We start from the raw sequence: 122,326 nt of genomic DNA, 5'->3' as shown, positions 1-122,326 counted from the left end.
TGTTTTGTGGGGGCAGGGTAAGGAGGTTAAGAAAGCAAGCCAAGAAGAAACCCCAGGGACATTTTGCAAGTTAAAATCATCCCACTGGAATAGTTTCTTACCCTCTTTTTAATTTTTTCCTGTTAGATGTAAAAATAACGAAAAAAATTCTTTCGAGAAACAGAACCACAATATATATAATACATCAATTTGGCAGCTGCCCCTGTATATTTTGAAAAAGTCATTTTTCTTTCTACATGTACAAATTATTTTAATACTTGAAGTTTTTACGCTCAGACTTACGGAATAGAAAATTTTCTGGAGCACAAAAGTTGACTTGAGGGGAGGAGAGGAAATTTTTTTTTTTTTTTTTTACATTTTTAAAAGAATGAACATCTTTGCACCCAGAGAAAAAAAATTGGTATTTTAATATATATTTATATATATTTATATATATAGAATGTAATTTTAAAGTAACATTAACCCCTTTAGTCCTCTGGTTTTAGAAATGTTCTTTTTTTTAACTCTTCCATAAAGTGAGGAAAATAGGGAAAAATGTCAACCATCTGCACCAGTAAATAATAACTATTAATATTACATATTTTCATTAATTTAAAAAAAATAATAAAACCTATTGGAGGTGCAAGGCAGGAGCATGTGGGTGGCTTCACAGACCTCAGCCCCCTCCCAGTGCACACTTGAACCACACACACAAGGGGAAAAACGGCTGGTGGTAACCAGCCATAACAAAAATATATTCTTTGTATTCTATCATCCCTCAGGTTCGCCTTGCATGTTTGCTTTAACCACAAACAGCTACTGCACAGTTCTTATGTCTTCCAAGGAAAATTGTCTTTTATGCTAAGAAAGATTCAAAAAAATTGTTTTCAGTACAAAACAGTCTTGTTAAGAGAAAATAATTTTTTTGCTCCCAAAATACTACAAGGTGTCTCTAGTGTATGTCTAGTGTACTCTGTGAGAGGTTTGAATTCAAGTCTGAGTTATCGGTGCTGAGTCCCAGGTCCGTGGCGCTTGCACCATGGAGGTTTGCCATGCCTGGATTGCTAGTGAGCTGAGAAAGCATCGAATTCTGGTCCGGGCTGGCAAAGTGCCCTTGTTCCATGGGGTTGGCCTGGGCAGCTACCAGTCCCGGATGTGGAGAACTGGTCTGTGGGGAGACGTGGTGTGGAGAAGGCTGAGGTTGCATCCTTGGGGAAGGGCTGGAGTGGGGGGGCTGAGACTGCGGCCGTGGAGAAGGGACAGGTTGGGGAGAACGCACTTGATTGGAGAGAGAAGAAGGAATCTGCTGGCCTTGTAGGTGTGGGGACTGAGCCTGATTTGGGAGCATATGCTGCTGGGGGCTCATGGGGTTGGGCTGAGCAGGGGACCCCATTTGTTGCTGAAGGAGTCGCTGCTGATAGGCCTGAAGACTAGCTCCTGCCTCTGCTCCCAGGGCCTGGGGGAGCTGGCCCATCTGTCCCATGTTCCCTTGTTGCATCTGCTGCATGTGGTGCTGCATCCGCTGCTGCTGCGGCTGTGGCGGCGGGTAGCCAACTCCCTGGGGCTGCTGGAACTGGCTGTGGTTGGCCAGCCCGGGGCCAATCCCTGCTCCCTGCTGCTGCTGCTGCTGCTGCTGCTGCTGCATCATCTGCTGGCGCCTCAAGATGTCTCGGAACTGTGAAGGCATGGTGCTGTGGTTCATGTTCATCTGCTGGGCCTGCGGGCTCATGCCGCCCATGGCCGGCTGCAGCTGCTGCTGCGCTTGCTGCTGGGGCAGGCCGGCCCTCTGCACGCCCGGCTGCAGGGCACTCATGTTTTGCATGGCCTGACCGGAGTGGACCCCCTGCTGGCCCGGCATGGCAGGGGGCTGCAGCCCTGGCTGGCCCTGGGGCATGCCTGGCTGCCCGGGGAGGGGCTGCGGATTCGAGTTGGCGTACTTGGCAGCTCGCTGCTTGATGAATGCAGCCAACAGCTGGGGGTTGGCATGAAGGATACTAAGCACCTGTTGCTGCTGCAGGGGCGAGCTGGGAGACCTGAGAGTCCGCAAAAGATTCTGTAAGGCTTGTTGAGACACAGTGCCTGGTTTCAGAGGGCTCACACCTACCTGGCCCAATCCTGGCTGGGGAGCCATGTTCAAGGGCTGACCATGCTGGGCCACTGACATCATGGCTGGCCTCGGCATCCCGGACTGCAGTTGCTGGGGCTGAGGCAATCCCCCTTGGGCCCATGGTGGCTGCTGCTGCATCCCGGTGGGCCCCATCCCTGGCTCCAAGTGCCCACTGGGACCTCTGGCCATGGGAGGTGGGTTCATACCCATGGGGGCCATTGGAGCCATCTGGGGCATCTGGTGCTGGATTGGCCTTTGAAAGATTTGCACATGGGCCATCTGGCGCTGCGTTTCCGCTGCCCTCTGAATCTGCATTGCCATTTCCACTGCTGCAGGTGGGGGCCCCGGAAGGGGTGGCTGAGCAGTCTGAGGGGGGGTTGGAGGGGTCACCTGGCCTGCTGCCTTACCCTGGGACACAGGGCCAGCAGCTTGAGTCCTGGACAAGTAGGGCGGCATGCTGTTGGGAGGGGTGGGCTGGGGCTGGGAGGGGGGCTGGGGCTGGGGCGTCTGCGGGGTGCTGGGCTGCTGGCTGGTCGGTGTGGTTGGAGTGGCAGGGGTCGGGGAGGGCAGGCCCTGCTGCTGGCCCACCACACCGGCCCGCTGCATGCTGGCCATCCGTCTGCGGAGCATCTGGGCCTGCTGGAGCCGGTGCTGCAGTTGCTGCTGCCGGAGCTTTTGCTTGATGTTCAGGCAGAAGGGCACAGGGCACTTGTTCTCCTGGCAGTGCTTGGCGTGGTAGCAGCACAGGGCAATGAGCTGCTTGCAGATGGGGCAGCCGCCATTGGTTTTCCGCTTGCAGCCCTTGGTGTGCTGCACGACGCGCTTCATCTTCTGGCAGGACGGCAGCGAGCAGTTGGCGTTGCGGCACTGGCAGGCGTGCACCAGGGACTGGATGCAGCGCTGGATGCTCAGGCGGCGGGAGTCTCCCGGGCTCTGGGTGGCTGCGGCCTGCTGGTTGTTGCTCTCATCATCTAAACCAAGACCCAGCTTCTCCATTTTGTGGTCATGGGTTTTAGTGTTATAGCAGGTGATACACAAATCATAATCCTGGGGGAGGAGAACACAGGTGCAGGTCAACTCTCCAAGACTCAAGGCATTCAAAAGCACTTCACATGCTCTGCTGGGCTCCAACGCCGTTTAAGAGAAGCCCCTACAGCGCTACCGCTCACATACTGGGCCAGGCCCCACCCACCTCCGTCCCTCACTCGCCACGGGCCCACCCTGTGCCTACCTCACACACAGTGCAGTGCCAGCGCGTCTCCACGTGGTGCTTGCACTCGTTGCAGGTGTAGACAAAGCGGTCCTGGCTCTGGGTGTGCAGCTCCACCAGCATGCACATGGTGGACCACTGGGCTCTTCGGAGGGACGAGAACTCCAGGTGCTTGTCCCTTGCGAGGGTGAGAAAGGCATCCCGCCCATCCATCAGATCACAGGGGATGAGGGGGTCAGGGTCAACGATGGGAGGCAGGGAGTTGGCAGCAGGGCCAGCGATGAGGCGGATCACAAAGAAAACCTGCAAAAAACACACGCTCATCCGGGCTCTGGGACTAGGGCACTGCTAGGTGCAGGACCAACCACAGCGGACAGGTGAGCTGGACTGGACGGACGCCCGTGAGGCTGATGAAGCCTGAGTTAGTTTTACAACTGCAAGGTTAAGTGATACAGCCCTTCTTCCTGCTTCACACATCTCTGGTCTCCTCTCTGAGACTATCTACAACAGGCTAAAATCCACAGCTTAGCTTTTCTACTTCATTCAATAAGCCCTTCAAAATAAGAAGGGTCTAGGTCAGGTACAGCTCCGGTACAGGACATTTTGCCTCAGAGGTGTGCTATAAGATGCAATCCATGGTTTAATCTGAATCTAATTAAAGGAAACAAGTCAGACAAATCCAAATTGAGGAACATCCTACAAAACAATTGGCCTATACTATTTATGAAAAATGTCCATGTCATGAAAGAAAATAAGGCCAGGAACTGAGACATTGCAGCTCAACACATAATCCTTAACTGGAACATATATAAGGACCAGACATTAGATGATGACTCTGGGCTAAGTCCCTGAGTAAGAAAACAGTTTGACCGTACAAAGAATGTCTTCTTTATTTCTTAGAAGACATACTTCTAAGCATGTCTTTTTAATCCATGCTTTGGATAAAAAAAAAAAAAAGCAAAATGTTAACAATTGCTGATTAAGTGAAGGGGGCGGAAGGCGGGCTCTCTATGCAACTTTCCCGTAAGTTTGAAAAACAAGAACAAAAAACACACAAATGTTGGTGGAGGTGCGAAAGATAAAAATCCCAAAACCACCTTATTCCTTGCTGTAGAAGCAGGTATTTTGCTCATTGATCTTTGAAAACACACAACCATCAGTTCCCATAACCATTAGTGTAAAGGCTGCAATAGGAAGCTGGTATATATATATTTGAAATTAGTATACAAATATAAACTCTTATTAACCTAATAAAATATAAAATGGTACCTTTAAAAGATCAGGACACTGTAACTGCTGTGTTGCCCACTATATTCTACCAGTTTTTCAGAAGACTGAAAACCTGTGCAAACTGGCAATAATACTTGTAATAATATACTTGGGAAGCAATGTTTGCATAAAACAAGAGTCTTTTAAGATAAGATACATTCTAGAAAAAACACAGGACAAGAGAGCACAGACACACCTACATAGCAGATGCCAGAAGTTAAAGCATCAAGGGAGGATTGTGGTGTGTGTGACCTTGTGATACTGGGTTTAACATTGTAGCTCAAAAAAAGCACTCCTAACAAATGGGGAATGCCAGTAACAACCCATTCAAAACAGAGGCTAACAAAAACCATCCGGTGATTCTCCAGGAAATGTCCATTATGGCCAACCCTCCAATCACAGCCATCATGACTGATTCCGCTGTATGTCACTGTATAGCTAAGACAATACTTGAATTTAACCTGAAATGACAACCTTAGATTCTAAGTTCTAACAAGTGACTACTACCTATATTCAGATTAAACAGTCATAGAATGTATCCACTATTTAATTCAAACCTATTACAATATACTCTGAGGGCCTTTCCCAATTGCTGTCACGTTAGAATTTTGTGATACGAAATATTGATTGAAATAACTAATAATTATTATCTAAGTGAGGCACCCGTTGGAACTCAGGAATCCTTCCATTTCACTAGCACGGCTGAGATAATGGTAGTAGGCCTCCATCACCTTAATTTATCCTGTTGACCTTAGTTCTTCAGGCTTCAACAAAAAAGGCATGGGAGTAGAGTGGTGGTATATGGGAAAAGATGCTTTGAACAGCTTTACTGGTCAAGTACCATTTTAACAAATACCTCTCTAAAGAAGGGTTCTGCCATAACTATTTCTCTCCCAAAGAGACTGCTTAATCAATTTGGTTGTAATTCCATACTTGAAATCAAGCTTTCAGTTCCCTCTCCACATAATAGCCACTTCCTATAAGAATTTGATGGTAATATCTGAACAAAGTGGAACCATGATTACAAAACAAACAAACCCTACACCTAACATGAATTTCCCTCAAAGAACCATTGATAATGCTGATGGGAAAAAGAACCCCCAATACACCCAGTTACGTTCCCAGACTATCTACAACAACAAATAAGCAATTTAAATAATGAAATAATTCAAAGTTTTTAACTTCTCTGAGAAAAGGTTAGAAGTGCGTATATGAAAGTTTAACTTCTCTCCACTTCCCAATGCACTTTCAGGTAGGCCAATAGTCAATATTTTTATTCATTTGTTTTGCCAAAGTCCCATTATAGATAAACTGGAATGGCCAATGGAGTTCTAAAGGAGCTTGGTTTAAACAAAACAACAGGGGCGGCTGAATGGCTCAGTTGGTGAGAGCGAGAGCTCTGAACAACAGGCTTGCTGGTTTGATTCCCACATGGGCCAGTGAGCTGCACCCTCCACAACTAGACTGAAGACAATGAGCTGCCGCTAAGCTTCCGGAGGGGCGGCCAGATGGCTCAGTTGTTTAGAGCGCAAGCTCTCAACAAGGTTGAAGGTTCAATTCCCACATGAGACTCCCCCTGCAACTAAGACTGAAAACGGTGACTGGATTTGGAGCTGTGCTGCACCCTCCACTAGATTGAAGGACAACGACTTGGAGGTGATGGCCCCTGGAGAAACACACTTCCCCAATATTCCCCAATAAAAAATAAAATAAAAAAACAACAACAAAATATCCAACAAGCCAATATCCTGAACGATGGATGGAGGTACAAAAATATACAAGGATCACAAACGACAGGGTTAGACAGACTACGCTTATAAATTACAGTCATGCGCCACTTCACGAGCAGGATATATATTCTCAGAAATGTGTCATTAGGTGATTTTTGTCATGGTATACTTACACAAACCTAGATGGCACACAGTGGGCTATTTAACTGTAGTGCTAGCTGTACTTTCATACGACGGGCAGCACTACAGGTCTGTTTACACCAGCGCCACCACAAACATGTGCACAATGCGTTGCGCTATGACGTTATGACAACTATGACGTTGCTAGGTGATGGGAATTTTTCAGTTCCATTAAAATCTTATGGGACCACCACTGCATATGCAGTTCATCATTGACCAAAACGTCACTATGCAGCACACAACTATGTAAGACTGTACTATATGTAGATTCATAACAGCTGCGAATCAAAGAAACCTTATCATTTCCTCTTCTTACCACCCACTCTAGCCATCCTATTTTCTTCTTACTCAAGTGATTTCTTCCTTCTGAATTTACAATGGTCCAGTGCCCAACCATGAGGGCAGTTTTTTAAGAAATCCCGCGGGTTCTCTCCTGCCCTCGGAGGCTGCATCTTACCTCTTTATGTTTCTCCATGGTGGCGTACAGTTTCTGCGAGAGGTCGTTGGATACATTGGGCATGCCTGGCTTCTTCTTATTGCCCCTACTCAGGCTGCTCTTGTTTTTGCTGGTTTTCTTATTATTCTTCTTTTTAGCATTTTTGCTGTCTCCCTTTGTTACCTGCAGGACAGCACAAGGGAGAGAAGACAACTTGAACGTTCTGTTAGGAAGTGATCTGCACAATACTAATGGTAAACAGACTCTCCTCTCTTTGAAACTAGAGATCAGAATGTTATGCCTTCTGACGACTGCTCTTTACTCCCTCTTTTTTAAGCTGTTATTTATAGTAAACTGTTTACTAACGTACTGATTTTCTCCTGGTGAAGAACCTCTGCACTAAGACCCTTCATTAAGACAATGGCAGGCTGTAGCTTTTTGACCAGAATAGCCCACAGTTTGGAGACCCCTCAGATGGAGCCATCCTACCCCCGAGCTGAGGATGGGGGAACAAGGAGTGAGTGGCAGTGTGGGATAGTGAAGGGTGTACGAAGCGGTCAGCCAAGGACTTGGACTCATTTCCTTCCACTCACATTGTACAGTTTTATGAGTCTGCTCTAAAAACAAACAAATAAAAACCTTGAAAAACATTCAGTCAATGAATTTAAACAAGGCTGTAAAGTATTCTTTAGCAGACTATTTCAGCATGACTTTAGTGGGTCAGACTCTATGAGGGCAATTCTAGATGTGCTATGGGGAAATAACGGACCCAGAAAAGCTCCTCAGAGGATCGTCTTACAATGCAGGCTGTGTATGGGGGACTGGCAAACTGTGGTCCAGGCCTGTTTTTGGTTTGTATTACAGGCTTAAGACTATTTTTCACATTTATAAAGTGCTAAATAAAACAAAACAGAATGTGCTGGAGACAATACATGGCCTGCAGGGCCCAAAATATTCATAATCTGGACCTTTACAGGTCAAGTTTGCCAACCCCTTGCTCTAGACCGGTCATTTTCTATCAGTTTTCCAGGGTTCCCCCTTCAGTTTCCATACTGGAAATCCAAGGTTCCATTTAAAAGGAAGTCTGAGACTCAAAAGTTTTAAAACCACAGAAATAGAACCTCAGTAACTTAGCGAATATTTCTTGCCCAATTTAAAGGTGTCTTTCACACCTGCGAACTTTAAGACCAAGTTGAAAGTTTAAGTCAATTCTGGATTATACATGAGAATCAAGGTAGGAGGTGGAAAGGAAAATGCAGAGCCCTTACATCCGTGCTTTCATTGCTGGTATTTTCCTCTCGCTTTCTCTCTTCCTCCTCCTGTTCCAGTTCCTTAATGCTCTCTTCCAGAACATTGGGCCAGAAATCACCCTCAAAGTAAGGCAATTCCTTCGCACTAGTTAATCGATCTTCAGTAGCTTGTTTAAAAATATCCTGTGAAAATACCCATGTACAAACTGAAATTTTTTTCTTTTTTTTCCCCCCAAGAAAATGTATTTATTATACAGAAGCAGTCACAGCTAATGGACATAAGAAACACCAAGGATTAAAATGTCTTCCGAAATGGTGGCAGAGATTTTATATGTAAGCTCCATGCCGGGGAAGACACTGAGTGTCATACACACAGTGAGAAGGCCCAGTCTTCAGACAGCGTTTCTGTTTTTCTCTTTCCTCTACCCATGAGGACAAGGCGATTACCTGCCTTTATATAGCCAAGCGGTGGATTACACTGCTAGGATTCAGGGCAGCAGCAAAGGCAGGCACACCGAGGCCTTTACCACACCTGACGGCAAAAGGCAGTGCGACGTAAGGCACGCCTGCCTTGTACCCATCCTTGGAATTTCAGCAGCTTTCACTGACAAATACAACTCAAATCAACACAACTCAAACTATAAATGCTGGAAACTGCATGGCTACAGAATGATTTACAGTGCTGCTTGGGAAAACATCCAGTTGATGATTTCCTGCCCTTGACTAAAAATCTTTGAGAAATTTAGTAGTTCAAGTTCTTATCATGAGATACCCTATAATCAATCAGAAATGGCTACTAAGAATACATTTTTAATTAGTCACATCTTTAAAACTCTTTGCAAGCCTCGCTTTTCTTTGAAAAAATATGATTATACAGAAAAGTAAAGAGAATACTAAATACCGATATACTCAACTGATTAGATTTAGCAATTTTTAAACATTTTGCCAGATACACTTCATCTTACTAATAATTCAGGCAAAATAAAAACACTACCAAATTAGTAACTTTATAAATTACACGGAAGAGGGGGAACAGAAGTTTTTTGTTAAGATAGTGAAGAGGCAGAATGCAGAGCAGCAGCAGGATTTCAGCTTCTATTACTCCCCCCATTCCTCCTGACCTTGTAGTCATGGACGATTCGCTCAGAAACAGCCTTGTCAAGCATCTTTTTGTACCACTCCTGCAGTCGCTTGGGCTTGGGTATCTTCTGGTCAGGGGGGTGGCAATGGAAGATATAGTCGTCTCCCTCACTTGGGGGACATGCCCAAATATGCCCTGTTGTATAACTAATACCACAAAGAGAAGGAACATTCAAAAGAAAAGATTATCCATTCTGGGAAGAATGCCACATTTTAAACTACAAGGTGGAGTCAGTACAGAAAGCAATGATTTCCCCCAAGATAACACAAAAGTATGCAATCCAGCATCAGATCAAAATTCTTAGGCCGTAACTACACGCAAGCCACAGCCCTAACAATGGACCTCACGTGGCCTAGTTCTGGGAAGATCCCCAAATCCCACACTTGCATTTAAAGACCAAATGAAAGCTACAATGTAAAGGAAAATGGATCCATTGTAACAAGAAAGCTAAAAGAAATGCAAACTGTTAAGAACAACCTGCAAGGTGAGGGGGTGAATATTCTCAAGCACATACAGACTGTGAAGGTAAGGAACAAGTCTAATGACTTTTTATTATCTGCAGACGTTTGGTTTTGGTTTTGATACCCAGGTGTAAAAGGATCAAAAGCAAATGTTTAAGGTTCTAGTCCAAAATGAGTAACAATCAACCTTCAAATCAAACTGTAACTGTTTAACTGAACAAAATAAAACTATTTGGGATGCATGCAACTAGGGTCAAAATATCCATTTTTTTCCTATTGGTAACATTAACATCAAAGGATCGCCAACAATGTTCAGGTTATGGTTCTAGATGAAAACCAAAGTTGAGAAAAAGGCAAAAGTCACATATTTGCATATTTTAACCTATGTCTCACCACAATAACCTAGTGGTAATTGGTTTAAAACTAGTTTAAAGCAATTGTTTTTTAAAATGGCATTCATTACAATATGCTTACCCTAATTTCTTGACGTATTCTAAATATCCAATTAGAATTTCATGATACACGGCAGTCCTCAAGCATTTAGGGCGGAAGAAATGAACACTATCGAGGTATGATATGTATACTCTCCTATACCAAACGGGGAGAAAGAGACCAAGGCAAGTCAGGTAATGAATTCTTATCAATGTGGCTAAAAACACATTCTTCTGTGCTTTTTGCTCACCTTGTCATCTGTAATGCTATGACACAGTATTAAAAGGTAAATGACTAGACTGTGAACCCTATGGCTCTATTAGCCTCAGTGCCTAACAGTGCCTAAAACATAGTGTATTAGTCAGTACCAGTGGATCTTAATGTATTCTGGCAGCATTCCTATTCTGGCCTTCATACTACTTTGGAAGCAAGAAATCTAAACCATATTCTACCTCATTTGTATGACATTCTTTCATGTACCTCAAAGCAAAGTACTTAATTCAATCTAGATTTAAACCCATTTTCTGAACAGTAGTGTTTGTTTCCCATTCCAGGCTGCTATTCCTAACCCTTTCCTTATTACTATGACCACAGAAGAGCAATATTGAGCAGTATTTTGTTTTTGGTCTTCTTTTTTGGTTTCACGTTAATACTATACTTGAGATTCTGTGTTTCCACACCAAGCATATCAACCATTTTTTGTCTATTATGCTTTTCTACCTAACTTCAAACTCCAACACACATTAGAGAGCAGCTGCAGTAAATCCTACCTCTGGTTGGGTGGAGGGCAGTCAGAGCCATACTCTTGAACGTGCATGCCAAAGAAGCATAAGTCAACGCCATCGATCTCTTCAAAGGCAAAGAGGGCTTTGGTTCGATATGGAAAGGATTCTGCCATCTCTCCACTATCTACAAACCTACACAATTCAGATGGGAGGGAAAACCCACAACATGTCATTCAGATTAGAATCAACAACAGTCACCATGTATGAGCAATGGTGGACCTACAAGAGAAAAAAAAGGGAAAATTACTAGGTACCTTGCTTTCATGCCTGGTTTGACTTCCACAGTTTTGTCAGAAGCATGAACTACCCGAACAGTGACCTCTCCTGACTCAGGGTGATTTTGTCGCCTCAAAAAGTCATTCACCCGATTCTCCAGAAAGGTGCCAAGCCTGGTAGATGGCAACCCTAGGAATGTAGAAGTTAAAAGTTCAGTAGTAACCAAGGTGCAAATTTATTATTATCAGTTTTAAGGTTCAATATCAAATCTCATTTTTGTTTTCAATACAAGTAGGATAACTTGCTGGATTTTGTTAAAAGTCAGCAATGCAGTTAATACTTAAAAAGAAATTTTTTTTTTGTCATCGAAGACTTCATGAATTTGTGTAACATCCTTGCACACTGGAGGGGCCAGACTGACCTTTGTATCATTCCAATTTTAGTATATGTGCAGTTAAAGCAAGCATGCTAGTCAATACTTTTTAAATGGTATTTTCTCTAACTTTTTATTTTCAAAACTTTCCATTGTCAGAAGAGTTTAAAAATAGAACAAACATCAATATGCACTTTTCCTTGATTGCAAAAATAATTAAAATAAAAAAGGCTGGGTATTATGAGAAACTTTGCAGGAATAAAAGCAACCTGTAGGTCAGAAAAAAATTGCAAAACCACCTACAAAAACTAAACCAGATACTACCATAAGATAAATTAGTATCAATTAATTAATGATAAAATTTTTGACTACCTTCCTGCCCCACACTCGACTGAAAAGATCACATAGGTGTAAAAGTAGCCCCCATAATGATATGGACAAAACCGAGGGACTCACTCATGGGATGGCAATATTGGACAAATACCTCACACCTGGTCCCCATTAGAAAATGCCTCAAATATGGAGAAATGTAAGAACAAGAAAAAAACAGATTCTGTATTTTATAAATCCTGATCCTTGAAAATTTTTTTTCTTGGGTCTAACGAATTTCACACCAAAAAGTACTTTCTAGTTCAACTCTAAGTACATTTTAGAAAAATTATTTATTTTTAGTTTGGTTAAATATTTTAAGTAAGGTTGAAACAAATTAATTTATTTTGGATGGTTCATTCTTAACTCTGATTCAGTGAAGTTTGCCAAGGTGTTACCTTTAAGAATGAAACTTACTTTTAGCAGAAAACTTATTTTCTTTCCTAGTTCGTGCAGTTTTCTTTAAACAGCCATCACAGACAAACCTGAAATGTAAATCAAGACTTTGCTTACAAAACTTACAGAAACAGTTAAAATAATAGTACACACACTACAAAAATCTATCTTAAGTAGGTATAAAGTTAAAATCCAAAAGATGACCTGGGAGAAATATTTCTAAATATGTAACAGAGTTAACACAATCAAAATACAAAGAGCTTGTAGGTAATCATTAACAAAAAAAGGGAAAAATACCTAAGTGAAAACAGGCAAAAGACATGAGAAATGTGAAAGGCACATAAATTGGCTTACATGTGAAAAGAGGAAGGATTATAGATTAAAATAGGAATTTTGTTGTTTGGCCAATCATACTGGCAAAAGTCTATGTGCTACTGGTGGGAATGTAAATAAGTACAGTGCTATAGCAGTACCAATAGGTTTAAAATGTACATTCTCTTTGTTCTGCAATTACATAAGGATGTATCTCCATAAGTAGAACTTTTTACAAAAATGTGAACTCATGAACTGGCTGACAGATCTGAAGTTACAAGAATCACTGCAAGTCTCTTAGTTACTCTCACCCATTCTGTAATTAAGAAGAGCACTCAAAATGCATCTCTAAAGTCAAGCCATATGAACATCGATTACTACAATTTTCCTGTGTTATTTTCTGGAAATTTGTTAATTAGCCTCCCCTTTCCTGTGACCTCCAAACCAGCATCAACAACCAGTCTAAGAAAAGCAGAGGACACTGTAGAGATTCCATGCTAACGAGAGTTAAGACTTGATGCACAGACACTCTCCTCCCTTCCCACGGAACAGCAGGCATCAGCCCCATTCTTGGAGGGTAAGCCGTGGCCCATAACAGTAGCAGATAAGTGTCACAATGGACAAAAATCCACTTATTGCTGTCAAAGTCCCTATGATGTGCTGCTAAAACTCTTGATAAAACAAAATGTCTAGAGCAAATACTGATGGTCTCACCCAGATGGCCAGATGACCTCATGATGAAGCACACAGATCTGATGCATCTTTCTTCCACACTCTGTACATTCAACAAATCTGGAAATAAAAAGCCAAAAATCAATACTTCCAATATTCCTAGATTTCTGAAAATAAAAGGAAGAAGGAAAATCAGTAAGTATACTGAGAATTCAGGAACTACTTACAGTTCGGGATCCAGTGTATCATTTTTTCTCTTGGAAAACTGTTCTTTATTTATTGTACTAAGGAGAGAAGAGGGACGCAATGAGAAAAAGCGATACAGAAAGACGAGCACTGTGACCACAGGTCTAAGCCAAGGGACGAATCCCATACTGTAAGTGGATTCTTTCCATCTCCTAAGAATATACTGAAGGGCATTTAACAGGTATATTCTTGGCTCCCACAAAGTGCATGTTTACATAAAGGAATGCCTGTGTTTTTGGAAAGGACTTCATAGTAAATCTACTTCTCCTTGTAGGAAATGGAGAACCCAGAACTAGAAACATGAGTTCGTTCTTTTCCTTTTAAAATCCTACCTGCTACTCTAATGTTAGCTATTTATGCCTTTTATAGTTTAATGTTCCTAGACTGAACTATGAAAGATGGCGTGTATAGAGGGAGCTAAACCACTATTTAAAAATAACACTAATTTTTTAGCAAAGTCTAGTCAACTTTTTGTTAACAGAAAATTTCAATATTAAGCATACTTTAGACTACTTAAAAAGGGTAAATATTGTTTATTTTATAGTATTCATTTGAAAATTTTCACATGGCCTCCCATCCTGAAATCTAGCATTCCACAATATTCAGAGTCTCACAAATACAGAAGTTAACAGTCTTATAATTCTCTACCTAGAATAAACTTCAGGGGGCCCCGACTCTGACTACTGTAATTCTTCTTGAAATGAGGACACCTCGGGGTGGCTGGATGGCTCAGCTGGTTGGAGCATGAGCTCTCAACAAGGTTGCCGGTTTGATTCCCGCATGTGATGGTGGGCTGGAACTAAGACTGAAAACGGCGACTGGACTTGGAACTGAGGGGCCCTGGAGAAACACACTGTTGCCCAATATTCTCCAATTAAAAAAAAAAGAAAAAAGAGGACACTTCCATGTTTAAACTGTCTCCCACTAGTTACAGCCTCGAGCTACCCCTCTACTAAGGCCTTGCTATTCAAAGTGTGCGCTAAAGAGCAGCAGCAGAGGGCCTGGGAGTTTGCTGGTGATGCAGAGAGGCTCACTAAAGAACTGCAGAATTGGAAGGGCGTTCTGCAGTGTTCAAAGTCCGAGGTTTAAAACATGTTTAAGACACTCAACAGTACCAAGAGTAAGGCTGCCTTCCTTGCCCACATCAGGGAAACCTAGCCAGAGCCGACTTTCCGTTTTAGCCAAGGGTAAGAAAGTCTCCTTACGGCTCAAGGGGACCTAGGACCTATTTTCCAGAACAGCACCTGACCCCACCACACTGTACTGCACTGGTGATTGAGGAAGAGTGCAACTTCAAAACCCAATCTGGAAAAATATACCAGTTTTTCTCAGAAGCCCTGTTTTAACCTAACAATTCCATACTTTTTGGAATGTTCTCAGCTGCTTCTGTCTATTATAGGTTAGACCAGAAAAGAAGCTGAAGAATACTGAAAGTACACCAAATAGTTCTTCCTAAAACAGTCCAAATTTGAAATACAGTGTCTAAATCTTAGAGATTAGAAGTACAATGAGGCAGTTGATGATATGTTTGGAATTTTTTCTTGGCATTTACCAAATAGCTTGTAAGATTACAAAAGCCCAATGAAGTCTCTTTTTAAGTAAGTCACTCTAACAAACTCCTAAACCACTAATGTTCAATGAGAGTCACAATAATAGTGATTAATACCCTATATGAGAAAGCTATTTGTTCAATTCCCTCAAACTCAAAACAGTTAATAATAAAGTTCCTTTGCACTGCACTTCAATACTTAGGAGAGAAGCTGACTGTGTACTTACAGAAGAAATGTATCTAAAATGGCCACCCAGTGCTGATGCATTTGCTAACAGAACTCTCCGTGAGGAAATATTCTCTATCGGTCTTGACCAACATGGCAGCCACTAGCCACAGGTGTCTATGGAGAACTTGGAATGTGGCTAATGTAAGTGAGAAACAATGTACAATTTTATTTACTCTTAATTAATTTGTATTTAAGTAGCCATCTGTCACTAATGCCTCCCATATTGAATAGCATAACCCAAGAGCACTTAGAAGCCAGAATATGATCACCTGACAACAAACAGAAAAAGACAGCAGTTTCCAAAAGAATGCCATTACTTACGTTTGAGGCTGGGAAGGGTCATCCCCCAAAGAAACGCTCTCCCCTTGGATTTCATTGAAACACTTCTCACAGAAATGATACCTGTCGGCAAGAAGGCCATACTGGGGTGAACTGTTCCGTTCACACAACACAGCCCAAGCCAAGCAACGAAGCCACCAATCACAGCAGGCCAAGGAGGGGGACGGGAGCAGAGAGCAGGTCATCAACGGCGACAAGGACATTCAATGATGCAGATTTATGGGCCCCACAGTATGGGTTTTGTTTTGTTTTTGTTTTGTTTTTGTTTTTTTTTTTTGGTTTTTTGTTTTGTTTTGCAATCAAAGCCAAGTGCGGACAACGACAAGCATGAGGGAGAAAAAAAAACACAAAACAAACGAAGAAATGAGGGATTGCAGGACAAAAAAACATAAAAGCAAGACAAGACAACACAAAGCAGAAAGCCAAGGCAAAGCACAGATTAGCATTAAATATCTCAAATGGGATCACAAGTAGCAAATGATTACAGCAAATAAAAAGTTTCACTTACACAGACCTACACCCTTTCAGTATAGTAACTACTGCTAACTGAAGCAAATAATCAAAAGGAGGAAGGAGGGTAAATACACTGGGGAGAGAACTGCTACTCTATTACCTAAACATAGCCATTACACACTACTCCCCACTTCCCCCAGAAAAATCCACTAAGGATATAGTACAAGGAAATAATCACCTAAAAACAACTGTGGGTTGAAAAAAACCAAAATTTCTTTTTGATCTCACAAAGCCACATAAGAAAAAAAAATTTCAATGAAAAGTCTGCACAAGCAGTTAAATACCGATTGTAACCATTGACTGACATAGTTGAAAGGCAAAGAAAGGCAGTGGTGTACACAGGCACATGATTACACGTTCCTTGGTATGATTATAAAACTGTAGATTGATGTTAAAGATCCAAAAACGGTATGTCAAGATTGTAGCATGAGGAAACTTTCATGCTGGTTCTTACTTGCTTTTTTTGAACATAAGGTGCTTAAAACAACTTGAGACCCCCTTTTCCTAGGTTTTAATGAGTAAAAAACTGGATTCTGATGCCTACAAAACACTAGGAGAATGCACTAACTTTTTGTAAATACAACAAAAAGTTTACGTGACTTTTTCAAAGCTAGAAATGCATCTGTAGCACACAAGTTCAGCAAAAACCACCTCCATGGGCTTGGTTTTATTAAAGAGTATTAACTGCCCAACCTTGCTATTATACTGTCTCAGAGCCCCAAGAAAACACCCTATGCAAGCTACCGTGTTTCCCTGAAAATAAGACCTAACCGGAAACTAAGCCCTAGCATGACTTTTCAGGATGACATCCCCTGAACATAAGCCCTAATGCGTCTTTTGGAGCAAAAAATAATATAAGACCCGGTCTTATTTTCAGGAAAACACAGGATATTGTAGGCTGATTACTGAACATAGGAGACAATCATGGTTAAGATAGATTAGTGACTGCAATTTTTGTAATTACAGCCATTATTTGGGCAGAAGAAAAGGCAGAAGTGCCTAATTTAATAGAACCCTACCATTGACTGTCATATGCATGTTTGTGTCAGTAATGGTCTGATACACCGCTATTTTTGGAGGTGTTCCTTTTTATTTGCTTAATAGGAGCAAAGAAAATACTCTGGAATCCTTTTTTCAAATACTTAGGAATAGGCCACACACAAAAAGGGAACATTTCCAAAAGGATAGAGCTGGCTGACAAACTTCTGGTTAAGTTTTCTGGGTGGGTAGTTTTTGGGAAATGAGATAGCCAGCAGCAATTTCAGGGAAAGACTAATTAGTTTGAAAATCTCAGGTTTGCATGAGGCTGTGGTGAGCTATGAAAGGACAGTTGAAAAAGAAGTGGGACCTGGGGTGTAATCCTATCTATGCCATCAATTCACAAAGTTGCTTAACTTCCCAAGGCCTTTGGTTCCTGTGTTTTACATTTTTATAAATAAGGACCCAGACATCTGATGCAAGGCTACTATCTGCTAGAAAACTGTCTAATTCTACAAAGGCAGAATGCAAAGACTGAAACTTGTACTGTACAGTTGTTTTCAAGCGAGTTATACGTGAACTGTGACTGTACATGTGTTGGTCCGTCTGCTTGCACTCCCTAGCCACGTGAACACGTGGACCACAGGTCACACATGGTCCAGCTTACCTGTTCTGGTAACTGTAGTAAGTGGCATCTCGAGGGATTGTGCATAACTGTTTGCCATAACAACAGAGTGTCTGTGGAGAAAACTCCAACTGCAAAAGAAACCATTCATTACATAGTAGACAGGCCTGAAGGAAAAGGTAGGATATTTACATTGGCAAATCACAACAAGCCAGTGAAGACTTAGTTCTCATTTGTATTAACCATAATGGGCTATTTCAGTTTTCCAGGCAGTTCACAGAACTAAAACCATTCTAGCTCATGACTCAGTAGGCTTAGCAGTCATGTCCTTCCACCACTTACCAAAGAACTCAACAGGACAAGTGGGGCTCAATATGAATTGGTATGCACATAATACCAGCATATGCCAGGTACTGTGTATGAACCCACAGGTGATTATCAAGTCCCTACTCCAGAGAAGTTTATAAACTGATGCTTCAGGATTCTAATTAGTCAAGTTTTCAACACAATTTTTATCTGTCCAGAAATTTCTTACCTTTCTGCCACAACAATATCCAAGGCTTTGCATGACTGGGTCAATTTCTTGTTCAAAGACCTCAGATAGCTTGGAGCAATATTTGTACACCCGCGATGTTTTCCGATTATATAACCAAGCATTGTTAAACATCAGCCAAATGTCATCCACATACTGCCAGGGTTCCTGATACTGTCCAGTGTCTAACTTCCTCTTGATGGTAGAAAGATCCATGGGGCTCTTTACAATATCAAAGTAATCCTAGAAGGACAAGCGACACCAAACAGTATTACCCCAAAGTGTGAGTACACTGAAGGTAGATGGTGCATTTTCATTGTTTATCATTATTAATATTCCAGATAATGTTGCGTCTTTGACCTGTGTATATTAACCAAGAGTCGACTGATATACAACACTTCTTTAAATCATTAGTCTATAGAGATGTGAAGCCGCTCAGAGGGCAGAGAGTAACAGGGCTCCCAGCCTTCCCAGGCTGCAGGCTGATGGTCTACTGCAGCGACTCTAGACACTGTACCATATAGTGTATGTGCGATCACTTAAAAACCCCGTAACCTTTTAGTACTAGAAGGGACCTACAGGTGAGGAAACTAGTCCAGAGAACATCAGTGATCTATCTAAAGTCAAAGAAAATTATAGGAAAAAGAAGTTCCTAATGGATTTTTGCCTCTTAAAGTACTCCATTGCTTTATCTAACACAACTTAAATCCCTCAAATGAAAGCTGCTAGCAGCATGGTGTATAAAGGCAACTTTTAAAGCATATGAAGCTAATCTAGGTCCATTTTTTCTATCATGAACTACTGCTACTCAAGTGATAAAAATAAACTGTATGAACCAATAATCCCACTTCTAGGTATATTCCCACTCCAACATACCCAAGAGAAATAAAAACATACACTCACACAAAAATTTGTTTGTGAATATTCATAGCAATGCTAGTGTCAAAAGCCAAAAAAGTGTGAACAACCCAAATGTCTATCAACAAATGAATAAAGAAAATGTGGTATAGTCATACAAAGGAACATTGCTGGGTCATAAAAAGGAATGAAATATGACTCATGTACAACGTGGATAAACCTTGAAAATATGCTAAGTGAAAGAAGCCAGTCACAAAGAATCCCATACTATATGGTATGATTCCATTTAATGAAATGCCCAGAATAGACAAATCCAGAGACAGAAAGCAGACTAATGGTTGGTTGGGGTTGATGGTAGAGGAGGTTGAGGGAAATGGGGAGTGACTGATTGTGAATTCAGTTTCTTTTGTGGGCTGATAAAAATGACCCAAAACTGATTGTGGCAATGGTTGCACAATTCTGCGCATACACAAAAACTACTGAATTGTATAGTTTAAAGGGGCGACTTGTGTAATATGTGAACCGTATCTGAATAAAGCTGTTAAACAACTTAAAAACCAAAATCAGAAGTACCACCACATACTTACAGGGATTCCTAGAAGCTGAGGGTCCACAGGTTGACGAAAGGGAAGGGATTCTGGATCCTGTCGATAAAGTGCCTCCAACGTTGGCATCAGTGCCTGACGTAACTCTTCTGGTTTGAAAACTTAAGAGTACATTTGAAAGTAGTTATAAATTAAGCAAAAGAAGAAAAAACAAGCTCAAGTCAAAGCTATCAAAATATCTAGAGAAACACAAAACACAGAACTGCCTACACTGCCCTATGGAAATACCCCTAAGGGCGCATTTTCTTATCTGCCTCAGGTAACACCTTCCAAACACCATTCATGACTCGGCTAATTTTTCAGTCTGAAATTTAGTTAAGATGTCTTGATCAAGTAGAAAAAGAATCCTAATCCTTCCAAAACTGATGAAGAGACTTATCAAAATAACATTCCAGAAAGATACTGGCGATGGGACGGGGACGCTGTCAAGAATAGTAAGGAGTCCTCAATCCTGATACCACTATTTAACAGGTCGGAAATTGGACCTGGCACTGTCTTATCACTGAAGGTACCAGAACCATGGAAGGGAAGAGCCCCTCGTTATGTTTTAGAGTTTAGGAAGAAGACAGTTACAATTTCAATGGCAAACGTTAGGTTTTGATGAAAGCGAACTGGCACTTTAAGAAAACTGAGCTGGGAGGACTATGGATGGAGCTGGGCTTCTTGTTACTCTCTAGTCCTAACTTCCTGTTAAACTTTATGGTTCTAACTTCCTGCAGTGGGGTGGGGTGGGGGACATACAAGGGCCATCTTGGGAGAGGTCTCTCTCTTGCATGTGGATGGCTGGTGGAAGGTATATGTACCCACATTGCTGTGGTGGCTTTTTCTTTTCAAGAATAAACCCTCCTTTTGGTGGACTATCTAAAAGGTTATTTTATTCAATCAACAGTTTAAGGAAAGAGAGAACTAAACTGTTATGTCAGAGCCATGGACTCAGTTGATCAAATTATATTCAAATGTGTTATCACTACGATTCCCAAAGATTAGGAAAGATTTGCTGGCATACCCCAAGTGGAATTAATTTAAGCCATCATTCAAGAAGCTAGTCATTAAGGGACCAGTTTTGAGCTTTAAAAACACACTCTGGGGGCCGGCCCAGTGGCTCAGGTGGTTGGAGCGCTGTGCTCCTAACTCCGAGAACGCCGGTTTGATTCCCACATGGGCCAGTGGGCTGCGCCCTCTACAGCTAAGATTGTGAACAACGGCTCTCCCTGGAGCCGGGCTGCTGGGAGCAGCCGGAGGTTGGCATGAGCTGCCAGGGGCTGCTGTGTGCTGCCATGAGAGGCTGGTGGCCAACGTGAGTGGTCGGCAGCCAGCGTGAGCTGCTGACCAACTGCCTCACCTGGGGGGAGCGAAGACTCATAACACCAGCATGGGCCAGGGAGCTGTACCCTACACAACTACACTGAGAAACGGCTTGAACTGGAGTGGAGGGCAGGCGGAAGAAGGGGGGAACAAAACCCCACTCTGGGCAGGGGCCTTGTTGTTTCTACTAGTTAGAAATTAGTTTTATCTTCAGAAAGGTATACTTGTTAGTACTTTAGATATTTTTCACCTTGTGGTGGGGGTTGCCGTGGGGAAAAAAAAAAAATCAGACAGAGGGGAGAGGTTTCTTTCTCTCTCACACTTGGTTGTACTCAAGATAGAATTTGAGCAAACTTGTGAAATTAGGTGTTTTAAAGAGAGATTGCTAATAGTAAGATTGGGTTTCTTGCTGTCTACATTAAAGAAAACACCTCAATATACACAAACCTTATTTTTAAAAGAAAATAATTTTAACACCAACTTTTTTTTCCCCCCAAAGGAGGGTACAGCTCACAGTGGCCCGTGCGGGGTTCAAATTGTCAACCTTGGTGTTATCAGCACCACGCTCTAACCAACTGAGCTAACCGGCCACCCATTAACCCCAACATTTTAAAGTACATGTACTAATGGAACACTGATATATATATCATCTCCGGGAGCAAAGAGATGCCCCCTGGAGCTAGTCCCACCTGGGCCACAGAAAGGTCTTTGGAGCCACAGAAATTCTAGTCCTAAACGAGTTAACTTCTGTGGGAATTGTCTGAGTTTCTCACGGTGCTAAGCAGAGCTGCTTGCCCGGCTTGACTCATCCATGCTCAGAATGGTTCAGAGCAAAGACTACGTCTCAGCTGGCCTGGTTCGCTTACTAGCTGAGCGAGCTGGGGCCAGTTACTCAACCTTGTTGAGCCTCAGTTTTCCCACCTGTAAAATGGGATCAATAGCCTCACAGAGTTGTGAAGCTATCAGATGAGACAATACAAGTGTGTGTCATAGTACCTGGTGCACAGTAGGTTAACAATAAATGTGATGATTATTGCTATTATTTCCTGCATTTCAGTCAATGTTACTTGACAATTTCACTCCTCTGAAAAAAGGACAATTGTGACAGCTGTGAACCACCCAACCCTGAAGAAATGATGGGTACGATTGACCCAGTGATTCCAGGAAGCAAATACACCTTATAAAAATAGATAAAATCTTTTCCAACGTTAGTAATAATGAAGAGACCAGGCCAAGGGTTCCAAGCTTAATGAAGTCACTTTAAAGTCAATTTCCGAGGCCCATGGAACCAGATGCCTTATCCCATTCTTCTCAAGCTCTTAGGGTTTCTCCCCATCTCCAGGAACACAAAGCCTAAGACACTTACTTTTTTTCTTTGACTGTCCTGAGGCTGGAGACGACTGGGTAACTGAAGTACTTGGCTGGTCTTCCTCCTCTTTTGTTTCAGTTTTTAATTCAGTGCCTCTCTCTTCTGTTTCTGTAGGTTCCACTTTACAGTCCTCTGCTTTAGTCTAAAAAGGTAGGTAGTTATTTTTAGTATTTCAAAGACATGCAACTGGATGCAATAAGACCAGTCTTATTTACTCTCCCCTGTGTCTGAGTAAATAAAGTCCCTTCAGATGAATCTGAAGACCCTTTCTCACACGGAAATCAATGAAATGAGACCTAATTATCAGAATACTTTCCTGTTTAATTGGGTTCCTAGATTGTAGTGCTAACCAAATAGCAGTGGAAATTGCCCTACTCTCACCTCTGGCATATCCTCTGGCTGAGTATCTGCTGGTTCTGGTTGATCCACTTCCATTTTAACCTCCATTTTCACTTCCTGTGAAGGCTGCTTCTCAGAAATGGTCTGAGAATTCACTTCTGTGCTACTAGTAGATGGAGGGTTTGATACCTGCCCCTCAATGCTTACAGCTGGTTGGGAAAGCTGGGCAGAGATGGGAAAAAAACACAAAAAGTTTGCCAATTAAACCACCAGAATTTAAGCTACACAACAAGAAGGCATGATTAATCACTATTTCTAGGCCAGCATCATTATATCCATTTATGATGCTTTTGCTTACTGCCCATTTTCATCCCGTCATAAACTATGCTTAGGAACAGGAGCCTGAAAACTCACACACACTGGTTGACTGGCTGTGCATAAAAGAGCCAGCAACTGTTTCTTTGGTACTATCCTTCTGTGGCAGTGTGTGAGAGGTGGAGGTTTCAGAGATGACTACCTAGAGGAGCTCATATTTACAGAGAAATGGAAAGAAAATAAGGATGACTGGCCATCTCATTGTGTTTAACTTCTCATTAGGAAAAGTTTCACATGTACAGAACAGTAGAGAGAATATAATGAACCCTCATACTGAGTGGCTGTTTTGAATTATCACATTCTAATGGGTAAATGGCCATCTCTATCTTTTTCCTAAGTCTTCCAATAAGAAACTTCACAATAAGTTTAGTATTTTCTGGACCTACCCTACACATTAGGTTGGCGCAAAAGTAAATGAGGTTTAAAAATTTAAAATAATTGCAAAACCTGCAATTACTTTTGCACCAATCTAAGAGAATAAAATCAAGTTCCTTTCTGTGCTCTGCTCTTCTTGCCTTTCAGAGGACAGGATGAACCAATCACTGATGAACAGTGTTTTATGAAGTAGTTGTGATTCATGGGAATTTAGTGCACCAACATGACAGAATTAATATATTAGTATCAGTAATCACATAGAAAGTTCTAAGCCGTGACACATAGAGTTCTACTATTAAGGATGCAACTTTTAGATGTAGTCCCCATTACATGCCTTAAAATGTCAGAATACAACATGAACATAGCACGGTCAACATCAGACCTAAACCGTATCTTTGAGCTCCTTCTATGCGAGGTACTACAACAGGAGGGAGAAAGGCAGAAAGGAAGGGAAAAGAAAAGGAAAGGAAGAAAGAAAAGAAAGGGAAAGGAAGGCCCTAACTGCAGAGATTCTAGTCTAATTGGGGAGAAAACAACAAGAGATGAAACGAACAGACTAGAAAGAACACAGCACAGACCTAACCAAACATCACAGTACAGTTGAAACAATTCTGCCCAAACCCAAGCCTCTGCTTACTGGAGTCGCAGGCTGCGGAGGCAGCAGTGGCGCCGTTGGGGTGGAAACAGATGCTGCTGTACTCTGCTGTGAGAGAGGCTGCTGCTGGGGCTGGTCGGCGGAAGCAGCAGCAGGAAGTGAAGCCTGCGCTTGTGGAGGAAGTTGCGTTGGTGGTGTCGTAGGGGACTGCCTTGGAGGTGGATGCAGTGCCTGGGTCTGTGGCCCAGGTGGCACGGCTGGAGGTGTAGGGACAGGGGCTGGAATTGCTGTTGCTGGTGGCTGCTGAGCCCCTATGCTCGGGGGAGTGTGGTGGGGGGTGGGGGTACGACTAGGTACAGGAGAGGGCGAATTCTGATGCAGTGCTTGAGGGAGAGGGGGACAGTGAATGTGGCTCCCTTGAGACCCTGGAGGCATTATAGGCGAGTTCACAGGGCAGGAAGAACTGGACATTTGTGCCTGTTAAAATGAAAAACATAACAAGACAGCAATTAAGAGAATTAAAGAAATATTTACATAGGCAGGCTATATGCACTTAAGGACACAAACTGATTAGACAGAAAATGGGAACGAATGTCTCCATTTAAAAATCGGGAAAAAATCTTGTTATGGGGGGCATATCTTTGGATAATCTGATCAATGTATATTGTATTTAATTAAATAGACTTCACAAAACAGCAGGAGGCCTCAGTTACTGCAGAGGCATGGGCCAGGAGAGTATAGTGTCTTATGGCCTTCTTATGCTCTCTTCAGCTAGACTTCTTCCTTCTGCATTGTAGTTGTCACTAAGATTTCATTTTAAAGTGTTTGCTACCAAAACAAATGGTTAAAAGTATCAATTTAACCTAGTTCCGATTTTATAACACCATTGCTATGTCAGAGTAACCTCTTCATTGTTCAGAATACCATATATCCATAACTGTTCTTAATAAAAACTTTAAAAATTGTATTCTTTCACACACTATAGGCTGTAGGCTGTCACCCTTCCCTGTAAAAAACAGATCAGAGTTTAAAGAATCACAAAGATAAGTAAGAAAACCCATTTGCGAGACATACTTGAGACACTGGTGCTTGCCCGCCAGACGGAGCCAAAGGCATATTCGTTACATTCATTCCCGGTGTTGAGAACGGAGTCTGGGGAAGGAACTGGCTCTGGCTGGAAGGCTGCTGCATGCGAGGCCCATAGCCCATAGGCTGCACACACAAAACACAGCAGCAAATTGCTTCATTAGTTATTCTATTAGAGTAGCTGGCATCACTGCTCTGGCCATGCTGTGAGGAGGGGGGGCAGGAAAGGAGGAAAATGGTGCAAAAGCTGACCCTCATGTCAACATAAGAGAACAGCCTCATAGCTTACCTTAGCCTACTCTAAAATTACAAGAGGTTACACACAAACAAATTCTCTGGTAAACAAATGCACCTAGAATTCTGACAAAGTAGATGTAATTGTTTCTTTGCATACTGTTAAGTGACAAGAGTGAATCACAATTTTATGAGATCTTTGCTCATGTCACTGGTAATATAACAGCACAAACACTCCATAATGGGTACAAACAAGTAAAATCTTACAAGTTGTGGCTGAACCTGGTAGCATTCACGGTCCACAAATACTCTAGGATTGTTATACTTCATTTCTAAAATGATCCCAAGCAAATCCACGCCTTCAATAAAGAACTGTGGAGCACCAAAGGCCAAAAACTTTTCATAAGCTACGATGGGTATGTGTATTAGATTAGAATGAAGACTAATAAGACTTCTTATTAAACATGGTGCGCCAAGACGTTATATGCTAGACAACATGAAAAATGCTTAAGAATTGGAGGCACTAGCTAACTCTGAAAGATGGGGTAAGGGCTGGGGCCAACCAAAGGTAACAGGTTTAGCGTTTACATTAGGAGCAGTGAGATGTTGGGTCCTTTTTCTCTAGTCCCTACGACCAAGCAACTGCCCCTCCATCACCCTTGCAAAAGACAAGTTTCCTGCCTGGATAGGTTCTGCATTTGGGGAAGACAGGCATTATAGAAGAGAGGTGATTGTGCTGAAGTGTGCAGGCTACTAAACAGACTCCAGAGAAAGGTGGCTGGCTACCCTTATATGCTTTCCAGTACTACGGTGTTTCCCCGAAAATAAGACCTAGCGGGACAAGCAGCTGTAATGTGCCCTTTGGAGCAAAAATTAATCAGACCCGGTCTTATATGATAGTTAAATAAGACCGGGTCTTATATTAATTTTTGCTCCAAAAGACACATTACAGCTGCTTGTCAGGCTAGGTCTTATTTTCAGGGCAACACGGTATGTTTATGAATGGTACTTGAAAGCAAATCTTTCTTCTATTGTTTATTTTATATAGATTATAATCAAGTGAGTTCTTAACTATACTGGATCCTATAATATATATACTTTAGAAACCTGGTTTTTCCATTTAAAGCTTTCACGCCATACAGGTTCTGAAATAACTGGTTATAAAGTATTCCAATTTACAGATGTACCAAATTTAACTTAACAAATCTCTTAATGTACATTCAGGATATGGCCTTTTTGTCAAAATAGAGTATATAATGCAAAATCGTTCACATAAATTTTCTTCAAACCATATATTTTTAATATCTCAGTGATTATTTCTGTAAGATAAATTTCTAAAAACAAGAGGTGAAAATTAAGGATTTTAGCATTCACCGCCCATTTATTCTCATTTCTGAAACACATATAATCATTTAATCATGTGTGTATTAAGGCCAAATACAACAGAATTACAGAAAGAATCAAAGTTAAGGATTAATCACTTACAGTCAACTGTTGAAGCATGTGTGAGAATTTTTGTTTATGAAGTAGAAACAAAGAAAAAGGATTTTTAAAATGTCAGGGGAAAGCCAAAAAGATTACGCAAAATGGTCAAGTCAAACTTACTGGGTTGAGAGTTCCAGGTTGAGCTAACTGTCCATGGTGCTGAAGAGGAGAGGTTTGCCGGGGTCCGATAGGGGGCTGGGGCATGCTCATCTGGCCAAATTGATTCAAACCTGTGAGTAAGTGTAAAATATTAGGTCTGAACACCTTCATGGAATCAGAGAATAAAAGACAAAGTTCTTATTCCTGGTTCTACATCATTTTATCAGGACAAATACAGGAACCTGCTTTCAACTGTGAATGAATCTGTTTCATAGCCACAAAAGGGGCACTGTTAATTAATATCAAGTCTATCTTGGCCAGTTTTAAATGGATACTCAGTCATTTATTTAATGTCCTTTGACTTTCTGCCCCTCGACCTGCCAGCCAACCTGTTCTTCACCCTTCCTTCCTCCCTGGGCTCCAACTCCGAAAGGTTTTCAAATTTTTCAAGCAGGTAATTATACCTGCTGCTGGCCTGAGGCAAGAATCAAGGTGGCAAGTATAACCCTGTAGTATACCAGGGACTCTGTTAAAAAGGCTGTGGTTACACACGTGGATTTCTCCTGTAACTTACCAGGCTGTGGAGTTATCCGCGGCATCATCTGGTTTGGCACACTGCCACGGATCATAGATGGATCAGGTAGAGGGCCATCTAGAGTGAAAGAGTGAAATGGTTAGAAAAGCATCTTTCAGTCAGCTTCCTTTCCGTTAAAAAAAAAAAAAATCCACAAAATATTTGTAGTAATATCTTGAAGAATTCAGTATGAATTACAAAAGAATAAAACCTATGAACTGGGCAAGAACTTGAAGACAATGTTAGTTCTGGAATATAAGAAAATGCCTCCAAATGGTTTTCATACATTCCTTTATGAACTAGGGCAATAGGAAGAGAAGGTAAAATCTTAAATTAATAAAAGCTACGTTAGCATTAATGCGCTACCATTTGACTAAGTCCGATTCTTTGGTTAGTATGCAGAACACCTCCATAGACAAGAACCACAGATTTTGTCCAATGACAAATTTGACTGTGTACCCAGTAATACATTTTTATGAACACAAGCCTGCTGTGAGCACTGACTTTAATTCACATATTACACTGCACTACATATCATGCACCTCTTAGGTGTAACAGAAATTTTAAAATGAGATTAAAATATGAACATATAATTTCTAATGTTTTTTCGGATTATCTGCACATCCTCTAGTGCAGCACTTCCCAACCTTTTTCCCATCATGGTGCAGATAAAACACTAGGATTTCTATAGCACCCTGGGAAGACAGAATGCTTGTCATGAGTCAGCTCTATCCTGGACACCCCCCCACCCAAAGTGCTGTATACTCAAGCCTGACACTGTGCTCTAAAGAGAGACCCACCAATTCAGACAACTCTCTAATTTTGCTGTCACTTCTGTTCATTTAATAAAAAGTTTGCTACACTAAGTAGCAACAAAAATGACCCCACAACTAAGTGGCTTACTGCAATTCAAGTTACTACTAAGTCCATTAGGACTTATCACTAATATGGTTACTAATAAGGCAATACAAATTGAAAACTGAAGAATGCTGGACATTTACTCATATAATTTTTTATCTGCAACTGTGCAATCTATGTTCAGTACATAAAGATTAGAGAACATAGTAAAAAGAAAGAAACCTCTATTAATAGTTTTAATCCTCCATATATATAGTCAATACACTTTATACAAAACAAGGTTTTGACCTAATATATAAGGAACTTTTTCTCCTGTCAATAATATGGATAGGCATTGCAAGCTAAATGCCAGCAGGGGCCGTGGCAGTTAGTATCAATAAGTAAAAACACTAGGCACCTGAAACAACAGGAAATGGGGAAAACTGGTGAAATAGAGAAAGCACAACCCTGCTAAACAGAAATCCACCACTCTAGTTACAGAATAGATGATGTCCTGTGAAGAGGGCCAAATCTGCTAGATCCTTCCATTTTTTAAAGAAAGTCAGAAACCCACATTTAATGTAAAATCTTCTGATTATTAAACATGTGAGACTAATCAAATGAGAAATAAAAACATAATCCCACTGCCTACATCTTGCCTAAGCACTTTTGCTTACAACTATGATGTGTGTCCATGATGGTTTTGACTGACTGCATGGCATCAACCGTCATAAAATCGACTGCTGGCCTATTCAGCAGCTCTTAATTACTCATTTATTGCAAGGAACATCTGATGAACATCTGAAGGAACGTTCTGATGATTATACGTATAGATCAGACAATCAAAAACCTTGTAACATACAACACTAAGTTATCCAGGAATCCTACCTCCCCCTCAAGAAGCCAATGTTAATAGATTAGTGCTTATTTCTTCCATAACTGCTTTCTGGGAATACGCTACAGTTTAAAAAAATGAGATTATAATACATATAATTATGTCATCAACTTTCTCTTAGTTTTTTTATATTTGCAAAAAAAAAAAAAAAAAAAACTGAGTCAGCTCCTTATCCAACCTAATTAATAATAACTAGGTTTACCTTTTTCAGACTGTACCTACATGTTGCTTATACTCGCTTATTAGTATGAACAACTTTCTGGGCCAACACATACATCTATGACGCAGCCACCCTTTTGATTATATAATAAATGTACTATTATACTTTGCCGAAAAATCAAATTTTGTAGAAATATAAAGATGAGAAAGTTCAAGTCTTCCACAATCCTTCCTCTTACCCATAATCATTTTCTCTTCAAATATAAAAATTAGCAATAAATTTACTCTGAACTTAATATATCACATTAAGTAATTAAGTGTGAAAACTATTGTCTACTTTTCTTAGTTTCAGGTGTATGTCAATGATTTAATGTGAAATGATCACAGTAAGTCTAGTTAACATCTGTCACCATACAGAATTACAATTTTTTTTGTGATGAGAATATTTAAGATCTACTCTTGGCAACTTTGCATTGCAAATGTGCAACACAGTATTATTAACTATGGTCAGTGTGCTGTACATTACATCCTCAGGACTGACTTAGTTTTTAACTAGAAATTTGTACCTTTGTCCTTTCACCCATTTTGCCACCCCCAATCCCCTCTAACACCCACCAATCTTCTCTGTATCTATGAGCTCTTTCTCTTTTTTTTAAAAGATCCCACACTTTTTTTTTTTTTTTTTTTTTTTTTTTTAAAGATTTTGTTGGGGAAGGGAACAGGACTTTATTGGGGAACAGTGTGTACTTCCAGGATGTTTTTCCAAGTCAAGTTGCTGTCCTTTCAATCTTAGTTGTGGAGGGTGCAGCTCAGCTCCAGGTCCAGTTGCCATTGCTAGTTGCAGGGGGCAGAGCCCACCATCCCTTGCAGGACTCGAGGAATTGAACTGGCAACCTTGTGGTTGAGAGCCCACTGGCCCATGTGGGAATCGAACCGGCAGCCTTTGGAGTTAGGAACACGGAGCTCTAACCGCCTGAGCCACCGGGCCGGCCCAGATCCCACACTTTTTAAAGTGAGATCACACGTTGTCATTCTCTGCCTGACTTATTTCACTTAGCATAATGCGTTCTCAAGGTCAATTCATATTGTTGGAAATGGCAAAATATTCCTTTTTATAGCCAAATAATATTTCACTATGTGTATATACACACATCCCATTTTCTTTATCCATTTATCCACCAATGAACATATTCTGGCTATCGTCAATAAAGCTGCAATAAACATGGGGGTGCATATATGTTTGTCTATCTTATTAAACTCATTTCTCCCTTATGACACACTTCAGGCTTTATGCCTAATCAAAGCTATCATTCCTTTCTTTGTGATTTGGTTTGATTTCCTGGATGTTTCCTCATTTATTAATACCTGTATATTAAAGGAGAGTGATGAGCTAGGTTTGGTTAGCTGATTCAGCCTTTACTTTCAAGAAAAAATTTTAAAATTACTTTATAACTTTATTATAATTTTGTTTAGTTAACATACTTAATGGCTTAGAGAAGACTGTGAAGACAGAATGCCTGGGTTTGGTTCTGTCACTCCCTAACCCTGACCATGCAAAGTTAGCTAGCCTCTCTATGCCTCTGTTCCTCATCTATAAAATGGGGATAACAGCATCTACATTAGGATATTGGATCTCTCAAATCTGCCTTCTATAGCTATCATCTCTCTACCAATTTGATTTTTGTTATTTTTCATCTTTTAAAACAAAGTTGTTCTAAATCCTACCTTCTGTTTTGTTATTCATAATGTTTTTTTGTTTTTCCAAAGATTTTATTGGGGAAGGGGAACAGGACTTTATTGGGGAACAGTGTGTACTTCCAGGACTTTTTTTCCAAGTCAAGTTGTTGTCCTTTCAGTCTTAGTTGTGGAGGGCGCAGCTTAGCTCCAGGTGCAGTTGCCGTTTTCTAGTTGCAGGGGGCACAGCCCACCATCCCTTGCGGGAGTCAAGGAATCGAACTGCCAACCTTGTGGTTGAGAGTATGCGCTCCAACCGACTGAGCCATCCGGGAGGCAGCTCAGCTCAAGGTGCCGTGTTCAATCTTAGTTGCAGGGGGCGGAGCCCACCATCCCTTGCGGGAGTCAAGGAATTGAACTGGCAACCTTGGGTTGCGAGCCCACTGGCCCATGTGGGAACTGAACTGGGAACCTTTGGAGTTAGGAGCATGGAGCTCTAACCGCCTGAGCTACCGGGCCGGGCCCCATAAGGTTTCAAACTCAGTTAACCTCCCAGTCCCTTTTCTGTACCCCGCTGTCTTTTTATTTTCATTTCTTCTGTGTAATCTTTTCTTCTGAAAATTTCATTTATTTTCTTTAGTAATTCTTCAAATGTTTTTTCTATTATGCTGATTGTGATTTTCCCTTGCAGTTTTAACTTATCTATTCAAGGATCCCAGGTTGGATCCTTTCTAATTGTTATTTATCTCTATATAGGCAGCAGCCGCTCAGCATATGCAGTTTGCTCAAAAAAAGGGTAGGTGGAATCACTTTAAGCTGTCACTCTCAGCCATATGATGACCTTCACTTTTAAATGTAGATGGCTCCTGATGGTTGGTGAAATCTTGTTCAGTCTTTGTATAGCTATATGGTTACTTTAGCAATGTAAGACTGGAGAACTTCTAGGATGTTTCTGATGTTTCAATAGTATAAATTATGCTACTGTGACAATTTCTGTGCAATTATACCATTATTGCTTGAAATTAAATTTCTAGAAATGGAACAATGGAATTTAAGGGAATGAACAAATACTTAAAATTCTTACCAACAGTGTATTTCAGTCATGTTGTCACTAATGCACATTTTAACCTTTAGAGACTCTAAAAGGTCTGTACCGATTTTATTCTTTCAGTTCCTTTTTCAATTTTTCTTCCCAAATGTTTCACCTTTCTCTCCCCCTCAATTATATATTAAGGAAATTAGTACCATTAATATTCAAAATATTTTCCTTGGTTTGTACATTAATTATGGTTATGGTATCTTCTGTTGTCATTATTTTTCTTTAAAGATTCAAGGTAGTATCTAGTTTAGACACCTTTCTCATTTTATATTTTCTTCAATATTCTATATACTACTTTCAGCTTTATGTTTAAAGTTTAAAACTTTTGATTCTTCTACTATTAATTTCTGTATGGAGTAAAAAATAGGGATTTCATTCTACAAAATGTCAGATTTAGTATAAGCTGAAGACGAACATATACTTATGGCTATACAGTTCTATTAATATTTGTTCCTGTTTACATTGTAACATACTGTTTTTACTCTAACATATGACTACAAAATTTAATATGTGATAGATTTTAAACTTGGCTCAAATTTCTAAAGAATTCAAGTAAATGCTACCAAATCCAAGTATCTCACATTTGTCCACTTGTCTCTATACCTTCATTACCGTCCTATTAAAGCATCAGCCCTGAAGCAGTCTCAACTCTAGTCTTGACTTTCTTGTTTCTGAACATTTGTTCTCCGACCTGCTCAAAAAATACCAGCATTTTCCCTTGCCAGTGGGCCTCTATGTACTATTCCCTCTGCCAGAAATGCGGTTGCTGTTCTCAATTCTATTCATATCATGGCCCGGTGAGAAAACACATCTAGCACACAGCAGTTAACAAGTGAGGCTGCTAAGGGCCAGTGACAACCAACAAGTCTCCACTTTATTATATCAAGGCCAAGGGGGATGATTTTCTCAGCCCACCTATAATCCACTAATGGCATAAAAGTTGGTACCTGCTGGCTCAGTTGGCACTACCTATAGGTAGTCAGGTTTCCCTGACTCAAGAAATATAGAAGGGTGGTAGATGAGGGTAAATGGATCCAATATATGGTGATGGAAAGAGAACTGACTCCATGGTGAACATACAATGTGATATATAGATGATGTATTACAGAATTGTACACCTGAAATCTATGTAACTTTACTAACAATTGTCACCCCAATAAACTTAAAAACAAAAAAACAAAAAACTGAAAAGAAATACAGGTTTTTTTTTCTCCCCCCATCATAGCCTCTTCCCACATCATTTAATAGCCTATGTTCTTTGTCACTATTGTGTACCTAACTCCACATTTTACTGCTTGGACCTACTAATGAGTCAATGAATGAATAAGGAAATATATAATCTTGGCTATCTGGTTAATTCATTAGGCCAAGAAGGCTGCTATAACCAGAACACTGAAACTGTCACGATGAATTTTAATTGAGGCTTCTAAAAAATAGTTCTTAGTCTTTGAACATATTGTGTCAAAATTAGTAACACGATATTGTGTGGTTACGATGTATGAAAGCTGGTGGGGTCTTTGAACCTGCTCTGTTGGCTGCCTACCACATGCAAGTCAATGAAAACCTGTGGACTATCATTTTCTAGGTGCCACGATGAGAGATTATCTTGGGCTCTAAAATTAATGGCAGATTATCAAAATATATTAAGTGCCATGCCCAGAAATCTTCAGCTGTTTTTACTAGAGGATGAATTATTTTCTTTGCAAAGGCGAAAAATGCTAATTTGAAAACTCCAGAATAGTTGCAAAAGTTAATGCAAATTAATGGCTTTGGTGCAAAACCATTTTATTACCCATTTCCCTCAAAGTAACTGTAACAAAAAGCACTTACTAGAAGTCATTCCTGGTTGTGGCTGCCCCATGTTAGGCCCTGGATTCATGGAAACTGGCACCATGCCTGCAGCATTTGGTAGCATGTTTTGCTTTTGTAGTCTAGTCCTTCGTTTTTCTTCTAATTCTTTCTGGATTTTATAGATCTTCTCAGCTAGCAGATGGTAGTATTCCGCCTTTTTGAATTTTGGAAACAAAATAAGAGATCAGAAAAAAAGAACTACCATCAGGTAACAGAAAAAATGAACTAAGAACAGATATGAATTTCATTTAAAGAGGTAAGCAGAAATAAAAAAGGGAGAAGAATCTAATCTTCTTTCTTAGATCATTCCAAATATGAGCTCGTTTTGGAATGATCATGTGAAAAGCAGCTTTATTATGAACTTACGTAGTAAAGCATGACCTCTCAAAGTAGGTTTACAAAACATGTGCTGGCAATTTACAGCCCATGGAAAGACTATGCTACATTTGGAAGAAGTGCCAATTTAGAGAAGAAAGTTCAACTAATGTAGAGAAACTGCAATACTACTTGAGATGAAAATACTAAGCAGCTGATTCACCATATTCTAGTGAAAATAGCACAGCACTGGAAACAGCTCAACCACTTTCTCAGATGACAGAAGGACAACCCAGATAAAGTGCCACATGAGTGCACTGTAGCATTAGAGGAAAAATGGAAGATTCTTGATGACATCCACTGGAAGACAATTACTTTGTTATCTTCACTGTGCACAATGAGAATAAGACAGGAGAGCTCAAGGGTATCTTCTGAAATACACGTTGCAAACAAGAATAAACTAAGCAACTAGAATAGGTCCACTCTGGACTTTATATAGAACTTCGTATAGAAAAACAGGTGCTCACTCGATTATTTGCAGATTCATACATGTCCCCTTCCACTTTCCGGGCATATGCAACCAGGTTTTCCATCCGTCGGTCTTTCAAAGCAGCAGGATCCGGAGTAGGAAATATGGCTTGAACTCTGAGAATAGAAAATCCTATCACTGTTATATCACATTAGCTTTTTGGTCTCATCATAGAAATGTACAGTAGTTTAAACTTTTTTCTGATTAGTATTCTCTCATTTTTTTTACAATGTACACATTAAGTAAAATTAAAAAGTGAAGGGTGGGATGTGCTCAAATATAAAATACTGACCAAAATGAAATTGTCTTTTTGTGGCAAACAAAGGGTTTTTCTGATCAGAATATAAAAAATGACTCCATAAATATACTCTTTGGCCCCTGTCACTCTCATGTGGCGCAAAAAAATTATACTGTGCAATTTGCATAACAGAAGTTAGAAAACCTGACCTTTGTTACAGTATCAAGTAGCAATGGCCTTCAGATCAAAAACTTGAAGTGAAGGGGGCACAATGATTCTGCTAAATTCAGTATCTTTTTCTCTCTAGCCATTCCCAACAAAAGGCTTGGCAGCAGCGTTCCAAAAGATTGACAAATGTGATTTCCAGCCACTAATTTTATCATTTCAACATCTCATGTTCAGTTGTATATAGTACTTGAAGGAACCAGATGGGGAATAAATAAATGGAAGCTTAGAAGAATACTTGTGTTGGTTAAAAAAAAACAACCCACAATCATACAATAAGCTTTTAACATCAAGTTAGATGATCCACCTCAAATAGTTACCTCTGTTCATTAAATATAAGTTCCTAAACAATTTAATTATCACAAAATACATTTGTTTTGGCTATTCCTTATTAATTCATTTTATTAAAATCTCAGAATTTGGGCTGGTCCGGTGGCTCAGGTGGTTGGAGCACCAGGCTCGTAATGCCGAGGTCGCTAGTTTGATTCCCACATGGACCAGTGAGCTGCGCCCTCTACATCTAAGATTGTGAACAATGGCTCTCCTTGGAGCTGGGCTGCCGTGAGCTGCTATATGCTGCTGTGGGCTACCATGTGCTGCCAGGAGTGGCCAGTGGCCAGCATGAGGGGCCGGCAGCCAGCGTGAGCAGCCATGGGCTGCTGTGTGCCGCCATGGGTGGCCAGTGGCCAGAATGAGTGGCCGGCAGCCAGCGAGAGCTGCCATGAGCTGCCGACCAATGACCAGTGACTGACTGCCTTAGCTGGGTGGAGCGCAAGGCTCATAACACCAGCATGGGCCAGGGAGCTGTGTCCTACACAACTAGACTGAGAAACAACTGGCTTGAACTGGAGTTGGGGGCTGGGGTGGGGGTGGGGGGCAAAGGGGAAAACAACAACAAAACAAACCTCAGAATTTCCTCCTTGTTGTCAAGTTCCACTTCTAGTGCTATTGTTTTAGAATTCCTAAATGAAACCCAGGTATAATTGGCTAACGTAACAAAAATAAATTAAGAAGACAAAAGATATACCACATGGTTCTAAACCAATAAAAAATACAGATAGAACAAATGAGACCCCTCTATAAAGTGGAGAAGAAATGAAAAAAGACTGCTTTCTCCAAGAAAAAACGCTACATGTTGTCTCAAGTGTAGCTCTGTAATCAATGGGGTCTGAGCTCTATATGATACCGTGTTTCCCCGAAAATAAGACCTAGACGGACAATCAGCTCTAATGCATCTTTTGGAGCAAAAATTAATATAAGACCCGGTCTTACTTTACTATAAGACCAGGTATTATCTAACATAATATTAAGACCGGGTCTTATATTAATTTTTGCTCCGAAAGACGCATTAGAGCTGATTGTCCGTCTAGGTCTTATTTTCGGGGAAACACTGTATTGGGCGCTCCATTTCCCCACTCTATTTGCCTTTTCCACTCCTTATTCTGACAAGAACTCTTTAAATAACATAGTGTTGGTGAAGCAAAGTGCCTGGGTATATATCAACTTCTCAACAAACAGTGCAAACTATTTCACAAACTATTGATATGTGCACATCGGAGGACCAGAAAATAGGCCCCAAGATTCAACTTGTCAACATAATAAAACAGCACTGACACTGCCATATTGTAATGAGCTGAGATGTAGTTCTTTTTTAAAATATGAGTTTTGTAAAGGCAGTGGTACTAAGATGAATAATTTTTAACTAGTATATTATTACTGTCACTAGGCAGAACAGTTGTCACATACTGTTAAAGTTGAAAGATTCCTAACAAATTATGGTGAAAAAGTTGAGAAGCAGAGAATAGGAAGCAAGAAAGTATCAGGAGCAGAAGCATCATCAGCAACTGCCAAGCTACAGAAACACCAATACAATTCCTCTTGTGGGGAAGTGCCTGGCAGGTTGGAAGTGTGTTGACATGGAAACTCTTTATGAATAAGACATGCCTACAATCTTACAGTTTGTGAACAAGATGATTTCGGAGATCCTGAGTAATGTCTTCATGCCATTGTTTCCGAATTCCAGTGCTGGATGGTTGCGCTGCTGTTGGCATAGGACCCAGGGAGGCCACACTGGCATTTTCACTCATCATTGGGCTTTAAAAAAGGAGTTGTGAAATAGTCTTAGTGAAGAGGGCAGGAGCAAGAAGATCCCATTTAAGTATCATTTAAGGAAGTGATGACTGACAGTGATGACTGCAATGGGTCCAACAAACTATGACAAGTCTATTTCCATAAAAAAGTCTGGGGGGAAATAGTGCATATGTTTGTGCTTGTGAGGAAAAGCGTTACCCCACAACAATTCATTTTGTGGAGGGGAGAATAAAGACTTGGGTTTAGAAGCTAAGTCTTGTGTTATAAGACTATGTTGTCATTTTGACAAAGCTTATCCCAGGGAATCTGTTGGGCAATGAACTAATTTGTAACACTGGGATAGAGCAAACTCATTTTTTAAGTAGCTGCATGCTTGCAACTTCCTACTGTATAAGGGGAAAGTGTAAATTACCCTAGATAATTGATATGATTTCAAATAAGTTATAGAAAGCCTATAGTATGGACTCAAAGATCATATTTGTCTTCATTCAAAGATATCTTCAAATCAAAGAAACTAAAAAACTCTAAGAAAACTTAACAAGTGTTTGAAACACAACATAGGACACAAACCAAGATAAAACTTACTTTTGAGAATTTATGGCTGAATGCAACATCGAGTCAGAAAGAAGATTCGACGTTTGAACCCCTACACCACCATTTACTCCCATAGGACTAGCATCTAGGTCAAAACAAAAAACAAGATAGAATTATTTTAAACAGTAACAAAAAACAAACAAGAAAAGCAAAGAAAGAAAAAGTACTAGAAAATATCAGAGAACTTTTTATCCTTTCAAGACCCAAAACTCAGAAGCCACCATAAGGACAACATTTAGAAATTTGAGAAATAAATAATCAACATAAAAGTAAGTCAAAAGACAAATGACAAATCAGGGGAAAAAAATACTGGCAGCATATATAATAATTATTAGCATTACAACCAGCAACACACATGTAAAGGCTAATCCATGAAGTACCCTTAAAAACCAGGTACTAGAAAAGGATGAACAATCCAATAGAGAAGGAACAGGTAATTTACACAAAAGAGATACAACAGGTTAAAAAAAAAAATGCAAATATGCTCAACTGCACTTCCAGTGATATATTTTTAAAGCGATATGTTTTTCATGTATGAAATTGTGAAAACTTTTAAAAGTTTGAGAATACCAAGTGTTGAGAAGAGTGTAGCGGAAAAAGCATTTTCAATGAAAATTCATAGATGTGTAAATTCACAGGCCCTTGGGAAGGCTATCTGGCAATTGCTAACAAATAAAAAAAAATTCATACACATATTCTTTGACTTAAGAATTCCACTTCTGGTATTTTGTCTTACAGTTAGGCTTATATATGAATGAACAGGTGTTAAGCACAATGATGTTAAAAGGAGCAAAAACTTAGAACCAAAACTGTTTAGAAAACTGAACTATACATGCACATGCTTTTACAAGCACATACAATTTATGTAAGGACATAAGGAGCCTAAGTATGATGAGCCCTAGGGAGGGGAATGAAAGGTAGTGGTTTGAGTTAAAGTTGAACATTTTTAATTGAATACACCTTCGAACTGGTTTGAATAGCTCTCTCTATGTGCACACATTACTTCTTCAATTAGCAATTTTAATGAGTATTGTTTTTAAAATAAAAGGCCAGCAGCAATATTCACACTATACCAGATTCTCATGTGGTTACGCAAAACTTATTTGATATGCAACTCTATTACTGTATCCTTCTATTTTTGTTAAAAACAAGGGAAAAAAAACTTCCCACTAAAGTGCAAATAATTAGCTAGATTTCTAAGTATGTTTAATAAAGAGAACTGCTTTGCCTCCTTTTGTTGTGCTTCCTAAATGCTAAGGCAGAGCTTTGCTTCCGTCAGAGCATTGGGCCAGCTCTGAAATGTAGTTGTTGTAAGTGGTCTTTTTGAACAAAGTTGTGTTTTCTACAATTCTGTATTTGTCACTGAAAATACTCCATGTGTAAATACTCCTTTTTAGAAAAGTTATGCACCTTTAACAGATTTGTTTTATTGGTGGCAACACTGAGGTAAAAGAAAAAGTGATCAAATTATCTATTAATTTGCTTATCTTACTGCCTAATGGCACATGAAAACACAGAAAAAACATTGTCTCCAAAGTCTCCAGGTCCACTTAATTTTCAGCACTCATTTCAAGTAATGGCTAAATCGTAACTTGAGAAGGAATACCCTTACAGAGGCTAGTATTTAAGACTGAAGAGCTGAGTATTCACTTGAGAATATAAAAATATAGGAAGTCAGACATTACTGGTACTGTCAGAGAATAAGTCAGAAGGAAAAAATGAACAAAAAGAGAATTCATGGCACCTAAAAATCAGTGAAAATATATTTTGCTTCCTAAGCCCTAGAAGGAATCTCATAGTAAAAAAAATCTTTATAGAAGAAGTGAATTCAATAGGATCTAGGAGATTAAGAATGTGGTCATGGAGGGCTTCATTACAAGGAAAAAGCTTTAATTCTGGGTTCCAGAGGGATTTCCCTCTTCCCCTCCCTGCTACAGAATCTCGATAACCTAATATGTAATAGAGATTCTATAGTTCTTAATCACTTACCTGCCCATCCAGACTAGAGATGTTTCAAAGTAAAGACCCTGTCCCTTTAGAATGATTTTTTTTTTTTTAGCACAAAGCACATCTGAATGAATGCCGCTTATCAATTAGTCAAATGCCCTTGTCAATCACAGGTACCTAAAATTCGTAACTCTGAGAATGTTCCAGCATCACAGCCAGTTCTGCAACAGTGGGAGATACATTTGTAATGCCAAGTTGTTACTGTGGACATACTTTTCCCATGGAAGCATCGGTATAAATGTTTGCTTAGGTGCTTCATCCTACCCAGTGGTGCATACCTCTGGTAAAAAATGGTTACGACATAAACCCATACACATAAATGCTACTTTTCTAAAAACCCAATAGCCAGGGAGCATAAAATAGAAATCATATTTACCAAGTAAGTTAACCAGAAAACTTTTAGAAGTGTGTACAAAACTCAAGATGCTTTTGCTAGTAATATTTCCAAAATTTACATAAAACAGCTGAAAAGATAGCTAACCAATAATATGAAGGTCAGCAATAAAAGAAGCAAATGAGGATACTATAAAGGCCAGTTAAAGGCAAACAGAGTCCAAAAAAATTTTTATGCTGAAATTATGCCATCACCCATGACATATTCGTCCCCAAAAGATTTAACCTGAATCTAATTACAGTTGACCCTTGAACATGGTGGGGCGATAGGGGTACAGTAAAAAATCTGAATAACTTTTGACTCCCCCAAAACTCAAGTCATTCTCTCAATATCCCTAGGGGATTGGTTCCAGTACCCCGTGCAGACACCAAAATCAGTGGATGCTTGTCATAGAACAACGAAATGCATAGCTGGCTCTCTAAATCCAGAGATTCCCAACTGCAAACCAAAAGTACTATTTTTTTGATCTGCAGCTGGTTGAATCCATGGATGCGAAACTTGGGGATTTGGAGTGCTTATTGGATATTTACCAAAAAATATGTGCGTATCAGGGGACCTGAGCAGTTTAAACCAGTGTTGTTCAAGGTTCAACTGTATAAGGAAACAATCAGAAAAATCCAAATTATAGGACATTCTACAGGGCTCATCAAAAGTCAATATGTGATGAACAAAGAATAGTGAGGTGGCTTCTAGATTAAAAGAGATACAAGACACTTAACAAAATGAATGTAAAAGCCTTGAATGACTTTGGGGGACAACTGGAAAAAATAAAATAGACTGTACATTAGATGAGGTTATTGAACAAATGTTAAATTTTGCAGGTGTGAAAAACATATCTGGTTATGTGGAAGAATGTCACTATTATCAGGAAATTTATGCTGACATAGTTAGCAGTCAAGTCCACACAGAAACAAAGCAAATGTGGCAAAAATGTTGAAAATTAGTAAATCTAGGTAAAGGGAATGTATATGGTTTTTACTAAACTATTACAACTTTTAGGTAGGTATGAAAACTCCAAATTAAAATTCAGGACAGAAAAAAAGTATTCATACAAGGAGAAACGAATCACCAAAATACTACTTTTTACCTAAAACCTGCAATGATTATGAAGGAAGAACCCAGAATGTTTTAAATTGTTCTCCGAGAGGATATACAGATGTTTTTATGGCTCTAATTTCTTGACAAAGTTTCTCCCTAGATTTCTAATTACATATCCAACCTAGGCTCTTGGTAGAGCTCCCAAGAATACTTCAGGTTTTAAAATAATTTTGGTGAGACCTGACAGCACTAACCATTGTAAAAACATAAAAGATAAATATTTTAGGTTACTGAATAAATAGAAATGTATTTAAGTAAACTGCTTTTGTTCACAAATGGTAGAAAAATCTTACACTGTTGGGGACACAACATAATCCTGTTTATGGATTTAGGCTACCAGAATCGGGTCTGAACCTTAAGTATCCTAAAACAGTATCCTAAAACAAAGACCATCGGTAGAAAAAAACAAGCGAAAAGAGCTTGGTTTAGTATTTTAAAATATGAGACATTAAAAGAGTAAGAAAATGTCGTTATCTACACTGGTTTGAGCATATATAATAACTGTGTGTTTCTTTATTCTTTCTGATAATATGGCACTAGAGTAAGGCAAAGTTGCCACGCCAGAGTCACATTTCAGATCATCACCAAAATTATTCCATTCCTAATAATATCAATTACAAGAGTCTAACAATGATGCCGTGTTTCCCCGAAAATAAGACCTAGCCGGACAATTAGCTCTAAAGCATCTTTTGGAGCAAAAATTAATATAAGACCCGGTATTACATTATATTAAATTATATAAGACCCGGTCTTATATTATAGTAAAATAACGCTGGGTCTTATATTAATTTTTGCTCCAAAAGACGCATTACAGCTGATTGTCCGGCTGGGTCTTATTTTCGGGGAAACACAGTAGAAGGATCACTTTACATACGTGAAAAAACCATTTATAGTAAAAAACCCTGGTCCAAACATCACCTAAAAGTATGTTTTGGTTAAAACGGATAAACTTAAGATTTTGGAGTGAAGTGAAAAGGCAGTCAGCTGTTCATAATATGCAATAAATACTTTTTTAAAACCCCCTTAACGACTGTTCAGAAAACATGACCCAGTCATGGTGATTCCATTTTGATATTTTCTTTATTATCTAGGCTTTAGGAAACTCAAAAAAAAAGAAGAAGAAAATACAGAGGACACTCTTCAACATAAACACAAAGGACTAATTATTTTTGAAAGGGCTTTGCTTTAAAAGGAAAAACACTTCCTAAGTTGGCCTTTGCCTATTTGGGTTGTGCCCCTCGAATAGAAACCATGAGGATGTGTAGGCGGAAAAGCAGAGCATGTTTTCATACTAGTTTTCAAGATGGGATCCAAACAACAAAGGAAATAAATGAGGTATTCTAGAAGTGTTGGCTTACAATGATGATTATTACTAAAAATTCACCATTAACTAACTGAATAAGACATAGATGGGAACTTAAATCTAATCCTAAAATAAAGAAAAAGACACTGAGAAAGGGAAAAAAATAAATCCCAAGAAGAAACTTTCAAATAATTTTGTGGGTACATACAAATGTACATACACAGATGATACAAGAGGAGACAAAAAGAGCTAAACTAGGAATTATACAAAGAAATTTGAAAAATTAATGGTAAATAACCAATTACGAAAATGAAAGTCTAGGCTGGGGCAGAGAACTGCACTTGGTCAAAAACCTGAAACTTGAGGAAGATGTACTCTCATAACATGGAGAGGGAGAGGGAAAAGGCCATCTTAAGTTAGAGAGAGAGAGAGAGAGAGAGAGAGAGAGAGAGAGAGACAGAGAGAGAGACAGAGAGAGAGACAGAGAGAGAGAGAGAGAGAGAGAGAGAGAGAGAGAGAGAGGAAATCCTCAGGTCCCTTTCTATTTCTAACCCTTTTAAATATACTTTTAATAATACACAAGAGCTTGAAAAAAAGCCTGAAAAACCAGGACTGCTCTCCATCCCAGTTTCTTAAATTCCTCACACAATAATTATTTAACAAGTGAGCACTGCTTGTCATGAAATAGGGCACACTTCCTTAAGTTAAAAACTACAAAAAACAACAAGATTACATTTTTTGCAAGAGTAGTGTGCCCCATTTTGTTTCCTCATTTAGAATTAAACAATATGGGCAGAAAGTACAGCCTATGGCAAATACTAATAGAAGGATGATGGGATTGCATAGGAAAAAGCATGGTGGATTGTTCAGAATCAGACTGTTTTATAGTTATAGAATAACTTCATAACCAAGAACAATTTTAGAATAAGAGTCAAAGCATTAAAAGTCAAAAAGGAAAAAAAAAAGGTTATTAAAAGTCATGGATTTACCAGTGCTGGATATCTATTTTATACAATGAAGTACTATATAACCATTAAAAAGGATATATTGGGTATGGAAAGTGCAAGAGTCCACATGTGTTAAAGAAATAGTTTGTTACAGAGTAACACATGAGATCCCATTTCTAGAAATATAAACTCACATATACATAAAAGGATTTAGAAGGATATAAACCAGTAGTGGCTGCCTCTGGTATGTGGATTACAAGGGGCCTTTACAGTGCAATCTTTAAAAAATTACTTCAAAAAGTAATCATGTAACAAAAATTGTGTGTGGGGGGGAACAGAGATAGATACACACACAGAAACTAAATCTAAGGAATTAATCCTGCATATTACACAACATTTACATACAACCAACATATCACATCTGTCACTAAGAAGATCCAAACTTACTCATGCTGCCCATGGACCGCATGCCTTGGGGTGACTGCCCAGACTGCTGGTTCTGCTGGCTCTTTGCTTGTACCTGGGGCTGTGTCGGCATCTGATTTACTTGATAGGGTAGTCCAAGAGCTGCATAGGCTCTTTCTATAGAACTGGGATCAATCTGACTGACAGTGCTTAGGCTGGGGGTAGACTGTTGACCCACCCCTAGAGAGCTAGCATTTCCAAGTCCAACTGGTGCTCCAGTCAGAATTGCTAGAGAAGACAAAAGAAATGGGTTACATTACTAAAGGTGGGAAGAAAAGACTAACATGTTTGAATGAATTAAAAAACCCACGAAATTACTGTTTTGTGAAATATCTCAGTTCATCATCTCCCCTCCCCCCCTTATTTCCTTGAAAAAATTTCTACATGCAGAACTGACTGGTCAAAGGGGATCACTGGCATGAAACGGCTTTTGATTCAATACCCAAAAGCCTTCCTGCAGGCTGTGTCAACATTCCCACCAACAGTGTGTGAACGTCTTAGAGCCGTACAAATGCCACACCAGGGAGCATCATTTCTGCCAATGTGACAGCAGAGAAATGGTACCTTACTTCATTTCTTACTTTAATAGTGAACTTTTTGGTACTTCCTCCCTCTAGTGGATTGTCTGTTTCCTAGTCTCAATTTCCTACTGGACTATTTATGATTTCTTCATTAATTTATACAGTTTAACTCCTTTTTCACACGCAACATGTATTTCCAAATTTTGCTCCATCCTAAATGCTCCCAATGTTTTGTTTCTAGAACAGAGGTGTGGTAGCTGCACTTTAATCTTACTACTTTTGACTTGTCTTTTGTCTAACAGAAGCTCCTTATTATTCCAGGCTTCTAAAAGTAATCCCTTTTTTTGTCCTTTAAATAATTTCAAATTATCTCAACATTTAGATCACAGGTATAGAAGAGTATCTTGCCCAATGTCAAAGCAATTATCTTTTAAGTTTTCATGAATTTTAAAATGGTGCATAAATTCACCTATCATTTTTTTAATAAAGAATGACTATTTAAGTTTCTGGATCTTATTTTAGGTAATAAGCAGTTCAGTTCTAAATTCATTAAGATGAAGTTAATGGGGTGTGAAAACAACCTAGTATGACAGGCCTAGGCAGTCACAGGAACTTCACATAATCAAGTACTCTAAACACCCCACCCAACTGCATTGGTGAGTCTAAGAATGCTTCTAGAATAAAAGCTCCACAAGATTTCATCACTTACACTGTTGATTTCTCTTATCCCCAGCATTTTTAAGGGGCAGACACACAGGACAGTCATGCCTTGTACAATTCTTCCAGTGTGAAATGATTTGTCGAGAAGATGCACAGTGTGCCACTAAAACGAAGGAAAAGGATTTTTTTTCAAATGCAGGTTATAGTTTTACATTTGTATCAGCTAACTTATTGATCAGTTAACAAGTCCCACAGATGTTACTAATTCATTTCATCTTTGTAACAGCCCTACTGGTTAGCTATAGTTGAGAAAATGGACAAAAGGCGGGCAATGTGCCCAAAGTCACAGTACCCAAAGTGAGATTCAAATTCAAGCAGTCTGGCTCCAGAGCCCATATTTTCCACCACCCAGATGTGCAATCTACTTTGTTCTATAAAAAAGGATTTCTAATGACTCCATAAATACAGAAATTGTATTAAGTCAGGTAACTGTTTCAGTACCGGCCTACAGAGTTAGCAAACCCTCGATAATTTCCAAAGCATGCGATGATGGGGCAAATCCAAGTCAACAAGGATGACCACAAAAAGTAAGTCCTTCAAAATGTCCTCCTCCTACCACATCCCGAGGTACTCACTCCTAAAACGATACTGGATTTCACCATGTCCTCACATAGAGTAAGACATTCTCAGTAAAGGAGCCTCAAAATAGAGTTGATCACATTTTCTCTCTTCTCTCTGATGTAAATATTAAATGCAGGGCACACGAGCCCTTTGAGTTCACTCACCTTGGCAGGACTTGCCTGACTGGCAGTGTGTCATGTGGTTTAGGACATTCTTCATTGTCCGACAGTGGGGGAGGTTGCACTGCCTCACCTCCCCGTTGGCCTGCTCCCGGCGCTGGCACTTGTGAGCATGCAGAAGGAGAACAAGCTGCTGCTGGATGAGTTTGCGCTTCTCTGGATCAGCTGTGTGCGCTCCAGAACCCATCCCTGGGGCTACAGGCGTCACCAGGCCTTGCTGCTGGACCTGAGGGGCCTGCTGTTGGCCCTACGGTGTCAAACAATAACGAAACGTGTAATGTTAGGTGTCACAGTATGCTGTCTCTTCAAAAAATAAGGACCTGGATATTTTCAATTAAACCCTTTAAGGATAGTCTACTATAAGCCAGACTCCATTTTTTGACACAGGAGAGTCCAAGATAAATAAACGATGGTCCTGTCAAAAAGCTCAATTTAGTAAGAAAACAAATTACTACATTAAAATTCCAGTGGGAGAGGGAAAAACAAGGAATCGGTTGGTAGTGACGAGCACATCCAAGTAAGATTTGGAAGAACAATGAGGAGCTTCTTGGGAAGTAGCGCCTCTTAAAGGTGGGTGAAAAATTAGCTTTTGCAGACTGGAAGAAATTTGGTGTTTCCAATAAAGAAGCAAACATTTCTGGAAACACAGATGCCATTCACTGATATTCATCTTTATATCTGCCGCACTTCCCAAAATATAAAATATAGGTATTCAATGAATATACGACACACAGCAAAAAACTGAAACATCTGAAAAGAGAAATAAAAATTCCTATAGGACAATTTTGTCCAAAGAATACTTGACACATTTATAGCTAGAAAGTGTTACTTTAGAAAAATAGCAATATTAGAGCTTTGGATATTTTTCCCAAAACAAAAATCACCGTGTAAAACAATGTAACTCTGAGAGGGCAGTGCCTTTTGCGTAGTGGTGTCAGATTCCAATCAGCAGACGTGCATTAGGAGTTGGAATCCTTTGCCAGAGTGCTTCCCATTGAGAAAGGGGCTCCTTTACCTGGCTTACACACATGCCCACAAGCAGAAGCTGCATAATATTGTAGACCCCCAAAACTTTCATTGTAGCAGCCCCACTTGCTCCTATTTGTTTTGGATCAATACCACAAGTGACAAAATACCATGTGAAATGTAAGGAGGTACTGAGGCCATCTGTTACCTCCTAGCTGTATAGTAGAAGGCATGAAAGTCTAACATAATTCTTTTGTTAAAATGCCAGTTTGAAGACAAAGTTGTAGATCGGTAACTACCCACCATGTTGGGCATTCCTCCTCCAGGAACTGCCTTTTTGTCCATTGCAAATGGAGATAAACTATTTGGTAGTACAGACTTTGTCGGAATCTGGAGACCAAGGCCACTGGTTCCAATCTGCTGCCCAGAATTCTGAGTGTACGGTGAACCGTAAGGATTAGGGTTGTTCATCATTCCCATCTAAGAATAAGAAACAGAAAAAAAAATTAAATCTTATTCCCCACATTAATAAAACATTACTATTCCCTTTCCTTTTCCACTTCCTAAATTACAAAGAAGTTTTAAAGGAAACCCTCTGCATATATGAATAGACTGTAGAAGTAGGCTCATGAAAAATTTTTTTTAAGATTAAAATTTAGGGGCCTCAGGTACATTAAACTTACAGAGCTATTTTCTATAAGTATTTGAGATAAACGTGTTTTAGAAAAATTTGTAAGCATCTTCATTTAGCTATATCTGCTAAGCAAGGTTTGCCATACATCTCCACTTTTTATGCATTAAATGCACTTTTATTTAATGTACAAACTATGGGGCTTAATAAATTCAGCTCAGTATAATCCCTAAATATATTAGTTTGAAATGTCAAAGCGTTTAAATGCTTATTCCAGGCATTTTGTTTATACAAAAGGTTTTATAAAACTAGTAGTTTACATCATATGTCCTTTTTATTTAGGGACATAGTGATACAGTGGTTTTAAAACCTTCTGAATCTGAACCTTTAGATAGAGCATGCAAACTTCACAGTCCACACCATTCCTAGCTCTCTTAAATCCAGCTGCTTTATTCATTAAATTACCTCCTTGGCTCTTGAAGTAATTTGATTTTCTTTGCAACCCCTAGGTACACTAAAATGTAGTTTTCCCCCGGTGTCTATATAAGTCCATTTGGAGCCATCATACTGTATGATTAATTTAAATACACGATTAATTATTCAAAGCCAAATGTTTTAGTGATAACGGTGATGCAACTTACAATCCTATTGTTCCATATAAGATCCCACCAGTCAATCTTTACCTATAGAAACATACAGCAAGCACTCAATAGAAACTAAGGACACTACAGTTACTCCCCAATTAAAGGGAGTCCTACCAGATTTTTATCCCTTCCCAGCCCAATCCAAATCTACCAAAGGGTCCTTCAAACTCTACCTCTAAGTACCTCTGAATACCCAGTCCTCCCCATGTATCCACGCCCACTGTCACCATCTTAATTCAAGCCCCTCATTGCAGCTTATGTCGACTGTGCCCAACTGAGTTGTCTCGTCTTCTCATTTATTCAGTTTGGTAAAAAAACTATGGGACACCAGAGCCTTCATCGTGTGCAGGAGGCCTGCCTTCCTCTCCAGAGTACCCTACTATCTCCCATACCCATTAACTTGCAAATCCGAGAGCATCATCCTTCTTAAATCTCCAGCATTTGCCTTAAGCTTTTCCTTTTCTCTAAAACTAGCAGACACAGCCTTCTTTCCTATTTGACACCTGAAATGCTAACCTATAAAGGAAACAAAATACTAAGTTCACAAAGAGGCAGTCCCATTTTCATTTTTTTGGTGCTTAGTTGGTACAACTATAACTAAACAGCAGCTGCAGTTTCTACTCATTCTTCTTTTTTTTTTTAAGGAGGGCGCAGCTCACAGTGGCCCATGTGGGGATTGAACTGGCAACATTGGTGCTACCAGCACCACACTCTAACCAACTGAACTAACCGGCCACCCCTCTCATTCTTTAAGACACATTTCAAAAGCTGGCTCCTGTGTGAAGCACCTGTTTATTGTCCTAGACAAATAAAGGGCTCTTTTCTATCCTGACGCAAATGTTTATGCATTTATAATACAACACACGTGATAAAATAATTTGTTAAAATGCACGCCTCTATCCCCAGACCATGCACAAAATGAAAAGAACCTTAATTTATCTTTATAGCCCCATCACCCTAAATCTGATCGAAAAAAGAGCTCATTAACTCAGGAAAACATCAATTATAAAAGTCATAAATTACATGCACCTCTGCAAATAAAATTCAGTTCTTTAAATCACATGCAGTATCAATACTCTGCAAATTTATATGAATATGACGTGTATCAGTTCAAAGGTTTGTCTGTAATGGAAAGGCAAAATAATAAAGAAAAAAAATTTGAAGTACATTCCCATTTCCCAGATGAGAGTAGAGACTAGGAGTTAAGTAACTTGCCCAGTGCCCTCCCTAATGATTACAGGGGAATGAGTCTGAGGGATGGCATGGTTTGGGTGAAGGCAGAGAGTGGGGCAGCTTGAAAAGCATCCAGAGTAAAAAACTTATTGATTCAGTCTTCAATAATTGGAATTTCCTAACTGTCTGGCCATTAAGATTGTAGGGATAATACAGAAATAGGCCTAAATTCAAGTTCAGGTTTCCTTTGGTAGTTTCAAATGTGACTGTTAATTGCTGCTGCTACATATGCTTTTAAAGTACTAATATTTATACTAAAATAGTTCCAATAATATGCACTCTCATACCTGGGAGAGTTGTACTTCACTTAATTGTGTTTCCTATTAGCATGGAAATTCACAGACATAAAATAAGAGCCATTCTATCACAGAACCTACATGACAGACCATAAAAGACCAACAGACAATGAATGGTTCTTTTAAGAGTCCATTATTTACATAACTAAAATGCTAGGATTTGTAAGTTGCCTTAATGTCTCCTGTTAATAAGCATAATGTCTTACAGTAGAATCTGGTCCTTAACATTTGTTCACATAGACACTGCCTTGCCTGCCTATACCGGCTGAGTTTCAACCAATTCCTGACATTGCTTGTTCCCTCAATCACAGCATGTAACCTAGAAATTCTAAGTTCACTGTCTAGCAGACTATGGTCTCAAATACACACACTCCCCCGGCTGCTCATCAGCTGGCAGTATCCAGTTCCGACACTTCTGGTCACTGACCAACCACAGACTTTCGTTTTACCGGGTCCCTCAGAGCTCTGCTGCCACTGGTAGCAAATAAAATACAACCAACCTCCCCATCCCTACCCTTTCTAGCACCCCAACCCCTGCTATTCCCTCACCAAATGTAACTGGAAGGGAATATACTATTTATTTCTGTTACACTGTAGTTATTTATCTTGTCCCCTTCTCTATAGCTAATGTGACCCGGATGTCCAGCAACACACCACTTACCTGGACCACAACAACACAGACAGCCACCTAAACTGAAAAGGCAAAGGCCCACGAAGCCACAAATAGTTCTAAGCAGCTAAAATAAAGAGGACCTGCAGGGGACTATTTCTTCTATTTTTTAAAAAATCTGACTCTACAGGCTGTTTCTAAGTTTTCAATATATTAAAAGCAGAAACTTGGGGGAATACAGGAACACAAAAAAATACACAATGGTGACAATCACTGACAAATAATAAGGGAAAATAAAAGGCAGTGCCCAAATATAAAAAATACAACGGTTTAGGAACATTTAACACAGGGACAACAATCCCTTAGTAAGACTTGTGGGCACCACAGTAACACAAACCAATACGATATTTATGACTCCCAAGATCCACCAAACAATAAAGACAAAATTAAACTATATTCAGACACTTCCTATTACCTACCGGATTTGATAAATGTCCGTGTTATGTATCTATATCCAACTTACATGGCAGGCTCTACATTAAGCACAGGGCACGCTGATAAACAAGGACGACTAGGGATCTTAGAACCGACACTGAATCCTAAGCACTGGTCTTCAGATTCATTCGCGCTGCCTTCGTTTAGGTGGCCTCCTCACCACAAGAGGGACAATTTCTCTTAAACTGATACTGCCCACCTAAAGCCACATCCACCTGGATTGTAAATCTGGGCACCAGACCCTCCTATTTCAAACCCAATGGAACGTGGCACTTAAGACCTGCCTTTCTCTCTCAACATGGGTTCTTCCTCCCTGCCTTACACTTAACACCCCTCTAACTGGTTCTTCCTTCCTGCTTCATTCCTCGACTATCCAAGGACACCTGCTCCTGCTTTAAAACTTTAAAGGTTAAATACTCTTTAACATCACATGCCAAAGACTATCAAAAACTGGTGTTAATTTTAAAAGAAGAGCTCCCAAAAATTTTTAAAAGAAGAGCTCCCAAACTGAAAACATTAGCTCCTATCTCCTCGAAAAATTTTTAAAAAGAGAAAAAGGAAGAAAGGAAAAAGGGAATAATTCCTAAGGCCAATACTCATTTAAACGAAATTCAGTTTTTTGTTTTAACATCAATTTCACCAGCCACAAAGCATATAAAATTTGGATATGAATCTATGAGATGCCAGGTGACACACACCTCTTCACAGCCTGTGAGGTAAGCAGAGACAGGAAAGGGGGCTAGGATTTTTCTTCTTCCCAGATCGAGGACTAGAGTCAATACTGAGAAGTAACACACAAGATGCTCCGAGGTCGTGTCTGTGAGGTCGAGGGAGCACTAAGGCAGGACTGCAGAGAACAGGCCTGGCTCCTGCTCACAGGTCTCAGCAACGAGCATGCATAATCAGGTTACGAGTCAGTCAGGAGATGAATGAATGCTGCTACAGCAAACATAAAAGCCTTGCATTTATTTTCAGCTGTGTAGGTTTTAGCAACATGTGAATCATAATAACAGAATGACATTATACTACAGTGATGAACATGGGCTTTTAATTCAGACAGATAAGAGTTCTCTGTAACACCTCTCTACTGACTGTTTCCTCACCTGTGTAATGGAAATAAAACTTTCAATTCACTGGGTTGATATTAGGATTAATGGCCCTAACATCTATTAAATATCCATTAATATTCAGGAGATCCTTGGCATTTGGAGCGTAACATTAATTTAGGTACAATTATACTGTCTGATATTGTTATTTAATAGTATTTTGGATCTTGTCACCCTAATCATAATAAGCTATTTCACAGAACAGATTTGTTTTACATTTATTTTCTACCAAAAGAAAAAAAAAACACACTAAAAACTCCAGAATATTAATGAACACTTCTTGAATAAAAAGTTCCAAAGACAGCAAACCTTCCTTCAAATTTATACAATATTAACCCGCTAAGTTGCATCCCCATATGCTCCAGGCAACTGCTGTTCGTGGGTTATATTGATTTGATCTCCCTTGTTATAGCTGAGAGCTACGCCTCTAAACACTCTAGAGCTTAACTACATGGTGTGGGTTTGATTTCTCTTTTGCCCAATAAAAATGTTTTAACATCACAAAATGGGAACTACAATAATACTAAGCACTTAAGGCTGCGACTATTATGAGGACGACGACACTAGTAATAAATGCTTACTACATGCCACTCATAAAGAGCCAACTTTTATTAATTCAGTTAGTTCTCCAACAATCCTATGAGGTAGGTTACACCTACTCTTACTATTATGCTACAGATGGGAAAACGGAGGTATCACAAGCAACCTGCCCAATGTAATATAGCTACCGTGTTTTCCCGAAAATAAGACCTAGCTGGACCATCAGCTCTAATGCGTCTTTTGGAGCAAAAATTAATATAAGACCCCATCTTACTTTACTATAAGACCGGGTCTTCTATAATACAATGTAAGACCAAGTCTTATGTTAATTTTTGCTCCAAAAGACACATTAGAGCCGAGTCTAGGTTTTATTAGAGGCTAGGTCTTATTTTCGGGGAAACAGGGTATGTGAGTGGCTAAGTCCATTTTTCAACCTGGGCAGTATAGCTCTATACCACACCATTATCTATGATGCTTCTATTAGTTAACTTCATTTCTTCCTTCAAACACAAAGGACAGCTATTAAAAAAAGAATTTTCAAATTTTCTCATTTCTTTTGTCACCAGCATTTTTCAGGAGGCAACTATATATCTCGTGAAGTAACTGGAGAGTGAAATGATTTAACCAAGAAGCTTTGCAAAAAGCAGCTAAAGAGAAGATTCTAACCCAGGGAGTATATGGTTCAAAATCTGTGCATTATTCTACCTTTCACTGTCCCCTCAACTAATCAGTCAGAAATAACTGTCACAAATCATTTTGTCTTTGGTTATTTTATGCTGACTCTAAAGTTAAAGATTAGTGTAATCTTTAATTTTACACGAAAAGGGGGGTATGATCCACATTTCTTCCCATAAACCACCAGTAGTCAGGTTTCAGGAAGCCTATTACAACCTGCCTACATTTTGAACCCTAGATTTGTCTATAAAAAGAACTGTGTACAAGTCACTGCCATTGGCCAACGGAGTTCAAGTCATCAAGTCTCACTGAAAACTTCTTGTCTTAATTCCTGATTCTTAATTATCACCAAAACTCTTAGGAGTTTTGGAAGAAATGTAATGAATATGATCAACTGTACGAGGTAATTTTTGGACCTGGTATAGTGGCGGAGCAACTGCCAGCCAACAATTTGAACACCTTGAATTCAATGTATTTTAACCTTCCACCGGGAAATACAGAAAAGGTTTTTCTCTTGTCATAAAGAGAAAACTGTTTTAGAAAAGCACTTGTATATTAATTGGGTATCTCATCCTAAACCTCCGTAAATCCAGAAAACTCATTTATTAAACATTTATACCTCTTCTTATGTTATGCACCGCTTTAAGTGCTTTCCAAGCATCGCCTTTCAAAACAAGGAAATATTTTACAATAAAGTTGTTGTATTTGAATTCCCCTTCCATGAAAATAAAACTCCACAAGGACAGGGAATTTTGTCTGCTGTGTTCACTGCTGTACATCCAGTTCCTCAATGGTGGCAGCAAGAAACTGCGATTTAGATTACAACCAGAACCGTGCCCTACTCCCCACCTCGGCATTCTCCCTTACTTTATTTTCTTTCATAGCACTTAACTGGAATACTATAAATTTACATCGTAAGTGCACACTAGAAAGTAAGTTCCATGAAGTAAGTTTATTCACTGCTCTATCTTCAGCACCAAAGCTCAAACTTAATAATAAATACTTGATCGATTAGTACAGATTTACTGTCATCCCTCCTCTCCCCGGACTCTTCATAACTAAGTCCCTAGAACCCAGAAGAGATACGTAATAAATATTTTACCTCGTTTCTGGTTCTCCCTCCAAGTAGTCTAAATAAACCACATCAACACAGCAACATAAAAGTGCCAGAAAGGGAGAATCTACAGAGTAGGTAGGGATGCCAAACAGAATCCTTTCTTAAGTTTCAGTCAATATTCTTTGTGTAATAAAAAAAATATTTGAGGGCTTTCATACATCTACATGTGACCTCAGTCCCTGCACTCCTGATTCATCCCTGTCTTAATTTCATCCTTGAACTCTCACCATCATGATTCTCAGGAACACAGAAGTCTTAATCTGCTCAAGTTATTCCTCTTATAGACAGAGCTGCTCCAACGTCCTTGTGAAAATCTGATCCTTCTCCAATACCTTTCAAGCAAAGCCATCTCTTTCATTCGACAAATATTCACTAACTACATGCTAGTCAGTGGTAACTATAGCGTGATACCATTTTAAGAAAAAGGTATAAAATATATAGGAAAAATATGGCTGAATAAGCATCAAATATGTGCTTATAATATCTTAATTATCTAGAGATTACACATTTTAAAGGTTTTTAAAAACACATTTAGCATTCTCTAATTAATAAAGCTAAGAAAGTCAACCTTTTAAAACAGAAAAGCCTTTTAAACAATGGCCAAAATCAGGTTAACTGAGACACCTGGAATGTTTGTTGAGGTTTCACAATAAACTAAAGGACCTTAACATCCATCAACTAACGGAAAAATAACATTTAACAAACCTTTTAGAATAAACAGATATACCTCTTAAACATCAGGGACATTTCAAGCAGTGGGAACAAATGAAGTCTATCTGAAGACAGTATAATGTCAGCTATCTCAAAACTATTTTTATAAGGAGGCTATGAAGGCTAACGTGGGCTTAGAAATAATATAAAAATATTCTAATATCGTGTTTCCCTGAAAATAAGACCTAACCAGACAATCAGCTCTAATGTGTCTTTTGGAGCAAAAATTAACATACGATTCGGTCTTATTTTACTTTAAGACTGGGTCTTGTATTAATTTTTGCTCCAAAAAGACACATTAGAGCTGATTGTCCAGCTAGGTCTTATTTTCGGGGAAACACGGTACTGGAGCTAGAAAGAACGGGAATTAGCTGGCAATCACTTGGAACAAACTGTGAAGGTATACAATACCAGTCAGTTGTACAATAAATGTTTTACTTAAATACGTGGAAAATGCTACACAATGTAAGATTAAACACGAACAGTAAAGAATATTCCAACATCACAACACTCAAAAACATACTGATGGTGCATCCAAACAAACCCAAACTATGCTTACCTTGAGAGGCTGGGGGCCTCTCAATCCTGTTTGTCCGCCCATCTGGGGAGAGCCCTGCTGCAGCGGCTCTGTCATTAAGTTGCCAGCATTTCCCATGCCTGGGTTTGGGTACTGCATGTTAGGTCGGCCCCGGCCTGCTCCAATTGAACCGTTCATGACTTGATTGGGCATCATCCCCTGTCCATTGCCTGCAGTCAACATTCCAGGATTCATGCCAGCATTCATCCCTGTGTTCATTCCCATGGCAGGTTGATTTACTGGACTGTTCATCATACCTGTAGCAGATGGCGTGGGACCCTGATTTGGTCCACTAGTGCCCATCCCCATGTTGGGGATTGGGCTTTTGACCATGCTATTTATCAAACCTAATCCAGGACTGTTCTGTTGGGCCTGGCTGGCCATGCCTTGGCCTGGGCCACCAACCCCCATATTGAGGTTTGGGGAACTACCAGACCGTAGCAATTCTGACAGTTGTTTATGTTTAGAGGCTGCATCTTGTACTATGCCAAGACTTGTCTGAAGCTGACTAATATCACCACCATTGGTTAGTCCCAATTCTGTAGAGTTGATTAATTCATCTGGTAAATCGTGCTCCAAGTCAAATAGAGAGCCAAAATCTAAAAGCAAAAGGAAAGATTATGGTTAAAGTTTGACAGAATCAAAATACAAATTGCTCTATATTTTGTTCTTGATAAGCATTACATTTCTAAACCTCACTCCATGAAACACTATTTGAAATGCAATTTTTCATGTTATACTAAAAATCTCATATCTCCGTATTTAAAATTGGAGAATGTTTGATTATGTCAGCAAGTTGAAATATTTATGAACTTTACATAAAATAAGACCAAAGAAAAAAGGATTAAGTCTTAGTACAACACCCAACACGAGTTGTCAAAAGTTTGCATTGACAGTCATGAAAACAAGGAATTCCTTAGAAGAGGTTAAAATAATTGATCTACACACAAACTAATTTAGGACAAAAGATGTGAACTATTATAATCATAAAGACAACTGACAAGACAGCGGCCATGTGCAGGACACTCGGTGTGAGCTCCATGAAGCAGGGCTCTCTCTCTCCATCACTCTTTGCCAAATGCCTGCCACCGTGCCTGCCACAAAGTAGGTCCTAGATTTGCTGAGTGAATTTGCTTTCACCTGACCTCAGCCTACAGTTTTCCTTAACCAGAATCTAGCTCAAATAGGACATAAAACCATGCCTCCAGCTTCAACATACAACCCACCCCGCCCTACCTTGCTCCACCCCCACCAAAAAGAGGATGCGAATTATAGATTAACCCAGGGTTTCTCAATCTTGGCACTAGTAAACGTTTTGGGCTGGATAATTCTTTGTTGTGGGGGAAAGGAGGATTATAAATACGTGGCAGATTCCTGGTCTCGCCTCTCAATGCCATGAGGACCCACACCTCATTTGCGACACCCCAAAATGCCTTCAGATATCACTAAATGTCCCCTGAAAGGGCAAAATTGTCCCTGGTAGACCTATTGACAGTACTAACTCACTATATAGATTTAGGTGTTTGAGTTTCCTTCAATTCTCCAAGTAGTTTTTATATTAAAAAGGAATTACTGGGTATTTAATTAAATATACTTGGATTTACAACTGATTATCCTATTAAAAAATAGTTCATCTCCTGAAGACAAGATACCACTTTAAATGATCTATTTGGTCCAATCAATCTTGGTTCTTAAATACAACTCTTCCCCTATGTGCCCCTCCTGTTCTCATAGCATTCTATCATGGCACCAAAATTATTAGTGCCCCTCACCCCACCAGACTGTGTAGCTCTTTGGGAAGGATGTGTCTTATTACTTACATATCAACTCCTTGCCTAATTTCCAACACAATTAAGCATTCTGGTCATACTTTAATTGAACTGAATTTTATCCCAGGACACTGAGACAGGATTTAGAGTCCAGACTTTTACGGAATTTTCTTTCCTTTAGAAAAATCTTATGTGCTCATCCATCATAAAAACAAAATGTGTCTTATGAATAGTTCTGGAATATGTAAGAAAGTGTCAAATAAAATTTACCTGACATCAATACTCAAAGAAAATTGTTTAATATACTGATATATTTCCTTAATCATTTCTATTTATACAACTCACAAAACTGGGATCATACAAACTTTATGAGTGATTTTGCATTCTACTTTTCCCCTGGAGTATACAAGGAAATATTTCATCATCAGCATATTTTTACTACTGAACATTTATGGAAAACTAAAACTCTCTACCCATTAAGACATTTAAAAAGCATACATATACATAAGTGACAAATTAAAGAGGAAATCATAAAAGCAACTGAGTAATAATAAAAATACCACATTTCAAAACTTAAAGGCTTATGTTAGAAAATAAAGCTAAAAATTAATAAGTATCCAAGTTATTATGTTAGAAAAAGAACAGTAAGAATGATCAAAGATAAAAGCAATTATCAAGAAAAGAGAAAAATAGATACAACTGAGAGGGTATCAAGAAACCAGAAGTTGTTTCTTTGAAGAGAGTAATAAAAGAAACTGGGAAAGTTAAGGAAAAAGAAAATAAAAAGAGAAAGCGATACTACTAATCAACTTCAAAAAAACTGCAAGAAGAAAAAAATGGATAAACTCCTTAGAAAATACTCACCAAACCGTAACCAAAAAGAAATTTGGCAGTAAGAAAAGACGAAATAGGACCATTTGTGACAACATGGATGGACCTTGAGATTATAATGCTAAGCGAAATAAGTCAGACAGAAAAAGTAGAGAACCATATGATTTCACTGATACGTGGTGTATAAACCAAAAACAAAAGAACAAGACAAGCAAATGAGAAACAAAAACTCATAGACACAGACAATAGTTTAGTGGTTACCACAGGGTAAGGGGGGAGGGGGCTGGAAGATGAGGGTAAAGGGAATCAAATATATGCTGATGGAAGGAGAACTGACTCTGGGTGGTAAACACACAATGTGGTGTATAGAGGATTTAATACAGAATTGTATACCTGAAATTTATGTAACTTTACTAGCAATTGTCACTCCAATAAACTTTAATTAAAAAAAAAAAAGAAAAAAAGAAATTATATAAGTGTCCCAGTTTCTCCAAATCACAATGGCATATGAGAGATTCAACAACCAGGTATACCTGGCTCTAACCAATTGTAAAAACACATTTTAAGAAGAGAAACAGAAAATATAAACATGGACTGAGTGACTGGCAATATTAAGAAATTATTTTGTTGGGTGTGATACTAGCATAGTCACTATGTTAAAATAAATCATTTAAACTAATAGATACATATTGAAGTATTTCTGATGAAAGAACATATCTGAGATTGGCTTTAAAATACTCCAGCAAAAAAAAGGGGTGGAGTGGAGGCACACAAAAATACAGGCAACCTGAATAACAGGTGCATGGGAGTTCTTTATTCTATTAAATTGAAATTTCCCATTTAAAAAAGTTTAAATGGAGACATAGAAAGCCTGAACAATCCTATTACTATTAAAGACAATAAATCATTGGTTAATCTTTCCATAAAGCAAACGCCAGATCTAAATGATTGTACAGGCATGTCCTACTGTACTCTCAAGGAAAGGACAATTCAACCTTAAGCAAACACTTCTAGGAAATAGAAAGAATACTCTAAAAATCACACATGGCCAATACTAGAAAATCATGAACATAATAGCAATAATCCTTAAAAAAAACAGAGCAAACCAAATTCATTAGTGCCTTAAAAATGTATTATCATGATCAAATGGGGATAATATCAGGAAGGGGGAGGGGGTAGGGTTTGCATTAGAACCTCAGACCATCTATAAATGTCATTTACCATATAACAAAGGGAAAGAAAACCTAAGATTCATTTCAATGACTGTAAGAAAAGCATTGGGGGTGGCCGTTTAGCTCAGTTGGTTAGAGCGCAGTGCTCTTAACGATAAGGTTACTGGTTCCATCCCCATATGGGCCACTGTGAGCTGTGCCCTCCACAACTACATCGAAACAACTACTTGTGGTGGAGTTGATGGGTCCTAGAAAAACACACTTAAATAAAGTTTAAAAAAAGAAAAGAAAAGAAGAAAAGCATTGGATAAAATTCAATACTGAATTACATTAAAAATAAACTATAGCAATCAAGAAACTGATGGCAACTTCTTTAAATTGATAAAAAAAGTTTCTTCCAAAATCTAAACTGACAAAATATGCATAATAGACCAACATTAATAGTCTCTTTAGTATCAGAACAAGACAAAGATACTCATGACAACCACTTCTATTCAACATTGTACTGAAGTACCTAGCCAAAGCAATAATACAAGAAAAATTTTAAGTAAAAAGACTGAAAAGGAAGAAACACAACTTATTGTATGCAGATGATGTAACTCTCAACATAGAAAATCCAAAGCAAAGAACTGGAAATAGTGAGAGAGTTAGCAAGGTGACTGACTATACCACAAATACAAACAAATTAAACTGCATTTCTATACATCAGCAAAAAAATGGTTAGAAATAATTTTTAAAATACAATTTATGATAACATGGGGAACACTTAGAAAAAAATTTGACAATGTTACTATAAAATACATGTAAATTGTGAAAGACTACCCAAATAGATAATACCCCAAACATCTGTGTACAAATCATTGATATATAAAGACATCTATTCTGCCCCAATATCGATCTATAGACTTAATGCAATGCCAACCAAAATCCTAACAAGCTTTTCCAGGACCAGACAAGATGATTCTAAAGTATACACAGAGAACTTGGTTTCCACCTCTGTGTAACAGGAAAGTACCGACTTCATAGGTTATTTGTGAGGATTAACTGAGTTAATACATGTATTTAGATCATTGCCTTGCACATATTGTTCTTTACACCTCAATAATTGTATTATTCTTGTTAATCCTTGCAATATCAGAAACGGGTAATAGCAGAGTGCATTGAGAAATTAACTTCAGTAACACAGAAGTCTTACTGCAGGCCCCAGAATCTTAAGGGTTTTAATTTAACTTATACTACAGCACTTTGCTGCTGTTTCATGTTTATGTAAAACATTTAACATCACATTACAAGTTGGGATCCATTGTGAAGCAGACAGGAGAGTTTACATTGGTAGACCCTAAAAATAAAGGTTATAGGGTTGTTCTTTAAATGGCAATCTTGTACATTCAACAGACCTAACTATAGTTACTACTCAGGCTTTAACTCAGACCGGTCCTAATACTGCTGTTTCCCAAGATGGCTCCCTTTGTTATAGCTATCTCTAACCTATCTCTTGTTATAGCTAAGTATTTATGTGCATCTTACTTCTTTACCAAATAGTATTTGAAAGATAAGGGTTTCATTTAATATTTACATTTCAAACAGCACCTAGCACATGCTCATGGAATGAATTAGATAATGTTTCTAGCAATTCTACAACTGCATACTATAATTATTGATATCTGATTGAGTATCATAGCAACTTTATAAAAGTTCTCTTACCTCCACTTTAAACCTTTTAAACTATGTTGATTAAATCTGGAAGACTATGAAAAAAAATCATATATACTTTGACCCCTGATCAAACAGACCCTATTATTTCATCTGATATCAATGGCTGCGATTATTATTCCTACTTTGACTATGCCTGAAAGTTCTGGACATTTTATGGTTCCTAAATGGCACCAGCCATCACTGGTATCTAACTTGGCACTGCTCAAGGAGTCCAAATATCTGGATTTAAACTGAATTTTATAAGCAGATCTCATTTAGCTGTCACTTCCCAACTGTGAGCTCGTTACCTTTTCTATCAAAAGGTAGTAAAACTTATTCTACCTTCCTCCCTCATGGAATTGTTTTAAGAACCAATGAGATGGATCTTAAAGATTCTAAAGGACAGATTCTAAAGCATATAAATGTGTAATATAAATGTGCAAAAATTTATTAACCCTATTTTAAAAAGTTATAGACCTGGTGGTGCAAAGGATCCTTTGGGATGGTCTTAGTACAGTGTTTACTTGGAAACAAAAACATAAAAAATAAAAAGCAGAACAGTGCTGACCGACGAGGAATTGGAAGAATGAAGGTCCATCTTTCTCAGTTCTCTTAGAACACTGCCCCTCCCAGGGAGGACCTAGTGTGAAAATCATGGATTCTCTCATTTTGGAGACGCAGTAACTGAGGCTGACAGTGGCTTCCCTAAGATCACACTGTTCTGCTACTGAACGTGGACCCTATCGAAGCCCCTGGGTCCCACTAAGATGCTCTATGTAAGTAACAGACTTAATTTTTAGCAGTTGTATTAGATTCCTGAACATTAAATTATGGCATTTAAAATTTAAATAATATTTCCAGACTAAGAAAAATTACTCAAATTGTAAATAATCAATTCTATACTGGTAGGGTTAAGAGTACTAACGCTCAAAAACCTAGTATGTATGTGGATGTCATTTTAGCCATCAAATTTCAAATCTTTCCCCATTAGCTGTTTCTAAAAAGGCTTCCCAGAAAAAAAAATCTGGTAGCAAATTCATGAGCAGCATACTGTAAAAAGGCTACTAAAATAAGAGATTATTATCTTTAGCCAGTTTGTCATAAATAGCAAATGAAACCCAGTAGTCTAAAAGCAAGTCCCAAACTAAAAGCAGTATGTATGAAGATGCAAGGGAAAATAATTACAATTTTAAATGCCATAATTTAAATAAATCCTATTAAACAGTGGGTTTTAGTACTGACCAGCCTCAATTTCATGTAAACTCCTCAGGTTCTTCCTTTTCCATCAAGGAAAGGGAAAAAAATAAAGGTTCAAATAAATCATCTTCTTAGGCCCCCATCTCAACGTGCCCTTCACAAGGATTAGTTCAGATCAGCTGAATATAATTTAATGTTCAATAAATATAAGAAGCAACCTACAGGGTCCTGTAACACAATAGTTTGGGGTTTTTATTCTAGACAGAAAATTGATCTACTGAAGAATTTTAAGCAGAAATATAAGAACAAACTTGGGTTCATTAGAGGCCAGTCAGGCAAACAGGATGAAGAATGAATCTGACAGACAAGTCTAGAGTCAGAGAGACTGGTCAGGAGTCTGCTGCTGCAGAAATAAGGAAAGCTAGGACTTAACCCTGGAGCAGAGTACTAAGGTAACAGAGGCATCACAGAGGCCAATTAAAAGAACTTTTTCTGACTATAGGTAGGGGGTTAAGAGAAAAGAAAGAAACAAGGATGACTTGTTTCTGGCTCGGACAACCTAAGAGTACAGGGATACTGTCATCACGATGGGCAATCAGAGCACTACATGGCCACGTGACAGAACTGTGTAGCTTAAGTCAGCATCAGGCAGTAACAGGACCACCGGAAAGGCCAGTATTTAAGGGACAATGAGCTTAACCAGCAAAAGATGCTAGAACCCAACATTTCCCAGCCCATCCACCAGGAATACTGTCCTGGAAACCAGGTTCCAAGAAGGAAATGTTAGTGGTGTCCCATGCTCCAGAGAGAATTCACTGAATGTAGATAATAGGATATATTTAGTAATTTAGGTAAGAGCAGTTCAGTGGAGTTGTAAAGAGCAAACATAAAGAGCAATGGATTGAGAAGTAGGAGGTAAAGTAAAAGACATCAAGTGTTTTTCTAGATATTAAGGTGAGCTTAGACGTGTGACTTGCTTACTCCCATGTCTTTCTCTTTGATAAGAATTTATAAATCTAATTTTATTCCATTACCTTTAAACTATCCTGTGGCAAATATTGCAAAAGAGTATCACATACAACTGACGAAATGAATGAATTTACACTATCTCCAGGAAGACATTTCCTGCTTACTTTCTAAAATATCAATCAACATCATCAGCAGACTACTTCTACCAAATAGTTTGTTGTTAAATTCCCAAACACATTTAATGATGCTCAAATACAAAATGGCCTTGAATAAAATGTTTGTTCATCTGAGTGTACATTCAGTCCAAACTTAGTCATGCAAACAAAATGTGAATGACAGGGAAGACTTAAATCTTATTTGAAAAGTTCAGCAGAATACATGAGATTTATTCAATGGACTGTGTATCAGAAATGTGACAATTTAAACAAAAATAAACTTGGATTGAGCACGTGGGAAAGTAGTGTTGAGTCAAAACATCCTTTCATTATTACATACTGATTCTGTAGGTCACCCTTGGTGGCTCCTACATTGCTGTGGTCCTCACAGCATATTTAGTCATATAATCTCCTGTAAAATAAATAGCTCACTTAGCCTTTTCATAAACCAAAAGATCAAGACAATTTCATGAAACGAAAAACCAGACAATTATTGCCCACCATGAAATATATAAATGAAGTATAACCTTCAAAATTAGGATTAACAATATAATCTCAAACACTGCATTGTCTGAGCATAAATAAAAATTTTTTAATTACTAACTAGAACGCAAAACAACTTAAAATTGAGATCATTTTGGCTCACAATCTAATTCTACTACACAATAGTATCTCTTCCAGTTACATATTATTTGTTCAACAATGAGGATTATTTTTAAATTTCAGGCAAATTGAAGTCAAATAACTCAGTTCTGCTCTTAAACTGTGCACATTAAGCAAAATACCCACACGAAGTACTCTAAAGTCAGTCACTTCTCAAGTATCCACTTAGAAAACAGAATCCATCCACTGATTCTCCTCCTTCCACTGGTATTGAAATGCTCCTACTTTTCAATGGCATTAAAATGCTTTTTAAAAAATAAACATTCCAGCTCTTGAAACCTTTCTTTCATCTCCCCCAGTGGTGAGTCCAGGGGATGAGTACAAGGTGGACGGGTGAAGAGTGCGGAGAAAGAGAACAGGATGTGAACAACCTGAAGCTCAGCCAGTCCAGCAACTGAAAAAATTCAAAGGAGGGGGAGCAAAGAGACTGATGAGGCTGGTAGAGTTCAGACCACACAGATCCCAAACCCCTCACCTGGAACTAACTACTCCCCTACTAGTTAGTTCCAAGTGAGCGGTTTGGGATTTTTAAAAAATAGGGAGAGGAAAAGTCAAATCTACGTAACGTTTAAAAACTCCAGCAACAGCTTGGCTAGACACTGAAACTATCAATCTCACAAAGATCTCTTTCTTATTGGTTTGGGGCACTCTTACATTAACTCAGCTGTTTTGGGAGCTTAGCATGACATTTTAAAACACCTCTGCCTTTAAAATGAGGCAGTTTTGCAAACTTCATCAATTTAGCAGGTAAAACAACTTTCCTAACCTTCATTCAGTACTTTATTTAAAAATAGTATTTTAATACTCTGTAGATGGAGCAGAATTAGCCTAATCGTAAACAACCCACCTGAGAAAAAAGATGCACACTTAAAACTATGCAATTTAACAGAACACAGAATTAAATGAAACAGCCATGCTGGAAAGACAAGAAAGATGTAGTAATTTCCCAAATAGCTAGAAACAACCCGTGAGTTATATATAAATTTGAATCAGATGATAATCGATATTAAGTTTACAGGATCACATAGCTATGCATGTTGACAGCTGTTGAATTTTGAAATCCAACAGTCAAAGAGCAAATGTGCAGCAAATTTCAAAATATGCACTTCTAACACTGTCCTCAAATCGTGACATCGAAAGGTATACCTATACTTTGGGATTGACTTGAGGTTGATTTTTAACCTCAATACATTTAAGATAGGTCTCAAAATTTAAACAGAGATGTAGAGCTATAACTGACTGAGAATGTGACCAGGGGCCACTTTTTCAAATTTTACATCAACAATTTGCCTTACTTTTATCGATTTATTAATATATTGGCACTTTTTGGCGTGAAATTAACTAAAATATGAGGACACTATTATTTATTAAAATCCCATCTTAAGAATCAACTCAGCTGAAGCTGAACAATAAGGAATGTCAACTACAAGTTTATATATACATGTACATATATATATTAAGTACACAGTTACAAGAAGCAGAGTACAACATTAGGAATAGAGACTGGAAAATGTAATGACTGTGTGATGTCAGAGGGGTAGTAGATGGGGGGGAGGGGGGCTGTCACAGTGTGAGGGATATAAATGATAAATGTCTATTACATTGTTTTGTGCACCTGAAAGTAATACAAAAAATAAATAAATTGCTAGCAACAGATACTTAATACATGTACATATTTATACATGTATATGTCAATATTGATTGATTAGATCATGCATTTACCGTCTATATATAAAATAACTTTAGTTCTTTAATGAAAAAAAAAATCAACTCAATGACATGTTTATAATTAAACCTAAACTGCACATTAACTACCACTGATCATTTCTTGATTTTTGTAGTAACATTGAGAAGCTTTATGGTTAAGACTAGGATTTGTTTGCTTGACAGGAGTTTATTTGCTCTAAGGGAATACCTACCTATAGTGGATTCTAGATAATGAAACTATCATACTATCTCCTAAAAAGAAAAAAAAAGCCTCCTGAAAATTATGTATCTGTAAAGAAAAAGGGGAGAGTGAATGGTTTTTGAGTTATCTGCTGTTTTTCTACATTTATGACAACTGGTAAACAAAACCTGGATGTTGAAAAAAAGGAAACACTAAACAATTCTGTGTGGTAATTACAATACCAAAAACTTTGAAGGAAAATAAATAAGTGCATTTCAAGAGATAAATGACATACCCTCAGTCTTCCTGCTATTAGGTCCTCTCCCTGCTGCTGATCCTGTAGTGTCGCCAGAATTAGGCTTTCCCCTTTTCCTGACCATGTCACTCTCCTGCTCATACAGTTTTATCCTGATGGTAAATGTCAAAATCCTTAGCATATCTGACATCCTTGGCTTTCCATAACAGGACCCCAACATCCTTCTTCATCTGTCTCCCATGAAAACACTCCACCATATGGACTGTGTTGCAGTCACACGAGAACCACTTGTATTTGTTTCACCTGAAATACCCAACTTTCCCCACTTCTGTTAAAAGATAAGATATGTTTAACTTCTCCGGCTCCCATTCAAATACACATTTTATTTATGAAGTTTCCCCCTCAATACTCCAAACCCACGCTGTCACATATAACTCCTATTCTCTGCCTTTATCCAGAACATTTAAAAAAAAGTTAAGAGTATAACTGATGGGAAAACTGTGTGTACAAGTATACCAACCCCACCAGACCCTAAAGTCTTTGAGAGCAGAACTCGCACCTTAGTTCATCTTTATATTTCAAGTGCCTAAAACTTGGTGGGTAGTCAGTGTTTGTTGGCTGAAATGAGAGATACACCAAGTGAAAACACTCAATTCAGGAGAATCATGTAACTTCAAAATGTCCACACACCTCTTCCCACATCTATACAGAAATACGTTTTTTCCTGATTGCTCTTACTGAATGGCATCCTCACCAATTCAGCTGCCCTAACTTGAAACTTGGGAATTATCCTTGACTCCTCCATCACAACGTCCTACCTTAACATCTAATTAACCACCAAGTTCTTTAGACTACCACCTTCTCTCAAATCTTTTCACTTCTTTCCATCTACTAATCCAGGCCACCCTCACCACAGCTAGAATCCTAATAACAGCCCTCTCACTGGTCTCCCAGCTTTATATTTTTCTCTGTTCCTTTCAAAGTAATTCCTCACTTTAGTAAATCATCTAAGGTACAGTTCTGTCTCATCCATTTGAAAGAGCTAAAATGGAAAGCCTAAACTCCAATAAGCATTATAAACCCTGCATGACTAGCCCCTTGCTCACCTCTAAGCTCATGTATCTTGCTATACCCCCAGCCAGATGGAACTTAGAGGTTTCCTGAACAGGCCGTATTCTCGTTCCCAGCCTGGGCTCACTCTTACTAACCCTGGATCTATCCTTCAGATCCAAAGACAGACAATAATTCCTCAAAGACGGCCGGCCACCAGAGTGACAGTAATTACAGGTTTAGTCCCGTTTCTCCCAATATACACTGCACTTCCCACATGCAATGCCGGTCACATCAGACTTGGATGCAGCTCTCCTCCCCTTATCTGTAAGCTCCAGGAAGGAAGGGTCTATGTCTGTCTGGATTCCCAGAGTATTCCCTGTACTAAAGAATAAAAACTAGTATACAGAAAATGTTAGTCCAATACAATTGCCACCTTGTCAACTCATCTAAGCCAGTCTTTTCCGAAGTGTGGGTCACAACACAATAGTGGGACATGAACAAGCAGTGAGGGTAAGTGTACGTTTGTTCCTCTGCTGAGACAGGGTCTCTGGTTTTCCACGTAAAATGTAGTTACTTGGGTGTGGTCAAAAAAAATGTGAAAAGCGCCACACTGTTCCTTCTACTTTCCTTCCTCTTCCTTTATGAGTCTTCTTTTAAGACCCAGATAAGCAAATAAAAAGTAGAAAAGTGTTCAACCACACAATTCTTTAGCAAAAAGCCATTAGCTTGAACATCTCCAATAAAAACAATCTTTCTGATTTCTCATTATGCCTTAAAAATGTGTTCCCTTTCATTTCAATTACTTACATATACAAGACATCCTACGTGACAGTATATGTAGTACTTTTATTCTTGTTCTAATCTTTGCTGCCATATTCTTATACTCTCAATAAACGCAATCTCCGAGGAGATGTTGTCTAGGCTAACTCTGCACCATAAGCCTTACTTCTAAGACTACTCTCTGAACTTCACGCACTTGGTCTTCTCTTTTTCCAGTCTCCACATATTCATTAAAAAACCTATCACTGATTTTTTGGGTATATTTAGTAGTAAGGTTAAAAACAGTTAACACTTAATGAGCACATACTACGCTACAGCAAGCACCATCTTAAGCATTTGATAAAGAGAGTTCCCATTGATTCCTCACCACAATCCTATGGGGGAGGGGGGTCCTATAGGTGAGAAAACTGAGAGAGGTTAAGGAATTGGTCCACGGTTCAGTTAATGAAGGCAGGTCTGGGACCCGAACTCTAGTAATCTGACTCCAAAACCCAATCTCCTAACCACGCACTTTTTTTCACTAGTTTTAATTCATTTTCTCTCTCAACTAAATTAATCCTAATTACCTTTTGCGGCATTTATTTAAAAAGATATACATCTAAAAACAAACAATATCCAAACTGTTCAGAAGAGGCTTACCACCTCACTTAATATTTATTCCCTTAAACCTCTTTTGAGAACTGAGCAATAAAAAATCTCCCATTAAAATTTCGGATGAAAACTACCATCCATCACATGAAAAAAATCACCCGCAAAATTCAGTGTTGTAAAATTTTTACACTTGATACAAGTTTTAAACTCACTCATTAATTTCTCTAATGTTTGCCATCCTAAACAAATTCAATTTCAAAAATTCTCAAAGGAGAAAACCCTAAAATCTCAACACAAAAAAAACCCACAAAAGAAACATGTCTTATTTTTCCATTAATTGTTGGGTGTTTCGCAGAATAACTCCTGAATTGTTTTTGTAAATATACCAGGAAGAAGTATTTTACACTCCCACTTGTATCTGCAACATTCTTCCTACTCTATTTTCCCTTTCCTATATACCACTTAATGTCCTGACAAATACCACTCACTACCCATCAATTCTCAATTTACTGTTTTAATGCCCCCGCCCCCCGCCGCTTATATAGAATAGACTAAGGAGGTAGAAAAGCAAAGTAAAACAGAAAATAATGCCAAGAGGCAACCAAGGGCAGAAACCTTTCCTTGGTCCTCACCATCCATTCAATGGACATGCCAATACATTTGTTACCTCTGCAACAGAACATGAACTCCTGCTGGGAAGGGCACCAATACTGTAACACATACAAGATTTACACAACTTAACAAAAGTCATTTTATCTCACTATCAACCACAGATAGCCTTCCTGAAGCCATATAAATGAACTTACAAAGCCTTGAGAATAAGCAATTGCCAGAGTTCAAGGCACTTGGTAAAATGTTTTGCACTTTAATTTTAACACTGAGGTCAGCAATATCTCACTGGGTCAAAGAGCCATAAGTGAAACACGCCAGAAGCAGAACTCTAATGTACACACTATGCGTAAAAAATAAAATTAAAACACAGTATCACAGGTTTAAGAGCTGGAAAAAAAAATTCTGGTTATGATGATAAATCACTAATACAAAATATTTTGAGAAAGTAAAATTGACGTTTAAAAAAATCCTCACCACTTCTCTATTGTGCACATTAATTAATCTAGTGGTTAAAATCAGGTATATTTTATACACAAGCTGCCCTGCGCCTTTAAAATGAAAAACAGGCATAAAATCCAAGCCAATTCTGACACATGACTACAAAGCTGTACCAAGACCAGAGGGTCTTTACCTACTTAATATACCATATCCTAGCGCTGTTTCTGTCACCCCTTTCCAGAATCTGTCCTTTCAGTACATATAGCACTAAGTGTTTACTAGACAGTGACAGAATATGTCCAGTGTACAATGAAGGCAACATATCATCCACATCGCTCAGGTTATTATTAGAAATAGGTTCAAGAAATATTTCCAGGACTTACCTGTTCAGCTTTTCTGGTCAATAATTTCACCAAAAATTTTTTACAAATGGCTTTTATGATCTTTTTGGGGTGGGGGGAATACATAATTTATCAAACAGTTTTGAGCTAACCATACTAAGTTAAAACTTTCAATGAATCAAGTGAAATGATTGAAACAGGAATATAAAGATACAAAAGCTAAAAAATAAGTGTCTTCCTCTCCATTCCAACATGTGAAAGTTGAATTCAAGTTACTTGAATCAACCTGGAAAGTTTTTAGAACAATCTTTAAGTCATTTTTATTCTGCATCCATAGCCAACCTTAGAAATTCAGAAGTTGAGATTTAAACGTTAATTTGTTTTGTAATGCTTTAGCATGACAACTCAATTGGATTCTAGTTTTCTTTCCTATGAAACTGGTACACGCAAACACTCTTGGTAGGTACACATACACTAAAAATTGCAAGCCTCAATCATTAAAAAAGTTTCTGGTAGCTAGAATTTCGGTATCATTTTCAAGTTTTCAGATAAAATTCATAATCAAGTATCAAAGACCAACTTACTTTCACATTTATAAAATATTGGTAACAACTCAAATGTCAAAATGTAGAATTTACAAGTCTGAAATTTAAAGTTTTAAAGTGATGTGTCTCTGTTAAAAGTTGCCTGCGAACTTATACTACACACTACTGGATGTTAAAAAAAAATAAAAATCGAAATGTAATGGTGCCCAACTTGAAGTTCACAGGGGGACAGTATTTCTTTATATCTACCCTAACCAAGCCCCCTCCCCCAAAAAAAGAAAAAACAAAACAAAAACAACTTAGACCCATTAGAATTAAAATTTGGACAGCAAAGAATTCCTGGATTAGAATCTTAATGAGAAGGCAGGGGAAGTCAAACCTCACTACAAAACTTAGAGAAAGGTAACTAAGATAAACTCTTAGTACTAAGACTTGAGTCAATCTCAACGTTGAAGGTTTGTTTATTATATAAACCCACTTGATATATTTAGGACTCTCATAATTATTTAAAGATATTTCAAGAAGCAAAACAGTTTTTGTGTTAGAGAGGTGAGACCCTACCAAATGAGTTAGCTGAAGTTACCAAGTACACAGATCAAGCCTGGAGAATGTAGTAGTGCCACCTGAACAGAGATGTCTGAACAAGAAAGAGAGAACAGCCTTCCCTTCAAGACTTGCATTATTACTCCAAGGCTAAGCTGCTCAAAAAAGGAGTAATAAAAATAATGCATACAAAAGAAGTTTTCTCTAAAATATCCCAAGCCACTGGCAAACTCAACTGTAAAATCCATTACCATTTTACACAAAAACTAAGAAACAACCCAAAAATCTACAGGTGAAAACATGCCTAATAGTGATCTATAAGAATTTCTGAACGACACTATAATAAATGCAAAGGAATAGGTTACCCTTTATTTGCATGAATCCTGAGAAAAAAAGGTTAGGTTAAAAAAAAAAAAAAATCTCTGAACACGACAGAAACTTCAAGGCATAAATAAGGACAGATCAAAGTTCACGCATTGCCAATGTTACAAGCCTGAAGTAGAGGAACTCTGCAAAAATCCTTAGTTTTTGCTGATTATCTTAAACTCATAACACATTTTATAAAAGCAAAGAAACGAAAGTATTTGCCATACCCTTACATTTTCACCCTTTAAGATGAAACCTACTTAGAAATGTGCTTAGAAGTTCTATAGAAACTCAAAGGGTACATTTAACTCCATTAAGTACTCTCACTGGCAGATGGACGGATGACGTTGAGCTTGTTCTTGGGGAGTTCAAGAGATGCTCCGTAGTAAGGGGGGGGGGAATCTTGTGGACAGTCAAATGGCCAACCATTCTTCCTCTTCATTATCCTGGCACCCCAAACAACTATGACAGCAAACGAGAAGGCCGGTGGTCATCAGGACAGCACCAAACTAACTGTAAGAAAGGGATGATGGAAGGAAGTCTCCTGCACTATCTCTTGTGAGAGGGCTAGTCCACAAAGAATTCGTAGAGATTTTTTAAACTGAAATCAAATATGTTTAAAGTATAAAAAGGCAAAAACACACAAACACAAAGCACATTTTAAAGTTGTGTACGATCAGTTCATGGTTGGGACTCTGAATTTCTATCTTGATTTCCAAGCACTTAACTCCACAAAATCAGTATCTCCCCCCTACTCCCCCCCAAAAAAAACAAAGTGACTACAAACTGCAAAGAAAATGTCCCTGCTCTCTCCCACCTGAAAACCTCGAGTTTCAGACATTTTGGTCTCACATCAAAGAAATAGAAGATGTAAAATGAACTGCGCTCCATGTTGATTCTTAAAGCAAAGGAAAAAAAAAAAGCTAGGAATTGTAGGTAAAATCATTCAAACCATATTTCAGGTTTGACGTTAAACCTCACGTCAAACACGAAATCCTGGAATCACACCCACTAACAAATAAAACCAAGATTTTTTTACACCTTCATCCTCAACAGAAAATCTTGTGCAAAAAAGAGAAAATCTTGAAAAGGAAGAGTAGAAAGTAGAGGAAACAGAGTAAGTGCAACCAAGGCGAAAGGATTCGCAATTCCTCATCTATCAACAACAAAAAAATAAAAGTAAAATTGCATAAAAAGCCCTTTCCCACAAATGCATTGGCGTATCCAAAATTAAACTGCATGGAAACAATAAATGCCATTTCTATATCACCACTCAAGAGCTCTAATTCCAGAACACACATCGATATGACATAATGTTGCAACGAATGTATTAGGAAGCAAAGAAAATGGTTGGGCTACTACTGATCGTCTTCGAGCAGCTCATTCAAACACCTTTAAAATTAATGGAGAGAACTAGGAAGAGAGAAAAACGAAGAAAATATGGAAGAATAAAGGTCCACCGAGCAGAAAAGATGAAAGGGGATGTGGGAGGAGAGGACTCCGGAGACTAACCTGTGCCATCGCTGGCCGACGCCGAGAGGGCCGGAGATGAGAGTTTAGGCCGCTTGGCTGAAGGCGGCCCCGGTTCCACCACATTCTCGGCCATTTTTAATTCTTTCGGAGATACAGGCGAGGAAAACGAGAATTCTCGGGAAATCTCTTCTTCAGCCCGGGATCCCCGCCCCGCTCCCTGGGGTGGGCCTGGGGGGCTCCGCCAGCCCCCGAGGGGGGTGGGGGAAGTTCCTTTTTCTCTTCGCCGGGTCGCGGTGGCTGTGGAGGGATGCGGACTCGATAGAAAGGTAGGGGCAAGTGCGAGGGGCCGGGCCTGAGCCCAGGCCGGGAGGAGGGCACAGGAACACAAATCCGCCGAGCGCGTCCGCTGCGGCGAATTCCCGAGAACTCGCGGCTCTAGAGGCGCAGTCCCCAGTCCGCCACGGCCGGCCCCTGCCCAGCCGAGGTCTCTCGGAGCTCCGCCGCCGCCATCAGACTCTTCCTCCTCGGCGCTGTCCTCCTCCTTCTCATCGCCACAAGGAGGCGGGGGCGAAAAGGGGGGAGAGGAGGAGGCGACAAGACACACTCACCTCCTCCCGGTGCCCCCTCCCGGACCTGCGCCCCCACCCTCCGAACCCTCCTCCTGCTGCCGGGCTCCGCGCCGCCGCCGCACCGGCCTCTAATGGCCGTAGAGAGCTCGCCGGAGCCGAGAGCCAGGCTGGCGCCGCCACCTCACATCGCGCGGCGGGCGGCGGAGGAGCGGCGAGGACGCCGGGCGCGGAGCTCGCCGGCCCAGAGGGCCGAGGGGGCCGGGCCGAACAGTGCCGCCCGCCCGCGCCGACGCCGAGTCCACCGACGAGGCCCCGCTCCGGAGGGTGGTGCAGGCGGCCTCCCCTCGCGCCGCGCTCTCTTTCGCCCTCCTCTCCCGCGGAAAATAAATAAATACGGCCGCCTCTCCGGCCCCCACCCCCGGCGGCCAGGTGCCGGGAGCGCCCGCCCCCCCGGGGCTCCGCTCTGGGCCGCCCTCGGCGGCGGGCGAAGGCGCCGCGGGGCGCGGGGTTATGTAATGGTCCCCCCTAGGCGTCGACGCCGTCCCGGCTCCGGGGCCGCGGTGGGGGTGTGTGCGGGCGGGAGGGGGCTGGGGGTCGCTTCAGCCCTTGCGCCCCGGGCCCCCTGCCACTGTCTCGTCCCTTGCCGCCTCTCTCCGGCCCGGCTCCCCTCCGCACTCTCGCTCCCGCAGTTCGCACTCAGTCCGACGTCCCGCTTGCCCACTCTCGCCCGCTCCCTCTCGCCCTCTCTCCCCCCCAGCCTAGCACACAAACAAGATGGCGGCTGTTGTTTCTTCCCTCTGTCGAATCCTCCTTACGGGCTAGCGGTAGCAGCGGCCGCCGGAAATGAGCCAAGGGGGGGTGAAAAAAAGGGGAGGGGTTGGGCCGCGGGAGAGAGGCGGTGAGGGGGCGGGGCCTGGGCCTGAGTCGCTCACACAATGGGGGAAGAGGACCCAGGGGCGTGGCCAGTTGCAATCACGGGATCCGCCCAAGGCCCAACGCGGTTGGCGCTTCCGCAAACTCCCCCGGCGTCACCCGGTGGCTCCGTTTAAAGGGGAGGATTTGAAGGGGGGTCGGGGGCGGACTCGGGACCTATTTTCAGTCGGTGGACACTTACGGGGGAAGGTGCCGGGGTTGGGTATCTGCGTAGGGGACCGATGCGGAGCGGGGGCGACGGAGGCCGGGACCTACGCCAGGGAAGGCGCCAAGTCACCGCGCAGGTGGCCGAAAAGGAGCGCAGTGGGAATGGTCCTGCGCCCCAGGCCCTTGGGCGGTGGGTTTTTCGAACCCGGTTGAACCCACAAGTCCCGAGTACCCCGCCGCCCGGTGTTCCTGGCCAAAGACCTAATGCGTCCTCTCTCCCCTCCATCGCTTCCCCAAAGGGAACGGGTTACATCCCAAAACCACACTGATTACGAGTTGTTTCCTTTTTCTCTTGAGTTTTACAATTTTTTGACAACGAGTGTGTGTGTTGATAATTAGAAAACAAAAATCACAGCAGTTGGAAGACGTCTTAGGACCTAAATTTGTTTCTTGCCCAGCACGTGTCCACACGCCCCTACCAGGTATCACTGTCACCAAAGGGGCCTTCAATTATTTTTCTTAACTCACCTGGGACCTGAGAACATTTTAGGGCGTTTTTATTCGCCCACCCCCAATAAACCAGCTTAATAAAAGACGAAGTTTAGGCAGTGCCTTAAAGATAATGTAATTATGGAAAAAGCAAAAACATAATGTGCTAAAGGTAATGTAAGGATGGAAAGAAGCAAAAATAAAGTGCGCTGTGTGAGACAGTTTTGCAGAGGAGGGCCTCGCCAGCGCCAGCATGCTTTCACATTCCTACACATTAGGGAAGGGATTCCGCTGTGTTTGGCCTTGGGTAAATGGTACTTGAGGAGGTGGAAAAGTTGTTAGTGCTCCCCAAGGAAACCCCCAAACTAGCACCTATGGAGAGAGTTAAAAGCATTTTAGCATATTTCAAATCTCATGCTCCCTAACTGCTTATTGTTGAGTTTACTTTGGTTTTTGTTTGCATTTTCAATGAATGGTGGGAAGAAATAAGAACCTAGGTGTGAAAATCTTTTTATAAAAAAATATTTGGTTTCTCTCTTTTTTTTTTTTTAAAGATTTTTATTAAAATATAGGTACTATATATTATATTAGTTTCAGGTGTATACCATGGTTATTCAACATTTGTGTACCTAAAGAATTGATCACTATGAGAAGTCCAGCAACCATCTCACACAGTACCATCCTATCACTATATTATTGGCTATATTCCTTATGCTGTACATTACATCCCCGTGACTTACTTGTTTTATACCTGAAATTTTGAACCTCTTATTCCCTTCACCTTTCCCCCCCTTAGCTAATTTTTTAAATTACAGTCGATAGTCACATTCTTATATATTAATTTCAGGTGTATAACATAATGGTTAATCATTTCTATATTTTAAGAAGTGATCCCCCTGACTAATCTAGTACCCACCTGGAACTATGCATAGTTATTACCATATTATTTACCATATTCCCCATGCTTTATTTATATCCCCATGACTATTTTATAATTACCCATTTGTACTTCTAATTCCCTTTTTCACCCTGCCCCCAACCTCTTCCCATGTAGAACCCTGATATATCTAGTATCCATCTGGCACTACACATAGTTATTACAATGTTATTGACTATATTCCTTATACTATACTTTATATCCCGATGACTATTTTGTAACTACCAATTTGTAGTTCTTTTTCACTCACTCGCCCAACTCCACTTCCAGCTGGCAACTGTTCTCTGTATCTATGAGTTTGTTTCTGTTTCATTTGTTTGTTTATTTTGTTCTTTAGATTCCACACATAAGTGAAATCATATGCCATTTATTTGTCTTTCCCTGTCTGATTTACTTCACACAGCATAATACCCTCTAGGTCGAACTATGTTGTTGCAGATGGCAAGATTTCATTCTTTCTTATAGCTGAGTAATATTCCATTATACCACCTCTTCTTAATCTATTCATCCATTGATGGACACCCAGGTTGCCTCCATGTCTTGGCTATTGCAAATAATGGAGCAATGAACATATGGACACACATGTCCCCTTGAAGTAGGGTTTCTTCAGATAAATATCCAGAAGTTGGATTACTGAGTCCTTTGTCTCTTGTTATAGCCTTTGTTTTAAAGTCTATTTTGTCTGGCATAAGTATTGTTACCCCAGCTTGTTTGTTTGTTTCCATTTTCGTGAAATATGTTTTCCATTCTTTTATTGTTAGTCTGCGTGTGTCTTTCGATGTGAGTCTCTTGTAGGCAACATATATAAAAGTCTTATTTTCTTACCCATTTAGGCACCCGATCTTTTAATTGGGTGAGGCGAATATTGGTATGCTTGATGTCCTAGAGGCCCCTAAAACTATTCTCATGTTTTGGATTATTTTTCTCTTTTTGCTGTTTTTTTTTCTTTTTTCTTTAGTTATCATTTATATCCCTCACACTATTTTTGCTGTTCTGATTGGGTGTTTTCTGCTACCTTATCTTTTAAATTGCTGATTCAATCCTCTGCTTCATCTAATCTACTATTGATTCCCTGTAATGTAGTTCCCCTTCATTTCAGTTATTGTATTCTTTATTTCTAACTGGTTCTTTTTTTTTTTTTTTTTTTTTTTAAAGATTTTATTGGGGAAGGGGAACAGGACTTTATTGGGGAACAATGGTCAAATTGTTGTCCTTTCAATCTTAGTTGTGGAGGGTTCTGTTCAGCTTCAAGTTGTTGTTCTTTCAGTCTTAGTTGTGGAGGGCGCAGCTCAGCTCCAGGTCCAGTTGCCGTTGCTAGTTGCAGGGGGTGCAGCCCACCATCCCTTGCGGGAGTCGAACTGGCAACCTTGTGGTTGAGAGCCCACGCTCCAACCAACAACTGAGCCATCCGGGAGGCAGCTCAGCTCAAGGTGTCGTGTTCAATCTTAGTTGCAGGGGGCAGAGCCCACCATCCCTTGCGGGACTCGAGGAATTGAACTGGCAACCTTGTGGTTGAGAGCCCACTGGCCCATGTGGGAATCGAACCGGCAGCCTTTGGAGTTAGGAGCACGGAGCTCTAACCGCCTGAGCCACCGGGCCGGCCCCTAACTGGTTCTTTTTTATAATTTCTATCTCCATTTTTATGTTTCCGATCTCTTTGTTGAAGTTCTCCCTGAGATATTGAACATCCTTATAACCAGTGTTTTGAACTCTGCATCTGGTAGATTGCTTGTCTTAATTTTGTTTAATTCTCTTTCTGGGGCTTGTTTTGTCCTTTTGTTTGGGACACATTTCTTTGTCTCTCCATTTTGGCTGCCTCCCTGTGTGTGTTTCTATGTATTAGGTAGGGCTGCTATGTCTCCTGGTCTCAGTAGAGTGGCCTTATGATCAGTGGAACAGTCTCCCTCATCACCCGGGCTGGGTGCTCCAGGTGTGTCCCCTGTGTGGGTTCTGTGTGCCCTCCTGTTGTAGTTGAGCCTTGGTAGCTGTTTGTATGTCAATGGGAGGGATTCATTCTCAGGCTGATTGGTTGTGAGGACTGGCCGTGACTACAGTAGAGGAGCTGTGGTGCAGGGTCTGACCCTATGGAGCAAGACTCACTTTAGCAGGGCTCTGGTGCCTGCCCTTTGGGTGTGTCATTCTTGGAGGTGGCTGGGTGGTGCTCCTGCTTTGTCCGAGGCTGGCCACGATGTGTCCCAGCCCCTGGGAGAGGCTCCACCATAAGCCAAGTTCAGCTGCAACCTGTTCCCTGCCCAGGGCTACCTGGCATGAGCCACAAAGCAATCTACAGGTGGCCACCACCGTGCTGGTCTTGGAGGTGCCTTGAGAGGCTAAGCCCAGAACTGAGGCCTTCTGTCACTAGTGCCAGACTCAGAGCTGCTCGGCAAGAGGTACAGGACACACTGAAGCCAGATGCTGCTTGTTTGGGGGTTGTGAACCTTTGAGTGGTTTTAGGAAAGTCTACAGCATGAGCCAAGACAGGCTGTTTGTATGGAAAAGCCACTGGAAGTGGCTTGGGTGGGCCGGAAAGTTGGGTGGGGTGGGGTCTCAGGGTGGAGTGGACCAATAGTATTAACCAGGTTGATGTAGCCTCAGATATGGTGGCCAGTAGGAGTGAAAATCTTAGTGAAACAACTTAGGTTGCCAACAAAGATTTATTCTACTGTGTGATGTTCAGGCCTAATTCACCCAAACAACAGTAGAAAAGCATGCAAATTGAAAAGGACAGTACTCCTTTATCTTAAAGTTGTTATAGGATGGATTCAGCATGTAGAGCTAAAGTCAAAATTGGTCTTCAGGAATGATTCATTTATTTTTAATAGTTTATACTCATTTTCACAATAATAGAGGACAGAGGGAAAAAATGAGGACAATACCTGGAAACTTGGCTGGTAATTTCCTTGTGGAAGGTTGCTCACAAAATTTTTTGAAGAGTTTCTGACTTTTGGAAAAAGATTTGCCTAGTTTTACAGAGGATCCCGCTTGAGTCTAAGCAGCATTGGGACATACCTGGCCTACCTAGCCAAAAATACTATGGGACTAGGTACAGGAAGTCTATGGAAGAAGATCAGAGGAAGGTCTCATGAGAAAATTCTGCAAAGAGGAGTCAGGAGCCATAGACCTGCCCAGAAGGGAAAGCTCTGCTGTAAACAGAAAATTTTGATGCATGGTGCTCCTTCCTGGGATGCACTTTTCTGGGTATTTATGAGGGACCCTGAGATCAGCCATGTTGGAAGTGGCTGGAGAAAAAAGGATGACATTAATGTAATCAAGATGAGACCAGATCATTTTAAGAAAGCAGAATTGAATCATCAGTCTGGATTACATATAACCTAATCAAATGAAAATGTAATCAGTTGTGGAGTGCTATGTGTAGATTAAAAGTGCATTCATGAAGAAGGAATTGTCTGCCAGTAGCTGGGGGGTGGAGGAGGATGGGAGAGGGACACACACACAAGACAGCAGAGGCACTGAAGTCAGCCAGGACTGGGTTTAAATTCTCATTCTGTCACTTAACAGCTGTGTAACTTGGGCAGACTCCTCATCTGTAAAAGGGATTTCTTGAATAGACCTACTTAATTGTTGTGAATTAAACACGATAGTTTATGATTAATGAATATCACAGTGCCTGGCACATAGTAAGCACTCAATACACCTTAGCTGTTTCTCGTCATTTGTTCTGAAAGGGAAAGGATCTTACCTAACTCTAAGAGTTGCTAGGAGAATGAAAATGAGATTACTGCATATAAAGTGTTTAGTGCCCAGCGCCTGGCAAATGCTCCCAAGCTACTACACTGGCTTCTCCACATTCAGAAGGAAGTGTCTCACAGGACTTCCTTTAAGACATTCCCAACTTCCTTTAAGACATTCTCTGTTCACCTTGAAACCTTCTAATGACTAATCCAGCTGCTCAGGTGCCCTGGTTGCCAAAAAGGAGACGACCCCCCCCCCCCCCGATAGTGGGCATAAGAATAGGAAGAGAAAGGTATTAATTATCTCAGGATGAATCCATCAGTTGCTTCTGGTCAAGATGCTACCCATATGATCCACAGGCATTGTAGCCTTAGTTCATCCATACCCTTGCCCCCTGGATCTATGCCTTTTTGTGTGTGTTCCTTATTCCTATGCATAACCCTACTCTCCCCCTACCTGTCCAGCTGGAAACCTGGGCACAATCCATGAATCCTGGGCACCATCCATGAATCCATATGGTTTTTCTTATTCCTTCTTCTTCACACCCAAACATCAAATCCTATGAATCCCACTTCCTGAGTTACCTTCCAAATCAAATGGATGTTGAACCATGTACAAGTATTACATATTAAGACAAATTAAATTACAAAGTGCTCTCATAGCTGTGGCCTCAACAAAGTATTTTCAGGAACTTGGGTTGCTGTTGCAAATGTGAACATGGGCAGGGTTGTAAAAGAGGCTTCACATCCATTATAAGGAATTATTATTGACTTATACATTCTTCTAAAATGTTGCTAGCATTTGCAAGAACATATTTTTATGTATGTCACACATTTAACAAAATCTGTTCTTGAAAAAAAATTGAATAGCCAATATTGGTAAGGCCATAGAGAGTTGGTGCTTCCATATACTTCAGTAGTAATAAGGTATGGTACAAACCTTTAGGTTTATACCAAATGTTTATAGATTTTGAAAATCCCAGTATGTCTAGAATGTATTTCACAAGTACACAGAGATGTACAGTAGTCTCCCCCTTATCTGCAGTTTCACTTTCCATGGTTTCAGTTATCCATGGTCAACTGCAGTTGAAAATATTAAATGGAAAATTCCAGAATAAACAATTCATAAGTTTTAATTTGCACACCGTTCTGAGAAGCATAATGAAATCTCACATTGTCCCACCCAGGATGCGCATGTATCATCCTTTTGTCCAGGGTCTTCACACTGTATATGCATAGCCTTCTCAGTTATCAGATGGGCTGTGGCAGAGTCACAATGCTTGTGTTCAAGTCACCCTTATTTTACTCAATAATGGCTCCAAAGCAAAAGAATAGTGATGCTGGCAATTTGGATATGCCAAAGAGAAGCTGTAACATGTACAATAGTATGTATAGGATTTGGTATTATGTACCATTTCAGGCATCCACTGGGGGTCTTGGAATATGTGCCCCGTGGATAAGGGGGAACTACTGTTGATGAGAATGTTCTCTGCAGCACTGTAATAGTCCTTCCTTATCCCCCCAAAGAAGAAACAAATCAACACCTATCTCTAGGTGAATGGTTAAAAAAATATATGGCTATATGATTCCCCTTATATGAGGTACCTAGAGTAGTCAAATTCATACAGACAGAAAGTAGAATGGTGGTTGCCAGGGGTTGAGAAGAATGGGAAGTTCATGTTTAATGGGTACAGGGTATTGGGTACAGAGTATGTGGTACAATGAAAAACTTCTGGAGATGGCGGTGATGGTTGTACAACAGTGTGAATGTACTTAATGCCACTAAACTATGCACTTAAAAAAGGCTCTGATGGTAAATTTTATGTTATATGTATTTTACCACAATTTATTAAACATTTTTAATGGTAACTTTTATGTTATATATATTTTACCATAATAAAAACAAAATAAACAACGTATTTCCCATACCCTTATGATGATGGGATATTATACAATCATTTAAAAATGAGTAAGTACATATGTACTACCATAGAAAGATATCTATATATTTCTAAGGACAAAGATAAAATTGTAGAACAGCAGGTATAGAATGGCTCCTTTTATAAGTGTCATTAATAATAATAATGGATTAGAAGTTGAGAGAATATGCACCAAACTGTTAACAGTGGTGGCGTAAGAGAAGTGTTATGGAGAGCTTTCGTTCTATATAATAAATTTCTGTGGTGTGTGAAATCAGAACCAAAAAGCATAAAAAACAAAACAAAACAAAACCTTCAATGGTTCCTCTTTGATGTTAGGATAAAATTTCAAGTGCAAGACGTGGCCCTTGCCTACCTGTCTCATTTCTCTCACCTTCCCTCCTTGCAGCCAAGTGGAATTATTTCTATTCTGCTTGTGCCATGCTTTCTCTGTCCTTGGGACATTCACATTTACACTCCTTCTGTCTGAAACACTCAGCACCCTGAGGATTCCTTTGACCCACCTATTTCCCAGTCACCCTTCAGGTCTCAGCTTACACATCCCTTTTTCTGCAAAGCCTCCCTGCACCCTGAGTCCTGGATACAGCCTCCTCTTATGCCCTCCCATGGCAAGCATCCTATACTTCTGCGTTGCCCTGCATTTCACACTGTTCAGTCCTTGTCACCCTTTGCCTGTGACAGCAGGAAGAGTGACCATGTTGTCCATCTCACTCTCTCCAGCTCTTAGCTCAGGACCTGATGCGTTGTAGGAACTCAACTGAAACTTCTTAATCAAATGAATGGATAACACTGATTTGTGAATCTGGTCTGGGTGGGTGGGTCTCCCCACCCATCATCATCTGTTCTACTGCAGCAATAAGGACTTTCTGGACCTGAAAAGTCTATCTTACCTGTCCATCAAGGTGCCAGAAAACCTTCCTCTCTTGACTGTCTTGACCCAGGTTCTTTATAGTACAACAGACATAGAGAGTTTTATTCATTAATGATCTGGGAAACTGGGGCTCTAAAGCAAGTAAAATGACCTTCATGAGACCCTAAACTGAGGCAAAGGGAAGGCTTGAACTCAGGTCTTCCGACACTACATACAGGCCTCTCACCACTGAACTTTAGGGCAGGAAGCAGGTCTGATGCTTCCTTGTGTCTCTGGCTCCTAGTACAGGAACAGCCACAGAATTCATAGCCAATGAGAGTTTATTGAAGGAAGAAAAGGAAAGAAAGAAGGAAGGAAGGAAGGAGTTCTATTCATAAACACATACACACACACTATCTTTTCTATAAAATTAGGACACAAAGTGCCAAAGCCACAAAAGGCAGCGGTGGAATTGGTAACTTTCCATGTCATTAGGCATGTGTACCACCATCAGGACTGAAGTGGGCTAGCAGAGCCTAAGGTAACCAAGGAACTTGCCACTCTATATACCCTGAACCGACCTTTACTGAGTATCTTCTCTGTGCCCAGCACGATGGAGACAACACTATTCCTGTCCCCTGGGCACACCACCTAGTTGGAGAGAAACTCATAGAGATAAATAGTTACTGGAGTGAGTGATGGGGGATCTCTCAAGGCAAACAATGATGGATAATGTATGAGTGACAGCACTTGTCACATTGGCACCTGGATGCTGCTCACCAAGGCTGGAGCACATGCTAATGAGGGTGCACAGGCAGGAGAGGATACTGAAAAAGTGGGCCTGGCCAGACCACAAAAGACTATGTGTGCCATGCTAGGAAGTTTAGGCTGAGACCTGGGTCCCGCTTTTTGTTTGAAATTTGTGGTCATTTGATCTATAAATCTGCACATCTATACAGTAATTCAGTGAAATATTAAAATAGTAGCATTGTAAATAAAAATCTGATTGACTTCAAAATAAGAAAACATGACCTAAAATGTGGTCCTTTGTATTCTCAAAGAGTACTCTAGAGGATGGTGAAAGAGACAGATATGTGAATAAGATGTTTTCAGTGCCTGGTGCCCCTAAGCTGATGGTAACTAGCACCGCAATGTGTGGGCCTATCAGACTGTGACTCTACCTAAACGATCTCAAAATAGCTCTGCTTCGCTCTCTGCAGCAAGCAAGCGTTTGCTCTATTCGGCAGTAGCTCATTCTTTACTATTGTTGCTATGTGACAAACTATTGGCTCTCGGTGTTAATCCAAGCCTGCCAGAGAAGGAGGGCGGGTAGAGAGGGCTTTGGGAGAAGTGTCTTTCTAGAACCTAATGTAAGAAACGTGTCCTGAGCATTTCCTAGGTACCCCCACGATAGCTGGCCCTGAAGATACAGATATCCAATTCAGTTCAATGGACATTTACTGAATAGCGCCTGGGGGGGGGGGGGGGGAGAGCACTATGCTGAGTTCCAGGGATATAAAAAAAAACAAAAACCCACATGCTTTCTTCTCTCAGTTGCTCACTATCTAGTGGGAGACATAGCCTCCTAAACAGGAAACTATAAGACACAAGATGCAATGATAGAGGCTGGGATGCTATATGGACACACAGAGGGGGGACTTCAGATGAGTTCAGCTTTGGACACGGTGATGTGCTTGTGGGACACCCACGTGGAGATCTCCCATGGGCAGCTGGACATACAGGTTTATAGGGAAGTCAGACTCAGTCCTTGGCCTGGTGGTCTCACTATCAAGTGAAAGAGATAGAAATGTAAATACAATAGATCAATTACAGTACTCTAAGGTGGACGCTAACATGGAGGCTCACACACATGTAACGGTACCACTACGTTGGCCTGGAGGTTTTGATGTCCCTCTAGGACACAGCCTAGGAACTGAGTCTTGAGTGATTCAGAGTGGTTATTCTGGTGAAAAATAAAATGAAATAATTTAATAACTCTTTGGCTCTGCAGTGCAGGCACAGGTAAAAAGAGGGTGCCCAAGGCTTGCACAGCAAACACCGTAAAGCCCAGAACCTGGACAATGGGCGCCAGTGATGTGGCTTAATGGGGAGCTGAATGTATGGATCACCCAGTGACATAAGATCTTTTGGGATGTTGATGTCTTTACAAGCATACAAGGAGGCAAACCCACTGCAATAGCTCATTCCCCAGACTTCAGGTGCATCTCCCTGAGAAACAGGTGGAATACCTGCCTTGTTCTCCCACTTGCAGCCTCATTGCAGGTTTACTCTGAGCACTACTTCTTTGACTCATCTTGGCATAAATCAAAGTCAGAGCAATTTCAAGTCAAGTCCAAATCAATATTCTCACCCATCCTTGAATCTCAATTAAATTCTGTCTGTGGTTTGACCCAGCTCAGCTTTCCAGGTAAGGGAAACAGATTCTACAATGGACTGATAAAGTCACTGTTGCTGCAGCTAACAGTGTGTAGAACAAGTGGCAGGACAGTCATGAAGTCTTTATTAATTTATCAAAAATGTATTGAATTGGCTCCTTGTGTGGCAAACAAAGGGTTAATTTATTTAATTCACAGAGCTCTTGCAAATGGACAAGGGGGAAAAAAAGAAGAAGAAAAAAAAAAAACTGGCAAAAAACCTCCCAAAACAATAATCAGTTGTGGCTGATACACCCTCAGGTGACTCCCAATAGTTCCCACCTCTTGGTATCCACTCCTCCGTGTTATCCCCTCCCCTTAAGTATGGGCAGAATCTGTGACTCGCTTCTAACGAATAGAATATGGCAAAGGTGATGGGATGCCATTTCCAGATCATGCTGTGTTATGTAAGACTACATCAAGCCTTAGCAAGTTGCATCAAGAGATTCTCCTTGCTGGCTTGATGAAGTAAGCAGCCCCATTGAGGAAGCCCAGGTGGCAAGGAACTGTGGGTGGTCTCTAGGAACTGCAGGAGGTCAACAGACAACAGCAACAAAAAGCTGGAGCCCTCTGTCCTACAGCTACTAGGAAATGAGTTCTGCCAACCCTCTGAATGAAACTGGAAGCAGATTCTTCCCCATTCAAGCCTCCAGATGAAAATGCAACCCAATCAACACTGTTTGCAGTGCTGGAAGACCCTGAGCTGAGGACCCAGCTAATCTATGCTTGGACTCCTAACCCACTAAACTGAGATAATAAACGTATGGATTGTTTGAAGACGCTAAATTTGTGGTAACTTATTATGTAGCAACAGAAAACTAATACAACAGATCGGAAAGGGAATACAAATGGGACTTCTTTTTAAAATGCATGAATGTATTTTAAGTAGTTAATGCATTAAGTAGGTAAGTATAAAAAGATATACTTTCCTCCACTCTTGTCCCCTAGTCATACAGTGCCCTACCTCTGGGATAATCTTTGTTACCAATTTCTTGCATGTTTCCAGAGCTAATCAGTGCATATATGAGCAAACAAATGTATATTTCTTTATATTTTCTTTAAGTTATAAAAAATTTATAAATTTTAGAATAAATTTTATTAAAAATGTATATATAGTTTATATATATGTTCTTCTGAACCCTTTTCAATGTTTTTTAAAATTATGAAATATGTCATACACACAGAGGAGTGTATGAAACATATATGTACAGTTTAAAAACAAAGCCAACACTCATCCAAGCCATGAAATAAAATATAGGCAGTGTCTTACAGCCCCGCCCCTGGCTGTGTGGTCTCTCCTACCACACTTTCTTCGCTGAAGACTGACCAGTACACTGACTTCAACTATTACTCCCTTGCCTTTTTAATTTAGTTTTTCCTCCTATGTATGCACCCTCAGACACTGTATGGTAGTTTAATTTCACCCATTTTTGACCATAATCTTTTTTTAAATAGGTTTTTTTGTTGTTTGTTTTGTTTTTGTTTTTGTTTTTTTTATTGGGAAAGGGGAATAGGACTTTATTGGGGAACAGTGTGTACTTCCAGGACTTTTTCCAAGTCAAGTTGTTGCCCTTTCAATTTTAGTTGTGGAGGGTGCCGTTCAGCTTCAAGTTGTTGTCCTTTCAGTCTTAGTTGTGGAGGGCGCAGCTCAGCTCCAGGTCCAGTTGCCATTGTTAGTTTCAGGGGGCACAGCCCACCATCCTTTGCGGGAGTTGAGGAATTGAACAGGCAACCTAGTGGTTGAGAGCCCACGCTCCAACCGACTGAGCCATCCGGGAGGCAGCTCAGCTCAAGGTGCTGTGTTCAATCTTACTTGCAGGGGGCTGAGCCCACCATCCCTTGTGGGAGTTGAGGAATCGAACAGGCAACCTTGTGGTTGAGAGTCCACTGACCCATATGGGAATCGAACCGGCAGCCTTCCGTGTTAGAAGTATGGAGCTCCAACCGCCTGAGCCACCAGGCCGGCCCATTGTGACTTACTTATTTAGCTCAACATTTTTATGCAACCCAGCCACGTTGATGCATGGAGTTGTGATTTGCTCATTCTACTGCTGTTTGGTTTTCCACTATATTAATAAACTACAATTTATTTTTCCACTCTACTATGGATGGACATTTAAGGTTTTTCTATTAGGAACAGTTATGCTCTGAACATTCATTTACGTATCTCCTGGTGCACATGTCAAGGTTTTCTCAAGCAGTATAGATACTAAAAGTGGAATTTCTGGGGCATAGGACATTCATAGCTTCAGTTTTTCTGAGCAGTTTACCAATTTACTCCTGCCAGCTGTGTCTGAGCGTTCTTATTTATCTCTCCACTTCGACAACAACATTTGATATTGTCAGACTTCTTAATTGTACTCAGTCTAGTGGGTATGCAGTGCTGTCTCAGTGTGATTTTAGTTTGTATTTCCCTTCATGTTCCTTTGGATTTCTTCTTTTATGAAGTGAAAGTTCAAGTTTTTGTTCAATTTTCCATTGGTTTGTTTGTCTTTAATTGATAGAATTTGTAATTTCCCACTTTGTCATTTGTCCAACTTTGCAAATGGATCTTAAGTATGTGATAAGATGCTTACCCTCAAGTATAAGAAGAGATGAGACAACTACAGTGGTATTCATTTTGTCACTACAGATTGGCCAAAGATCACAGAGTTTGATAATACTGTGTTGGCAAGCATGTGAAGTGTAGAGTAGTACATTACAGATGGGGGCGTAAATTGGTGAACTTCTGTGGAGATAAGTTTGGCATATTTAACACAGTACGAAATGTGTATGGTTTGACTCAGTCATTTCATTTCTGGGAATTTATCCTATGGCTATATCCACTTAGGTGTGAAGTAACATGTTCAGGGATATTCAGGGTAACATTGTTTTATAATAGCAAAATATTGTAAACAAGTTAAATACCCAGTGACTGAGGACTGCTTAAATAATTTATGATACATCTTTACCAAGGAACACTCATGCAGATTAAAAAACAAAACAAAACAAAAACAGTTTATATAGGCTGAAAAGGAACATCTTCCTTTTAAGTGAGAAAATAGCCAAGCGCATAATACTATGTATAAAATGCTACCACATCCACAGTGTATATGCATATAGGCTTGTATTTGCATAGAATATCTTGGAAGGATCCTTGGAAGGTGGTTGGGGAATCATGATAGAGAGAGACTTATTTTTCACTGTAAGTCCCTTTGCACATTTTGGATTTTCTACCAAGTGCATGTATTACCCATTAAAAGTAAATTAAATCATTTAAAAATGTACTGAGCTCCTACTATGCGCCAGGCCTGTGCTAAATCCTAGAGATAGGGTGGTGAACAAATCAGAGACTTTGCCTTATGGAGCTCCCAGTCTCGTGATGGAAGATAGTCACTGGAACCATCATTGTGGTGACATGTGATAAGTGCTATAAGAGGGGTCGTTGAGGCACTTTGGAGGAGAGTGATGCAAAGCAGGGATATCTAACAGTCTTGGAGGTGAGCAGGCAGCCTGATGTTTATGTGGGGAGCAGAAAGAAGAGGGAGCCAGCCTGTGGATGTGGCTTTCAGAGACCAGAGGCCCCAGCAGAGGAAACAGCATGTGTAAGGGAGAGCAGACTTCTGTCCATTTGAGGAACTGAAAGAAGTTCAGCTCAGCCGGAAGCTGACATGAGCTGAGTTGGTTTTCAGAAAAAGGCACTAGAAATACAGAGAAAGGATTGAAAGGGGGCAAGAGTAGAGTCGAGAAGACTGATTAAGAAGCTTCTGCGGTCATTAGACAATAGAGGACAAGAGGCTGGATTAAGAAGGTGGCAATGGGGACAGAAAGGATAGATTTAAGACATGGTGAGAAAGTAGAATCTACAGACTTTCTGATTGGATGACAGGGTGAAGGAGAGAAGAGATCATTAAAATAATGAAGGCTAATAATTGGTAAGGATTTACTAAGTGCTATCACCCTCCTAACACTTGGTTTGATTCTATAATTCAGTCCCCTCAATGACCTGGGGAGGTAGGCACTGCCGTGGTGAGAGTCTACAAATTTAAAGTCTAAGAAGGAACTTGCTTGAGGCCATCTAGGTACTATATGTGGCAGGGCCAGCATTTGAAGCCATTGATCTGGCTTCCAAGTTCATGTTCCTAATCTATCTCTTAAGGGTGACCCCCAGGTGTCAGGTTTGAGTGATTGTGGCTGATAATGCTTTATATTGAAAGAGAACACAAGAGAGAAAGGAGGCTTGAGTAGGAAAATGGGCATCTGCACTTCAAGTTTAAGGTCCCTGCAAGACAGCCAAGTAAGTAAGTCTAACAGGCAGTTTTACATAAAACTAGAGAAAGTTCTGGGCTGGAAATTTGGGCATCGTCAACATACAGTGCCTGTTGTCAAAGGAGAGGATGAAACAAGACAGTGACCAATTAAGAGCGAAGAGGAACCACTACAGTATTTTTTTAAAAGCCAGGAAAGTCACATGATCAGACCTCATTTATGGGAAGATAACTCTGGCAGCAATGTGGGAAATTGGCTGATATGGAGAACAAGATAGAAAAAATCCAACACGTGTGTTCATGCTTTCATTTTGTCATCGTACAAGCATCACCAAACATTTTGTGCCAGGGACCACCAAGCCCAGGGAACACAGACAGAATCCAGAGCCTGTCCTTGACCTCGTGGAAGTTCAGGGCCAAGAAGGAGGGAGATTAGTGAGCCTTGTGCTACCAGAGGAGGAGGTGGGCACAGGGTGCTGTGGCAGCACAGAGGAGGGAGAGGAGATCAAAATCCAACTTGGGCATGGGGTTCCTTAATAGAAGATGTGGCTGGAGGTAAGTCTTAATGCAGTAGGTGGCACCTGGGTGAGAAATGGGCAGAGCATTGCAGACAGAGCCAGCAGTGAGGACGTGGACTTACCTTGCCCTTTACACAAAGCTTGCTGACTCCTGCCCTGGAGGAAGTAGGACGGGGCATGGGGAACATAGAAGTCAAAGGTGCTGGTGAGGCTGGAAAGATAAGTTGTTCAAGAGCGGGACAGTGGGCCTAAGCCCAGTGGGAAAGGCACCTTGATTAAGTGAAAGCCCAGAAAGGAGAAGGATTCAGGGGAAGGAATGGGGAGGCTGAGTACTTCTGAAAGGCAGATGGAGGGGTGGAGGGACAATGCAAGGCGATTTCTGAGGTGCTGAGAGCCTCATGACAGTAGTGAGAGTTTAGACTGGACCCCATGGTCAATCCTGAGCCCCATCATCTCACTGGCCCCTTTGTTTTTCGCTACCTGCCCCTGCCTGGAAGCCAGATGCCGAGCTCTCCATGGGTGTGACAAAGTGACAGAAATGGCATAGGGAGACTGAGGAATGGGGTGAAGAACCAGCAGGGAGAGGAAGTCTGCAGAGTTAGAGCCTGAGGCATAGGAGGTGAAGGAACTAGAAGCCTGCGCCCCTGTGGCTATAGCGACACAGCCAGGTTTCCCCTGGTACCAGTGAAAAGAAGCTGCTGGAGGAAGTGAGCTATGAGTGGAGATGTTGAAGGGCTTTGCTTGCCATGGAAAGGGGAGCAAAAGGCCAAAGAGAACAGGCAAGGAGGAGGTGTGAGGGGTTAGGGAACTCTGAATAGTTAAACGAAGCAAAGAAAGCCAGAGACTGGGTTGGATTTCCACAAACTTACTCCAAGATCCATAACATGCAACTATCCCATTTAGAGCATTAAATACTCAATGACTAGCTCCTAAAATCACCTGTAATAATTAGAAATAGAAAACGTCAAGACAAACAACACAAGAATTTCTTTCTTTCTCCAGTATAAGTCCGGAGGTAGGTGGCCCAGGGTTGGTATTAGGACGTCAGCTGGTACCAGGGGACCCAGTCTCCTTCTACCTCCTTGCTCTGCTTTGTGCATCTTCCTTTCCCAAGTTATCTCTGCTCCAAGATCTATCTAGCAGCCATCACATCACATTTCTATTCCAGCCAGGAGAGGGAGGAAATGGGAGAAGGAGGTCTTTCCCTCCCTGTAAGGACTCCGCAGAAGCTGTACCTGCCATTACATATCCCATTGGTCAGAACTTAGTTACATGGCTACACCTGGCGGCAAGGCATCCTTAGAAATATGGATTTCATTCTGGCCATGCACGAGCACACACGTACATTTTATTAACCAGGTGGAGAACATATATTAGGGAACAAATCATTTTCTCTGCCATGGTCCACCCATATATCTATGCGTATGAAAGGTGACCGTAGATTACAATTTGCATGGGATAATCATGGTTTACACCATTATCTCACATAATTATTAACAGCATTCCTTTTCACTCAAAAGTGAAAAAGAGGAAAAAAGTTTGGTGATTCCTGAAGAAGTTAAACATAGAATTATCATGTGACCCAGCAATTCTACTTCTAGGTACATACCCAAAAGAATTGAAAGCAGGGACTCAGATACATGTACACCCGCATTCATAGCAGCATTATTCATAATAGTCAAAAGGTGGAAACAAACAAGTGTCCATTAACAGATCGATGGATAAACAAAATGTGGACTATACATACAACAAAATATTATGTAGCCATAAAAAGGAATGAAGTTCTGATACGTGCCGCAACATGCATGAACCTTGAAAACATCACGCTAAGTGAAAGAAGCCAGATACAAAAGGACAAATACTATATGACTCCACTTTTATGAGGCATCTAGAATAGACAAAGTCATAGAGACAGGAAGTGGTTCTGAGGGTCTCAGGAGAGGGAAGGAGGAGGAGCTATTGCTTAATAGGTACAGAGTTTCTATTTGGGATGATGCAAAAATTCTGAAAATGGATAGAGCGATGGCAGCACAACAATGTGAATGTACCTAATGCCACTGAATACTTAAATATTGTTAAAATGGTAAAATGTATGTTATGTATATTTTACTACAAAAGAGTGGGAAAAAAAAGTTTGAGGTATTTACCCAAGAGAAAAGAAAGCACTATGTCCATACAAATAGTGACTGTTCAGAGCAGCTTTATTTGTAATAGCCCAAAACTGGAAACAATCCAAATGTACATCTATAGGTGACTGGATAAACAAATAGTGATACAGCTGCAGAATGGAATACTGTTCAGCAATAAAAAGGAATAAACTGCTGATACACACAACATAGATGAATCTGAAAATAATTATGTTTGTGAAAGAAGCCAGACAGAAGACTATATACTGTATATATAAAGTTATGTAGAATTGATATAACATTCTAGAAAACAGAGACTAGTGTCTACTGACAGGTAGATCCAGTGGTTGCCTGGCAAGGGGACTACAGGGACGGGTAGGAGAGAAGGGTTACCAAAGGACACAGGGAAGCTTTGGAAGGGCTGGTGACAGTTTCATGGGTATATACATACGTCAAAACTTTTCAATTTGTACACTTTAAATACATGTAGTTTTTTGTATGTCAATTATACCTAAATAATGTTGTTCAAATAAACATGCATGCATACTTACATTAGCATGTGAATAAATAATAAACATAAAGATTTTTCTAAGTGTCCTAGTTTGGATGATACACAGTCACCCTGTACATATATCTTTCTTCCCACATATAAAACACACCCCCTTCTCCCCAATAGAGAAACCCCCAGCTCCCACTGTGTCCCGCTCAAAGTCTATAACTATTTTTCAAGTCCAGATGTAGGTGCAACCTATAAACCAAAAGGAAAACTAAATGTATACTACGTAGTGGAATAGGAACAAGATGATCAAAATAATAATAAATAAATAAAAACATCCTGAAAATGAGAGGATGTGAAACACACAGCAGAGGCTGGTCCACTGCAATCAGTAACATCCTCTGAGCAGGACCAGGTGGATATGCTTCTGTGGCAGTAGAATCAGTGCACCTGTCTGATAGTCCCTACCTCTGTCCTCTGAGAGGTTCTTTCCCATCATTCCCCATGGACACAGGAGAGGCAGGCAGTGAGGAGACGGCTTATGGGGCTGGAGTTTTCAGAATCTGCCTCCTGCTGGCGCAGGTTTTGAAGCCTGGGAATGGCTTTAGGGGTTGAGTCGTCACAGATTTTTGCAGGCCAAGCCGGTGGTTTCTTTGGTAATATAATGCTTTCAAACACTTAGCAGGCTTCCAGCCTATTTGTTTCATGCACAAATGATCAGAGCTAAAGATCTCACCTAGATAGATCTTTTCAACTTGGACACTTTGGTCATCTACAAATGAGCCTCTGTGCTGAGCGTAATGGCAGTGATGTTTAGTCCCTCTGAAACGCGTGGGAAAGCAATATTCTTAATCCCAGTTTTGCCTTCAAGCGCATGGCCTCTGGGGGAAAGTTAGTCTTATCTCTTGCTACTGCTCCCAAGCCACTCCTTAGAATTGCTCAGGTTTGAAATACTGAAGCAGATGGCTTTTTTCATCCCTGAAACTCTCCATGTTATGGAACTTACAGACAATTTGGACTGTGGACCTCCAGCAGGACCTCCACTCCTTAGAATTGCTCAGGTTTGAAATACTGAAGCAGATGGCTTTTTTCATCCCTGAAACTCTCCATGTTATGGAACTTACAGACAATTTGGACTGTGGACCTCCAGCAGGGTACAGTATATTTTTTCCATCTCTGCTGAAGACTGAAGCGCTTCAGTCTGCGCCCTGTTCTTGGACTCCTGAAAGCATCAGACAGCACCCAACAACACGAAGAAGGAATTTTCCCTGCCAGTTCCCAATATTCCTGCCTTGTTTGGAACTTGCCTTCCAAGGGCCGCTGGCACTGGTGACTCATTAGTGTGTTATGAAGTCAAGTGGTCATAGCCAACTGTTTTTGTGTGTGTGTGTTGTTGTTTTTTTGTAAATGAGGTAGGATAGAATAGAAAACATCAGATGCATGCAGTCCAGGGCAGGAATGGAAGCTCTGCTCCAGTAAATCCCCTGCTCAGGCTGCTTCTAGCTCCCTGGCCCACCCTTCATTGCCAATGGGTGGCCTTCATCCTCACGGACCAAGACAGTATCTGCAGTCCAGGCAGAAGTTTGGGGAAAGATGAAGAAACAGGCAACTGACTCTTACTTTCTGTTCCCAGAAGCTGCTATATAACACTTCTACTTATATCTCACTAGCAAGAACTTAGACACATAGCCACATCTGGTGCAAGGAGGGTGAGATGTTATTTTTATTCTAGATATCTGTGTACTCATCTAAAAGTTATACTACAATGGGAAAAATGGGAGAGGATGTTAATTATAAGGCAACTAACTGTGTGTGTGTGTGGGGGGGTGTGCGTGCGCGCATGCTCACATTTAAAAAAAATCTCCAAGTCAAGGCATCATGGGTGGTAACCAAATATTTCTGTCATCTCAGGGCTCTTCTCACCTAGGAAGAAGTAGACACTGTGTTCTTGGCCTGCCCTTGACCCATTCCCACCTGTAGTCTCTCCAGACTCCCCACCTCTTCAACCTCCAGATATGTTGTTTAAACTAAAAGTGGAGTCAAGATCCCCAGGTTCAAATCCCAACTACACCACGTATGAGTTGTATGACTTTTGTTGGCAAGTTGTTTTCACTTAGTCTCAGTTTCCTTGACTGTAAAATGATGGATACCAATAGTACCTGCAACAGAGTATTTTTATGAGGATTAGCTATGAATTTGCAGGAAGTAGACTGCCCGGCACATGATAAGCACTTAAACGATAATTCTAATTTATTGTTATTCAACGGCTCCTTGCTGCCCAAGGCTAAACTTCTCAGCACATGAGAGTCTCCAAGTGTGTCTGTGGTGCCCCTAGCTAGCCCCACCCCCCATTCCACGGTCCCTTGTTTACTTACTTTTAAATAACATCATTTTCCAAATAAAAAGTAATACAACCCAAAAATTCCACCTATAGGAAACTATCTTAAAGAGAGACTCCCTTGAGTGCACAAAAATGCACCTGGTACGCTGGTATTGCTTGTCTTAATAACAAACTGGAAAACAACCATCTATAAGAGAATATTTAAAAGTTATGGAAGAAACAGACTCTGGAATCCTATTTGAAAGACACAGAATGACTTCTTCCTATACCATTCTCCTCTTGTCCCCATCTCCATCCTCGAGGGGTTTCAAACATTCCATTCTTTCCCAATGTCTACCTACTCTAGAATGGATAATCAAATTGCGGTATATTTATACAATGGAATACAAAACAGCAATGAGAATGAATAAACTCTAACCATATGCACCAACTCAGACGCATTTCACAAACAGGCATAACCACCCTCAAGAGACTACATAATCTTGTTAACGATCCTGTAATCCAATCATAGAGATTTTGTAATCTTCCTTCATTCCCTCCTTAATTCCAAATGTATAAAAGAAACTGCAAAACTGTCATTCTCTGGAGCATTAAAGATCTTGCTTTCTGCATGTTGTCAGTCTGGCTCAAATAAACTCTTATATAAATTAAAAACCAAAACCAAAACCAAACATTGCACTCTTGCTCCTACCGTGGGATCTCTGCAGGAGCCCTTCCCTCATCTCAGCACGTTGTTTCCCTGACAGATTTCCTTTGGGTATGGCCATCCCTAACCTACTCTTCAATCTAAAGGAGCCCCTCTCCATCTGTAGCACACCACTCTGTTTCATTTCTTAATATAGCATTTGCATTTGTTTACTTATTTGCGTGTCTGTCTGTTTGTCTGTCTGTATCTCCCAACTGGAACACAAATGCCAGGAGAGTAGCACCCTCGTCTTGTTTATCATTTTGTGCCCATAGATTAAAACTGATCCCACTGATAGAGGGGATTCAATAAATATTTGGTGAATCACATTAGCTACACTTACTGTTTTCTATTATTTGGGCATTGTTTTACATCCTCTATGTATGTTAATATATAGAGACCCTTACAACAATTCTATGAGGTATTTATTTTTATTATCATATGATTTTACAGATAAGGTCTAGATATTGTCATTTTCCTGAAGGCCTAGCAGTTACTAATTGGGAGTGTGAGTTCCAGAGCCTGTGACCTTAACCCCTAACAACATTGCCTTATTTTTTTTTTTTTCAGTGTGTTTTTCCAGGACCCATCAGCTCCAAGTCAAGTAATTGTTTCACTTTAGTTGTGTGGGGGTGGGGGTGCAGCTCACAGTGGTCCATGCAGGGATTGAACCGGCAACTTTGTTGTTAAGAGCACGGCGCTCTAACTAGCTGAGCTAACCGGCCACCCCAACATTGGCTCTTAAATTTTAAGGGCCAAAAGCATAGAATGTAGCTAACGCATTCAGAGTGAGCTTTATAATTGCAAACGCCTATTTTAGAAAACGAGAAAGATCTCAAATCAATAAGCTAAACTGCCACTTTAAAGAACTGAAAAAAAAAGAGCAAATTAAACTCAAAGCAAGAAGAAGGAAGGAAATAATTATAAAGACTATGGCAGAAATAAATTAACAAAAGAATAAAAAAGCAATAGAGAAAATCAATAAACGCAAAAGTTGGTTTTTTGAAAAGACCAATCTAACAAAAGTGGTTAGATTGACCAAAAAAAAAGGAGAGAAGATTCAAATTACTAAAAGCAGAAATAAAAGAGGGACTATAGCTACCAAACTTACAGAAATAATAATAAAAAAAGATCATAAGAGGATACTATCGTGTTTCCCCAAAAATAAGACCTAGCTAGACCATCAGCTCTAATGCGTCTTTTGGAGCAAAAATTAATATAAGACTGGTCTTATATTATATATTATATTATATTATATTATATTATATTATATTATATTATATTATATTATATACCTGGTCTTATATTAAAATAAGACCGGGTCTTATATTAAGTTTTGCTCCAAAAGATGCATTAGAGCTGATGGTCCGGCTAGGTCTTCCTTGCGGGGAAACACGGTATAAGGGGAGATGCTGGTCAAAGTGTACAGTGCTTCGGTTTATGAGGTGAATAAGCTCTGGGACCTACTGTACAGCATCATGATGACAGTCAATAATACTGTGTTGTGTACTTGAAATTTACTAAAAGAGTAGAGCTCAAGCATCCTTAACACACACACACACACACACACACACACACACACACACAAGCATGGTAACTATGTGAGATGATGGGGGTGTTAATTACCCTGATTGTGGTAATTCCATGAAGTACACTTATGTCAAATCATCACTTTAAATATATACAATTTTATTTGTCATTTATACCTCAATAAGGCTGGGGGAAAACGGGGGGGAAAGGAGGATACTAAGAACAACTGTGCTCCAACAAATTAGATAACTTAGATGAAATGGACAAATTCTAGGACAACACAAAGATCAAATTGATTCAAGAAACTGAAAATATGAATAGGTTTATAACAAGTACAGATATCAATTAAATGTCTACTTGACTTTATTTATTAATTAACAATTTAAAACTTTATACAAAGTCCAGTGCCAGATAGCTTCACTGATGAATTCTGCCATTCAAAGAATAATTAATACTAATTGTGGTAGGCTGATTAATGGCTCCCAAAAAATATCTCTGTCTTAATCCGAAGAATTTATGAATGTTTATTTATATGACACAAGGGATTTTGCAGATGTGATTAAGAGTCTGGAGATGGGGAGATCATCCTGGATTATCTGAGTGAGCCTGATATAATTACAAAGGCCCTTATAAGAGGGATGGTGGAAGAGTCAGTTAGAATGCCATGTGAAGCAGGAAACAGAGGGAAGCAGAGTCTCAGAGAGAAGGTACTACTCACTCAGCTGGCTTTCAGGATGGAGGAAAGGGCCATGAGCAGCTTCGAGAAGCTGGAAGAGGCAAGGAACAGATTCTGTTCTGGAGCTTCCAGAAGGAATCAAACCTGCTATACCTTGATTTTAGCCCTTTAGACTCATTTTGAATTTTCAATCTCCAGAATTGTAAAAGAATAAATTTGTGTATGTGTGTGCGTGTTTAAGGAGGGCGCAGCTCACTGGTCCATGTGAGGATTGAACTGGCAACCTTGGTGTTATTAGCACCATTCTATAACCAACTGAGCTAACCAGCCACCTTGTGTGTTCTTTTAAGCCACTAAGTTTGTGGTAATTTGTTACAGCAGCAACAGGAAATTGATAAACTGATCTACCACAAACCCTTTAAAAAACAGAAGGGAATGGAACACTTCCCAATCATTGTATGAAGCCAGTATTGCTCTGATACCAAAACCAGACAAAGACATTACAAGAAAACTGTAGACCAATATCCCTTATTAATTTAGACACAAAAATCCTGAACAAAATACTAGGATACTGATTCCAACAATATAAAAGCATTATACATCATGCTCAAGTGCGATTTATCCCAGGAATACAAGATTGATTTAATGTCTTGTGTAGAAAAGAGTTAACCTGTAAAGCTTGAGAATGCTATCCTTAGAAATGCCTGATTGCGAAGTGGCCCTTGGGTGGCGTCTGGGAACCTTGATTTCAGGATTGGTACGAGTGGCTCACGGTGTCTATACTGTTTGTACAAACAGTATGGATTATGCTAAATACATGCTTTCCTTCTGGGAGACTGGAATTTTGGTACCTGCTAGGCAGAGGTGCCTACAGTACAAGCACCTATTAAAAACCTTAGGTACTGAGTCTCAAACGAGCTTCCCTGGCAGGCAACATTTTAGACATGCTGTCACAACTTATTGTTGAAGGAATCAGGCATATCCTATGTTGACTCCACTGGGAGAGCACTCTGAAAGCTTGTGCCTGGTTTCTTCTGGATTTTGGCCCATGTGTTGTTTCCTTTTGCTCATTTTGCTTTGTATCCTTTCACTATAATAAAACTTAGCTGAGTATAACTACACGCTGCGTCCTGGGAGTCCTCCTTGTGAGTCATTGATCCTGAAAGTAGCCTTGGGGATGCCCAACACACATTTGAAAAGCAATTAATGTCATGTATATCACATTAATAGCATAAAGGACAAAAATTGTATGATCACCTCAATAGATGCAGAAAAGGCATTTCACAACATCCAACATGCTTTCAAGATAAAAATACTCAGCAAACTAAGAACAGAAGGGAACTTCCACAATATGATAAAGGGAATATGTGAAAAACCCATAGCTCATCAAACTTAATGGTGAAAGAGTGAATGATGGTCCCCTAACATCAAGAACAAGATAAGGATGTCCACTGTTACCTCTTCTACTTAACATTGTTTTGGAGGTTCTAGCCAGGGTAATCAGGCAAGAAAAATAAATAAACGCATTCAGATTAGAATGGAATAAGTAAGACTGTCTCTATTTACAGATGACATGATCTTGTATATAGAAAATCCTAAGGAACCCACTAAAAAACTATTAGAACTAATAAATGTATTCAAAAGGTTGCAGGATACAAGATCAATATATGAAAACAATTGTATTTCTACATGTTAGCAACAGACAATCCAGAAATGAAATTCAGAAAACAATTTGTGACAACAGCAACAAAAAGAATAAAGTACTTAGCTATAGATTTAACAAAAGATGTGGAAGATTTGTACAATAAAAACTTATTAAATATATGGTGATGGAAGGAGAACTGACTCTGGTGGTGAACACACAATGGGATTTATAGATGATGTATTACAGAATTGTACACGTCAAATCTATGTAACTACTAACAATTGTCACCCCAATAAACTTAAATTTAAAAAATAACAAAAAGAAACTATTAAACATTGTTGAAAGAAATTAAATAAAATGTAAGTAAATGGAAAGACATTATATGTTCATGGATCAGAAGACTTAACATTTTAAGATAGCAATACACCCCAAATTAATCTGCACATTCAATGCAATCGCTATCAAAATCCCAGCTCATTTTTTTTAAATAATATATCCTGTGGGTTTGGGGTCTGCCTGTTTTGCATCTCCATCCCTCCTACCAGTCTCAATGTGGCCTTTTCTTGATATCCTTAGTTATAGGGGTTCTGTTCAGCTAGTCTTTAGATGATTCTTGAGGTTGATTGTTTTATAATTTAGTTGTAATTTTGATGTGATCCTGGCAGGCAATACACATAGCATTTACCTAATCTGCCATCTTGGACTGCATCCCCAGCTTAATTTTTAAAAAGAAATTGGCAAGATGTTCTTAATATTTAAATAAAAATGCAAGAGACCCAGAATAGCCAAAACAATCTTTAAAAAGAAGAGAACAGTTGGAGGACTCAAATTTCCTGATTTGAAAACTTGTGGGGTCCTGGCATAAGGTAGCCGTATAGATCATTGAAATAGAATTGACAGTTCAGAAATAAATGCAACCATTTATGGTTAATTGATTTTCAACAAGTATGCCAAAACCATTCAATGAGGGAAAGAATAATCTTTTAAGAAATGGTGTAGAGACAACCGGATATGCACATGCAAAATAATGAAGTTGGACCCCTGCCTCACATCATACACAAGATTAACTCAAAATGGATCATAAACATAAATGTAAGAGCTAAAACTATAACAACTCACAGAAGAAAACATAGGACTAAATCTTCATGACCTCGGTTTAGGAAATGTTTTCTTAGATATACATCTAAAGCACAAGAAACCAAATAAAAGTAGATCAATTGGGTCTCATCAAAAGTGTAAAACTTTTGTGTTTCAAAGGACACTATCAAGAAAGTGATAAAAAGAAAAAAGAAAATGAAAGTTTATCCTACATAATGGAAGAAAATATCTGCAAATCATGTATCCAGAATATATAAAGAACATTTATGACTCAATAATTAAAAGACAAATAACTCAATTTTAAAATGAGCAAAAGATTTGAGTAGCTATTTCTCTAAAGATGTACCAATCAACAATAAGCATGTGAAAACATTCTCAATATCATTAGCCATTAGGGAAATGAAAATCAAAACCACAATGAGATACCACTTTATACCCACTAGGATGGGTATAAAGTGTCTATATATCAAATATAGACACTAACAAGTGTTGGTGAGGATGCAGAATAATCAGAACTGATGGCAGGAATGTAAAATGGTGTAGTCACTGTGGAAAACAGTTTGGTGGTTCCTCAAAAAGTTAAACAGAGTTGCCATATGACCCAGCAATTCCACTTCTAGGTATATACCCAAGAGAAATGAAAATATCAAATCACACAAAAATTTATGTGTAAATATTCATAGCAGCATTAGTCATCATGGCTAAAAAGTAGAAACAACGTGAACATCCATCAGTGAATGAATGGATAAACAAAATGTGGTATACCCATACGATGGAATATTATTTGGTTATTAGAAGGATGAAGTACTGATATGTACTACAACATGAACCTAGAAAACAATGTTAAGTGAAAGAAGCCAGTCACAAAAAGTCACATATTGTATGATCCCATTTATATGAAATGTCCAGAATAGCCAAATCCATAGAGACAGAAATCACTGTGGAAATTAGGGGGAAGTGAGAAGTGACTGCTAATAGGTACAGGGTTTCTTTCTGGGGTAATGAAAATGTTCTAAAATTGACTGTGGTGATTGATAGTCGCAGTACGCATAGATACAATAGTCCCCCTTATCCGTGGATTCGCTATCTGCTGTTTTAGTTACCTGTGGTCAACCGTGGTCCGAAAATGTTAACTGGAAAATTCCAGAAGTAAACAATCCATAAGTTTTAAATTGCATGCCATTCTGAGTATTGTGATGAAACCTGGTGACATTGCACTCCTTCCCACTCAGGACGTGAATCATCTCTTTATCCAGTGTATCCATGCTGTAGACACTACCAGCCCATTAGTCACGTAGTAGCCAGCCGTCTTGGTGATCAGATCAACTGTCCTGGTATCACGGTGCTCGGGTTCAGGTCACGCTTACTCAGCCTAACGCTACATCACAATGTCTACGTCACTCACTTCACTTCATCTCATCACGGAGGCATCGTATCATCTCACATCATCACAAATAGAAGTGAGAGTACAGTACAATAAGGTATTTTGAGAGAGACCACATCTACCTAACTTCTATCAGAGTATATTGTTATAATTGCTCTTGTTATTAGCTGTTGTTGTTAATCTCTTATGTACCTAATTTATAAATTAAACTTTATCATAGATACGTATGCATTGGAAAAAGAGTATATAGGGTTCAGTGCTTTCCATGGTTTTAGGCATCCACTGGGGGTCTTGGAAGGAATACCCCATGGCTAGAGGGGAACTACTGTATACTAAAAGCCATTGAATTGTATACTCTAAGTGGATGAATTGTATAGTACGTGAATTGCATCTCAATAAATTTGTTTGAAAATGTCAAGGGGACAGTTGGGTGTGCCTCGCTCACTGGGAAGACTCATAGAGGGGTAAGAGAACTGGGGGTCAAGTCCGATGCCCTTTCTTCTCAGAGGGAGGAAAGGAGAGGGGTTCAGGAAAGGAGGCTGAGTAGAAGCAGCCAATAGGGTAGGAGAAACCCAGAAATGTGGACCAGCTAAGGCCAAGAGAGGAGAGTTTGGGGGAGGGGTCAAGAACATCCAAGGCAGAAAAGTGGGCAGGAAGGTACAGGCAGGAAGCAGGGCCCAACCCAGACTGTTCTGTACCTGTGGCAAAAAGTTGTCGGTGGGCCTTCCAGAAGCGTCTGTGAAGCAGCAAAGGTATATAGTTCATTAGGTGGGAGGAGTAGGGAAAAAAGCAGAGTTTGGTATCTAGCACCCCAGGGACAGTCTCAGCTCTGCCATTTATTGCTTAAGTGACTTTAGGGAAGAAACAGCTTGTTTCCTCAGCTCCCAAATGGGGATAAGTACTGCTGGCCTTTTCGGGTCTATGAGGAGATTAAATACTGTAGCTTATGCAAACTGCCTGACTTGCAATGGGCACTTAAGTTGTTAAAAGCTCTCGCTCCAGACACAGGCAGCTAGCTGTGTGATTTTGGTCAGTTTCCTGAACCACCCTGAACCTCAGTTTTCAGGAGGTTCAGGATAATATTAAGAATATTATCCTCCCTGGCTTCTTGCAAGAATATGATGAGAAAATGCAAGTAAATCATTTGGCACAGGGCCAAGGAACAGTAAGGGCTCCATGAAGAAAGCGCTGGGTGTCCCCTTCTGCTCTCAGCTCTTGCCCGGATGCATGCCCGTGCTGGGTGACAGTCAGATAATAGCAGGGGCAATGGGAGCAGCTCAGACAACCCAGTGTTCCTACAGGGCCTGGCTCGGCTCCTAAACAGTTCAGTTCAGCCAGTCTGGCATGAATGAGCCACCAAAAAGGTCCAGACTGAGAGCTGAGCTTTGCACCTTGGTTGCAGGGGTGAGGGTGTGCCTGCTGGGGGCGTGGGGATCCTGCAGCCTCGTCTTAGCTTATATTGGCTCCCAGACTGGCAACATGATCGCCCCCTCCACCCCGAGAGGGGGAACAACTGCACTGGGGCCATCTCATGGCTCGCGTCCCTCACATAAAGGCCTCTTAACCTTGAGCAGCTGCTGAGTCCACGCCAACAGCTGGGGCCCCCCGGGCGATAAATCACTGCCGGCACAAGCCGGTCAGCTTGGTGGCTCCAGGCGGTGGGGGTGGGGTGGAGGAGCAGGCAGGGACTCAGAAACACTCTCCTGCCCGCGCCAAGCCCCATTTAAGTCAAGGGTTGGTGGCTCCGCACCCTGGCTGGGCAAACTTCTCTCACCTAACCAGAGGTCTTTCGGCTCTACACAGCAGAAGCAACGTGGACTTACAGAGAGAGGCCAAATGGATAAGCTGAGTTGGAAATTGGAAAGTCTGACGAAAACGTCCCTCGTTCACACACTATGGGGCCAGTGGGACCAACAAGCCTGCAGCCCCAGCCTCAGGCTCCGCATCCATCTGGCCTCTCCCCTGGCTGCGAAAGCTGGCGGGGCAGGAAGCCAGCTCATCCCAGATTCCACTAACCCGCAAAACACATGTTCTGAGCTGCTGCCCAGGCCGCGAGGCAAAGGGTAGGGGACCACGGCCCAGGGGACTAGGACACACGCCTTAGTGCAGGATACCAGAAGACAGCCTGGATTTTCCCCTTATCTGATGAGAGTGAATTCCTGGCAGTTCATCCGTGTGTTTATTTTGCTCCGGTGTGGTTTGTCTAGAAATATCTGTAGTGGCATTTTCCCTTTAACATCATAACAGACCATAGAAAGAACGGTATTAATAATCATTTGCCATCAGATTCGTAATGGCAAAGAATTGGCAGAGGTGGTGGAAACAAATGTGGGTGTCAACTACATTCTCACGACAGTCAACCCGCATTTACATCTTGGAAAGAAAAGCACAAACGTGAAAACCATGGTTTTAGGGAGCTGGGAGGATTTGCTCATTATCATCCTTGGCAAAACTAATCTATGGGGTCAGGGTAATGGTTACCCTGGGGTGTGGTGGTGTCCAGGAGGGATTTCTAGGGGTGCAGGTGATGTTCTACCTTCCATCTAGGTACAGGTTGTTACATGGGTATATTCATTTTATTCATCAAGCTGTACACTTAAGATATATGTGCTTTTCTGTATGTTATACTTCAATAAATGTTTGCTTTAACAAATATATGTGAATATCTTCATTTTTGTAAACAATAAAATGTTTTCAAAGGTACTTATAAGGTAAAAGGGGCTTTAAGGATTACCTAATCCAATTCCATTGCTTACCAATGAGAAAGGAAGACTCAGAAACTGGTCACCATGGCCGGACCAGAACTGAGACCTCAAAACCTCCAGGCTTCCATTCCACCCAGCCAGGCAACCTCCACAAGTGGGAATTAAACTTTTTAGAGGACCATGGTCTTATTGATTTTAAAAAGAATAACGATTACCTTTTCGCACCTTTTTAAATAAGAAGGATGTTGTTTTCTTTAGTTAGTTTTGAATTAGTTATATGTGCAAAAGCTACAAAATCCAAAAGGTACAAAAAAAAGTATATAACGCAAAACTTCCTTCTCATTGTTTCTTAGAGACTCTGTCTTACCCCTGTCCAGGTACCACTGTGGAGACATCTATGCATCTTTCCAGAGATAGTCCATGCATGATAAACATGTTTCTCTGTTATTCACACAGAAGAGAACATAGTGGACGTACCATTCCACACCTGGCTCCTATTGTGATTAACACACACCGAACCCTCTTTGTTATATATACTTAGCTCCTGTTCCCATCCTTTTTAAAAGGATACAGAACGCTCCTCTGTATGGACTATTTAAACAAATCTCCTATTAGTGGACATTTAGATTGTTTACAATCATTTGATATTCCATCAATGCTGCAATATATAGTCTTCATGTTATTTTGTATAAATGTAAATAGATTGTAGGATCAATGCCTAGAAGCAGAATTAGTGGATCAAGGGCACGTCTATTTAACAGGCTAATAAATCCTGCCAAATTGCGCCATTTTACAGCCTCCTAAGCAAGGTACGAGGGAACCTGTTTCCCTACACTCTTGCAACACAGTGTTATCAACCTCTTTGGACTTTGCCAATCTGATAGATTTCAAAGGATTTGTAAGGCTAACTATGACATACGTTTCTCCTATTATGAGGGAGCCTGAACGTTTTTTCCATTTGTTTGACATTTGTTTTTTCATTATAAGAACTGTCTGTCCTTATCCTCTGTCCATTTTTCTGTTCCATTCTTCAATGGCTTGTCAGTTTTTATAAAAATCGAATTTTTATTTAGAGAATATAATTTACAGAGTAAAAAGAAATTGCACCCCTTCAGCACAAAAATCACAGTTATTTTTGGTGTGGTCCCTTGATGCTCTTTTCCTTAGGCATACATATTTTTACATTGTTACAATAAATCTTATAAAATCTACCATTTATTGAGTACTTCCTCGGTGCTAGGCATTGCACTAAACAATGGGGTAATAAAATGTCTAGTTCTGCTTTTTCACATAACCTAGCAGGAGTAATTTTTTATGTTATGACATCATCCTTAGGATTCTCATTTGTAGTGGCTGCTTAGCATGCTGTCAAGATAGTGTATGTATTCTCATGTAATTAGCTGGTCTCTAATTGTCAACTTTCAGTTGCTTCTATTGCCTTATGCTTTCTGAGTAGTAAACCCTTCAAATCTATTTTAAAAGCTAAATTCTTACATTGGTGTTGTAACTTGCATCTTACTTTAATGTCAAATAAATATCCTTAAAATATTTATAAATATTCAATCAGTGTAATTGCCTTATGAAATAGAGAGAAATGAAATGGCAAAAGTAACTAGTGGTTAGAAAGGACACACACACACACACGTATATTGCATATATACTACCTACCACAGCTTGTGATTTAAAATTATAGATGGAAAATTATATCGCTCGACCTGCTGCAAAAATTTAATACAAACTTTATTTGTAAGAACTTTAACAACTAAATCAAGATACACACTTTTTAGTGTGACTCATTCCTCAGTATTGATATAAAAATCAAGTGCGATTTCCCTTCCTATTGCATAAGACTGTGATTAAAAGAACTACTTTTGCCCTATGCAACCTTTAAAAGTATGGTAGTGAAATTGAAGCAGCCGCCATTACCTATGCTTATGTATGTAAAAGCTTGTTTTACGAAAAGGGTTCTTCTCTTTTTTTTTTCCGAAGTAAAAATGCTTTTATATACCATCAAGTGGAAAAAAAATCTAATATTATACATACAAATGACTGCAATCATATTTTAAAAATAAAATATACCTAATAAAGGAGAAAAAAGGCTGTGAGGAGATACACAAAATTATTGATAGCTGTGTATTACCAAATTTTCTGTAATAATACTTTGACTATAAGAACCAAGAAATAAAAATAATATTTAAGGAAAGAAATCATAATAGCCCCTGCATAATAATCTGACTTATGGGACAGAATCTGACTTCGGGAAGAGCTTCTGGGGTTCACAAGCATAGTGGCTCGTCCCAAACTATGTAGCAGGACCTTAATTGATAACCTTCACCCATGCATAGCCAAGGCCAGAATCTGGCCTGCGCAGGATCTTTCCCCCTTGTAATAAAACAGCAGAATTGGTGTCAGATGTGGCAGGGACAGATCTGAAAGGGGTTTTCCACATTGGAGGATAAGGTTCATCTACTCTGTGGACAGACATCAAAATTATGGGGACAAAATAACCCAGCACCACAAAAGAATCATACTAAGTAGTTGTAGTTACAGGTGATTCCCTACTCTCATGTTATAGAAGATTTTTTATTTACAGTGAGCAGGTAAGGAGAGCTGTGGGAGAAATGAATCCCAGAGTGTGAAGCAGAGAATAGAATTCTGAGGGAGAAAGCGGGCAAAACAAACAAACAAACACCAAAAGAGTGGAGACTGTTTTGGTCATTGTGACACAGCAAGCCCATGAGGGCATGTGACTTGATTTCAGTGTAGGAAGGCTCGAGCTCTTGCCTACACACCTAGATGGATTCAGCCAAGAACAGATAAAACCCCGTGGGTCCCCAATACCCTAGACTGGGGTGACCTGCCTCTCTGAGCAGGGGCTCATGCAGTCATGTGAGGTTATTTCTTTGCTGCACCAGTGATGGACACTCAGCACCCCTGTCCTCATAGCAAAAGAAATCACCCAACTCCCTCTCTAGGACTTGGCTTGACTAGATAAACCTGCAAACAGGTTGCAGGTTGCAGCTTTCCCTGTGTTGTAGCTCTGAGGTTTGATCACTAACAAATACGGTTGCCAAGGCAACCAGCCAGCAATTTAGTCTCCTGACATCCATCTACCTAGGCTGGCTTAAGTGGCAAGAGTTTGGAGTTACATTTGGTGTTTTGTAAACTACTATTTCATTTCTTTCCCCTCAAAAATCTCATAGAAATGGCTATTCAGTGGCTGTCAAGGTTCACGCTTTCCCCTTCTAGGTCTGGTTCTCTCTCTCTAGCCTTCCTCCCTGCCTACCGGGCAAATGCAGAGAGACTATCAGAGGGACTGGCTGCAGTAGGAAGGAGAAGGGGCGTGGTGTGTCCACCGAGAGGCTCAGCATTGAGCCCACGGGTGATCTTTCACTCTGCTGTACAAACCCCTCCCTTGTGGATGCCACCAGCACAAGGTCACACAGCTTGGGTGGCAGAGCTAGACATGAGTTCCAGTGCTCTGATGGCCAATCTGTTGCCCTTTTCACTTCTCTGAGCAGGAAAAGCTGGGGAATCAGAGAGGAGGCAGGCCTCCAGGGAACGTGGGAGCAACACAGGATTACTGCTCAACTGCGTCACCCTCGGGGCCAGGCCACGCCAGCCAGGCTTCCTTCAGCCACAGCCAGAAATGACAGGTCCCAGCGTCCAAACTCACAGAACCCAATGCCTACCACACTGTCTGCCTCCCTGTAATGGATGCGCTTTTGTTTTCCTAGCACCTCTCTTTCCGCTGGCAGACTGACCACATCCTATGCCACGGTGGTATGATCACTCATGGGGCCTTGATTGTCACCTCACTGTGGGACTGGGCCCCGTAGTCAGGGTTTGAACAATAATGGTGCCCCATCACCCGTCTAGCGTGACTGGTCAAAGGGGCATGTGGCCCAGCCTTGGCCAATCGGTTCTTCCCAGTCTGTCTTGCTGTAGGGACAGCAGGAGGAACAGGGTTCTTCCTTCAAAATATGAATTGGAGGGTGGAAGAGTCTGGCTGTGGCTACAGGGAATGAGACAAACAGGGATAAGCAGAGTCAAGAAATAAAGAGACTTATCTACTCTGTGCCATCTAGCCATGCCTTCAGCCAATAATACCTCCCCTGGGCTTCACGATTATCTGTCAATTATCACCCAGTTTCTACAAGGTGAAGGCCAAGTATACTTCTTCTGGCAGGGTTCCAGAGTTTCCAATTATTATTAGGATAAGAAAAATACCCCCACATCCGTGAGTGAGTAGAGCATAATGCTTGAGCATGGTTCTGAAGCCAGATTATACGGGTTTGTAAATTTACTAACAACATAAATTTGGCTATATTACTCAACTTCCCCTAAGCTTCATTTTTCTTATCTGTATTATATATATAATTATATAGGTTATTATTATAATTGTTAACTACTATTATTTGCTACAATTAACATTTTTTGAAGGCTTACCGTGTGCCGGGAGCTGTGCTGCGCCCTCTCCGGGGAGGATCGCACAGCAAGAGAGTGTGGGCGAGAAGCAGTGTTTACAAGTCCTTCCTTACATGGTCACCTCCACAGTAAAGAAGGTGTTCCCATCCAAATGCCCACAAAGAACACTTCCAGCCTTTCTTTCTCTCCCCTTCCTGCTCCTCGAGGGAAGAGGAGCTAATCTAAAGGTTCCAGTTGACAATCATTTATTAGTGGGTGGGGTCACTTTTAAATGCTTTGCAGGTGCCCATTCCCTTTCTGTTCTACCTGTGATGAGCTACGTGGGACAGGGGGCTGGTCTCATTCTCTCGCCGCTTTTCCACCTACACCTGGTAGAATGTGAGTCAGCTCACACTGTGGGCCCAGCTGTCTATTTCTGGGGTTGAGAGTCGGAAGGCTGGACAGAGGCCCAGGCCTAAGGTAAGTTAGCTCAATTAACCGAAAGCCCTGGATTGTAGTTCCAGATTGCCCAGCTCGATCCAGTACTTTTATCACATGCTCAAGTAACCTATGGAGATTCTGGTATAGGGGCTGGGCAAATACAGAACAGAGAGACTGAAGGAAAAACTAATGATTTTGATACTATAAAGGAACCCACCCACCATTCATCTCAGTGAGTTTCTGGCCCAGAGTGGAGTGAAGACCCAAATCGTAGTCTCTCCAATCTGCTCAATTCCATCATGCCCCTTGGAGTGTGGGCATCTCACCATACTAAAAGTAATTCTAATGCCTAAGCATAGGAATTTTCCATAAAACATTAGCCTTCCGATGCAAGTTAACTGCTTCCTCTGGTGCTCACCAATTATTTTCTTTTCTAAAACAGGAGGGGAAATTGGTTGTGTTGGGCTCAATGTGAGACAGGACAACCCCTCACAGGGCACCTTCCTAGGGATTTTGAAGAGCAGATTTAATCATAAGCCACTTTCACCTTAACTGCTAGCATTAGTGTCTGCTCTCTATTTCCAAGTTAGCCTCTTGTGCCCCGTGTATGGGGCGGAGCTCTGGAGAAGAGGTGAGAAACATCCTGGGTACCTAAACCATAAGTTACTTGTGTTCAGAGCGGGTGAAGCATCCTGCCTGTGGTTGCACAGCTAAGTGACAGAGCCTGGATTCAAACCCAGGTCTACCTGGGGGCACAGCTCAGGCTCCTAATACTTGACCGCCTCCATGGCCTAATTTAGTAGTTCACTCAACCTTGTTCTACAGAAGCACAAACCATGGAAGCTGGAGGGAACAGGTAACCATCCAACACAACCTCTCACCCAGTACCATTCCCCTCTTCCCAGCATCCTCAGTAGCTGGTCAGCTCACCTGTGCTCAGATACCTTTAGGGGTGGAGAGCTCATTATGTTCCTCTAGGCCACCCATCTCATTGTTCGAAATGCTTCCTTCTAGTAAGCTGAGGTCCTCTGGACCCTACCTAACCTGTTTGCCACATCCACAGACTGTCTTTCATTTACCTGAGGCCTGTGTTCTCGCAGGGGCTTCAGCTTTAAACATTTATTGTTCTTTATGTGCCAGATGCAGAGACATGCAACACTTACTGCCCTCAGAATGCTCACAGGCTAGAGAAGGAGCCAGTGGTGGACACGGAAACCACAACGCAGTGCGGGAAGAAGAGTTAGGGGAGGCACTACAGCGGGCAGGGGCGCCTGGAAGCTGGGAGACTAGAGACTTTTTCAATGATTCCTTCCCAGTACCGAACACAGAGCTGCTGTTTAATGTTGAATGAACAGAGGCACCAGGATGGCAGAGAAGCGTTCCCGGGGAAGGTGTTCTCTAAGCTGGGGCTTGTAGGGAAGCGTGGTATTGGGCCAAGGGGACAAAATCCCTGTCTTTGTAAAATCTTCATTTACTTTTGATATTGAAAAATTGGGAGATTTCTCATTAAAAAAGGGAGGACCTACGGTTCCTCCGGGTAACCCTCTCTTTGAAGGTAGCAGTGGCTTCTGCCAGACGAGAGGCACGCTCTCCTGCAATCAGCTTCTCTCCCATCCACTCCCCTCCTGGCACTTGCAGGTGTCTGTGTCAACTCTTGTGTTGAACCTGCCCCTTCAGTTTCCTGAGAAAGCTTTTAATTCAGTGATTCTCAATGTGAAGGATGCAGGGAAGATAGCCTCTTAGGGATTTCGCAAACGCCTCTTATATACTGGAAAGATTCTAACACACCTCCCTCCTACTGGCCTCCCTCTCCCACACACAGTGGAAATCACTGTCAGAAGCGCAACCTCACCCCTGCCACAGTGGTGGTGCTGAAGTGTGGAACTCCCACCCATGAGATTTCCCAGATCCTGCAGGAAGATGTGTAGACGCTTACTCTCACCTCACACAACAGCAGTCACCCCTTCCCCCCCTCTTTAATCATCACTAGAGTTTGTCACCTAGCAACACAGCATCCATCGGGGTAGCAACCGCTCACCAATTCATTCATCCCTTCAACAGACACTGACAGAGCTGCTCCCACGCCTGGGATAGGAAGGGACTCAAAAAAGATTTGTTGCATGAATGAATGAAGATACAGGGATGAATGAGGCCCCAGAGGAGGTCGTACTCTGGGCAGGAGAAAGACAGATTTAAAAAAAGAAAAGAAAGAGTTGTAATACAGGCCATAGTAGATATGTATATGTATATGTAAATTTCAGAGAGGCCGCCAGAGTCCTGAAGTCAGAGAAAGGAGAGGGGATAGTTCAGCTAGGTCTTGAGGAAGGAACAAGCGTTTGTCAGGACAGGGAGAAGGAACAGGAGAAACCATGTTCTAGGGCAAAGGAACATCCCTGGCAAAGGCCCCGAGGTGTGGAGCTGTAGACTATGTCTGGGGCCACAGTCAAGTCCAATATCAATTGAGCAGAGGGTATACTGAGATTCCGAAAATCTATATCCACAAAGGTTCAAGCCAATCCCAAAGTTCAGACAGCAAGATCAGAGTTCTTTTGAGACAGAGGACAGGCACTCACCCCTGTATGGCCCACTCTGAGCGCAGGGCTTGGCCTGCCCTGATCACTGGAATGTTTGCAGAATAAAGTTGAAGATGGAACAGATACAGGAAGGAGAAACAGGGGCCATCCACAGGCCAGTCATGGCCAGCATGCTGTCTTTGTGGTTCCCAAATATTTTCTCATTTGTTCCCCTCAATGTTGTTACAGGGCCCACAGGCTTTGCGTGATCCGGCCCTGCCCACCTCACCACCCTCGTTTTGTGCTGTTCGTTTTAGTCATGCTGGTCTGTTTTTCCATTCATGGATTGCTTGTGTATTTCCAGGCAGGAACACAGAAACCAAACCAGTTATTTTAACAGGGAGAAATTAATGTAGGAAATTGGTTCAAGAGATATTGGAGGACTGAAGTAATATGGAAATAGTAACTGCAGGAACCAGCTACCTCCCCTAGGAGTGGGAGGACAGGGGAAGGGCCACCGGTATAGGACATACACGCCTGGGGGAAGGGCCCGTGGAGCGGGGACCTGGGCCTCTTGAGGAAGCTGTATGTGACAGACACTGTCATCACCCCTCCCTCTCATTTCCTCCAAGCACTCACCGTTCCTGTGAACCCCAAGGCTTCCTAGTGCAAGCACCCAAGACTGCCTGAAGGACTTTCTCTGGCCACAGGAACACACTCAGCCTGAGCACCAGCAGATGGAAGTGCCAAGAAGTTGACATCCGCTGGCGCAGGCCTCACATGATGGGAGGTGGAAGCTAGTGGACAAATACCACGCTTCCTTCCTCCTGGAGTGGAAGACTCCTGAGGTGTGCTTTGCACACGTCCTAGAGGGAGTCTGAGTTGCCCACAGTGGTAACTACTCATTAATGTACCCTGTACACCAACCACACTCTTCCATCAGCTTCGTTATCTTTCCGGTCTCATGTTCAAAAGAAGCCACCTGCTCTCAAATCCTTGCCTAAGGATCTGCACTTGATGGAATCTAAAACGCTTCTGTTACCAGAAGTGGTCCCAGGAACTAAGCTCTCAGAATGAGAGTTTTGGAATTGGGTCATTTGCCAGCCAGAGGGCATCCAGGACCCTGTTACTCATGTCAAATGGGATGGAGCTAACCCCAGCATGCTATCCCAGCACAATTACTAGGACTTTTACCTTTGGTAGGTTGGGATGGGGTACAGGTGGAAGAAGATGCATTGGCATCTGTAACAACTCTATCACTTGAAAAATAGGAGGGTCATGGTTATTATGAGGGTTGTGGCTCTAGTTGGATGTTTTAACTGCCATAAAAGCCCAGAAAAAAAAAATTAGGCTCAATCTATCAATTCTCAACTCAGCGCATGATGTGAAAGCCAGAAAGTCTCCATGTTGGCATCTAAAGAGACCCTCATCCCCCAGAGCCAGCGGACAGACAATGCTGAAAATCAGGCCCAAGATTTAATTCAGTCACAAAGGAGACAATTCACAGCCCTAGCAAGTCTCCTCTGTTAGGGACTGGAAAGGGAAGGTGTGGGGCTCGGAGGCTTGCATGTGACATTTGAGTAAATACAGCTGAGAACCTTAAATACCCAAATTCACCTTAACCACCTGGAACAGCAGAAGTGGTCCCTCACCTTCTCTAGGGGAAAGCAGCCTCCATTACCTGGAGACCAGGTGAAGGTCTCACTGAGGAAGATAATCGCCCTCCTTGAGATCTGCCCTGTCATGCAGGGTCTCTGGTCCCGCTCCCCGCACAAGAACGCAGGACATGGTGAGGCCAAAAAGGAACACCGATGGAGCCATAGATAGGGGAGTCATACCACTATAGTCTTGCTGGTGGCTGGGTTGGAGACATAGGAAGCAGGAGCCACAGGATCCGCAATTCGCCGTCCGCTTCTCTGCCAACCAACCTTCTTGCCAGCGTAGCCACGGCAGTTATATCAGTGGCCAATGGCTACCTGGTTACAGCTGATGGCCATCTGATCACAGCTGATGACCGTCTAGTACCCAAGCCAGCACCTTTCCATGTGAGGTCAAGAGCCTGGAAACTGCTCTCTGGGACTCTGTCCCTACATGCCCTTTCCTGCCCTCAAGGCTTCTAGGCCAAAAAATGAGGGTCAAGTCTTAGCAAAAGAGCTTCAGAACCTGGCTAATCCGTTCCAGCACGAACAATGAGAACATGCCTGGGAATGGGTCTTAAGAATGATTGGTGGGGGAGGGTGGACTATAAGGCTGGAATGGGGAGAGTTTATTACTGAGGGGAACCCTCCCATGATTCAGGATTTAATATTCTGGGAAGGAGTCCGGAGCCAGTTCTGATACCCTCTAGAATGGCCCCCGAAAGCTTGGAAACAATGATATCCTACAGTAAATTAGGCAGAAATGCTGGACTTGCAGAGTGTGGAGAAAAGGGTCAAAAAGCTGACAGAGGCGAGCATGGGTTTATGTAAAACCAGAGAACCTGCCAGCTGACCATGATCTCTAGAAAACACTGCCTTCATGAAAGCAGTACGAAATGCAGCAATGAGAGGTCAACATCGTTGAGAAACTCAATGGGAGCCACACTTGGCGGCCCAGCGTTTCCATAAAAGATGCTGCTATGGATCTGGTCTCCCTAGTGCCATTACGGATGACAGGATTTGGAAATAGCAGAGGCCAGGTGGTAGCACTTAATCATCAGAGGCAAGGTAGACACAAAGACAGTAACAGGGAACAAAACTGCAATGGCAATCAGGTGGCCTTTCACAGAGCTCTGGTGCGTGATGGTTTTGGCAGAAGGCTGGCTAATGTCAGCCATTAAATTGGGAAACCTAAAACTCTCACCTATTTGGCAGACATGAGCTGATTCTTAGACCCAGAACCCATCACATGAAGGGAAGGCTAGGTCCCCTCAAGGAAGGAGCCTGCAATGTCACAAGTATATACACTAGAGTTTCCCCAACTTCTCCAAAAGGACTTCAGTAATTTACCAGAGTGAATGTACACTACAGAACAGATGAATACCCAGATCTTTTGAGGGATGTTAGATACAGGTCTGAGTTGACAGAAACAAGGAGACCCGAATGTCATCATGGCCCACTTGTTAGGGGAAGCTGGTGATAAATGGAGTCACGGTCCTCTGGACATTTCCCAAATCTTTGAGTAATCAGCATGGATATATACTTATCAGCCAGCAGAATCCACACATTTATACCTTGATTTAGAGAGTAAGAACTATTACGTTTGGAAAGGCCAAGAAGTCTCCAAGACTGCTTTGAGTCCTTCCCTTGGCCACCACAGTAAATGAGAAGCACTCCTATATCCTAGATGGAATAGTAGAGATTTGTGTCCTGTTTAATTCACTGGGATAGCCCTTACAAATCCAGGTGGAACATGACAGATGACAGTGGGTTGCCATAATTTAACCAAATGGTAGACCTAACCACAGCCATTGTGCCAGATGTCATAGTTTTACTTGTAATAGAGGACCAGCCTCGCACTAGGTATGCAGCTGTTGATCTGGCAAATGCACTCTTTTCAATGGCTACCAGGAAGGAGGCACAGAACACATTGCATTCACCTGTGATGAGCAGCAGGCCACATTTCAGTCTTGAAATGTTACCCCAGAGCTAAGTTAACTCCGCTGCTTTTATCACGACATAGTCCAAAAGACTCTTGATCAACTTGACACCATATACCACATCGTCATGAAGCTGCTGGTCTGATGGAACATTACGATGATCTCTCAAAGTCAGCTCTATTGCGGGGCCGAGCTGCTACAATCCTCCGTGTTGGGTCTATAACTGCTCACGAGGCTGTGCTTAATATTTATTAATTCCTTGTTCCACTACCCACTCTGTTTCTTTTGCTCTCAGCCCGGACTTCAGCAGATTCTTTACCTGGTAGGGTCCTTTACCTGGTAGAGTGCCTCAAAACTTCATTTCTGAAAGGTCTGAATTCTTAGTGGTCCTGTTTATTGAGGTTGCTTTAATTTCCCGTTAACTTTTACTACTGGGCATGGAAGTAATAAGAGGTGCCACACAGAATCCTCTGGGTTCCAGGCATAGTTTTGCTGCCCCCATTGTAAGCAACAATTTGATTGGTTATTGGGGTGAACCATCCCAGCCAGGAGAATAACCTCTTTCATCACCAACTGAAAAATGCAAAATGTTCAGATTCCATTTCAATGGAACAACGGCTGTGTCCCTTAATACCCTGTTTCCCCAAAAATAAGACCTAGCCGGACCATCAGCTCTAATGTGTCTTTTGGAGCAAAAATTAACATAAGACCCGATTTTATATAAGACTTATATAAGTCTTATATAATATAAGATTCAGTCTTATAGTAAAATAAGACCGGGTCTTATATTAATTTTTGCTCCAAAAGACGCATTAGAGCTGATGGTCTGGCTAGGTCTTATTTTCGGGGAAACAGGGTATTAGGAAATATTCCTTCCATCAGCTAAGATCTCCCATCAAGCTGAAAGTTGTGGGAGCAGAAATTAAAAGTAGATGGAAGAAAGAAAAGGAGGTACTCCTATTCTAGACCTTCAAACAGTGCTATATATCAATCACTGGTTCAAAGCATTGTGTAAGACAGACACCCTCCTACCAGGCTGTTTTCTCAACTGATGCCAGAACAAAATCTTCCGTAGGTCATTCCATCATTCTTTCAGGCCAGCTGCTTCTGGGTGATGGGGTACATAGCAACACTAGTGAATTCTATGCACACATGCTCACAGATGCAATTCTTTTCCTCGGAAATTACTCCCTTGATCAGAAGCACTGTTGTGTGGAATGCCACAAGTGCATAAGCCCTCCCAGAAGTCCATGGATAAGTGGCACTGGCAGAAACATTGCAGACAGGAAAGGCAAATCTTATTGAGAATCCATATTTATGCTTGATGACATTGGGGCCCACTTCATGATGAAAGGGGTCCAATGTAATCAATCTACCCACAGCTGGCTGGCTGGTCCTCAAGGGGATGATGGCATATTGGTGGGGAGTCAGTGTTAGTCTCTGCTGTTGGAAGGTTCAACACTCAGGAATGGCAATAGCCAGGGGAGATGTTCTTTCTTCTCCATCCCTGCCTGACACATGGACCCCCTGAACAAGTACCAGCGTGGCTGGGGAAAGAGGCTGACTGACATCCACAGAATATGTCATTTTACCCACTTGATTCCTGAGAACCTCCTCTGCAGTAGATGACCTTTGACACACAGCTTCCCCAGATTTCCCATCACCCATCTTCTAGTCCTGTTCCTTCAAGGCTCTGTTAGCCACTGCACACAGGTCCAACTTCAGGTCATGTCTAGGTCTAGACCATGTGGACAATGAAATATTCTCCAAGTTCTGCCCCTTGGGAGGATTTCTCTTCACCATTGTTTTTTCAAGAACACTCTTGATTGGTAGAGCAATGCTGATGGGGTGACAGGTAAAAGGTGATGGGGACCTTTACACTGGGAAGATCAGGCAGAAAATACCGGGTCAGTCACCAGACTTCATGTGATGCAACGGGAAGCTCACAGCACCATCATAAGGGTGCCAATGAGCAAAGTCCAGACTATGGGAAATGATCCTGTTTCTTAAAAAATATTTAAAAGGAGGAAGAGGAAATGTTACACATTAAAAGAGCCTTTAGAGACATATCAATCAAATGCAATATATTTGGATCCTGATTGTAACAAACCAATTATGAAAGAAATCATTTATGGGACAGTCAGGAAAATGTGAACACTTTAGATGATATTAAGGAATTGTTAATTTTTTAGGTGTGATTACTATATTGTGGTTCTGTTAAAAAATAAAACCCTTGACTACTAAACATTGAATCCTTATCTGTTAGACACGCATGCTGGTCTATTTATGATTGAAATAGAATGAATTCTGACATTGCAGGCATAAATGAAACAAAGTTGGCTGTATGTTGATATTCATTGAGGCTGGGTGATGGGTATGGGTTCATTATGTTAGTCTCTACTTTTGTATAAGCTTTACATTTTCTGGATAAAAGATTATTTCTGTTTTGTTTTGAAATGTGCCTTGACTTTATGCCCTCTTTGGCCTTTTTTCTCTAGTTTCTCTCCATATCAAAATTTCTTCAGAGGTTAAGCTACCACTCCTCACTCCTGTTCTCACCTCAACTGTTTCAGGTTTGGCTTTCAGCTCTGTCACTCCTTTGAAATTGCTTTTGCCAGAGTCACCAAGGATGTCCATGTTACTAAATCCAATGGTCACTTTTTTGTCCTCTTCTCCCTTGACCGCTCAGTGGCATTTCACACTGTTGGTCCCTCCCTCTTCCTTGGAACACTTTCTTCCCTTGACTTTTGAGAGATCACACTCTCCCAGTTTTCCTCCAACTTCATTGGCTACTATTCACACCAACTCCATGGTTTGGAATACACTACATGCCTTCAGCTCCCGGCTTTGTATCTCTAGTCCTACTCTCATTTGAGAATTCCTTTTTTTTTTTTTTTAAACTTTTTAAATTTATTATTTAAGTGTGTTTTTCCAGGACCCATCAGCTCCAAATCACATAGTTGTTTCAATCTAGTTAAGGAGGGTGCAGCTCACAGTGGCCCATGTGGGGATCACACCGGCAACCTTGTTGTTAAGAGCACCGTGCTCCAATCAACTGAGCTAACCAGCCGCCCCCAATCTGAGGCTTCTCTTTAAACTCCTACCGTTGTGATATTCCCACTTGGATATCTAAATGGCAGGTCATTTGTAACATGGCCAAACCCTATTTTGATTTCCCCCATTCTCCTACATCTTCCCCTTCCCTAGTCTACACTGACATCCACCCCGTTTCCCATCCTTGAAGCTTCGCTCAAGGTATCCTCAACAGTATCCTCCCCTCTCACTCCCCCACCCGCAACCTGTCAGCAAATCTGGTCACTTCTACCTTCAGTTAGTGGCCTGAATCTCACCTCTTCTCACCAGCTGGGTCCTCACTGACTTCTGTCTGCTCAAGCTCTCACCTGGGCAACCTGGTGTCCCAGAAAGCATCACTAGGGCTTTCATCCATCAATCACTTCAGTCAATCCACTCCTTTCACTGTTTTTATCTCCTTTATCTCCATCTCCACTCCTGTCAACATCTTTATCTCCACTCCTTAACATTTTAATCTACTCAGCTTTAAAATAAAGTTTTCTAAACAAACAGTGGGCTTTTCATCAAAACCCAGTGATTATTTCAGGGGGCAAACTGGCCTGATGCCCTGAATTTGTTTCATAATAAATAATAGGGAGGGCCGGTTAGTGGGGAGCAAGGGAGAGACAAAACCAGAATGTCGAGCGTTGGTAATTCTATCTGGGTGATGCACACCTGGGGGCTTATTTTACCGTCACGACTTTCGTTTATGTTCAAAATTCTCCATAAAAAAATTAAACAGAATACCCAAGATTACCAACTCCTCTGTAACCGACTTTATGGGCAGGAACTCTTTTATCCGGTTCTTAAGGACAGATCTTAGTTACGTTTGGTGAGGGCTTAGAGTTATTAACCACTGTTAGTGCAGCACTGAGAGCTAATCACTCCGAAGCTCCACCACGCAGGGCCCAGGGGTTTTTCTAGTTGTGCTCACTACGGCAGCTCCGGCGCCCAGCACACCTTTGTGTGAGCCGGAGAGAATGCAGCTACCCCCAGCCGGAGCTCCGCCCCGGCAGGGGCCCTGCACGTGTAGCCGCAGGGACCACGGGCGCCTCCCTCCCCTGCCCCCACTGCAGGCTGGCGACTAGCTGCTCTCGGGCGGGTTTAGCACGGCGACCGAAAGCTGGCAAAGAGGCTCGGCGAAAGTTCAGGATTGACGCAGAACCCCCGGGGTTCGGATCCCCGTTGGGCCGAAAGGTTCTCCGTTTAAGCCACAACAAAGGTTAGAAAGAGAGCCGGAGGGCGAGGTGGGCCAGCCTGCCCCCAGGTTGGGAGGGCGGTGCCACCGGGGTTGCCACACCCAGACCTGGCTCCTCCGCCTCCAGGACGCCAGCGCGCCAGGGGCCCAGGTGTCTGGGTGTGGCTGGCCCCAGCCGGCCTCCGCCGCCCAGATCGTCCTTCCCCCTCTGCGGAAGTACCCTGGGCGCCGGTGGCCAGGCCGGGAGGACGCGCTTCGGAATGTCAGCGCCGCCTCCCGGAGCCGAGACCTGCGCCTAGGCCACCCAAGCAAGGTGGCTTTTGTGTCTCCTGGTCTGGGTAAATGAGACCACTCCGGTTTTGTTTTTACGTTCGAGTTCCCTTTTCAAGTCCCTGGCCTTCGGCGGCCCATACGCCTTTGGAGTCCGGAGAAAATACTTGTTTATTTAAAAACAAACGCGTCCCAAGCAGGGCTGCAGGAGCGTCCCCTTTACGCACTGCCTCCAGAAATGGCGTCGGTGTCCCGACTTCAGCCAGGTGTGACCATGGGGGCCTGACTACAAAGCACAGGGGCACGTAGTATGTGCCGGTGGTTTCCCTATCCACCAGCAGGGTATTTCAGAGCTGGGTATTGGGCGCAGCATTGAAGGACAGGGGATTCAGCCAGAGGCCAGGGTAACGGTGGTGGCTGCTGTAAGGAAACTGGCAAAGCCGAAGGCTGGGTACTGGAGACTCAGGCTGGACGGTTGAGTCATTCATTCCTTCCAACCACGGAACTGATGAGCCTACCCCCACCTCAATATTGGCGTTTGAGGTCAAAGGTACAGGAACAGAGTAGGTGGGACACTGGTTTAGGAACAGGCAGGCTGTGTGTGCACACAGGATGTGTGTGACCTCAGCAAGTCGCCACTGCACCTCAGTTTCCTAGTCTGTATAGTGGGAATGGCAGTTTAAAATAGATCATTTGTGCTTGGCCCCCTGTACTGCCCAGCAAACCTTCCTGGCCTCCTTGCCCCGGAAGGAAACGCTGGGCACAAACCTGGCAAACATGCCATTAAACACTTCAGTCTGGGACAAACCCAGTCACACGGGTTTTCATTCCTTCCTCCCATTAGCTATTCTGAGGCTTCTGGCACCAGGCCTGTACTGGGCGGAGGCTGCAGTGATGGAGGCAGCAGGCTGGCCTGGAGAAGCCAATAAAAGACCTGACTCTTTCCTTTGGACCAGGAAGTAGGCCCTGGAAGCTGCCGGAAGCCCGCCCGCCAGGGGCCCTGTCCTGCCCTGAACACTTCTGTGTGTCAGGGCCCAGAGTCTCCAAGTCGTAGCCTGCACTTGGAGTATTTGCCCCCTGACATGTTTTTTAAAAGGCCACGTGGCCCGAATACTTTTGGTGTTCCTCCCAAATTATGGTGAGATACTCAGGTTAGACTTTGAGAAACCGACCTCTGACCCTTCTGTAGGCTGAAAGATCCTTTCTTCTTGCCACCTCTGCATTGTGAAGAGCTCTGGCGGGAACTCCTTTCCCCCCAACTTTCCTAAGTCCTGTGGTGCTTAATGCCTGATATCTTCTTCCTTCCCACAGGAGTTTCAACTTATGGCTTAGTTGGTCCAGGGCCTGTCCCCATGGTGTTGTGGGTGAATATTGGGTGAATGGAGGAAGTCTTCTTTTGTCTCCCCCTGAGTGCGCCCCATGGAGTCATAACAAATTAATAATCCCAGATACTGTTTACTGAGTGTCTCTGCTATGCCAGGTTGTAGGCTCAATGCTAAGTTCAAGCTCTCACATTAGAGGGGACATAGCCAGGTCATTCAGGCAGTTCAGCCACACCCAGGCTGGATCGTGGTGCTGTTAGACTCTGGAGGCAGTGGGCTTCCCACTCTGCCCTGCTGGGCTTACACAACTCCAGTGGCAGCTGACTGGCCTGGCACTCCCAGTGCAGGGGCTAGAGTCAGCACAGGGGCTTGCGCTGTCGTTCTGGAAGCTTGAAGGACCATCAACTCAGTCTGGGTCCAGGTCCTACTGATTCTACCCCTAATTGTCACTCAAATCCATCTAGGTCTCACCATGGTTCCCCAGATCACCACAGGGAGCTCCCCCCCCCCAGCAACCCCAATTGCCAGTTCTCCCTTTTTAATCCATCTCTATCCTACAACTCCCAAAAAAGCAAATTACATCTTTAAAACCCCTGGGGAGTGGGCCCTTTGTCCTCTGAATGAAATCCACACTGCTCTAGGCGGCTTACAAGGCTCTGGGCCACATACTCAGCCTGTTTTGTAGCCACCCCACTACAGGCATAAAGACACACAGCAAAACAACAGTTCTCACTTCCTTGCCTTGCACAGCTGGGCCTCCACGTCAGGTGCCCACTGTGCTACCTGCCTCCCCAGGCAAGGCCCAATGGCCTGGA

At 41.0% G+C, this 122,326-nt stretch overlaps 1 protein-coding gene and 1 long non-coding RNA gene across 2 annotated transcripts in view; one reads left to right on the top strand and one right to left on the bottom strand.

The window, feature by feature from the left end:
- Window positions 1–785: 785 nt before the first annotated feature.
- EP300 (EP300 lysine acetyltransferase) lies at window positions 786–73,871 on the bottom strand. The gene is made up of 31 exons (XM_019734493.2): window positions 73,308–73,871; window positions 55,914–56,530; window positions 47,600–47,776; window positions 46,316–46,577; window positions 45,580–45,693; window positions 44,332–44,577; window positions 38,127–38,220; window positions 37,407–37,544; window positions 34,986–35,103; window positions 34,123–34,297; window positions 27,629–27,706; window positions 27,076–27,185; window positions 25,225–25,362; window positions 24,193–24,627; window positions 22,848–23,027; window positions 22,464–22,608; window positions 19,775–19,893; window positions 18,333–18,572; window positions 17,840–17,928; window positions 15,664–15,744; window positions 13,546–13,602; window positions 13,361–13,438; window positions 12,356–12,423; window positions 11,235–11,385; window positions 10,966–11,112; window positions 10,238–10,351; window positions 9,283–9,448; window positions 8,180–8,344; window positions 6,933–7,094; window positions 3,318–3,599; window positions 786–3,133 (listed from the first exon to the last, which is right to left on the bottom strand). Exons 1-31 carry the CDS (start codon window positions 73,399–73,401, stop codon window positions 932–934), a joined length of 7,242 nt encoding a protein of 2,413 aa, XP_019590052.2. The 5' UTR covers window positions 73,402–73,871; the 3' UTR covers window positions 786–931.
- A 45,768-nt stretch (window positions 73,872–119,639) lies between these two features.
- Window positions 119,640–122,326, top strand: part of LOC141570188 (uncharacterized) — a 3,653-nt gene continuing 966 nt past the window's right edge. The window contains exon 1 of the long non-coding RNA XR_012494147.1: window positions 119,640–119,943. This is a non-coding gene — a long non-coding RNA (uncharacterized LOC141570188). The remainder of the gene's footprint in view (window positions 119,944–122,326) is intronic.

The sequence above is a fragment of the Rhinolophus sinicus genome, linkage group LG02, assembly GCF_036562045.2.
Source record: "Rhinolophus sinicus isolate RSC01 linkage group LG02, ASM3656204v1, whole genome shotgun sequence".
Taxonomy (NCBI): domain Eukaryota; kingdom Metazoa; phylum Chordata; class Mammalia; order Chiroptera; family Rhinolophidae; genus Rhinolophus; species Rhinolophus sinicus.
This window is presented reverse-complemented; position numbering and strand designations above follow the sequence as displayed.

Coding starts and splice junctions, on each gene's coding strand:
- EP300 (XM_019734493.2), bottom strand. CDS start 73,401: ATGGCCGAGAATGTGGTGGAACCGGGGCCGCCTTCAGCCAAGCGGCCT. Junction 47,777..55,913: donor GAGGCCCCCAGCCTCTCAAG/GTAAGCATAGTT, acceptor TCTTATTCTTAG/ATGGGAATGATGAACAACCC. Junction 8,345..9,282: donor GAATCGTCCATGACTACAAG/GTCAGGAGGAAT, acceptor GTATTTTCACAG/GATATTTTTAAACAAGCTAC.